Genomic DNA, 144,179 nt, shown 5'->3' on the forward strand with positions numbered 1-144,179 from the left:
CATAGAACATGACTTTTATAGAGGTGGAATTACGGCCACAACAAGACCATATATACCATTACCAACCCCTATAACTTACTCCTATCCAAATCAGAGCAGAACCTTGAGAAGATATGACATTGAGAGTGACACATCTTCTCAGAGGAGTCATTCACCAAGAAACCAACCCACAATAAAGCCAGAGGTATCTAGTGAGCAAATGAAGCTTATAGAAGGATTAGCTCAAAGAGTTGCTCCTCTAGTTAAATCTGACCTCCAAGAATCTCTATGGTGCAAAATTGAGAGAAAATGGACAAACCATAGGAGAGAAGAGTCTTACTATGGCATGGAAAATGCTAGGGAGAGGTATGTACAACCTATTCCAGTAGCACCTCCTCCACATAGATACGCTATGGGAAATGCGCCAGGTCTAGTAGGAGTTTCAAGGCCACCGCCTGTCTTCAGACAACAACCTCCACTGCCAGGTGCTAGATTGCCTATAGACATAAGATACACGCCGATGATGTAAGCATCTAACAAACAAGTCCTAGTACCAAATACAATGTATTATAACAACCAAAGTGGGTACTACCCTTCAAAGCGACAGAAAGGTGAGAGAAACGCATGGAATGGTGAGGCTGGCACAACCTCCACTTCTGGCATTTCAACCTAAAGAAAGAAGATATGAGATCGACAAAAGGACATTGCGGTTCATTGCTAATAGAGGCTTAGCAAGGTCAAAGCCTATGTACAACCAAAAGGAATTGCAAGAAGAAGCTCCTCAACCGAAGTTAGAGTGTCACAAAAGCTGTGACAACCACTCTGTCAAACAATGTCATCAAACAGAGATCACTCAAGTGAATGCCTATTGTCTTGATTGTGGTGTCATTCACTTGATCCCCGATTGTCTCAAAAACCCAAACCGAGTCAGAAAGATCACAACAAATGTCTCAGGAATTCCTCAACTCAGGAAATCAAAACGTTGTACCAGTTCAAGTAGTTACGAGAGCGCAAGCTCAAAAGGAAGCTGCTGAGAACCTAGAGACAGAGAAAACAAAAATTGACGTGAGACGAGAGACGGGTGAACCAAAGATCGATGCACCTAGTCAGAAAACCAAGAGCAAACAGAATAGCTAGAAAGCTAGAAAGGCTAGGATGAAAGCACGTAGGGAACGAGAGCAAAAATCCCTAGCTAAGAAGCTTACCCATGTTGAAGAGAGGATAAGGCAACATGAGGAAAGGGTTGCATTTTCTCTTGCGGAGGCATCACAACCTCCAAAGAACCATCAACGGAAAGTGAGCCAAGAAGTGCTAGTTTCGAAGGATCAGTGTTGGTCCAAAAGGTTAATGACTATTTAGATGACCTCCTAAAATTGTATGAAACACAGCTCAGAAACAACCAAACCCAAGAACAGAGATGGATGACACATCCATACACGGAACTAGAAAAGGAGAGGCTTGAAATGTGCAAGAAAATGATTAAAAAAGCCCAAGCTTTACTAGAACCACAAGTTGGAAAACCTCAGGGTGTGATCCATGTCCCACCTACACCAATAATCCAAACAAACCAAGAACTAAAAGAGCTAGATTCTAGTCATGAGCACATACAAAAGCTCAAGGACCCCGCATTAGAGCCAAGGATAGTGTTGAATACCACAAATAACTATTTCGAGGGATTTCACATAACTATACCTGACAGCTGTAAAGAAATAGATGGTCTTGACGAATTGTGGAAACAAGTCAGAGAGACCAATGAAGTGAGTGATCTAAGCAGACGAGTAAACCAATCGGGTGATGGAAGAGGAGTGTCTCTTCCACCAATAGAGGAATTTGAGGTTGGATCTCAATTGAATCTAGACGTGAAATCGTATTAGGGAGACAAAGGATCTATACAGTCTATGGACAGTCAACCCCATTCATAAAAACACTACCATCCTATACGGGAGAGTACGAGGCCAAGTCAAAGGTTGTTGTTGTCCCATCACAGAGGCTGTCTCCCAACAAGGTCATTGATTCGAAAGGGCTGATAGATATTTTGTCAACACCTGTCACCTCTACGATAACATTAGCCGAGTTACTAAGAATACGACCAAACATGTGGGCTACTGTGGGAAAATGCCTAGAGAAATTTGGTGTTAAAAAACCAATGACTCAAATCAAGGAAGGAATCAGAGAGCTTGAAATGCCTCAGCTAAACACCGGGCCAGTGCCATTAAACAAGGTAGGCAAGTATTATGAGGGAGAAAATGGGAACACCACTCTTCCCATGGAATTCCAAGGTGTAAAAACCATGGCAATCCTTGGCAGTGGAGCCGGCGTTTCCATCGCATTAAAAAGTTCTGAAAAAAATGGGGAAGACCAACAGTACGAAACTGCAGCTTGCAGACAAACACATGGAAAGACCCATAGGACTGTTAGAAAAACTAGTTGTTTCTTGTGGAATTGAATATGAGCAAACCTTTGCTATTATTGACTTTGGTAAGAAGAACAACTATGATATCATTCTAGGAAGATCATTCATGCAACAATTGAAAATGGTCCAAGATTGGGGTTATGACCATATCTACCTGAGACATATGGAAACCACAACAAGAATAAACTTGAAGGACCATAGTTACAAGGATGTGACAAGAACACCTATGGAGGAGTTTGATTCCGCTATTGTAGCAGGATCAGAACTTCCAGCATGGTTGGGTAAGCCTAAAGAACTATGGATGTGTGGAGCTTCGCAATGCGGAAGCTTAAAGCAAGAGGAAGGAATCTTAGAAAGGGTAATTGAAGATACAGATACATGCAGAACCCTTTCCTGAGGAAGAATTAGAGCCACTTGAATGGGAACACATCTTGGCTACTCTGGATGTGTGCGCTATTCAAGAAATTCCAACAAAAAAGTTTTGTGATGAAGATGGCTATGATGTTGTTCCTTACTTTGCAGTGAGTGTAATCCAGGTAAATGAAGACAGATAAGAAGACAAGTTCTACAACTCTGTAGAACACTTGGAGCTTCAAGAAGATGCAAGCAATGGAAACCCGGACGAGATAGCAGGTGACATAAACAAAACTTTAACAAATGCATGGTTTTATGATTGTCCACATCAAAAACCTAGGAACCAATGTCACCGTTACAAGAATAAAGTGGATTACAAAATCCACGGTGGAAACGCACCTGCAACAAGCATCCTCATATGTGGCTCCTATACATGAAGAAAAGACTCAACCAAAAAGAGCACAACCATGTCAACGAGCTACCAACACTCAAATCAAGTGGATACCAAAGTCATCTCAAAAACAAAAATCCAAGAGCAAACAGATAGTAACTTTCCATAACCAGCCAAACCACAAAGGAAAAATGCTAGAATGTAACCTTGCTGAGGATAGTAGCGACAGTGATGATTCTTATGACATTCCCTACCAACATTCAGATCATCACAATAACTAGCAACTTCAGTAACAACCAAGAAAGGCCAAAAGCGAAGAACAAAGAGTCAGAACCAAAAAAATCGACAAATCTGGATACCAAAGATCCAGATTGGCCAAAAGCAGGTATGGATCAAGAAGACAAAGATCTTTGATGAAAAATCACAAGATCCAATGCCCAAAAGAAAGCAATCGAAGCATGCTAGAACGGCAAAGATAGTCACAAAGTTTCAAGCTTTCGTAGATCAGATTTGGATTCCAAAGAAATTGACTCAAGCACAAAGAAGTCAAGAGTTCATTCGGATTCCAAAATGGTTAAATTGTCAACTCTCAAAGTATCAACTTCCAAAGTATCAGCTCCCAAAGTCTGAATCTTGTCCTCGACCAAGAGTACAAGGGTTGAAGCAAAGACCACTGACAACTCACACAAAGACAAGGTGGATCCCAAAGAAGTCTCTTCAAACACAAACAAAGCAGGGACAAGTATGGGTTCCCAAACGAGCAGTATCAACAAAACAGCCGGTAATCATGAAGAAGTGGGTCCCAAAGGAAACCAACAACACTATTGTTACTGCACCACCGGTTGAATTCTTTCAATTCCTCCTATGCTTACAGTACAGTTAGAAAGAACCCACTTTTGAGGAACAATGAAAACACGACAACCAACCACAATGCTAAACTGGATTCCAAAGACACATTGAACACATAAGTAAGCCTTCAAAAAAGCTATACAACCTTCCATCAAGCAAACGACACAGGAGCTTAGAATAGGAAGCCTCGCCAGCAAATGCCAATAAGCAAATTGCTTATACCCACATCTTGCACAGCATAAATCTTTTCCATAAATCTTTTCCATGCATTGACTGTGTATGCATAATAGGGCTACATTACAAGGCCTGCATAGGCACAATTTTTTATTTCCCAAGCACAACACGTACCCTTGGTGATACCTTGTCGTCAAGGAGGACTCCAAATAGGAGAGGGGGACACATTCTAAATGTGGACCTGGTATATGAATATTAGAGGGCAATGTTTTGTGAGTTCTATTGAATTTTTGCGTTTGATTGTGACATTTTTTGACAAAATCTAGAGTATATGCCCTCATAGTAGAGTTACAAGAGGAGTAAGGGGGGAATAGCCATATATGAGCCCCTAGGGACATGTGTACAGTGTACATAGCGTTTAGGATTCTATTATAATGATTTTCATTTTTAGTTGACTTGGTTTTTGCTTTTATTTCTTATTTTTGAGATTTTAAAAAAAAAAGGAGACAGGAAAAATCCATAATCCATATGAAGAAAAGACTAAAGAGATGTCGAGCAGTACAAAGAGAATGAGGTACAGTAAAATGAGGCAAAAATGAATGAGAGTGGTCATAAAAATCCGAGATGGACTACAAGGACAAAGAGAGTTGGTGATGCGACTAAACGAAAGCACCCATCAATTGTAAAGTTGCCATCAGACATTTCATGTGACTACAAGGCCGTATACAAGAAGTAGATCTTTATACTGTAATCTTCTATTTTGTATGTGACTTAATGAAGCCTAACAAACAAAAGGGACAAACAGTACTGACAAGAACAAAAGGGGAAGAAACGACAGTTCACTCATCTATCATAATAGATGTCTACAAAAGCAACCAGGGATCAAACCAAATTCTGGTCTTTATCATTGGTTCTTTGTAGCTTGAAAGTGCACGAGATGAAAAAAGTTAGCTTGTACACCAAATACAAGTTCAAATCAAGGCAAACTTTGTCAGGAGGCTATGCATAGAGAACACAAGCTAAGGATTAAATAAATTTTATTTTATTTTTAAACCCCTAGCTGGCCATAGATGCACTTTTTTCAAAGCTGAAGCCATGATAGCCATCTACATACCTTGTACATCATGTATATGAGTTTTGGGGATAAATGGAAAATGATAGCTCAAAGATGGTCATCTATCACGAATAATGTCAGACAAAGCCCTTTTAAAGCAAGTTACTAACGTGGGAAATTAAATGGGGTTTTTCGGGCTTTAATTAAGTCATGTATCAAGTAGAAGCAGTATAATGATTTCCACATCACACAAAAGCTAACAATGGAAAATGCAGCTTTGATCACCTTGATGCAGGAACAATGAAGTCACCACAACTAAGAAGAGCAAACATAAATGGTAGACAAAATCGACCTTCATAGGGTTACATATCTTGTCCTTGATGAGGCGAATCGAATGTTGAACATGGGTCTTGAACGTCAAATGAGAAAAATTATCTCCCAGATTCGGCTTAACAGACAGACTTTGTGTTGAAGTGCAACTTGGCCTAAAGAAGTTGAAGGTTTAGCCAGACAATTTCTACAGAATCCTCACAATGTTGTCATTGGCTCACAAGATCTGAAAGCCAATCACTCAATTCTAAAGATTGTAGAAGTTGTTCCTGAGAATCATAAATACTCAAAATTGACAGATTTTCTAGAGCAAGTGATGGATGGATCTTTCTCTATCCATGATGATAAGAGTCAAGCTGAATGAGAATGAATTCTTTCTAAATTTAGATCTGGCAATAGACCTATGATGGAAGAAACAGACGCTGCAACTCGAAGCATGAATGTGAAAGACATAAAGTTCGTCATCAATTATGTTTTCCTGAATCATGTGAAGACTATGTACATCGGATTGGACAAACAAGACAAGCTCGTGCAAAGGCTACAACCTATACTTTCTTTACATCATCAAAACAATAACAAAGACCGCACCGACATTGACAACCAAGTCATGTCAAGGACGACATGATTGCGGAGGGAGAGAGTGTTGACGGCTGGGTCAACAATACGACATAACTCAATTTTTATACCAAAGCCTTATTTTATGAGAGTTATGAAATGCTACGGATTATGGTTACATATGTAATAAGTAGGTAGTTTAGTTATAGAAGCCAGGGTGCAATGGCACTTCCACATTGCACAAAGCCATTTGACCCCTCAAACTCTATTTTAGGTTTAACCTAAGGTGACCTTAGTATATAAGGTACCAATGTCACTTTTGTAAAGAACTTTTATCATAATCATAAGTTTTAAGTTGTCGTCTACTGTGTGTGAGAGAGGAAGAGAGAAAGCGTGAGCTTCATCCTAGTGCTACTCCCCGCTCGCTCATCACATTGTAGATCCGACTGCACCATCACACTAGCCTCGGCAAGAGCTACGGGACAACGCCAAGCATTCCTCACGGAATGGAGCATACGCACTCGCGTATCTACGGGCTACTCATGGCCGTAAGTATATCAAACAATGTCTGTTTTTTGCCTGCAAGTAGTCGTTAGAATGTAGCAACATAAGCTACGCATAGGTACTAATAGATTTCAGTTTTGGGCACTTTTACAATTCGGCTCTGTCTTTGGGTTCAGAGCTAGGGTTTTGAGTGTAGAGGCTTAGGGACAGGTGTATCCTAGTGAGGGGATGGTGTTCCTTGAGTTTCATACGAATCTGGTATGATTTGATGGGTTTCCTTCCGTTGTGTGTATGTGGCTAGGTGGTGTAGTTGAGAGCATTGAGACTCTAGATTGTGGTTTAGTTGGTTTTCCAGAGGGTTGTATGTGTAGGATGGTCTCATCCTGACAAGCTAAAGAGATTTCCTCCGTGTGCCTATCGTGTCATCTGTGTCCTTGATTGACATTATGTTGATCTAGGTTGTGCTGCATGCACTTTATGCGTGGTGTGATTCGCTCCCGTAACAATGGGCAATCCCTTCTAGCACTTCTTGGCATAGAATTTCTTTTAATCCTTATCAGGTGCTACAAACCATATTATAAAAAAGGGAAAGTAAGACTATGGCTCATAGAAGCAAAGAATGGTCGAAAGAAAGACATCATTATCTACACACCTTTTCATCTATCTCAAAAGAAAAGCTAGAGAAAACTTTGTATGTGCATTGTGTAGATCTTCCCTCATTTGGTGCAATGTGCACATGGATCTTATCTTCAAGGTGGCCATGTGTTCACTTTTCATCCACATATCAATGTCTTAGAACATAGAAGAATACCCCCTTCTCTACAGGAGACCCATGAGTTCTCCCTTTGTAAAGCTCCTTCCCAATGGATCCATGCTAGAAATCCAAAATGTCCATGGCACACTCCACCAATTGCCATTCCTCTATGCTTTAGGGATAAAGATGTGTAAGAATCATAGTAGCACAAAACAAGAAAAAAATATAAGAATCTTAATAGCAAAGTACCACAAATAACCCATCAAACAAAGTGGATATATTAGTCCCTATATGAATCACTTACAATTACCTCTGTGCAGAGGAAGACTGGAGCTCCTGGGATGGAGATGAATCTCCTTGTGTGTGTAAACATGCTGCACTAAAATGTCCTTTAGTGTCTTCTTGGCTCCAGAAAGCCCAAAATTTTCACTCTTTCTTTCCAACATGAGAAGAATTGGTTTTTTAAGGAGTCTTTTCTTCTCTCACTCTTCCATATTATAATCTAGCTACCCTTGGCTATGGATATTAGGATCCCCTATTTGTGCTCTTTTAATGTGGAATAGGTGATAATGGTTTCCATGGATGTGCTAGGGTGTTTGGACCAGGTGGACTCCATTGCTTGAGAAACACAGAAGATGAAGGTGAAGAGAGGATAGTAGGAAGAGGAGGGAGGAGAAGGTGGTGGAATGAGGAGAGAGGTGGGAATAGGAGGGAAAAGAAGGCCATGAAAAAAATCAAAAGAGAGGTGTGAATAGGAGGGAAAAGAAGGCCATGAGAAGATTCAAAAGAGAGGTGGGAATATGAGGGAAAAGAAGGCCATGAGAAGATTCAAAAACATTTTTGGTCAATGAAAGGTATCTTTTTGAGGTAAAAGGACCACATAATGGAAAGTTACCCTAGATTTTTTTTACAAAGAAAAATCATTTTAAAAATTCAAAAGCAATTTTTAAAATCAAGGTTCTATAAACAAAATCCATCCTCTCATGGGCCTAGAGCTCTCTCTCTCTCTCTCTCTCTCTCTCTCTCTCCAAACAATAAAAGGCAAAAAAGAGACCTCAAACCTCCCCTAATGTCCTCCTCTTTCTAGCATGCCCTTGCGGTGTAATAATTAGAGTGTTATTAGTCTTGCAAAGGCCTACGTGCAACATAACAATTCAAAGCATATTGTTGTGCACTATCATTATGTCCAATATGAAGTACACAAATTCACTGTCATGGGCCTTAGTTCTGAGTCTTATGATATAGTATAGACACTACTATATATATATATATATATGGACTACCCTTTCAAGGTGAAGGGAGGGCATGTGGGACAAGTCCTTCTGGGGGTTTCTATATATGCAATGGATCGACCTATTTTTGATGCAGATGTACATGATGTACTTGATGTGGAAAGGACTGAGAATGAGCAGGCTATAGGTATGCCAAAATGGTTGGTGCATGCATGACAGTAAATTGGATGCACCTCGCCATGCATCTTCTACGCCAGATTGTTATGCTTTGGCTATTTCGAGTTTAAGTGATGTGGAGGAACCTCTATCTTTTGATGAAGCACATAATTTTGAAGATTAGATGGCGGCCGTGCAATCAGAATATCACACACTTATAGAAAATGACACGTGGAATTTATGTGATTTGCCTCCTTGCAAAAAGGCCATTGGTACAAAGTGGGCTTACAAGGTTAAATGTAAGCTGGATGGTGGAATTGATCGCTATAAGACTTGATTTTTTGCAAAATACTATGCACATCAGAAAGGCATAGATTATGAAGAGACCTTTTGTTCCCAGTCGTCATATGACTACTGTGCGTTTTCTATGTACATTGGCAGATCACTCTGGATGGGATGTACTTCAATTAGACATTGTTATTGTTTTCTTGAATGGTGATATATTTGAGGAAGTTCATGTAATGCAGCCTCGCGGTTTTGTCATAAAACAACAAGAAGATAAAGTGTGCAAATGTAAGAATGCTTTGTATGGGTTAAAGCAATCTCCTCGTGCTTGGTATGAGAAAGCTAGCACTCATTTGGTTAAACAAGGCTTTCATAATAGTCCAACAGAAAGCACTTTGTATGTAAAACGTAAGGGTGATATACTTCTCATTATCGTTCTTTATGTTGATGGTTTTCTTATTAGTGGACCGAATGGTGACACATATTGTTGAATTTAAGGCTGATATGAATGCTACTTTGAGATGAAAGATTGGGGTTGTTGCATCATTACTTGGGCATACAGTTTAAGCAGTGTGATGGTCGTATTGCCTTGTGCCAAACAAGCTACATAGAGACATTGTTATGTAAGTTTGGACTCGAGGACTACAAACCTTTTCTACTCCCATGGAAACAAGTTTGAAATTGAGTCTTCATGATGCTGGTGATCTTGGCAATGTCACTCTTTATCAAATTGTTGTTGGATGCCTTATTTATGTATGCAATACGAGTCCATATATTCAATTTGCAGTCTCACACGTTATAAATTTTATGCATAGCCCAAGGTCTAAGCATTGGTAGATTGTCAAGCAGATTTTTCGCTACTTAAGTGGCACTTTACATCTAGGTTTGTTTTATCCCAAGGGGGGATCATTGCCGCCAGATTTACATGCTTTTTCGGACTGAATTTTGGCTGGTTGTTATGACACGCGAATGTCCACAAGTGGTTTTTTTTTCATGCTCGACAGTTCAGCATATCATGGTTGAGCAAGAAGCAACCTATCGTGGCCACTTCTAGTTGTGAAGCTGAGTACAGGGTAGTCTTCACAACTACTATCGATAGCACATTCTCTCCCTTCTTCAATGTTGCGCAAGAAAACAAAAATTGGCCCTGTGTTGCGGCTTTTGAGTTGAAAAACTCCCTTTTGTTAATTTTCCTTGTGTTGCCTACAAATTACGCAATTCTACGCTATTGCAAAGCCATGCTTTGCTTGTGTTAAATTTCTTGTTGCCTTTGCTTTTCCAACAATGCTCCCATATTCAAAGCTTTGTGCAAATGCAAAGGTTCTCAAGAGCTCACTGCAATTGAATCGACCGCTACTGCAAGTTTTGATTTAAAGCTTGATCCAAGGTTGTCCAAGCGACCTTAGGCTTGTCACGAAGACCTCGTGCACACGGAACTGTGAACCCCCCCCCCCCCCCCTTGCTGATGATGGAAGCGTGCATGTACGAGTGCGTATGTCATGACGATGTGTGCAGAGAAGGAAAATTGTGGGTGCAGTCCTCACAGTATGGGAGTGAGGTTCCTTATTCTTTTATCTATAAAAAATTAGGGTCAATGAGTGATTAGTCATTAGTGAACAGTGAGCGCTCGATGTTTGTCCCCGAGGTGAGATACATCCCGCCTTACCTCAATAGTTTATTTATGGCTTGCATGCCATTCATGACACTCGAAGGAAACTCTAGAAAGTCGAGCACTATTAAGTTGTCTAGGTGGCACTCCTCGGGACCAGGTATGGTGATGGGGAGTTTGGGCCCCGACCCTTTCGGCTCTACTGCTACCACGTTTTGGTTGGTGATGTCTCTTCATGTGTCCGGGTTTGTTTTCCTTGTGAGGGTGGCTCCTTAACAGCGGATGTATGATGAAGGTGCTCTTTGCCTGGTAGTTGGTGTTCGGTCTTGCTGAGATGGGTGGCTCCCTTGTGTAGCCGATGTATCTCTAGTTGTTTCGTTTGTTGGCCTAGTTCATGTTGAGCAGGTCCGGTGTAATTTTTTGTCGATTGGGAAATATATCCACCCACTTTTTGTGGGTTTTGAAAATAAAAAATTGTCTAGCTTAGGCATGAATGCCACATAGCTACGATTTGTTTCGGTGATGGTCCGCAACATTCGTCCTTTTTACCATGCTCTTTAATGTACTACTAGCATGCTAATTAAAATTCATGATTGACCGTGCTCTTTTTGAGCTTCTATGCAAGGGAATTGTTCTACTAAAGTGAATGATTTGAAGATTTGGTTCCACTAATGTGTGAGGTAGTGAGATGGGTTTCAAAAAGTGAAAGCCACTTTTCAAATATGCGTTATGGTCCATGGAGCTTGAATTGCATGTTGTTCTTACAATATGTCAACCCTTCATGTTCTTTATCTACTTCTCCATATACGACTAGCCTCCTCACTATCTCACACGGGCATGGTCTCGATGGGATCAATGGCTCACACGTATTTCGGGGATCGGGTGCGATATGAGCCGTTCGATGAGATTTATGTAAATTCGGGAAAACATTCGGGCGCTCCCGCCTCTCATCCCCTGGACTTGAACCCCAGATGCCACCTTTGCAAGCCTATCACCTCAACCACCTCACTTGTGTGTGCTTGTTGAAAGCACTGGAAGAAGGGGGAGTTTTATGATAAACCCGTCGCAACGTAAATTCAGGGCGGCTTTAGTAAATTCGGGGCGCGTCGCGAGATCAACGGTCCATGATGTATGCGCTCCCCAAAAAAGGCATGGGCCATTGATCGCGTCCAGCCCATGCAAGTGTGAGATAGTGATGAGGAGGATACACTAGGCCTAGAGATGCAACAAAAGTCTTTTGCATGAATGAGATACCTTTTGGATAGAAAGAGGCTTCAAAGAGGTGTTAATTGAAGGGGATAAATGTATTGGCTCTTAGAGCACACTCTCACGGTGAGTGCAACAGCATTTTGCCATCGTCAACATGTATTTGTCGTTTGTTGAGAACGTTGCCCTTGTGCCTTGATCTTCATAGAGTTGGGAAAACTCTGCCCATCTCTCTCATGCAAAATCCAAATAAGACAATGGTAACATCATGGAGTTATGCACTCCAGCCAAGATTGTTGAGCTCAATCAAAACGCTGCTTTTGCGGCATGCGAACGTGCCCTTAACCTCGGTTCAGCAAAACGTGACCTTTTGTGTATTTTTGTCCTGCGCTAAAATTGAAAAGGACTCAAGCTACATCAACAAAAATCTACTGAACGTTTTACATCAAGAATAGTCAAATTACTTGTAAATGCCAAGAGTTTTTCAGCTTTAATTTTTGGTTTGATAGCAAGGTCTTTGGTGAGAATTGCGTTTCCTCGTATTTGGTTTGATAGCAATGTCTTTGGTAGCAAATGCGTATTCACAAGCATCTTTTTTTTGCCATGCTCACAATTAGCAAATGTGTTTTAGAGCACCTGTGCCTTAGTTAGGGAATGACTAAGGATGTGGTCATGCGTTCACCACTTATCAATATTATGTTTCTGATACAACTATGCCAAAATAGGCATAGTTAGAAAAATACCTATGTAGTTGCATATAAGACAAAGAACAAGTGCACGTGTGACCATGCATGAGGCATAGTTAAGCTGGTTACACATCATCCACCCAAGGTTGGCGTGTAGACTTGGAGGCCGGCGGGCAAAAGAACATTGGTCATTTGTAGCTTGGGATTTGCACTGGTGCACAAAGTTGGGTGAGAGGCATTTTGCACAGGGCTAGGGTTTATCTCGCCTCTCACCTCACCTTTAGCCTTCTATCCTTGCCCTATTGACTATGCTAAATAGGGCAGAGTTAAAATGAGAGGCCGGGGTAGAATGCTTGGAATCGTCTTTATACGTCAAAATGGGAAGGGTTGCTCACCCTAGTATGAACCCTTACTCTGCTGCGTGTGAAAAGGTCCTAACTTGGGTTGCTGCTCGTATTATTCTGAGGGCTAGGAGGGGCCCTTAAAAATCAAGATTCGGACCTTACATAAGCGGTGAAGTGGGGCGCCCCTTTTATTAGAGGCTTTTTATGACACAAGCTATGGGATCAGCCTTTGAAAAAGGCCAGTACAGAACATCGATGCAATGAGAAACGCGGGAAGGAAGGCTAGCTACACGCTCGCGTGTCTTTTGCAACGCCCCGAATGAAGAATGGGGGCAGAAGTGTACACGTGGTCAGGCTATATCGCCACGTGAGCAAAGAATGGACTGCACAAAGAGGCCACGACGTGGCAGAAGATGGCCTGGTCAGTTGAAAAATGAGCAGCGAGAAGATAACGCCATCAATGCTGACGTGGGACACGATCATGTGGGAGCGCTGAGTCAGGAAGAGTGACGTGGTGGGAGTTTGACCTGGGCCCACCCCTGGTTGCGTGGCGCCGCCGGCAGCATAGGAGGGCTATTAGTCAAAAAAGGGGTGGTTCCCACGAGACCACCCGCCTCCTCCTCTTTTTAGCAATCGGATTGCATGCGGAGGCTGACGTGTGTAGGGAAGAATTTGAAAGCAAGTGAAAGACTGCCGCTTCCAATCAGCTGCCACCACACTCTTGCCCCCCTCACAAGTTCACAACTTCAAAGGTCACAAGTCCACAACCTCTCTCTCTCTCTCTCTCTCTCTCTCTCAAACAGAATTTTAACAATCCTATCCTATAGATTAATAAAGTGAAGATAATGAAAGTGAGTACCACCCAACACACTCGTTAGGGCCAAAAACGGAGTTTAATGTTCCCTCAGCTCACCACCCATTGGCAGGCCAAGCAAGGGTAAGTGTCGAAAAGGGTTGGAACTTGGCATGCAAATGAAATTTCTTAGATGAAGGTTTTTTTTTTTTGGGGGGGGGGGGGGGGGGGGGGGGGGGGGGTGTTGAAGTACCAAATCTGACAAAATTGATGCAGCGCAAGTGAAGCTGCAAATATAAGATGACGGTGGGTTTGCAAACTTCATTGTGCAAATCCCCTTAATGCCATCTACTTCTTTTTATGGTAAACTCTGCCACCTTCTAAGGTCCATGCAAATAATATGGTCAAAAGATCTCTTCAAATTTTTGTTGAAGGAATTGTGTATGCACCAATGGTTCTGCGGTCCAGTGATGAACCTACAGCCTATTACAACTAGAGCCTATGGGAATAGGGTCTAGACACTCCATATTCTTCAAGATACACATATGGAAAGAGGTCTTATATATGGTGGCACTCTTTGTGTATATAAGGAGTTAGTTGGGTGGAATTTTAGTCCACCAGTCTAAAACGTGTGCAGAGGTTGCGCATGGGGATAAAGGAAAGTGCCTCCTTCCTAATATGAGAGCATCTTTACTCCCTTACTTCACCTTGTCCTACATGAAAGAGCCCCCCTGGAGCTAATTTCAAGCACTAGCGCAATCCTCGTCCCCAACTGCTGCGAGTGATCAGCTTCTTGTGAGAGGAGCAAGCCACATGCAAGCCGCTCTACACTGGCCAAGATTAACTTCAAAGTTGATCGCCCGAGCATCATTTTTCTCTACTACGTCAAAGGGCCGGTCGATCATCTCAACCTGTACGTGCTCATCTCTCCCTTATGATTGGTCGGTTGACTGCAATCATAAGGTTTTAAGCTGATAAGATATCTATGAGTATGTGCCCATCCTTTAGTCAAAGTGGAAGGATAGATTTGAGAAAGGATTCCACTCAGGTAAACAAAAGCACTCTTAGGAAGAGATTTTCCACTTGTTTTTGAGGGCGAAAACTCTTCTTCAAGGGGTGAATAATGTTGGGACACGGAGGGATAATACAATAGTGAAATGTCTACCTTTAGCTTTCCTTGAACCAAGCATGAATTGTAGTAAATTGTTCATGTGGGTGCCTATCAAACTCAGCTTGGTTCAGGAATGGGGCTTAAGGTATTTCAAACGAAAAAAATTTACACTGCTAAGAGTTGGAGCCCATCGAGGATCAATGGAGGGAATGGGGGAGATACAAGAAGCCTACTTTTGGAAAAGTGTAATGTCTTTCCTTGGAAGGCCTCATGCATGGCTCACCATGGCGAGTAGAAGTCACCATGGTCACTCTTTGTCGCTCATGGGAAACTCTAGAAGTGAAAATCAAAGCCCTTCTTTGATATGCAACATCATAGGAAGGGTGTGACCTAGCTTGGAAGACGGCTATAGTATGTGGTAGAACTAAAAACACTCCTCTTACCCAGTAAATGTGCCCACGATTCTAGGGATGTCAAGCAAACTCGGGTTTGAAAGTGTTTGTGAACATGCAAACTAATGCTTCGCAAAGAAAATTTAATTGGTTGGAATGTCAAGAATATGAGATTTGGAGCATGGAAGGGAAGAAAAAGGGCAGAGAGTAGGACACGTGTCCCAATGCATGAGATGCTATCTGGTAAATGGAAAGGCAAACACAAATGGCTCTATGGAGCACGATATCTTTGGGTGATGTTGGAGGAACTATTTATTTACATGGGCAATGTTTGTCCAAGGGTGATGTGGTGACACAAGTCTTGGCGATTGGAAGGCGAGTACACAGGTGAGTGGGCATCCCTTTTTTGCTATTTTGCAGAAAGTGGGAAGAGGGAGTGGGAGAGCGAGAGCATGTAGTGTAGGCACTATACATGGTCAGGTTAGGGCTTCACTTTTTTGCTCTCTTGCAGAGAGTGAGAAGAGGGATTCAACAAGCATTGTGTGCATGGGGTTTTTTGTTGGTTTGATAGCCTTAGTTTTAAGGGAATGCAGTATGAGCATTCGAGTTGGCTGCAATTTTTTGTTGTATTGCAGAGAGTGAGAAGAGGGAGGCAATGTGCATTATGTGCATGTGGTTTTTTGTAGATTTAAAGGACTATACTAAGGTGGATCAAGTGCATGAAGTGGCAAGATGAGGCCCCTCAAGAGCCTAAATCTCAATGGATGTGAACATTTTGTGCAGCTTCCACAACAGATAGGAGGGTTAAATTCCTTAATAGAAGGTGATAGGATAGTGTTGCAAAAAGCAACACATTTTCGAGAATCATTGCAAGTAAGCCATGTTTTTTTCTAGTTGATTGCAGCAAGTATTTCTTGCAAGCCACCAAGTGTGCTTACGTTCACATGCCAATAAACTGCATAGGATGCTGATATCCATTGGTAGAGACCATTGCTATTGGGGATGTCATTTGTTGGCAGACTTGTAAAGCGGGTAAGAAGCTTCGTTCAATGAGCTTTACTGGATCAAATTCGCATCGAGCCCAAGGAAGGAAAGTTTAGCTCCTCAAAATGTGGGATTGAAAGAAGAGTTTGGTAATGTGAGAGACCTTTTGCTATGAGAATTCAGGATGTTTGCTAGAGTATGTTTTAATGTGTAGTCGATGCTTGCATTTCTTTGTCGGGTGAAGTTCAAGAAGGGAGTCTCTTATAATAGTCGTTGATGCATGTTGTGTAGTTTGCTTGTATATCCCAAGGTCTGGTCTCTAGAGGTGAGTGTATTACGATACGTATTTTTGTGAGACCTACACTTCTCGTTTTGGGCTTTGGGGTGAGCGGACTACTCATTTGACATGACAATAGTCCAAACGGTGGTAAGGAAGTCCTGTTGTGGCATGGTCAGCATGCTGAGTGAATGCAAATGAGAGGAGAATACTTCAAAATATGTCCTTGTTAGTGCATTTTCATGATGTGGGGAAGTGTTGTGGGGATGTAGAGAACAAATGGTTGAATCAATGTAGCATCGTTGAATGTCCAAGCGTGAAAGAGATGGAAGTTGAAAGCAAAAGCTTTAATCGGAGGCAGCTGCAAAGCAAAACAGGTGTTTTGAGAGAGGAGGAAGTGAGCAAAACAAAGGCTATTTATAAATGGAGTATGTAAATCAGAACCCTCAGAAGCAAAAAAGGAGAGGAAGGTTAGCATCACTATCTCAATGGGAGGTTGATATATTGAAGTGATGATTCTGCCACGAATGCATGCATTCATAGGAGGAGGAAACATTTGCAAGGATCTTCTCAGTGGATAGGAGCATGAGTGTCTTTGTTGCAAGCGGAAGCACAGAGGGCCTGCGAAATGCATAAAAACAGCCTACTACAAGTGACATAACAATAGATCCGCATACCTGGAAAGTTGCAAAAGCACATAATCAAAGCTATACATGAACAGAGAGACAAAGAGCAAGAGTGAGAGAAAGCGCATGCAAATGCACGTCCTAAAGCAGAGTGCTACACCTGTACGACGAGAGAAGAGAGGAGTAATACAGGCACTGGGTGCAATCTCCCTTTGTGCAAGAGTGATCATTTTTTTGTGCGCATATTTATTTATAGATTTCTTGAATGCTCCAAATAATTATAGACTTCCCACCCGGACGAAAAGTGACCATAGCTCATAAAGAGCACATTAATAATAAAATATTCATGAATGTGCTATCCTTTCGCATAGACCATTGACCGCTTATGCTTTTGCCACTTGTCAGATGTATTAAAAAGATAATTATCAAGTTCCATTACATACCTCTCCGTTAGAATGCAACTGCCCTCATCAATTGCTAAGTTAAGAATCTGCAAACCATGCTTCCAATACAGTTTGATTAAAATTAAGTGTCAGAAATATCATGAAATAGAATAAAAGGTCATAAACTTAAACAACATTTGCTTATGCATATCGTCATCTACATAGTACATAATCTAGTGTCCCATACCATGAGAATAAGCAGCATATGTCATATCCTAATGGATCAAAATATCATTGGTTACAATCATCGCAATAGTCAATTCCAAGAATTTCAAGTTTAATATCATAAACACTGTCGACCGCAATTTGTCATAAAGCAAATCCGAATCCAGGTCCAAATCCAATTTTAAATCCCAATGTAAGTTCAAATCCATGTCACTTTCATTATATATCCACGTTAACAAAATCATACTATGGACAGTGATGGCTAGCCACTGCAGTATGATTTGTGATTGGTGTTGCCCAAATCGGTAAATCAACACCAATGAGACGTGCTACCTAAATCAGTGAATCGGCACTTGTGTTGCCTAAACCAGGGAATCTGCACTTAATATTGTTTAAATTTGTGAATCTGTTCGTTGTTGGTGTGCTACCTAAATCAACGAATCTACACTCGTGCTACCTGAATCAACGAGTCTGCATGTATACTAGTGTTGCCTAAATCAGCGTATCTACACCAAGATATTGAGCATTTACACATTGCCTAAATCGATAAATCTGTGTGCACATGACTAATGGACTAGACAAGGCAGAAAAGATAATTTAACATTTACTACCTATTTGATACCAAATTGGAGTAGGTTGGAGTTCTGAAGTATGTAAAAATATTGACGATCATCCCAAATCATCTGAGCTCATGTGAGTGGTTGTATAGTTTCATGACAAATACAAGCCATGACGTTAGAGATATTTATTTTACAGCTTATAACACAATGTAGACAGGTAAAAGAGCCTTGTCTTTTAAAAGTGTCCAGCAATATTCTCACTATGTAATGAAAATTAATGATTATCACAGCTGACAAGTGGCAAAAGCATAAGCGGTCAATAGTTTAAGCGAAAGGATACCACATTTATGAATATTTTATTATTAAATTGCTCTTTATGAGCTATGGTCACTATACGTCTAGGCGGACAATTTGTAATCATTTTGAGCATTCAAGAAATCTATAAATAAATACGTGCACGAGAAAATGTTCACCCTTGCACGGAGGGAGATTGCACCCAGTGCCTGCGTCACTCCGCTCTTGTCGCATGTCTCCTCTCTCGCTGTGCCGATGTAGCACTCCGCTTTAGGAAGTGCATCTCCACGCACTTTCTCTCACTCTCACTCTCTGTCTCTCTCTGTTCGTGTATAGCTTCGATTATGTGTTTGTGCAACTTGCCATGTATACGGATCTACTATTTTGTCGCTTGTGGCAGGTCGTTTTTATGTATTTCACAGGCCCTCTACTCTCGCATGTATGTATGTGTATGTATATATATATATGTGTGTGTGTGTGTGTGTGTGTATACATGCATACTGTACACACACTCACACTCACACACACACACACACACACAAGTGACATGGCAGCGAGTCGAGGGATTGCCGGATAGGGGCACTTGTGAAGCTGGGGGAGGATCTTCGGCGTTGAATCGCCGCACCAGGGGAGGGAAGGCTTTTCACCTCCTGAACACACAACACTTTCAAGTTGTCACGATAAGGGAGTTGGATAGTGTGGCTACCTAGAAGGGGGAGGGCCGAGGGTCGCCCCCATTACCACATAGCTGGAGGGCTATCTTTCGTCTCTCCGTCGATCCTTCAATTTGTGAGTGTCACCAAAACACTAATCACCTCCAAATACCTATCGTAGCCAATTCTCCATGCTTATGTTAGCCTATGTGATCTCCTCTCTCTCTCTCTCTCTCTCTCTCTCTCTCTCTCTCGCTCTCGTCACAAACACCACTGTTTTCAAAGCACACATCACAATTCACAACCCAATTCTCTCTCTTCTCTCTCTCACACACACACACAGCAGATTGCCAATGAGAGACGCCCACCTGGGGGGGTGCTCACACGCGAGGGGGGGAATGGGAGGGAACCTTCATAGGTAGCCGCCTTGTCTTTTTGGCGCCATGGGGAGGGCGGTGTAAAGCCCAATGAAGAGAGAGAGAGAGAGAGAGAGAGAGTGCCGTCTAATTTGCAACAGCGTTTTCCATCCTCGCTCACCTTCCCCCTCCACCCCACTCACGAGCTCCCTTTCTCTTCCCCTTCCTCACGCCCTCGTACCAGTCAAAGCTTTCCATCAAAGCCAGGATTCCTGCAGCACAGCAGTCCATCATGGTAATGCGGCTCCTTCCCTGCTTCCCCCTTCCCCCCGAACCATCACCCTCTCTGCTCGCCATTGCGCTCTGCTTGCCTTCCTTACTTTACTCTATTGTGCATTCCTTCTTTGCTGCTCTTCTCTCAATGGCATTCTCTCAGCTGCTTCCTCCTCCATTACGCATTTTTCTTTCTCTGCACATTCGCTTTCTTGAAACCCTAAAGATTGAAGCTCAGTGCATTGCACATTTGCTTTCATGAAACCCTAAAAATTGAAGCTAATTGCATTGCCATTGATAGCTGAATTTTGTGCTTGCAATCGATAACTGAAATTTGTGCGTTTTCTGCATTGCAGGTTGGCCCTATCTCCAGTGCGCCGGTAGTGGAAGAGCAACTCAAAAGAAGGGAAACAGGGCCTCCATGGCTTGAACCTCTTTTACACACCAATTTCTTCACGGCCTGCGACAAGCATGGCGACATCAACAAAAATGAGTGCAATCAGTATTGCTTAGATTGCATGGGCGAAGCTTTGTGTCTAGCTTGCCTCAGCACCCACAAAGATCATCACATTGTGCAGGTAATTGTTCGCCTAATTATTAAGCTCTTCACTATGTGTTTTGTTCATGGCCCTGTTCAATCGCATTATGGCTGCTGTGTTCGGGTTTTTGCCTGCATTTCTGTACAAGTGTGGCCCATTGATCAGCTTGCATTGAATGCTGCAATGTATTGAATTGTTCTTGTGCCAATGCATACACACGCATGTCAGTCATGTTGGCTTTGGGGCAATTATTGTTACTGGGTTCTAATGTGTGTGTATGCATGCCAGATAAGGAGGTCGTCTTACCACGATGTAATAAGGGTTTCTGAGATACAGAAGGCAATAGACTTGAGTGGCATACAGAGCTACATCATTAACAGTGCGCGTGTCGTGTTCTTAAATGGGCGACCTCAATTACGGCAGGGCAAGGGAGTGACAAACAACTGTGAGATATGCGACCGGAGTTTGATGGACGGCTTCTTGTTCTGCTCCTTGGGGTGCAAGGTAAGAGTTTTTGCTTTCTCCTGTCATGGATTGTTGTGAATGCTTTTTACACCTTATTGCAATGTCGATTCTCCAGCCTCTAATCAAGTAGTTCAGAATGGAGGTTTTGAAATGAGTGACAAAGTCTTGTAGACAGAATGTCGCATTGCTGTTAATGCATCAATCACAATTTCTTGTGCAATTACCACAAGGCATTTGTCCTGCCTGTGGATTTTCAATGCAATGGCTATGCACATTGTGGCATTTTCTGTCAGGTATGGTGCCGATTATTTTGAGAAAGAAAAAATTTGACCGGCAGGGATAGGATATTTTGCATGGGTTAATTTTCCATATAGCGGAAACATTGTGCAATGAAGTGATTGTTTTCCCTCACCACTGCTACCATTTTGTGGCGCTTGTTCTGTGATATGAGCATAGGACTCCTGGGGGAGTAGCATTGCATTGTTTGCTTTATTGCACTCATGGGAACGGGTGCTTATGGGTCTCAGGAACTAGTAAAATGTATTTTAGAATATAGATTGTTTGCAGGAATGCTCGCATATCCCGGAAACCGCGAAATTTGAAAAATCCTGGTTGTAAGCTAACTGGACCTTTTTTTCAAGGTTAAAAATCTGACATTTTAGTTATAAATAATGCTAAAGACCGCAGATTTTGGGAATAAATCTCGGCTGTCTCATTGGTTTGACCTTAAAAATCAAGGCCAAGGAAACAGGTTTTTTCTCTTCGTTCAATGGTTGGATTGTCTATTAATAAGCTGGTTTTGGGACATGCAGATGGCGGGGATACGACGACACCACCCCGAATTGACCTTTCTGATGCCACCCAAATTGAATGGAGGTTGTGACACTATGCTGGGAGAGTGCAACTATTTAGACAACATGATAAAGAGACCAAGATCCAGGAAACCCACATTTACAAATTTGCACGCAGACGATGATTCACAAGATTACAGCAACGATAATGACAAGGCCTCATCTCCCTTGGCAAGGATGAAAGGCGAGCTAGACTTTTCAGACCAGGAAGACGGCAATTATTCGGAGGACATCTCGCCTTCCACGCCGCCACCGACAAGCCAGAGGAGAAGCCCCAAGAGAAGAAAGGGTGTTCCCCATAGAGCTCCATTGGGGTGGTAAAGATGGATATGCGTGTATGGGAGCTGATGGTGGAGGGCATTTACTTGTTAGGAGTATATGTGTAAATATACACTACAGATGCTAGAGAAAGAGGAGAGAGACAGAGGTAAAGGCAAGCACTCCCTTATATACTAAGCACAAGGAGAAGTGGAGCATCTTTAGGCTAATACCACTACTACTACTACTACTATGCTAGTATACTATAGACAGTATATTGCTCACCTAATAGCAAGTCTCCTTTTGTAACATATATATATACACATACATACATATATTTACAGCTTAACCTTGCTGTTGTAAATGCCAATGTGTGCTTTTTTGGCAAAGTTGGGGCTATGAAGGGCTACATTGTATAGTACCATATCCACCTTGTATATTGTATAGTCATATATATATCTTTGTATTAGCCTTCTTTTAAGGTTTTGTTAGCTCTTAGGTTTAGGTTTAGCCCAAGAGGTCTTCTTATATACATGCATACATACATATATCTATAGAGAGACAGAGAGGTAAAAGATATAGAGATGAGATGCCCCAATTTGGAGCCCTGTCCCACAGTTGTACATGTTACTTGTGAGAAAGCAAGGTTTATTGTACCTCATTAGTTGAAGTATCGTAGTAAGGTTGTGGGTGTGTTGGGGTTTGGCAATCAATCTCTCTCTCTCTCTCTCTCTCTCACTCATTCTCATGTATGTGTATTGGAAAGGAACACCTCTCTCTCTCTCTCTCTCTCTCTCTCTCTCTCTCTCTCATGTATGTGTGGTAGTGTTAACCCTTTTCCATAGATCCCTACAAGAAGATTTGAAAATTTTCTGATGTAAGAAAACGGAGCCCTTTTCAGTGTTTTTCATACAATGCATAACATCATGAGCTTTTGCTCGAGAGGCACCCCATACCTAGCTGGGTACGATTGGGGGCAAGGGGGCCGGTGGTCCCTTGCCCCCAATCGTACCTAGCTAGGTATGTGGTGCCTCCCTCACAGAAGCTCATGATGTTGAGGTAAGTAGGAATGTGGGAATTATTGTGAATTTTTGTCCAATACTTCTTGTGAGCTAGTCGCATCTCATGAGAGGGGCATTGCTTCTTGTCTTTGAAGTGGGTCGAGGCGGTCTCTTGGACCATCTCCCTCTCTCTCTCTCTCTCTCTCTCTCTGGCCGCTTAAGCGTTTTTGTACACGTAATGGCCTACCCTTATGAGTCACGAAACACATATACGACATGGCATTTCTCCCACGGCTTGCACCTTTCTACGTCCCAACCATTTTTCTTGTCCTCGCTTGAGACACCAAATCTCTCCTATTTTGTTTGGAAGTATCGGTACAAATTGGTTTCTCGGTCAGCCTCTCGTACTTACACATGTGACATGTCAATGGTCTTTATGTTATTTGCCTTCTAACACCCATCAATATAACATGATCACATTGTAGGTAGTTGCCTTTACAAGAAGCAACTCTTATCTTTTAACATTGGCATCCGCTCGAGAAGTTAATCTACACAAACTGCTAGAGTAAACAATGGTATTGTTTATTAGTCAAAGCGTTTCCTACTTTATCCTACACAAGCGGTGAGCCATCATTTTTTGGGTGAGGGCTAGCGTGCGCGCGCACACACACACATAGAGAGAGAGAGAGAGAGAGAGAGAGAGAGAGAGAGAGATATTTTCAAACTTTTCTTATAGTTCACATGATTATTAGTAAAAGATGCCCAAGACTAATTTATTTAGTTGAGTAATAGAGTTATATATATATATATATATATATATATATATATATAGAGAGAGAGAGAGAGAGAGAGAGAGAGAGAGAGAGAGAGAGAGAGTAGACGAAGAGAATTTAACATTTTTTTTACTAATAATCATGTTACCAAACAACACCGCTAGAATCAAAGTGTGAAGCTTTCAAGCAAGTTATCTACTCTTGTGTGAGGAATGCTTTGTTGTACAACACATGTTTTCCAAAGCCATCAACAAAGGTAGGTCAAAGAAGAAAGGCTTTAATAGGAATGTAAAACATCTACATCAACACAAGCTTATAATAGAAAAAGAAAAGGTGGAAAGCCCACCAAGAAGTTTTTCAAGTTCAAAAGAAGGCGCGCGCATGTGAAAATTTTACTAATTAAAAAGGGTAAGCGTGTTGAGAGTTTCACCTAGTTGACTCTTCTGGAAATGTATATGCATTGCAAAAATCTATTAAGCAACCAACGTGAAAAAGATGTAGCCTCATGGCTCTCTTTCATGTATGCCATCTTTCTTTACCATTAGAGATATATGTGGAAGGCTCAAGAAATTAGCCACTAGCAAGTCTAAAGGTATTCAATGTATCAAGCCCACAAGGACAAGTGGGAAAACACATTGTTGGATACGTCTTATGTTTAACATTGCACTTCACCATGGCATGCCTTATGATTGGAGTACACATTGAGTCAAAACCTTTACATAAAGAGAGATGTGATCCGTGGTATCAACTACTGGATGTTAATGCTTGGTTCTCTTATGGCAAAGTTTTTTGGAGGTGTCATAAAAAAATAAAGATATGCAAATGAGCTGAAAACAATGAAAACATGCATATGAACAAGCGGTTTTTCTGAGAACATCGTAGCACTATTTATCACCAAGTTCTCATAGAGGAAAGTTGGTTGAAAGGTAATGATTATATTGTTGCTTTGAGGACTTCAAGATAGCTTTTGGCAAGGTTCTGAGAGAATCTTTGGAAACTTACGTAGGAAGTCCAAGTGCCAAGCGAATCTATGCACGCGATTTCTTATATGATAAGTTGATATGGCGAGTCTAGGAATTTCATATTGTTTCACAGGCACTAGTGTCAAGCAAGGACGCCCACTTTTACCGCCTCTCTTGAGGTTACTCATCAACGAATTGGAACACATAATACTTGAGTTTATGGAACAAGAAAGTATTGAAGAGGTTATTTTTTCACTAGTGTAAAGCAAGGACACCCACTTTTACCGACTCTCTTCAGGCTACTCATCAATGAATTGGAACACATAATACTTGAGTTTATGGAACAAGAAAGTATTGAAGAGGTTATGATTTGCAATGTGGTGATCATGCTTTTGTTGTATGTAGATGGTTTAGTGCTTTTGACCCATATTTGGGAAGATGCAAAAAAGCGTATGATTATCGAATGGTTCGATACTTTGGCTGCATATTGAACTACTAATGAATAGCTCCAAAAATAATGTTATGCTTGTGAAAGTAAGGTGAAGCGATAGAGAGTTTCAAGAACCCTGGCCTTGATGTTTGGGCCAATCATAAATGGAATGATTGTGCTACGTGATGCTTGTAAGCCGGGAAGAGAGCCTACTACTCATTCAAGAACTTGTGAAGTGTGGGAGAGATTAAATATATATTCGGCTATTAAGAAAGACACTTGTGCCTCTTGAAGTGTGGGGTGGTAACATTTCCAAGTCTACTACTTGGAAAGAGTTTGAGAATGTCCAGAAGCATTTTCTTATGAACTTTTTCCAAGTTAAGACACAAAAAATATACATGCCCTTACTTCTTGCGCTGATCATTGTCCATTAAGGTATGGGCATGGAGATGGAGCAGCGACTAGTAGTACTCTAGGGTTATTGTATTTTTAACTAGCTAAAATTTGCAAAATCTTGGCTAGATTATGAGCTTGCATTGAAGAAACCTGGCAAAAATTCACAAGTTTTACTACCAAATGCTTCAAATTTTGGCGTAAAAACTAGAAGAGCTCAAGTGTGCCCTTATGTTTTTCTAGTAAGAAAAATGTTTTTGGCAAGCCCTCCTTATCAATTCCTAAAGAGTCACTTGTCCATTTGTTTTACTTGTCAACAAAGATCGATGAAGTTTAGAGAAAATAGCTGCAATTCTCAAATTTTCCTCTTGAGATATTGTGTATGGTTGACATTATGATTTTTGTCGGTAAGTGCTCGAAAAAAACGTAGGCTTAGCGTAATCTCACCTTCAAAAGTTAAAATTTAATCTCACCTTCAAACGTAGGCTTAGTGTAATCTCACCTTCAAAATTTAGAACTTAGGGAAAATTACCAAAATACCCCTCTAATTTGTGGAAATTCCCAATATACCCCTCAAATTTCAAAAATTCCGGATCTTCAAGATTTTCTAATCTTTATTCTTGTTTGACAATTGAGATCGGTTTTAAAGTGCTTAGCATGTAATTTTTTGCAAATTACCTCCCTAAAAATAATGAAGGAATTCATCTCCAAAGCCTACATAACCAACTCAAATTTTAGTTTTAGTATCCTGTATGGTAGACCATCACTCTTGTTATGAAAAGCTACAAATTTTTTTTGTTTTTGGAGAAATTTACTCTCACAACCAGGGGTATTTTGGGAATTTTGAAAAATTTGAAGGGCATTTTGGGAATTTATGACAAATTATACTTTGGAAATTTTTGAAATTTGAGGGGTATTTTGGTAATTTTAAGCTACAATCTTGGGGGGGAATTTTGGTGTATAGAAACCTCTAAATTTTGGCCAAAAATAGTGTTTTTTGTTTCCAAATAAAGGGTTTCGGAAAAAGATATATTTCAAGGCCAGCAATATGGTTGTACGTGACACTTCTGTTGGAAGGACAGGACTTGAACTTGGCTGCGACACTGCCGTTTGGGGCTGCATCATCTTATCGTTGTTGACTCGGCCTCGTCCTATTGACTTGACATTTGCTCTTTTCACTACCTCGACTCTCTTTCTTTTACTCATAAATGATAGGACCAATCTCAATGCTGAAAAGAACCAACCTTTTTTTCAAAACCATGAAACACCCACATGTGAGAAAACCTATCTCAAATTTTGTACGTTCTCTCACCTTCAAAATTACATTTTAGAGGTCGGTTTCAAAATCTGTCGTGGGAGTCAAGTGTTCGGGAAAAATGTGTCTTAGCTTAATATCGTGGCGTTTTTTTATTTCAAAAATGCCGGGTGATGGCAAGCGCACAAGGAGTAATTCCGCCTCAAAATAGAGAAAAAGTGTTGAAAATAAAAAAATAAGCCTAATTTTTAAAACAATTTGGGAAAATGGTTTTTCCCCCAACAATCAGTGGGACTACACTAAAGTTTTTTTTGTTTGATCTACATAAGTAGTTCTTAGTAAAGGGTTGGATTTCTGGTGCATCTTTGGACCATTGGATAAAGCTTGCGGATTAGGGCCACATGGCTGAACTTTTTTTTAAAAGTTGTTTGCTTTAGGACCCTGTGAGAGATTGTTGCCATTTTGTGTTACTCTCTCTTTAAAGACGGGTATTGAGTATTGTGTCAAACACACAATCTTTCTCATCCTCTTTCACTATGTTTGTTTTTTCAAATTTTTACAATGCTTCCACGTGTTTATGCTTTTGGAATATATTGTATTCTAAAACAAAATATTATATTGTGATACCACATGTTTTAAAATACTAATGTCACTTTCTATTTTTCTCTCTCACAAAGGTCTTATTATTAGATTCTTCTCCATAGCCTTATGTAGGTTATAGTGAATTTTCACCTTGTTTTTTTTTTTTCTAAGAGCACTACATGTACTAAATTTCCCATTTGAAAATGAAGACTCCCGCTGTAATTTCATAGGACCTTAATTTCCAAGCTCGAACGTTCAAGAAAATCACATATTCTAAGCACTCCTCGAGAAAAAAAAATGGAAACCCTTCTTTTGGGAGAAATTAAGGGGTAAATTTATTATATCTCTATCCTTAAAAAATCTCTCTTAATTTTGTAGGTTCTCACCTTCAAATGTAATATTTAGAAGTAAATTGAAAAATCTATAGATGGGATTATAATAAACCTAGGCCATTTTTTAGCACTGGTTGGAACATAAATTTTGCCCCATTTTTACATTTAAAAAAATGGGCTGCCTCTCAAGAAGATAAACTAATTTATCGAAACATAATGTTAGATTGTCCCCAAAGAGTTGGCATAACGGTAAGGCTTTGGCCTCTCAACCTATGGGTTGTGGGTTAAATCCCCTGTTGTGTCGCCTCTAGAGAGACACCTTGTGCTCACCTGGTGTTCACGTCGATAGGGCTCTTGTCCTTTGACACTCGAGTGCATCCTCTTGGAGTGGGTCACTCGAGGAGGAGGTTCCTAGCTGGTTGTTATGAGTTCTTTCTGTCGTTCCCAACACGTGGTGCATCAATTAGGTGACCATGGTGATGCCTACGCATGGCTCTTGCCTGATGGTACACGACCCTTGCCCGACCATGTTTTATGTCTACTATTTGGAAGGGATAAGCACCTTCCCTGTGGGCCCTCTGGCGGGAGACCAAAAATAAAATAAAAAAATTTTGAAGCGATGGTAAGATCTCAAGCTATTGCTCGTTCTAATTTTTCTCTTATTAGCCGGGAAATGTCTGTCTTGAAGTTTGTATCTGGTAAGCGCTCCCTATAAAGCCCAGATTGAATTAAAGGTTTTTTGTTGATTGGGGCTGACCTCCCTTGTTTGGGCCGGAGTTGCATTTTGGGTTTGAGTATGTTCTCTTGTTTCCCTGGATCTAGATTGTGGAGTAGGATGTCATGTGGAAGTAATCCTGGAGAGTACTGCTAAAATACATTAAAATCAAAACTACTAGTTGAGATCAAGGAGATAAAAGTGAAAATATAGTAAATACTAGATCAAATTTTCAAAATCTCCCATTATTCTGTACAATCAGATTATCGACCAAGACGATAAAACTTGAGCAAAGGACGGTGACAATAAATCCTTGTATATTTTCAAAATGCCTACAGTTCTTTAAATTAAGGTTTATTCTGTAGCACAATTATGGAGCTGTTTATTGTTAGCTACTGATCTCTTCCACCAATGCTCCGTGCAAATTTGTTGTCATTTGACCTTTTGCTCATTATGCATCCAAACCATAAAGATAATTTACAAGATCCATCTGAAGTTTATCACAAGTTAGGAGCCAGATTTTATCAAAACAAAAGAAAATTGCCATTTTGGACCAAGACATTCATAGTTGAATTGTGACTTGCAAATGGTTCGCTTTCATAAAGTCACAAGGGCAAGGGGCATATGTACTAGCTTAGGAAGCTCAGTCCCCAACAGAGGCACCCAAAAGCTGTAGCCATAGCGGCTACAAATTCCTAGCCACAACAGAAGATGAATACTACACAGCTCTGCTCCCCTTTGTGCGCAAGAGTATGGCCTGAAGACATGAGCTTGCAAAAACCCAGATCAACACCATGGCATAACAATTTCCTTTAGCAAAAAAATCAGAAAGGAGACCTTCCTTGTTTCAATGGCAGCTTCCTTAAGCTAAGGAATCATAATGAGCTTACTAAGAATAAAACAGACTAGTCGAATAGCATATCGGTGCTCTCCATTCGGTCAACACCAACAAGAGATATGTGATGGTCATAGACATCAATGTGACCGAAAGCATCACTGCCTGGGGGACATTCCAAGATCGCCTCAAGACTTCGATGATGCACCCCATGCGCGTCCTTAGTATAGCCTCCAGTGTGGGCATGTCCGGTCAAACACAACTTGACACATGGGAACTTATGTATAGCATCTAGAACGTCGGCGTAGTTCCATAGCAGAGCACAAGGCAAGGTGACCTCTGGATGAAGAGGTATATGGCAACATATAATTGCCTTCTCCTTCCGTATAGTTGCTTCTTCTAGTGTTTGATGCAGCCAAGATAGCTGCTCTTTCCCTACGCCCCCATTAAACATCACAAACCTCCCCTCCACATCTAATAATCCCTCTGGACTATTCTTATCTTCATTTGGGTTCTTTTCTTCAAGCAGGCGAATTGCCTCGTCACGGTGCGGATGCCCCTCGGGCCAACCCATCACGCTTATATCAAATCCATCCAGCACTATGATTTGAAAGCCTGGCGCAGGGCTGAAGGCGTAATATGAAGTCCCGTTTTCTGAGGGAATTTGCAGCATGTTATTGAGCTCATTCCGAGGCAAATTGTAGAAGCAGTGATTCCCAAGTACATGATGAACAGTCAAGCCTTGCAGCTCTTTGAACACGTCAAGAACCTTTGTTACCACCTCATAAGACTCTTCTTTAGGGCAATACCCATCAACAATGTCACCAAGGTGTATGATAAAGGAAAGGTCCCGCCTTTCATTCCAACATCGTACGGCTCTTTGTAGGGCTTCCAGACTATGCCGATAAAACCGGGGAACACCGTGAAATGAACATCTGTCTTCGATATTTGCATACTGAACATCTGTAATTACACCAAAAGAAAATATTGGCTTCTCATCAGCTTCCTCATTGCAGGAGACCTTTGCAGAGACCATATGCTTCCTTCTCAAAGACTCTGAGCTCAACCGAAATCCCTGCACCTGGGAATGGAGTTGCCCTGCATGCACATAGATGGGCAGTTCATGTCAATGCTAAAAGAATTATTAACATTAAGTAGTGTTTAGCACTGCAATGGTGAAAAGCGGCAGTTCATATCAAATGCTAACAGATTAAAATCTCTGGGCCTTGAGACTAAATATTGTTTGACAAGGAGGTCCGGTTCCGACAGCCAGACAAATAAGAGTCTAAAATGCGATCCTAAAAGTTGAAGGCACACATGCTGTAACAAGATCACTGAAACTTATATTTTTAAAGCATAAAAACCCTTCAAAACCGAAAGATAGAATGAAAAAAACAAACTTTCACAAAGAATATTCTGCATCTGAATCTAGAATCAAGCTCTCCATACACAACCTTCAGAAAAAGGGCTTTAAGCATATGAAAAGAAACAGCCAGTTCAGGCCCTAATTAACTTTGGAAGGAACCATTGCTTGTGACTTACAGTTCATGGTATTTCTTAGTATCAAAACCATACCCACATGTTTGGACACAAAAGGGGTTTCCATTCCCGGGCAGGCCATCCTGGCCATCCATCCCGCCGCCATTACTGGACAGAATCAGAGTGGAGGACTGTTGGATGCTCAACATCTCAGGGCTCAGAATCTCAGAGGCACAGTTGACCAATATTAGGTATCCACCTCAGCATGCAGAATCATCACCTGCTTCCTCCAATCATTGCCAATGATTGATGGCAACTCAGCGCTCGGAATAATCAATCGCTGTGTGCTCCAATGACTGCACACCAAGTCAGTGCAAGTAATAAACTAGCAGTGGATGTGATTTAACCCACCACCATCCTCCACCTCAGCATTGGATATGACTTAATCTCTGCAGCTAAACCGTATTCGGGCATCTGTACCTGCTGACTGCACAATCTCTGCAACTAAACCACTGACGAAGACCTGCTGCTGACTCTGCAATCTCTGCAACTAAACCACTGTATCCGAGCATCTGTACCTGGCTCCCCTTCCAGCAACCTTGACGGCCTCCCACCATGGCTCCCGGCCTCCGCCGGTCCCCTGTGGTCGTCAATATTATGGAGAATGGTCATTAAATGACCATTCCCTACCCCATCTCCCCATTTCTGGACACCATAGGTTCCAGTTTCGTTTTCCATGTCTCTCAAGAAGTACACACTATTATACAAACTAAGAGTATCTTCTGCGCATTCTACCTTCTAATCCTGTACCGACTAATTGAGTTTTATGAAAAGAGTACAATGGCAAAGAAATTGGACACAAAACCCCAATGAGCGTTAAGTTAGAATCAGAATGGAACCCCTTGATAAAGATTGTACCCTTCCATCAATTAAATCTTTTTTTCTCATCAGCAGGCATAACCTTTTCACAAAATGTATCCACTCAAACCGCAACCTCTTGAAAAGATACGAGGTTTCACAAGTCATGAAAATTTTAAAAATGGTTTCCTCCCATCCGAGGTTGGTTTGGGCTGTTTTGAAGTCTGTTGCCGCAGATGTATTCCCCACTTTCTTCTTGCAAAGAAGGGAAAGCCATTTGTTTTGCCTTCCCTCCTCTGTTGAAGACTTACGGTTTGGAAGCTCAATGCAGCCAGCCCATCCAAATTGAGGAGCGACTTGTGCAGCTCCACCCCTTGGCAATTTGCAGAGCAGCCCTTTTGCAGCCTAAATTACCCTAAATTCAGAAGCTGTTCTTGTGTTTCTACGTCAAGCAGAAGACATGCACATCAGCCCTCATATCAGCCCAGAGAGTCCTGAAAGCCTAGGGGAAACCTTATGAGCCTGTTCGCATCACCTGAATGTGTCCAGAAAAGTCTTTATGTAGCCCACTTTGCATAAATGATCGTACAAGCAGCGGTCACAATTTGTGGGCGTCAACACTCTTCGAAGGACTCGTGCCTCCAATCTCACGTGATTAGCATGGCATGAGCGGTATATATTACGTCCAGCCTAAAACTAGGCATTTGCAGGAACTTTCGATGATGGCTTAAAATTGAAGGGTCAATTGGAATACAAGGCTCTAGTGAGGGCAGCCCATGGTATGGGAAGTTCGAAGTTATGCAAAATCATCCTGTGCAATAAGTGCAAAGGACACAAACACACACCCAGCACATATACACGGATAGTGTATTCATTCTTGGGTAGTCTAAGAAATAAAACCGGGAAGCTCACAATTGGAGCTCCGGCTACACAATGTCCCTCTCTTCTCTCTCTCTCTCTCTCTCTCTCTCTCTCTCTCTCTCTCTCTCTCACACACACACACACACACACACACACACACACACACACACACACCACACACACACAAGCTTCCGCTCCTATCAAGTGGTATCAGAGCCGACAGCTTACCGTCCGAGACCCCATCTTTTGAGACTGTGCCCATAGAATGTTGCGCTTGGAGTACTCAAAGTACAGATCTGAGCTTGAGGATGCAAGTTAAGCTTGTGTAGCCATCGATAATGTCCAACAAGCCTTTGCATAGGAACCACAAACACATGATCGTTTTTTTATGAGCATAATTTTTTCCAGTTCCCTTATCGCTCGCTTGCAAGGAGTGGCTGCATGGAAACTGCACACACCCACTCTCTTCTAGGTTCCATGCATGCCTCGATTGTCAGGTGCAACGGAAGAGTTTAAGGATTAAGCTCGGATCCAGTACTCTGCACAAAGAACACTTTACTTCACTTGAAAGAACTGAACTGAACGGAATGAAAGAGAGAGACACAAGAAAGAGAGAAAAGAGACGACACTGAATGTCGGGTCCCAAACCCTCAAGGGCCCCCTTGCTCTATTGCCAGAGAAAGTTCTTTCTTTATTCTTGCACAAATGCTCATACAATGACTGGATGCTGTGCTAATGGGTATTGATGCTACTGATGCTGGGTGCTGGCTACTGGCTACTGATGGGTCTATATCGACGACGAGCTACTGTTGGGATCTATGTTGACGACGACAATGATGTCAAGGCTGAAATTGAAAACACTAGGTACTTCTGCTGTGGATCTACTACTGTGACAGTTCTACGGCGAGGATCTGCAACCACCGATGCAAGCAAAGCTACAGTGCAAAAACGCTAGCTGATCTGCGCTGAATCTGCAAGCGTTGGCTGCTTTGGGCTGAAACACAAAAACGCTAGCTGATCCGGGTGCTGATGGTCGATGCAGCGAGAATCTGCAACCGAGAAGGGTGCGGTACGGCGAGGTTCAGGGCTAATCTGAAAACGCATGTTTTATGGGCTGAGAACACTGGTCTTCTGCTGCTGAAAACGATGGGCTGATCCTGAGAAAACGCTAGAGCTCCTGAGGTGCTGCCAATCATGTGTCTGCTCCTTGTGTCTCTGCATTCTCTGCTCTCTAATGGCGCCCCATTCTTTCTTTTATAGTTCCTTTAGCCATTTGCCCTACCTATATTCCAACAAGGGTAAATGAAAAGTCAATTATTAATAAATGACCGATAAAGAGGTGGTTCACGCGATAAAATGCATGTATGATGAAATGACTATTCTTGTGCAAGAGAGGGTATGCAAGTGTGGCCGGCCTGGACATGCATGTCTTGCTAGAGGCTCACAAAGGTGTCAAGCTCGGTCCTAAGCTATTGGTTCATGCTAGACTGTGGTAGAACATGTCCACCTAGCGCAAGTGATGTGCGCACGTGCATCCCCCCTGTTAAAGGTGAGGCACAACTGCCGAACTTCTATCTGTACTTCTCATGTTGACTGCTTCTGATGCATGTGGATGCATAACCAATGAAGACTCCTCCAAACGGGTGGATACTACGGAAGTAGATCTGTTGCGATGTAAACACCTACCATACGAGTTATCAGGTAGCCTTACTATTGTCGCAAAATACCAGCCTTCCTGTTGACTCTGTCTTGCAAGCAAGTATGGCCACTTAAATAGTCTTGTCGTGAAATCATTGCGGGTGAAGCTGAAAGGTAGGGTGCTCGGAGGTAAATCCAATGATTTCCTGTCGACGGAAGTAAATGCACACTATGTGCGAATGTGAATGCAGAAGAGGTTAGCGATCCTGTCTCCAACTCCTTCAATATCCGAATAAGAGGCAAGTGATCTTGGTACTCAAGATCTAGGTTCTCGTGTATCCGATGTCGATCTTCCTTCAAAGACATGGCGATGAAGATGGGACCTATTAATTCCATGGTTGGGACTCCTAAAGATTCTTTCGGGAAAAAAAACTAGGAGAGGTTCTTTGGGTTCTTGGTTCTTCTTGGGTTCGGGAAGCCGAAGCACGCACCGAGCTCTGATACCAATGTCAGGTGCAGCAAAAGAGTTTAAGGATTAGCTTGAATCTAGTACTCCGCACAAACACAAGGGACACTTTACTTCACTTGAAAGAACTGAACTGAACTAAATGAAAGAGGGGGACACAAGAAAGAGAGAAAAGAGACGACATCAAATGTCGGGTCCCTAACCCTCGAGGGCCCCCCTGCTCTATTTCCAAGGCAAGTACTTTCTTTATTCTTGCTACTGATGGGTCTATGTCGACGACAATGATGTCGACGACGAGGTACTGCTGGGGACTATGTCGACGACGACGACGATGTCAAGGCTGAAATATGAAAAAGCTAGGTACTTTTGTTGTGGATTTGCTATTGTGACGGTTCTACGGCGAGGATCTACAACCGCCGATGCAAGCAACGCTAGAATGCAAAAATGCTAGCTGATCTAGGCTGAATCCGCAAAGTAGTGGCTGCTTTGGGCTGAAACAAAAAAACGCTAGGTGGATCTGGGTGCTGATCTACAACCGAGAAGGGTGCGGTATAGCGAGGTTCACAGCTAATCTGAAAACGCAGGTTTAATGGGCTGAAAACGCTGGTATTAGTTGCTGAATACGCTGGGCTGATTCTGAGAAAACGCTAGAGCTCTTGAGATGCTGCCGATAGAGTGTTAGCCTCCTTGTGTCTCTGCATTCATCTACTCTCTACTGGCGCCCCATGCTTCCTTTTATATTTCCTTTAGCCATTTTCCTACCTACATTCCAACAAGGGTAAATGAAAAGTCACTTATAATTAAATGACCTATAAGAGGTCGTTCACGCGGTAAAATGTCTGTATGATGAAATGATTTTCTCGTGCAAGAGAGGGTATGTAAGTGTGACCGGCCTGGACATGCACATCTTGCTAGAGGCTCACAAAGGTGCCAAGCTCAATCCTAAGCTACTAGATCATGCTAGACTGTGGCAGAACATGTCCACGTAGCGCAAGCGAAGTGCCCATGTGACATCAACGTAGAAGTCCTCTAAGCAAACACCTTGGACAAACACTTGAGCATTTTGAAAACACTACAAGCTTTCCTTCCGCTTTTTTAATACAAGCTTAGCGTTTGAAAAAATCGTTGTCCCTTTTTTTTAGACTATTAAAAACGTGTCACGTGTGTTTCTAACCCTCTGTGCACGTGGACAAGCTGTATTCCTACTTCTAGGGTTTAGAACAACCTAGGAAGTGTTCTGGCACCTTTGTGGACATGCATGTCCTTTGATTGCACAAGAGCATCTCCCAGTGTCCGCTAGGTGTAGGCACTAGGGAGTGTTTGCATATAGGACATCAGTTATAGAACTGGTCTAGGTAGTTTATAGCATGTGAAGCAACCCTTATTAATAAGTGGTCGAGCCAGCTTTGCAAAGCAATTCCTTGGTTTTTATTTGTCATCCCAATGCTATCTGGGCACATGAATTACCTCATGAGTATTGGTTGCCTTGTAGTATCAACCTTTATCACTTCGATATTTGGTGCATGGGCAGCCAATGCTCTGCACACCTAGCATCCTCAACGTTTCTAGTACCTCCACCATCACCAACGTTTTCCATCTCCAATAGCACCCTTGCGTTTTTAAACCCTCTAGCGTTTTTTAACATTATCGCCCACTAGTAGCATATCAGCCTTGCAGCCATTTTCAGATTTCAGGCCCATAGCCTCGTCGCAGTTCTAGAGCCAAGCTAGCCTCAATGGCGTTTTCAAGTTTCAGCCCTTAGCCTCTCCGTACCATCGAGTCCAAGCATTCACTACAAGATTGCATCAGCATCTCAACATCTAATCTCTCTCTCTGGGTTGAAGGCCCTAAATGACCTATATTGTATATTTTTATACTTTGTCCATGTTCAACGTGTTCACATTGAACTTGGACACATTTTTTAATGTCGCTTATAATAAAAGTGGGAAAGCCCAAAAACTCACTCTATTGAGTTTTCCCCAAATCGTACGAGCTATCTCTCTCTCTCTCTCTCTCTTTGCTTTTGGTTGCTAGCGCTTCTTCTCTGTTGCACTGTGCCTCCTGCTTCTTGTCCCAATCCTGCACTACATCGCGACGCGCACCTACCTGTACCCTTTGCTTCGCGCTTTCAATCGGTATCACAGTCCTAGGGTTTCAAAACAGCCTTGCGCAATCTGCTGGACAACAAGTTAAATTTGCTCTCCCGCGACAATTTTTGCTTCCATCGCGAAGCCCCTTGCTTCCAGGGTCGAAAAGGTCACCAAAACAACCCAAAATATGCTGTCAAAACAATTATAGGTCAAAACAGTAATACGCAAGTGTATCAAAGTTATGGGATCACATGTATTGATGTCTGTCGCAACAAATTGAGTGAAAAGCTGAGTACAGGTGCTTGAAATTGCACATTTCAACTGAAATTTCAGATTTGGACTGTTTCATGTAAAGAAACTGTGGCTCTTTGTATGCAAAGTCTTGCGGTTGCTGAAATTTTCAGCCTATTGCATCTCTCTTGTATACACACTTGTGGTTAAACTAAGATGGCTTCTTCCTCTTCCGCATCTGATACTAAAAGTTTGATGGAAATCAAACAGTTCGATGGTCAAGGCTTCGATCTTTGGCAAGAACGCATGCAAGGTATCCTTTTCTTAAAGGATTGTGAAGATGCATTGGAGCAGAATAAGCCACCAGGTTTGTCTGGCGAAGAGTGGGCCAGGTTAAATAAGAAGGCTATGGCCTACATCAAAATGGTAATCAATGATGACATTTTGACGGACATCAAGCATTTGGACTTTGCTTATGCAATATGGAAAAAGCTAAAGTCCAATTATGAAAACACCACGCCTGTGAACCGGGAGCATTTGATGCGAAAGTTGGTGAATATGCAGCTTGATGACTCGAAGTCAGCTTTTGAGCATTTGAGTCCTTTTACAGGTGTGTTGAGTCAGTTGCAGAACAGTGGGCTTCAGCAATTCGATGATAAGCTGAAAGCTATTTTCTTGCTTATGACATTGTCAGATAGTTGGGAAACCTTGGTTGTCTCCTTGAGCAACAGTCCCACCCTCACGTATGACGGTGTGAGAGGGTCTATTCTCAATGAAGAGATTAGACGCAAGTCTAGTGGGGAAGGCGACAGCTCTGCCTACACTGCAAGAGATAGAAATCAAAAGCGTGATGCGGACAACAGGACTCAAAATAGAAGTAAGAGCAAGGCAAAGGATAAGGATGTCACATGTTATCAATGTGGCAGAAAGGGTCACAAGAAACCCAATTTTAGGTATTTCAAGAAAGAGCAGGACAATGATGGACATGATGCGTTGCGCCACCTTGGATCACAAGCGTGAGCAAGCGCGCTTGGCGGCTAAAGAAAGACGGTTAGCCTTGGAGCGTGAGCGTGAGCGCGAGCAAGAGCGCTTGGCGGCCGAAGAAAGAAGGGTAGCCTTGGAGCGTGAGCGTGACCAAGCGCGCTTGGCGGCCAAAGAAAAACGAGCGGCCTTGGAGTCAGAGCATGAAGCGCAGAGAGACCGACGCATGTAAGAGTTGGTCCTACAGGTACTCACCTCGAAGCCCGAGCCGGTCAAAGATGTTGGCAGTTCATCAGGTAGCATAAGCAGAGATTCGGACTCCAACAACCCCGTTACTAAGAAGTTGACGTTCGGTAAATGTTATTCGTTCTTGGTTGCATCAATTTAATGCTTATTTTGCGACAACTAAGAAAACAGGAAATAGCAAAGTTTTGACGGCAGCCATGTATCTTACTGATGATGCCATTAATTAGTATCAAGCATGGCAAGAGGCACAATTGGCCGCGCAACTAGAGGAAGCCGAAGGTGTGCCCCTTTTTTTTGAATTGGGCCGACTTCCAAGACAAGCTCAAGGCACGGTTTATGCCACCTCAGTACTTAGCGCAGTTGAAAGAAGATTGGCACAATCTCAAGCAAAATGGTATACCATTCATGTCTTTCTCTAACTGTGTTTTGTAGCTCGGCACCCAATTACGCAAATCGGATGATGAGCGCAAAGAGGCATTCCTTTTTGGGTTGGACGAGTATATCAAGTTTGACGTTGAAGTACTGTAACAGGCTTGGACACCCCAAGTCAAGAATCTACCACGACACGACAGGAATTCACTTCAAAACCGTTCACAGTTCACAATTGATTCGACACGGCCAGACAGAGTTCCGTGCCTAGAGATATTGGCCCCATAGACTGTGTTGGGTTAAAGGCCCAAATGGCCCCCTTTGTGTATAGTTATAAAGGTTATTAACCTTTGGCCAACTTAAATTGGTCCTATACTTTTAATAAAGGGAACAAGTGAGCCAATTTTACTCACTTCATTATTCCCCTCAACTAACGAGTAGCGTGCCCTCTCTCTCCCTCTTCGTTCTGCTAGCGCCCTGCTTTCTGCTTGCACTCGCCCCTCTCAAAGGTGCACACCCCGCACTTCTTCCCGTGCTCTTTCACTTGCACACACCGCTCCGCGCTCATCAACTTGTATCAGAGCTAAATTAGAATTTGCTCCCAAACCTGCAAACGCTGATTTTCAGCCAAGGAGGTCAACTTTCACGCGAGATTTTGCAATTTCATCGCCAAAGGACTCGTCCCCGGACACCAGAGAGCTCCCGGCAAGTCAAATTGACCTAAAACAGGCTGAAATTAGGTCAAAATAAGCAAAATACAGGTTTTGCAAATGATGTATTAAGGTGTGGGAACATCTTTGCTAAGTCCCAAAACACGTGTTTTCAGCAAATTTCAGATTTATGCAGGTTTTTGCAAGTGTTTTTATGATGCGACTACATTGAAGAAAGTGCAAATTGATGCAATCTATGTACGTTTGACAATTTTTGGCTATGTATGACCATTTGTAGCTCAATTTCGTGCAATTTGATGCTACAAATTGGGGCTTTTGCTCTTACATGCTTCTAAAGGCTGTGCATTAGCCTTATGTATGTTCTGTGAGGCTAAAAACAACTAAATTTATTTTTTTTGAGCACAAATTTACTCGCTGAAATTTCCTGCGCATAAATTTCAGAAATTGTTTTTTGTGCCTAAATCGACCTATTTTGTCCCAAATTGCTCCTGTGACCATTTGGAGTTGTAGTGCACACCTTTGTGAGGCTATACTCCGGTTTTTGTGCATTTTGCCCAAAAATTCAGCGTATTAGCCCTCTTATTCGTGCAACTATGGCCTCATCTTCTTCGGATGTAAAGAATCTCTTCGAGATTAGGAGGTTCGATGGAACATGCTTCGACCTTTGGAAAGACCAGATCCAGGGAATCCTATTTCTTAAGGATTGTGAAGGGACACTTGAACAGGTAAAGCCACAGAATATGGCAGATGAAGCATGGGTTAGCCTAAAGAGGAAGGCTGTTACATACATTAAAATGGCCATGACCGATGAGACAGTCATTGATGTGAAAGGTCTCACAACTGCTTTTGATGTGTGGGAGAAGTTAAAGGGAATGTATGAGAATACAACGCCTGTCAACCAAGTGCATTTGATGCGAAAACTTGTTGACATGCAACTAGATGAGTCCAAAAGCGCTGCAGAGTACTTGTCGTTGTTCGCGGGTACTTTGTCGCAGTTACAAGATTCAGGCTTGCCCCCTTTTGATGATAAGCTAAAAGCTATCTTCTTGCATATGACCTTACCTGAGTCATGGGAAACATTGGTGGTTTCATTTTCCAATAACCCCAATTTGACCTTTGATGGTGTTAGGGGTTCTATCTTGAATGAGGAAATCAGGAGGAAAGCAAGTGGAGAGGGAGGCAGCTCTGCCAACATGGTTAGAGGCAGGACAGAAAAGAAGAATGCCTATGCACAAAGGAGTAAGAGTAAGAGTAAGGAAAGGGGAAATGCCAGCAAAGGCAAGGGTGACGTGACTTGCTATCAGTGTGGCAGAAAAGGTCACAAGAAACCCGATTGCAGGTACTACAAAGCTGAGTTAGAACGAAAAAAGAATGGCGGAGACAAAAAGAAAGAGAAGAAGGAAGTCAAGACAGATGCACAAGATAACTCAAAGGAGAAAGAGAAGGCCAATGTGGCTTCTAGTGTTGTGATTGAGGAGCTGTCAGATGTAGAGGACATCTTGTGTGCCACTTTTTCAGATGATGATGCTTACGACTTTGATGCCTCTCTTAATGTTCATTCACAGGACATGCAGATCACCAAGAGTGATCTTATCGATGCTTTGTTGACTGTCAATGATGCATTATCCCAGACTTGAATTGTTGATTCCGGTGCTTCATTTCATGTGACTCCTATCAAGGAGTGTTTCTCTACTTTTGATGCAGGCAAGCGTGGCCATGTATACCTTGGAAACAATCATGCATATTCCATTGAGGGTATTGGCACTGTGCATCTCTCCATAGATGGCACAAATGAGCTTGTCTTGCATGATGTTAGATATGTGCCGGGAATCAAGAAGAGTCTGCTTTCTATTGGTCAAATGGATATGCATGGTTACAGCATCTTGTTTGAGAGAGGATCATGGAAAATGACTAAAGGCTCAAGGCTGATTGTAAAGGGCACAAAGAAAGGGACACTTTACTGCATGCATGGAAAGGCCGTGTTGGGCAAGTTTATTGCATTGGCTGAAATTAACTCTCACATGGAGTTGTGGCACAAGAGGCTTGGCCATATGAGCCAAAAGAGCCTTTCTAAACTTTGTACTTTGAACAAGCTTGATGCTGAAGGCACAAAGCTTGACTTTTGTAATGAATGTCAATATGGCAAGCAAGTACAGCGTTCTTATTACTCTGGCGTCTCTCGTAAATCTTGTGTGCTTGATCTTGTACATTCTGATGTATGTAGCATGCCTACTAAGTCTATGGGAGGTGCGTGCTATTTTGTCTCCTTTCTTGATGATCATTCTAGGAAAATTTGGGTTTATTTGCTTAAATCTAAGGATGAATCCTTTGCCGCGTTTAAGAAATTTCATGCATTTGTGACCACCCAAACAGGTAGAAAGCTAAAATGCTTGCGTACGGACAATGGAGGGGAGTTCACAAGTCCTGAATTTAACAAATTTTGTGAAAATTTGGGCATTAAGAGGGAGCTTACTGTGCCATACAACCCCTCTTCTAATGGTGTGGCTGAAAGATTCAATAGGACACTTTGTGAGAGGGTGAGATGCATGTTGTCCACAACTAATCTCTCTCATGGATTTGGGGAGAAGCTTTGAAAACTGCAATGCATATATGCAATCTATCCCCACATGTCTTTGAAAGGTGACATCCCTGAAGAGGTTTGGTCTGGCAAGCCTGCTTCATATGATCACTTACGCATTTTTGGTTGCGAGGCTTTTGTGCATGTTAGACCTGAGTTGAGGAGTAAACTAGATGCCAAGTCCATTAAAGGTCTCTTCATGGGATATGGTGAAGAAGGCGAAATGGTTACAGGATTTGGTTACCTCAACTCAAAAGGGTTGTACGCAGCCGGGATGTTGTTTTTAATGAGGCAAGGCTGCTTCAAAACAATTGTGCCTCAAAGCGTGACCATAAAAGGGTCAAATTTCAACATGACCAGCCACCTGTTAGGCCTATTTTTGACCCTCAGGATGCACCACATATGGCTGAAAATGTAGATGATCCAGTGGTGTTTGAGCCAGATGATGTTGGGCAGCAAATTGAGGCTCCTGAAGGGCATATGCAACCAAGAAACAATGCTGAAAATGATGTACAGCAGCCCATTGTTGATGATTTTATCATGCCACCTGATGTAAACCCATTGCCGGATAATGTGGATCATTGGGTGAGGCGGTCTACTCATCAAAGACGGCCTATGAGCAGATATGCATTACATTATGTTAACATATGAGGGAGAGCCTCTTATGTATAAAGAGGCAAAGACATGTGAGCACAACGACAAGTGGGAGCTTGCTATGCAGGAAGAGATTAAAGCTTTGCATGCTAATCATACTTGGGATTTGGTGGAATTGCCCAAAGGAAGGAAAGCTATTCCTAACAAATGGGTATATAAAATCAAGACAGTTGATGCAAAAACCAAGTATAAGGCAAGGCTAGTTGCAAAGGGATATGTTCAAACCAAGGGCATATACTTTCAGGAAGTATTCTCTCCCGTTGTGAAGATGACCACTTTGCGTGTATTGTTTGCCATAGTGGCTGCTCTTGATTTGGAAATGGACCAAATGGATGTACATACCGCTTTCTTGCATGGTGATGTGGAAGAAGAGCTTTACATGAAGCAACCCGAGGGTTTTGTTATTCCTGGCAAGGAACATATGGTATGTATGCTCAATAGAAGCTTGTATGGGCTCAAACAATCATGTAGACAATGGTACAAGAAGTTTGATCGCTTCATGCTTAAACATGGTTACAAAAGAAGCCATGCAGACCATTTTTTGTATACCAAACGTGATGAGGATGACAGCCCTATCATTCTTGTGCTCTATGTTGATGATATGTTGATAGTTGCAAAGAAAAGAAGCACTGTTGATGCTCTTAAAGGGCAGCTGAAATCTGCATTTTCAATGAAAGACCTTGGGGCAGCTGAACATATACTTGGAGTGCGTGTTACAAGGCAAAGAGACAAGCGCCTATTATATTTGTCGCAAGAAAAGTACATTAAAAAGGTGCTGGACAGATTTAACATGGCTGAAGCAAAGCCTCTTGGTGTGCCATTACAGCCATATGTCAAAATCCCCTAGGATGATTGTCCTAAGTCAAAGGAAGAAGCCAATGACATGCAAAGTGTGCCTTACGCTTCAGCTTGTGGTTCACTTATGTATGCTATGGTTTCTACTAGGCCTGACATACATAGTTACAGGGGACGGGGGGGACGGGCCCTAGGGCCGGGGGACGGCCGTAACCGGGCCGGGAACGGAAGGGAACGCTGAGGGACGGACGGAAATCGGGCTGGACGGGCGGGTCGCAGGGGGGACAGACCGGGGACAGCTGGAACGGCAGGGGTCGCACGGGGTCGGCCGGGAACGGCTGCAATCCATTCAAAAATTTGACCGTTTATGACCGTTTTTAACGGATATGTACAGCCCCAACTGCCACATTTTGGGAGCCTTGGCCCTTGGGAGGCTATAAAAGGCTCCCTTGGGCCTCTTAATACTCATAGTCTCATCGATCCAGTGGATCTCAACAAGGCGGTAGCGATTGCTCTCGCACAGGAGATGAAGCATGTGAGGTGCAGCGGAATGAATGTTGAACTTTGCTCAAGATGAGTGCTCCGAACTGTGCTCAAGGGTTCCTTTACTTACGGAAGGGAGAGCCTTCCGTTCCTTTAGTGAGAGAGTGCAATGGACACAAACAAAGTGGATAAACACTATGAATGAAGGTGCTGAGACTGAGAGATAGAGAGAGAAGAGAATACGACACCAGAGACGTTGTAAAACCCTCCTCCAAGGGCCCCACTCTCGATGGCGAGAGTGGTCTACTATTGATTGCACAATCTGGTACAATGGCTGATACAAAACTAAATGCTTGCTATGTCGATGTCGATGGTGCACGATTAGAAATCGACACGCCCAAAATTCTTGTGGTTCTTTCCTTGAGTGATACAGAACATTGCCAAAGCTCTGATACCAATGTAAGGTGCAGGGGAAGTGAATGTTGAACTTTGCTCAAGATAAGCGCTCCGAACTGTGTTCAAGGGTTCCTTTTACTTACGAAAGGGAGAGCCATTCCTTTAGTGAGAGAGTGCAATGAACATAAACAAAGTGGTGAACACTGTGAATGAAGGTGCTGAGACTGAGAGATAGAGAGAGAAGAATACGACACCAGAATGTTGTCAAACCCTCCTCTGAAGGCCCCACTCTCTATGGCGAGAGCGGTCTACTATTGATTGCACAAATCTCTACAATGCAATGGACTTGCCGACGATGTCGACGACGATGAGGACGACGACAAATCTGAAAACGCTAATGACTGAAATCTGCAAATCTTGTTTCTGCTGAATTTTGACTCTATGTCGATGACGACGATGCGACGACGACGCGCTGAAAATGCAGACGCTGAAGTCTACGTTTTCCGGGCTGAATCTGCAAACTTCGGTGGATCTGACCGTGCAACGAGGCTCTGTTGCAGGAAGGTGAGATCTGCGACGTTCGGGACTTCTACTGCGGTGTCTGACTGCTGAAAACTGAAAATGCTGGTGCTAATCTAGGTTCTATCGCCGAGGAACTGCAAAACGCTGGGCTGTTGTGCTGCTCCAAAAACGCTAGGGCTGAATTAGGGTCCTGTTGCAAAAATGCTAATGATCTGCTGTGTCCTGCTGTCGCCTTTTGGTCTGCAAATTGCAAAACGCTGGATGATCTGCAATGCTGAAAAATGTTGGTTTCTTGTGGCTGAAAATGCAATGTCTCCTGCCGGGGGTCTTGCTTGAGAAGGTGCACTGATGGATGTGAGGTCCCTGCTGCCTCTTCTGCCAGAAAGTGCTAGCGCTAGGGTTTCTTATATACTGGCTTGCTAAATTGCCCTACGCAGTTTCCCAACAAAAGTTACTTAAAAATAATAAGTGAAAAATGGCTAAAATAGGGAAAATAGGTCTATGCACAGTAAAATGCTCCTGATGGGTTCTGATTGAAATCTGTGGTCATGCTGTGTGCAACCAGAGGATATGCATCTACTCTAAGTGTTTAGACATGCACGATCTGCGAACAGACTCACAAAAGTGCCAGAACACTTCCTAATCTAGGCTAACTGAACTGGATTGAACCCATGTCATGAAGTAGCTTGTCCACGCACACATATGGTTAGATGTGCACGTGACAAGAAATACAGTCAGAAGACTTTGCACAACAAAATATGATGACGTGGCACCCGTCCTAACCTTTCGCAATTCGCGGTGGATTTTTAGGGGAATCCTAAAATTTTAGGAAAGTGTTTATTTGGGGTCAGTTGTTCATATTTGATGCTTTTAGGCTTTGGGTCTATAAATATGAGCCTTGGGGGCCCTCTCTAGCACTCTTCAGCGCGTAGATTGCAGAGGAGGTCCTCCCCGGCTGTTGTACTTTGCCAATCAACAATAATACCGAAGGGGGCGCCAACGTTTGAGGCCAGTGCTCTCTTGGGGTGGAACTTCGCCACTCCCCATTTCGTGTCGTGCAATTAGTTGTTATTTGAAGTGCTTAAAGTTGTTCAATCTGTTATTTTCCGTTGGCACGTGGTGCCCGTTTTATGACACAAGATGTGATGTGATTGCCGGCATTAAATGGTTTGGAGAGCATGTTGATTGGAAGGCAAGCATGCTCACTCTCTCACCGGACGGTTCCTTTCCCGTGGTCATCCGCGGTGAGCAGGGCCTCCATTCTTTACCTCTCATTTCTCATATGCACGCTAAGCGAGCTCAAGCGGCATTCATTTATGCCACTCAAGTGACGCAGGACCTCAAGACCCCATAACGATACTCAAGTTTGTTTCAGAAGTATGAGCATCTTTTTTTGCAGGATGATCTTCCACCCCGTCTCCCTCCCGAGGAGGATCATCGCATTGAACTCATGGAGGGGGCACAGCCCGTCAGCAAGGCTCCCTACCATTTGAACAAGTCTCAAGAAGAGAGTTAGAGCGGCAACTCACTGAGTTAGTGGCCAGAGTTTCATACGCCCTAGTGTAAGTCCTTTTGCTGGTCCTATTTTGTTAGTTCACAAGCAAGATGGGTCATCTCATTTGTGTGTAGATTACAAGGCACTCAGCAAGAAGAATAAGTTTTCGATGCCTCGCATTGAGTATATCCTTGATAGGCTCGATGGGGCGAAGGTGTTCAGCACAGTCGATCTCAAAAGTGGGCACCATCAGATAAGGGTATTCAAAAGCGACATCCGCAAGACGGCTTTTCGAACAGAACGGGGATAATGGGAGTATGTTGTTATGCCCTTTGGATTGACAGGCGTCGTGTAAGATGCAGCGGATGTGAATGTTGGGCTTTGCTCAAGATGAGTGCTCCGAATTGTGCTCAAGGGTTCCTTTTAATTACAGAGGGAGAGCCTTCCGTTCCTTTAGTGAGAGAGTGCAAATGGTCCCAACAAAGTGGTAAACACTGTGAATGAAGGTGCTGAGACTGAGAGATAGAGAGAGAAGAATACAACACCAGAAAGTTGTCAAACCCTCCTCCGAAGGTCCCACTCTCTATGGCGAGAGCGGTCTACTACTGATTGCACAAATCTCTACAATGCGATGGACTTGCCGACGATGTTGACGATGATGAGGACGGCGATGAGACAGGCTGAAATTTGAAAACGTTAAGGGCTAAAATCTGCACATCTTGTATCTACAGAATTCTGACTCTATGTCGCTGACGACGACGATGCGCTGAAAAACGTAGATGCTGAAATCTACGAATAGAGGGTGTCACAAGGCAGGCCCGACCTGCCAATAGAAAAGACCAGACTAAACAAACTTTTAGCACTTCAATAACAACTGTTCAATAACAACTGAACTGAGAGAAAGAGAGACGACACGCGACACGGAGTGGCGGAATTCCACCCCAGAGAGTATTGGCCCCAAACCTTGCGCCCCTTTCGGTATTTCTTTATATTACTACTGATTCGCAAAGTACAACAGCCGGGGAGCACCTCCTCTGCAATCTGCGCGCTGAAGAGTGCCAGAGAGGGCCCCCAAGGCTTATATTTAAAGGCCCAAAGCCTAAAAGCATCAAATATGAAAAGCTAACCCCAAAAAATCACTTTCCTAAAATTTTGGGATTTTTCTAAAAGTCCGCCGCGAATTCTGAAACGTCCGTACAGGTGCCACATCATGATATTTTGATGTGCAAAGTCTTTTGAGCGTGTTCTGCTTTATTTTTAATGCCTTTATGTCACTTGGGGCCCCATCGGACGGGGTCCCCATAAGTTGGTAGGACTTCTTCTGTTACTTGTTCTTCTTAGGGTTTCTAGAATTAGGGTTTGCAGGTTTTAGGATTAGGATTTTCAGAATTAGGGTTTGTAGGTTTTAGGGTTAGGGTTTTCAGAATTAGGGTTTCAGCAGTTAGGGTTTCTGGCAGAAATTAGGATTAGGGTTTCTGCTCTCGGGCAGCCACGTCATCTGTAAGTTGGCTCCATTCTTTAGGCTTTGACACGCAGCAGTTTGTTACATCTCCCCTTCTTGAAAGAGAGTAATCGTCCACGATTACAGCATATCTGCAAAACAACTCAAGTTAGCTCAAAAATTTCCGAGGGACATTTCGAGTGACAATCAGTTTGCTCTTTTTATTAAGGAGTTAGCTTCTCCTTTCTGCTCTTTTGATCAAGGAGTTAGCTTCTCCTTTTGGCTGTTTTGATCAAGGAGTTAGCTTCTCCTTTCTGCTCTTTTGATCAAGGAGTTAGCTTCTCCTTTCGTCCAGATCGGAACTCTTGATATTCCGGCGTAGTAAAATTAGCCATCACACCTAGACCGTACTCATCTTCCACGAGTGTCTTGATGCACTAAAAAATTACATACCCAGGGAATCTCATCCAATTAGGAATATTCAGTAATTGGCACATCACAATGCAACACAAATGCTCACATATGCATGTTACAAGACATAGAAACATAAAGCCGCCGATGAACACTCCCCCCACAAATAACCATCCAGGTCCGGGCCATGAGCTGTTCAACGACTCCCTCATCACTCCTCCCGCAAATAACCTAAAAAGGTCCGGGCCATGAGATATAGAGGCCTTTTACAACCAAACGCCCCACAGACCGCAGCCTGCGTCGTTTGGAGGTGCTGAGAGTAACCACTGCTTAGACTTCTTAATACTCTCCTCGCAAATAACCATGCAAGTCCGGGCCATGAGTAACAACAACAATACTCCCCCCGTAAATAACCACAAGGGTCCGAGCCATGACTAAAAACAACACTTTTCAATCATTCAATACTCCCCCCGCAAATAACCACAAGGGTCTGAGCCATGAGTATGAACAAGCATTCTCAAACATCTTTTCTCACTTCTCCGCCCGAGAGTAAAATCATCAACCATTGAAACCACTATCAAACCAGAGTAAAACAATTCAAATCGGTACTAAAACAGGTTCAAAACAGATACCATCCATTTCAAACAAATTCCAAAGAGAATCACCAAACAAGATCAAACAGAACTCAAACTTAAAAAGCAATCTCAATATCAGTCGAGCTCGAAAAGTCGATTGACTTTCCATCTTGAAACCTGCACCAAAAATTAGGATTAGGTTCCTTCCATGAGGTTGTAGCCGAGCACAGCATGGTCCATCAGCTCTTGGACAGACAGTGTTTCTTTGGCGACGATGGTAGTCCCAAGAGAGAGCAATCACACCGAACCTCCAAGGTCATCTGCTCGTGAAGAGGCATCTACTGAGAGATGTCCATAAATTTCAAGTTATAATCTGCTAGAGTTTCCATGGCAGGCATTTCAGGATACCCCACTCTGCCACAAGTTGCACTCGAAGGAAGATGTCAGAAACCGTATAACTTTGTGCAAATTTTTTTTCTTGAAAGCTTGCCAAGTACTTGGAGTATGTTGCTTGGTGGCACTACTTCTGAGAAAAACAGTGACTTAAAACAAATCTGGATCCTTGTCTTGCAAGTGATCTTAATTGGCTTATGCCCTGTAAGACATGAGCGGTGAAGACGGAAGCGTGCCCGATGCACGATGAAGTAAGGGTGGGAGTCGCTAATAGGTCCGGGTTGGAGGGCGAAGATCTCTCAAATAAAATTCCATCAATAGCTCTGTGTGCTCTTTTGTAGGACCGGTATGCTTTAAGAAAAGCACACGCCTAATGCTCTGATACCACTGTCACAAGGTGGGCACCACGTGCCAATAGAAAAGAACAGACTAAACAGACTTTTAGCACTTTAATAACAAATGTTCAATAATAACTGAACTGAGAGAAAGAGAGACGACACGCGACACGGAGTGGCGGAATTCCACCCCAGAGAGTATTGGCCCCAAACCTTGGCGTCCCTTTCGGTATTTCTTTATATTATAGCTGATTCGCAAAGTACAACAACCGGGGAGCACCTCCTCTGCAATTTGCGCGCTGAAGGGTGCCAGAGAGGGCCCCCAAGGCTTATATTTAAAGGCCCAAAGCCTAAAAGCATCAAATATGAAAAGCTGACCCCAAAAAAATCACTTTCCTAAAATTTCGGGATTTCCCTAAAAATCCGCCGCGAATTTCGGAACCTACGTACATGTGCCACATCATCATATTTTGATGTGCAAAGTCTTTTGAGCATGTTCTGCTTTATTTTTAATGTCTTTATGTCACTTGGGGCCCCATCGGACGGGGTCCCCATAAGTTGGTAGGACTTCTTCTTCTGTTACTTGTTCTTCTTAGGGTTTCTAGAATTAGGGTTTGCAGGTTTTAGGGTTAGGGTTTCCAAAATTAGGATTTGCAGGTTTTAGGGTTAGGGTTTCCAAAATTAGGATTTCAGTAGTTAGGGTTTTTGGCAAAAATTAGGGTTAGGGTCTCTGCTCTCGGGCAACCACGTCATCTGTAAGTTGGCTCCATTCTTTAGGCTTTGACACGTCATAAGTTTGTTACAGAGGGCTGAATCTGCAAACTTTGGCTGATCTAACCGTGCGACGAGGATCTGTTGCGGGAAGGTGAGATCTGTGAGGTTTGGGGGTTGTTTTGCGGTGTCTATATGCTGAAAACTAAAAACGTTGAAGCTAGGGCTGAATCTGTCGCGGGGAATCTGCAAAACGCTAGGTTGGCTTGTTGGTCCAAAAACGCTAAGACTGAAATTGTGTCTGCTGCAAAAAACGCTAGGAAATCTGCAAACGCCAAGCTGATCTGCTAGTGGCAAAACGCTGGGATTGATCTGCACTTGGTGAAAACGCTAGGCTGATTCTGATGGTTGAAAACGCTAGGTCTTCTTGCCGGTCTTGTTGAGAAGGTGAACTTTAGAGGCTATCTGCTGCTTCTTCTGCTAGAAAGTGCTAGCGCTAGGTTTCCTCATATATTAGCTTGGTCAAATTGCCCTACCCAGTTTCCCAACAAAGTCACTTATCAATAATAAGTGAAAAATGGCTAAAATAAGGAAAATAGGTCTATGCACTGTAAACATGCTCCTGATGGGTTCTGATGGTAATCTAATGATCATGTTGTGTGCAACCAGAGGATATGTATCTACTCTGAGTGCCTGGACATGCAAGGTCTGCAAACAGACTCACAAAAGTGTCAGAACACTTCCTAAGCTAGGCTAATTGAACCCTTGTCATGAAGTATCTTGTCCACATGCACATAGGGTTAGATGTGCACGTGACATCCTCCCCTTTTTAAAGTGAGCTACTGGTACCGATCTGCATGGCTTCCTTGTAGGCTGCCAACAATTCGGGATATTCTTTGAAAAACTCTTCATCAACCCACACTGCTTCGTGGGTGCCTTGATCCTTGAACTTCAAAAAAGTACTGTCTCACTTGCTTCTATGAAGCAAGGCGAAACCGATGCAACAACACTTGCTCCGGCTCCATGACTTCAGCTTCATTGATGATCTCCGGTTCTTCTTCTTTTGAAATGTTCTTTGGAAGTGTTCCCTGAAACAGTTTCAACCAAGAAACATGGAAAACGTTGTGCATTGACTACGAGTTAGGCAATTGCAATTTCATTCATAGAAACAGGGGACCCGTGGACGTGGCCCTTTTCGGTAGGGACGCAATGGGGGACGCGGGACGAGACGGGGACGGGTCCCTCACATGGGACGCAGAGGGGACGCATCCCGGGACACGGGTCCCCGGTGACACTTGCAAGCGGGACGCGGACAGGGGACCCCACACCCTTTTTTTAGGCTTTTCAAAGTCTTGAGCTATATGCCAATGTCTCCCACCAGACTCTTCTAACCCACTCTTCACTTGTACATCATTACTTTTTTCCCTTATGATGATTGATCATCACGTCAACATGTGCTGCACGTGTTGACCGCGTTCTTACAGCATGTTATATTTTGGTATTTATGAGTGCAAACCCCACTTTTTCTTTGCAACCTTGTGCTCCTAGTGTTGTCTAGTATAGAACAAGTGTTTTTTAACACACGTCTCCTGACCCATCCCCCGTCCCTTGTTTTGCCACGTCCCCGTCCCCGAGACCTATCACGTCCCCGAGAACCGTCCCCGTCCCCATGTGACTATGATTTCATTGAAACCTCATTTATCTTTTTAATGACAGGAAATGGACCATACATTCGAGAAAAGACAACTTTGGACACTTCTTTCCAACTTGGTTAAGATGTTGCTTCATGATTCTTAAATACACCCAATCCTCTTCCTTGATCGAAACATCCTGACGATGCTTATTAGCCTGCCGTTAGTAAAACTCATGAGCCTTGCTTGGCCGAAGCTTCATACTCTTAGAAATCTCATCCAATGACTTACTTTCAGCATTGGCATCAGGTATTTAACTAACCGAGCGAGTCAAAAGTGAGTGGAATGGGCGAACGGCCAAAAGCTGCCTCATATGGAGTTCGATCAATAGAAGAGGAAAAAGAGTCGTTCAAAATAGCATAAACGAATGGGAGATTGAGACCCAATGAGACTATTGATCATACACATATGACTTTAAAACATCAAAAGCCAACTGATTGTAAATCTCTGTCTGACCATCTGACTATGGATGAAAAGCCGATGAAAATTCAACTCAGTGCCAAAATTTTCAGAGTGCGCGCGCCAAAAATTGGACGTGAACTTGACATCCCTATCTGAAACAATCGATTTAAGCAAACCACAGAAGGAGTACTAATGCTTGATGAACAACCGTGCTATATCTTGTGTGGTGACTGTGGCCTTACAAGGAATCAAGATGCAAAACTTGCTGAAACGATCAACAATTGTTAAACATTGAGTGTTCCTTGAATGCAAACTAGGTGAAAGGTTAGTCACAAAATCCATGGAAATATCTTGACAACGCTGTGAGCGGGATGAAAACACACACAGCGCCTCTATAACGACCCGACACACACTCTTGGGAAGATACACACACACACTATGGGGCACCACTCGGCTTACACAACACACCTGGCCAAGACAGGAAACACACCTATGGAGTGAGAGGAGAGAGATTATCCATTTGCCCACTCCACACAAACACACACACACACACACCCCCAAAAAACTCAGCTCAAAAGAGAAGAATTTCTGATGTTTAGATACAAATGAGCTCGGGCCAACACCAATGGGGCAAACAGCTCACACAATATGGATAAAAGATGCCAGATACAATCACAAACTGGAGCAGAAACTTCGCTCATAGGAGAAACTTACACAGAAAAACAGCAGGAAAAGAGTGAGGAATTTGGCAAAATGGACAGCGCCATCGCGTCCGGAACGGCCCAAAACCCCAGTCTACAATGTCAAAGTGCTCAAATCCGGCCTCGGATGAGCAGTTTACGGCCAAAACAGGCTCCAAAAACACCAAAAACACACCTGCGGCTGTTCCTCCTCTCTCCTCCACGTTTTTTCTGGTCTTCTCTCAGTTTTTTCAGTTCCCACACTTAGCTATATTACTTGGGCACCCTTGGCCTTTTAGATGACCTCAAACGGACCCCGAACAGGCCAAAAACTGACCTCGCAGTGCATAGTTGTCACCTTTTTGCATCATTCGTACAACTGACACTCAGCTTTTTTCCAATAATGCATCTCGCCACCACGTGAAGTGGTCCCAAAAAGTGGTCCTAATGATGACCTTTCTGCATAACTCTCACCAGAAAACACCCACGTTGTGTCCGTCCTCATCCGCGTGCAAATATTGACCTCGTTCGCCCTCCTGACGCCACTAGATGCCATCTGACGCACCTGCTTACCTCATGCCGCTGGCCCGTGGATAGCTTCCTCGAGAAGTTTTACGCGCCAACAACTCCTCTTTATTATAGAAAAAACACAGTGGTACTGGTAATAGTGAAAATCGATGCACTATGTACACCCTGTCCTACCTGTACACATGTGGGCCCCACATAACCACCTGGCTAAAGAAAATGGGCAATCCTTTATTTGATGCACCATGCATGTATATGTACATATGCGCAATCCCTTGCTCCAAAAAACTCCTGACATAATTTGCCCATCCCCTAGCCTGCTAGATCATTCATGATCAGCAGCAGCAAAGAGAGATATGAGACTCGCCGCATCACAGGTCTCCTCATCCCTCACCAACACTGCTTGATCCACAGACAGCTCATCTTGCTTCACCATCATCAATCTAGCATGATACAATTTAAGACGCAACCCATTTATCCTTGACTTATGTAGAACACCATCCAGGTTAGCCAGCTGATATGTGCCATTTGGAAAACACTCTACTACCTTGAAAGGGCCTTCCCACTTAATTTGAAACTTCTTTTGGAAGGTGTTGTTCAGCTTACTGTTGTAGCGCAAAACCAAGTCATGTTTCTTGATACCCTTACTTTTGACCTTTTCATTTATCTTTGTCAAAGCCTTATCCTGCATCTGCCCATAATGCTCCAATGCGCTCATCCTATCCAACTGGACCTCTTGTAACTGCAAGAGCCTCTCTTTGAATGCATCACTAGGCGGCCCAAGCAACTTCTCTAACATCTTGACCGCAGGCAACTCTACCTCCACAGGCAATAGTGCTTCCTTTCCATACACCAAATGAAATGGAGTAAACCCAGTACCTGTCTTCACCGAAGTACGGTAAGCCCATAATGCACTAGGCAATTCCAAATCCCAATTCTTTCCTTGGTGCTCTGTCACTTTAGAAAGAATTTGTACCAACTCACCATTGAATCTTTCATTTAAGCCATTACACTGCGGGTAATAAGGAGTGGTATGCTGGTGCCTAATCTTCATCTTTGTGCATAAGAAGTCTAGCAGTTTAGCTCTAAATCCTGGCCCCTTATCTGAAAGTATCTCTAATGGCACCCCAAACTTGCAACATATTTCATCATACACAAATTTTGCCACATCCTTTGCAGTGATCTGTTTTACTGCTATAGCCTCTGCCCATCTAGAGAGATAGTCCACTGCCGTCAAGATATAGCTTTTGCCCCTGCTTGTGATAGGTAACGGGCCTATTGCATCAATCCCCCACTTTTCAAACACATCAAACGCCATAATGGTTTTTCGTAGCTTTGGCTTCAACACTCTCTTCCCAAATGCTTGACACCTATTGCAAGACCTACACCAATGGTGAACATCCTTGTGCAAACTAGGCCATACATACCCCTCTTGCAAAATCTTATGCAAGGTGATCTTTAGAGCAAAATGGCTACCACATGCGCCTTCATGATTCTCTTCCAACACTCTGTAAAGCTCCTCCCGCCAAGGTACACGTCTCAACACGAGATCAGCCCCTTTCATGTATAAGACATCACCAATCAATTTGTACCTGTATGCTCTACGCACAAAGCCATGCTTCTTAGACTTCTGAATCTCCTTTGGAATGATTCCTGTTAGCAAAAACTCCTCTTCTTGAGCCAAACTTTCCCGGCCATGATAAAGAGGTAAATTGGTCCTCAATACGAATAGCTCCCCAATCATGCCTTGAGCTGCTTCATGTGCCTCTCCATTTAGAGCACGTTCAATGTGTCTGATGCTCCATGCTTCAAACTTTTTTAACAGGCCTTTAATTCTAAAGCACATTTCCTTCAATGAGGTGTTCTTGCTCTTCCACACACCCAGCACTTGCTTCACCACTAACAAGGCATCACCTTTAATGCTTAACCTTCGAATCCCATGCTTCAAACAAATGTGTAATCCAGCTTCCAAAGTAGCATATTCAGCCTCATTGTTGCTATCAGCATCCAATTTGAACCCTCTCTTGCATACTAGCTTCCCCTCTGGATCATAAAGTGCTATACCCCCTGAAGCTGCATCATGGCTCTTTCTGTATGAACCATCAAAGAACAACATATGTGCATTGCTGATCTGTGGCACTTCTTCAACTACCTTTCTCACCACCTCTTCCTTAACAATAAGGGGATTCTCCTTGTAGGTCAACAAATCAGCTAGGGTAGCCCTTGTACTATCTTCCACTAGAAAAGAGAACTCAAACTCTTGCAGCTCAATTACCCATTTCTTCACCACATTTGACATGTTAGTACCATTAAATAACTGTGGCAAAAAGGCATAACTCGTCAAGAAAACAAAAGGCCGTGGTAGCAAGTAATGACGAAATCGTCGACAAGCAAATATTACACTGGCCATCACTAGCTCTACTTCCGATAACTTTCTCTCCGCTACCAACTTCACTCGGCTTGCACAATACACTGGCCTCATATAATGGCTGCCCTTCCCCTTTTGCAATAGCATGGCTCCAATGGCATCATCCCCTACTGATGGATTTACATAAAAAACTTTCTCCCAATCAGGAGCCTGCATGGCTGACAACCCCCCTAACACCTCTTTCACCTCTTGAAACACATCTTCACACTTGTCATCCCATTGCAATGGATCATGCTTTGCCACTTGTTGTAATGGATAAAGAAGCTGCGAAGACAATGGAATAAACCGTGCCATGTACTTCACTTTGTGTATAAAGGTTGCCAATTGCTTTGTACTCATAGGTGATGGAAGAAGAATAATAGACTTCACCTTATCTGGATCAGCCTCAATGCCATTTTCTGACACCATATGGCCCAATAACTTCACCCTTGGCTGTGCTAGATGACATTTCTTTGGATTTAGTTGTCCTCCACATTCATCATATCGAGCCAATACCATCTGCAGCTTCTCATGGTGATCAGCCCTACTGCTATAGACACAGAAGTCATCCATAAAAGCTTTAACACAACTACCAATGAATGGTTCCAACACCCAATTTGCTCTCTCTTGATAGAAGGAAGGTCCATTTGACAACCCAAATGGCAATACTGTGTAGCAATAGTAGCCCCATGGAGTAATAAAAGTTGTCTTTGTGCGGTCTTTAAGAGCAATCTTCAATTGAAAATAGCCTGAAAAACCATCACACACACTGTACCTCTCATAACCTGCCACTGAATCCAAGATCTGATCAATGAATGGAAGAGGATATGGGTTCTTCTTAGTGGCTGCATTTAAGGGTTTAAAATCTACACAAATCCTCCACTTCCCATCCTTCTTTGGACTGACTACTACTGGACTCACCCATTCTGTGGTCTCCACAGGGACTATGAACCCTGCCTTCAATAACTTGTCCACCTCTACCCGCAAGGCTTCCATTTGCTCTTGACCCATCCTTCTTAGCCTTTGCCGCACTGGCTTAGCACCTTCTTTCAGCTCTATATGCATCTCTTCACCCTTGAACCCTCTGATCTCTTCATATGAAGTAATGAACAAATCAGGAAAACTAGCCAGCATATGCAAATATATATCCTTCTCCATAGCTAAGAGGTCTCCACTAATCATTTGCGTCATTAATTCCTGCTTCTTTGACAACTCAAACTTGGTTTGCATCAGCCCTTCAATCACTTCATAAGGCCCTTCACTTTCATCTTCAACCTCATTCGCAAGTGCAACTAAACCAATCTCCTGGATTTCTTTGTCCATCAAAAGAAATGCAACATCAGCATCCTCATCACTGCTGGTAGTGCTATTACTGTCCTCATCTGTCACCGTGGAAGAGTCTTCATCACTAGACTCATCCTCATCTTCATAAAGCTCCTCTAATCGTTTCCTTGTGTCCATATTATAAAGCTTCTTGGTACCTGTCTTTCCATAGAGGCTAATCGTACCATGTCGCCAATCTTGAACGGCACCCACTGCACGTAACCATGGTCTACCCAGGATAATAGGATATGCTCCCAACCCTGCTGGCATCACATGAAAATCAACCATTGCCTTTGCATCATATGCCTCCACTTCTAAGCTCTTTACAACACCTAAGCATTTTACTTTTTGATGGTTTGCCAATCTGATCCGAAAACCTGACACCCCAACCACTGTGAGACCCATCTTCTCAACGCATGAGTGTGTTATGACGCATATTTGGGCTCCGCCATCCACATAACCTTGTCCTAAATTTTTCCTTTTATGCCACACATCTACTATTGGACAAATGTCTGGTAGCTCGTCCATTGCCAACACCTTCACTGAACCTCTCTCTGGCTCTTTCTCCATTGGGTTAACCATCCTCTTCCACTGTCGCTTTAGCTTAGGCACCATCTCTATAAGCTGCCCAAAAGTAACATCTGCCTTCCTGCTCATCAGATCCTCCTTCAAGTCATAGCTTAATTGCCCATCCCCTAGTGGAAAATCTGAAACATGAAACTTTCGACGAGCTCTCCTTTTCCTCTTGGCCTTGACATCCTCGCCTTCATGGCTCTTTCCTTTCTTCTTACTAGGACCTGGGGCACTTCTTCCTTCCTTATCCTCTGTGGTCCTCTTCCCAATAGGCATCACTAATGTATCCTCTAGCTTTGATGCCTTCTCCAAGGTGACTACACTTAGCACTTTTGTCTTTCCCTTTTCCTCCTGGGTCAGTCCACTGGTTCCTTCGTCTCCCTTAATTTCTATGCCATAATCATTTGACCTAGTTAGCACCTGTCTTGGCAATGGATACATGTCTCCCCCCATCCTTGGTGGCTTATCACATTGCGGACTGATGTGACCCAACTCTCCACAATTATAACATGTGGGCGTCTGCCTCCAAAACCTACCATTGCTTTGTCCAACACCATTCCTAGGCCTTTCTTCACCTCCTGGCTGATTTGCAAACCTCCCTCGACCTCGATTATTTCCCACTTGACCTAGCATGTTTAGGCTGAGATTCTTCATCAAATCTACCATTTGCCTCATGTCTTGCCTTAGCCCATCATCTTACACTGCTGTAGTGACCACTGTTGCCATAACCTGAGTAGTAACAGGAACCACTGGTTCGTGATGAAACCCTGACATACGCCCTTGTAAAGACTCTATAGGCTGAAATTCAGACCTCATTGGCAAAGACTCCACCCCTAACTGGCTCATTTTCCTCAGCTTCCACTCTTTGTTCCTTGCTACCTCTAGTGCATCCTCATATGTCCTAGGCTTCTTTAGCTCCACTCTCCAACGTATATTCTCCCAAAGACCAGCTAAGAACCTGTCCTTCATCATGTCAGGCGAGGGTACCTGTGGTGCTAAGGCCTTGCACATTCGCTCCCATGCCAATGAAAACTTACGTATGTACGCATCTACTGGCTCACCTTCCTTTTGCACCAAAGCCTGTACTTCTTGCCACACTTTGTCAGGATTTTCTATCTTCACAAACTCCACTTCCAACCCATGTCATAGATTGTCCCAACTCAACCTTACAGGTGGATCATCCATACGCAACTCCTCTTCAAATGCTTTGGACCAAGCTCGTGCATCACTCTTCAAACAAATTTGGAGAAGACGTAACATTTGCGTAGGGTCATGAATCTGGTTGCTAATGCACGCAACCTCCATCTTTTCCAAAAATTCTTCCACATCTTCATCACTTCTTCCATGAAACTCCGGATAAGAGAAAGCCATGGCTACCCAAATTATGATGCTTTGAGAACCCCTTCGAACACACGTGCAAGAACCCAAAACTTTTCACTACCCAATCCCCAGAAACTTCAATGGAGCTCAGCTTTAGATAAAGACAAACACATGCACATCAAATGTGTTTTCATAGTTAATCATCGGAATGACAACAGGCAAAGGACATTCCAGGATCTCTCTCAATCTTCTTGGCCCAAACATAAAGACTATGCGCTGCTGGAAAAATATCTTCCTGGACACATGAACATTAATCTGAATTCTTTGAGTTAAATGAAAAGGAGTGAACTGAGGGCCATTTTGATCATCCATCAAAGCCAACCATGAAGCTCCCAAGAAGGCACACCTGACTCAACTTCTTATTTTGCCAAAATTTCAGCAGCATAATAGCATAAATGGCTCAAAATACCAAAAAACCAACCATCATAACTTGGGAAAATTTCGACAGAGTTTCCCCAGAAGTAGAGCAGTAGGAACCCAAAATATAGACTGTCTATGTATGCATAAACTGTCAACAAAAGAACCCGAGCATCACGTAGGACTCACTAGAACATAGCCTATGGCGAGGTCACAAAAAGGGTGCTCCAGCTACCTGTATCACCGAAAGGATCTCCACATTTGAGAATCCCCCAGCTCAATAAAAACCTCACGCTATCGACCCTCACACGAAGGCTCGCATATAGTCAAGTCTCTGAAATGACTATCTTCCAGACCAAGTCTCAGAAATGGCTGGGACTGCCAAATACAACCAAGTATGGCTCCACAAATGCGTACAATGGCAGTTTCCACAAGTAACGTACAATCCAGCAGACAATGCGCTCAAATAGGCGCCAAGTGATACATTCCCACAACAACTGCAAGTGACATCACTGCTAGTATATCACTGTACTCCAGCTACCTGTACCTATGTGAATCACCTGTACCTGTACCTGTCCTTGTAACCTGTAATCTGCAACCTGCAACCTGTAATCCCGAAGCTAGAAGCTTGAAGCTCGAAGCAGAAGGTACTCGAAGAAGATCCTCCGTGGGGGCGCCAAAAGAATGGTGAGCGGGATGAAAACACACACAGCGCCTCTATAACGACCCGACACACACTCTTGGGAAGATACAACACACCTATGGAGTGAGAGGAGAGAGATTATCCATTTGCCCACTCAACACACACACACACACCCCCAAAAAAATCAGCTCAAAAGAGAAGAATTTCTGATGTTTAGATACAAATGAGCTCGGGCCAACACCAATGGGGCAAACAGCTCACACAATATGGATAAAAGATACCAGATACAATCACAAACTGGAGCAGAAACTTCGCTCATAGGAGAAACTTACACAGAAAAACAGCAGGAAAAGAGTGAGGAATTTGGCAAAATGGACAGCGCCATTGCGTCCGGAACGGCCCAAAACCCCAGTCTACAATGTCAAAGTGCTCAAATCCGGCCTCGGATGAGCAGTTTACGGCCAAAACAGGCTCCAAAAACACCAAAAACACACCTGCGGCTGTTCCTCCTCTCTCCTCCACGTTTTTTCTGGTCTTCTCTTAGTTTTTTCAGTTCCCACACTTAGCTATATTACTTGGGCACCCTTGGCCTTTTAGATGACCTCAAACGGACCCCGAACAGGCCAAAAACTGACCTCGCAGTGCATAGTTGTCACCTTTTTGCATCATTCGTACAACTGACACTCAGCTTTTTTCCAATAATGCATCTCGCCACCACGTGAAGTGGTCCCAAAAAGTGGTCCTAATGATGACCTTTCTGCATAACTCTCACCAGAAAACACCCACGTTGTGTCCGTCCTCATCCGCGTGCAAATATTGACCTCGTTCGCCCTCCTGACGCCACTAGATGCCATCTGACGCACCTGCTTACCTCATGCCGCTGGCCCGTGGATAGCTTCCTCGAGAAGTTTTACGCGCCAACAACTCCTCTTTATTATAGAAAAAACACAGTGGTACTGGTAATAGTGAAAATCGATGCACTATGTACACCCTGTCCTACCTGTACACATGTGGGCCCCACATAACCACCTGGCTAAAGAAAATGGGCAATCCTTTATTTGATGCACCATGCATGTATATGTACATATGCGCAATCCCTTGCTCCAAAAAACTCCTGACAACGCAAGCAAGAGGCCTTGCTGCTTACCCCAAGGAGCTTTTACCTTTTGATAAATAGTACAATGTGTGACATAACGAAACACACCTTTTCGCATTTTAAGCCAATAAAAGAATCTTTCTATTTTTTCCAGAGTGGTATTCATTCCCCTGTGCCCACCCGTGAGAGAGTCATGTGCATCATGTAATATGGTTGTCCTAAGAGAGGACAACACACATAGACGTTGATGAAAATACAACAAACCATCACGAATGAGATAGTTGCTTGGTGTAAGGTGGAGCGGAAGTGAATGTTGAACTTTGCTCAAGATGAGTGCTCCGAGTTGTGCTCAAGGGTTCCTTTTACTTACGGAAGGGAGAGCCTTCTGTTCCTTTAGTGAGAGAGTGCAAATGATCACAAACAAAGTGGATAAACATTGTGAATGAAGGTGCTGAGACTGAGAGAGAGAGAGAAGAGTACGACACCAAAATGTTATCAAACCCTCCTCCGAAGGCCCCACTCTCTGGCAGGAGTGGTCTACTATTAATTGCAAAAATCACTACAATGCAATGGACTTGCCGACGATGTCGACAATGATGAGGACGACGACGAGACGAGCTGAAATCTGAAAATGCTAATGGCTGAAATCTGCAAATCTTTATCTGTTGAATTCTGACTCTATGTCGATGGCGACGATGCGACGACGACGCGCTAAAACGCAGTTGCTGCTGAAATCTGCAAATAGCAGGCTGAATCTGCAAACACTTGTTGATCTGACCATGCGACGAGGATCTGCTGTAGGAAGGTGAGATCTGCAAGGTTCAGGACTTGTTTTGCGGCGTCTATATGCTGAAAACTGAAAACGTTGATGCAGAGAAGGGGCTTGTCTCTGGGAATCTGCAAAACGCTAGGTTGTCCTGTTGATCCAAAACGCTAGGCTGAATGTTGTCCTGCTGCAAAAACTCTAGGGAATCTACAATGTTCTATTGTCGCCAGGCTGATCTGCAACTACAAACGCTAGGGCTGATCTACAATGCTGAAAAACGATGGTCCTTGGTGGCTGAAAACGCTAGGTTGCCGGTTGCCTGCCGAGGGGTCTTGCTGAGAAGATGCTATGTTGGACACTTGGTCCCTGCTGCCTCTTGTACCCGAAATCACGAGCGCTAGGTTTTCTATATACTTGTCAAAATTGCCCTACCCAGTTTCCCAACAAAGTCACTTAATAGTAATAAGTGAAAAATGGCTAAAATAGGGAAATTAGGTATGTACACTGTAAAAATGCTCCTGATGGGTTCTGACCGAAATCTGATGATCATGCTGTGTGCAACCAGAGGATATGCATCTACTCTAAGTGTCTGGACATGCAAGGTCTGCAAATAGACTCACAAAAGTGCCAGAACATTTTCTAAGCTAGGCTAACTGAACCGAACTGAACCCTAGTCATAAAGTAGCTTGTCCACGTACACATAGGGTTAGATGTGTACATGACATCCCCTCCTTTTCAAAGTGAGGTACTGGTACCAAACTGTATGGCGTCGAGGGAGATCGCCAACAGCGTCTGGACTCCTCGAAAGGACTCTTCGTCGGCCCACTCTGATGCGTGGGTCATGCGATACTTTAACTTCATAAAGGTCTGCAACGCTTGCTTCTTTGGGCCGCGCCGAAAGCGACAAAAAGTCAACTGTGGCTCCTTTAATGCTTCAACTTTGCCTATGGTCATGCGTCTACCTTCTTCAAGAATCTCCGAGGATGAAATTTCCTGAAACCACTTTCAACACAAAAACATGAGCATACCAATTCCATGTAAAGTGACTGGAAAAATTCTAGTCTTCTTAAAGACTGTGCATGCAATGTAGATGAACATATAGACGGAGTGCCAAACCGTTCATCAAACACGCGCAAACAATGGGATCGAATCTTGACTTTTTTATCTAAATCAATCAACTGTGGCAAATCACAATGGAAATGCCGATGCTTAATGCTCAATCCTTCTTGTGCTCTTTCGGATATTGTGTCATGCCAAGAAAGAGACATGGAATGTGAATTCCTTGGGTGCAAACATTTCTTCTTTTCATGAGTAATCCGCATTCATCCGTGCTCATTCATGAGTGAATCGTGCTCATCGTACCATATGGCATGCCTGTGAAAAGGGATCACATAAGGACGGTGACTAAAATACAAGAAACCATCACGAATGAAACACTCGAACAATGCGTGTTGATTAATCATACGCACACATAATACTTCCTGAGGGGGTTCTTTGGACCTCGACTCGAGAGCCAAGATCGGTTCCTCGTGATTGATCGAATATGCAATGAGGTATTAGAAAAGCATCAACTAAACCATCATCCTCGTGAACAATCACATCTTTATTATGCAAATCATCATGCTCGCGAATAATCACATCGTAATCATGCAAATCATCATGCTCGTAAATAATCACATCTTGATCATGCAAATCATCATACTTATCATTAGCAAGCAATTCATGTGTGTCATGCTTTAGAGAAGACAAGACTGAGAGAGAGTCTCCTTCTGCACATTAGAAAATAGTAGGACCAACTGTTGCATGTGTTGGGCGCTCTGCGCTTCACGCTCTTCACGCTCGCGATCCAACTTGGCTTTTCTTTCTTTGTGCTCGCGACCCATTTCTGCTCATCTTTCTTCGGCCGCCAAGCATGCTTGCTCGCGCGCACGGTTTATGGCTGCCATTCTTTCTTTGTGTTCACGATTAAATGCTGCCTTTCTTTCTTTGCGCCACGCTTCTTGTTGTAACTTCATATCCATCATCGCCTTGACCAAATCCTCCATAGGATTTGGCGCAATCCTTGGCGTAGATGGGGAAGGGGGAGGGTCACAAAAACCTCGTGGTGGGGAAAATTCTTCTTCGCCACCCTCATGCTCATTACCTCCATGTGAAATACCCATTCCCCTTCGGGTGATGACCATACACTGAAATCGGGAGTTCTTAAATTCACGAGGAACTTGGATTCTTGTGGTTCTTGGTTCCTGAGGTTCTTGAGGATCTTGAGTCTTAAGGTTCTTGAGGTTCTTCTTTCGCTTGCAATCTGTGTTAGAGAAGGATCTTCTCTTACCCAAGCTCTTCTCTTTCTTGCAGGCGCACTCCTTGGCAGCCTTGCGCTCACACCAAGGTTGCTTTTTCCCACCTCACGTCGATCGTCCGGCCGCTAAGTGCACGGTCCGCTCTCAATGAGTGAAAAGAGAAACAAGGGGAGGCTGGACAAGCCCTTCTTTCTTGGGTTTCCTGTCACTCTTCAAAAACACGATTAGGAATCGACAAGCCCAAGTGGACTTGGGTTACGTGCGACCGCAACAAGCCAGAAAAAGCAACCGTGTGCTCCAATCTGTTCTCAAGGTTCCTTTTGTTCCCATGGAAGGGAGAGAATTCCGTTGTTAATGAGAGAGTGCAATGAACACAAACAAAGTGAATGGACACTTGTGCGTGAAAGTGTATGAGACTAAGAGATAGAGAGAGAAGGGAATACGACACCAGAGACATTGTAAAACCCTCCTCCGAAGGCCCCACTCTCTATGGCGAGAGCGGTCTACTTATGATTGCACAAACCTCTACAATGCTTGGACTTGCCGACGATGTCGACGGCGATGAGGACGAGGACGAGACGAGCTGAAATCTGAAAACGCTAAGGGCTGAAATCTGCAAATCTTGTATCTGCTGAATTATGACTCTATGTCAATGTCGATAACGATGTCGATGGCGACGATGCGACGACGAGGGGCTGAAACGCAGATGCTGAAATCTGCGTTTTCCGGGCTGAAACTGCAAACTTCGATGGATCCCACCGTGCGACGAGGAACTACTGCGGGAAGGTGAGATCTGCGAGGTTTGGGACTCGTTCTGCTGTGTCTAAAGGTTGAAAACTGAAAACGCTGGCCCTATGGCTGATTTTGTCGCGATGATCTGCAAAAACGCTAGGGTTGTTCTGCAAACCAAAAACGCTAGGGCTGAAAAAGGTCCTGCTGCTGGTTGCTCTACAAATGCAAAACGCTAGGCTGATCTGCTGTGTCGTGATGATGCCGGGCTGATCTGCTATGCAACAATCGCCAGGGCTGATCTACTGATGCAAAAACGGTAGGGTAGCTGCTGTGAGGCAAAAACGCTAGGGATCTTGTAGGTTCTGCTGAGAAGTTGCCTATTGAGCGAGTGCTTCTGCTGCCTCTTCTGCCAAAAAGTGCTAACTCTGGTTTGCTTATATATTAATTAACTTAGCAAAATTGCCCTGCCTACTTTCCAACAAAAGTAAGTGAAAAATATCAAAAATAGGAAAAATAGGCCTATGCACTATAAAAATGCTACTGATGGGATCTGATGGAAATCTGATGGTCATGCTGTGTGCAACCAGAGGATATGCATCTATTAAAGTGTCTGGACATGCACGGTTTGTGAACACACTCACAAAAGAGCCAAATCACTTTCTATTCTAGACTGACTTGACGGAACTGAACCCTGGTCATGCTGTAGCTTGTCCACGGACACATAGGGTTGGATGTGTCACGTGACATCCCCTCCTTTTCAAAGTGAGGTACTGATACCGAACTATATGGCATCGAGGGAGATCGCAGATAGCATCCGGAATCCTGGAAGGGACTCTTCGCCGACCCCACTCTGATGTGTGGGTCGTGCGGTACTTAAACTTCATAAAGGTCTGCAAAGCTTGCTTCTTTGGGCCGTGCCGAAAGCGACACAAAGTTTTCTATGGCTCCTTCAATGCTTCAACTTTGTCTAGAGCATGCGTCTTCCGTCTTCAAGAATCTCCACGGCTGAAAATTCCTAAAACCACTTCCAACACAAAAACATGAACATACCCATTCCATGTAAATTGAGTGGAAAAAATTTTATCTTCCTCAAAGACAGTGCATGCAATGTAGATGAACAAAGAGACGGAGTGCTAATCCGTTCACCACACACACACAAACAATGAGATCAAATCTTGTAGTGCTGATCTAAATCAATCGACTATGGCAAAACACAATGGAAATGCCCACGCTTGGTGCTCATACTTTTATGTGCTCTTTCTACAACTGTGTCGTGCCAAGGAAGAGACATGGAATGTGACTTCCTTGAATGCATATTTTTCAACTTTTCATAAACAATCCGCATTCATTCGTGCTCATTCATGAGTGAAACGTGCTCAACATACAATATGTCATGCCTAGGAAAAGGGATCACATAAAGACGCTGACTACAATACAAGAAATGATCACGAATGAAACACTCGAACAATGCGTGTTGACTAATCATGCGAATACATAGTACTTCTTGTGTGGGTTCTTTGGACCTAGGCTCGAGAGCCAAAATCGGTTCTTCGGGATCTATCGAATCTTCTTGTGGGGGATCTATGGACCTCGACACAAAAGCCAAGATCGATTCTTCGTGATTGATCGAATTTGCAATGAGGTTAGCTTCACTAGAGAAAGTATCAACTAACAAATCATCCTTGTGAACAATCACATCATCTTCATGCAAATCATCATGCTCGTGAGAAATCGCATCTTGATCATCATGCAAATCATCATGCTTGTGAGAAATCACATCTTGATCAGCATACAAATCATCATGCTTGTCATTCAAATCATCATGCAAATCTTGTGTATCATGCTTCGAAGAAGAAGAGACTGAGAGAGTCTCCTTTTCCCGAATCTCATGCATTTGTGCCTGCACTTGAGAAAAGAGTCGCAACAACTCTTGCATGTGTAGCGCTTGCTCATGCTCACGCTCTATGGTTGCATTTCTTTCTGCTTCTCTTTCTAATTTTCTTTCTGCGTGTCTACGATCCAGTTCTGCCATTCTTTCTACTCTTGCTTCGCGTTCTAACTTCCTGTCCATAAACATCTGCTCCAACTCCTTCATAGGAGTTAGTGCAATCCTTGGCGTAGATGGGGAAGGGGCAGGGTCGGAAAAACCTCCTCGTGAGGAAAATTCTTCTTTGCCTCTCTCATGCTCATCACTTCCACGCGAAGTATCCATTCCGCTTCGAGTGATGACCATCCACTGAAGTCTTGGGTTCTTGTGGTCTTGGGTTCTTAAGTTCACGAGGAACTTGGGTTCTTGGGGGTCTTGGTTCTTGGGGTCCTTAAGTTCTTGAGGTTCTTGCGGGTCTTGAGGTTCTTGAGGTTCTTCTTTAGCTTGCAATCTGTGTTCGAGAAGGATCTTCTCTTCACCCGAGTTCTGCTCTTTTTTGCGGGCACACCCCTTGACCGCCTTGCGCTCACACCAAGGTTGCTTTTTCCCACCTCACGTCGATTGGCCGGCCGCTAAGTGCACGGTCCGCTCTCAATGAGTGAAAAAAGGCACAAGGGGAGGCTGGACAAGTCCTTCTTTCTTGGGTTTCCTGTCACTCTTCAAAAACACGATTAAGAATCGACACGCCCAAGAAATCTTGGGTTAGTGCGACCTCAACAAGCAAAAAAAAAATATGTGGTTCTTTCCTTGAGTGATACAGAACACTGCCAAAGCTCTGATACCAATGTTAGGTGCAGCGGAATGAATGTTTGAACTTTGCTCCAGATGAGTGCTCCGAACTGTGCTCAAGGTTCCTTTTGTTCTTATGGAAGGGAAAGCTTTCCGTTGTTAATGAGAGAGTGCAATGAACACAAACAAAGTGAATGGACACTGTACGTGAAAGTGTATGAGACTGAGAGATAGAGAGAGAAGGGAATACGACACCAGAGACGTAAAATCCTCCTCCGAGGGCCCCACTCTCTATGGCAAGAGCGGTCTACTTATGATTGCACAAATCTCTACGATGCTTGGACTTGCCGACGATGTCGACGGCGATGAGGATGACGACGAGACGGGCTGAAATCTGAAAATGCTAAGGGCTGAAATCTGCAAATCTTGTATCTGCTGAATTGTGACTCTATGTCAATGACGATGTCGATGGCGACGATGCGACGACGGGGGGCAAAAATGCAGATGCTGAAATCTGCATTTTCCGGGCTGAAACTGCAAACTTCGATGGATCCCACTGTGCGGCGAGGAACTGCTGCGGGAAGGTGAGATCTACGAGGTTTGGGACTCGTTCTGCTGTGTCTAAAGGCTGAAAACTGGAAACGCTGGTCCTATGGCTGATTCTGTTGCGATGATCTGCAAAAACGCTAGGGTTGTTCTGCAAACCAAAAACGCTAGGGCTGAAAAAGGTCCTATTGCTGCCGGTTGCTCTGCAAATGCAGAACGCTAGGCTGATCTGCTGTGTCATGATGACGCCGGGCTGATCTGCTGTGCAACAATCGCCAGGGCTGATCTACTGATGCAAAAACGCTAGGGTAGCTGCTGTGAGGCAAAAACACTAGGGATCTTGCGGGTTCTGCTGAGAAGTTGCCTGTTGAGCGAGTGCTCCTGCTTCCTCTTCTGCCAGAAAGTGCTAACTCTGGTTTGCTTATATATTAACTTAGCAAAATTGCCCTACCTACTTTCCAACAAAAGTCACTTAAAAATAATAAGTGAAAATGTCAAAAATAGGGAAAATAGGCCTATGCACTGTAAAAATGCTATTGATGGGATCTGATGGGAATCTGATGGTCATGTTGTGTGCAACCAGAGGATATGCATCTAATCTAAGTGTCTGGACATGCACGGTCTGCGAACAGACTCACAAAAGTGCCAGATCACTTCCTCTTCTAGACTGACTTGCAGGAACTGAACCCTGGTCATGTTGTAGCTTGTCCACGGACACATAGGGTTGGATGTGTCACATGACACTAACTGAACCCTTGTCATGAAGTGTCTTGTTCACATGCACATAGGGTTAGATGTGCACGTGACATGTCGTGTCACGTGACACATCCAACCCTATGTGTCCGTGGACAAGCTACAACATAACAGGGTTCAGTCAGTTCAGTCAGGGTTCTGTCAGTTCTGTCAGTTCAGTCAGTTTAGATTAGAAGTGATTTGGCACTTTTGTGAGTCTATTCGTAGACCGTGCATGCCGAGTCACTTAGTGTAGATGTATATCCTATTTTACCTATTTTTGACATTTTTCACTTATTAATTTAAGTGACTTTTGTTGGAAAGTAGGTAGGGCAAATTGGGTAAGAAAATATATAAGCAAACCAAGGTTAGCCCTAAACAGCAGATGAGCAAGGAGAACAGCAGGCCATTGGCGACAGGTTCCCCCCTCTCTCAGCAAGACTCTCCAAGATCCCTTGGCGTTTTCCATCACCCATTTGCCTTGGCGTTTTCCTTCCCTCAGCCCTAGCGTTTTGCATCATCGCTAGCCACCCCTTTGCCTTGGCGTTTTCAACAGATACCGCACATGTAAGGTGCAGCGGAATGAATGTTGTATTTTCTCAAGATTAGTGATCCTTATTGCTCAAGGTTCATTTTAGTTCTTAGAATAAGAGAGAGCTTTCCGTCTTATGGAGAGTGCTATGATCACGAACAAAGTGAGTGGATTGTGTGTGCAAGTGAATGAGACTGAGAGAAGGAGACCTCGATAGGAGATCTCGGACTAACTTCAAGGCGGGCTCTCTCAACAAGAGGGGCTGATCACATCATGCATACTACCTGGGTCAAACAATATGACAAAAAGGTGCCCCGACGTACGACCATAACATTTAATGAGAGAATCATCAATGGGAGGGTCCTGAGAAACTTTGGGCAAAATCGTGTTATCATTCATTGCATTGACTGATGTAGTGGGTGCTGTGGGTTCTTTAGATTCATTCGATTCAAGCTTAGGACGTGTTCTTTTTATGTGACCCTTAATGTGACAATGAAAACAGCGTCCTTCTTTAGAATACGTGCTTTGTTCTTCCGACGTGATGTATCCTCCTACAATTCCTTGTGCTACCTTTTCATCTTGAGTAAGCTTAGGTTTAGCAATTGTGTTAGCCTTACCCTTAATTTCATTGGAAGAATTCTTTGATGAGATATTGTTGGCAGATTGGTTAGAAGAGTTATCATTCTTACCATTCTAAGGAGTCTGCGAGGTACTTGTGGAAGTCTTGTTCTCCTTAGGCTGCTTCATCTCCTGTGCGAGAGCAATCGCTACCGCCTTATTGAGATCGATTGGATCAAGTACCTCGACATCGTACTTGATATACTCGTCCAATCCAAAGAGAAAAGCCTCTTTGCGCTCTTCATCCGACATGCGTAGTTGGGTACCTAGCTGCAAAACACGATTAGAAAAAGACATAACCGGCATATCGTTTTGCTTAAGAGCTCGCCAATCGTCCTTCAGTCGTGCAAGGTACTGAGGTGCCATAAACCGTGCCTTGAGCTTGTCTTGGAAATCAACCCAACTAAAAGAGAGGGGCGTGAGATCGTTGGCTGCCTCTAGGTGCGCGGCTAGCTGTGCCTCTTGCCATGCCTGGTACCAATTTACGGCATCACCGGCAAGGTACATAGCTGCCGTCAAAACTTTGCTATTGCTTGTTTTCTTAGTTGTCACAAAATAAGTATTAAATTGATGCAACCAAGAATGAATAACAGTAGCATCCATCTTACCGTCATACTTCATGAAAGTCAACTTCTCTGTGACTGGATTGTGCGAATCTGCATCGGGGCTTGCGCCACTTGACGAACTCCCACGATCTTTGGGTGGTTCGGTCTTCGAGGCTAGGACTTGGGAAATAAATTCTTGATTACGAATCTCCCTTTGAGCTTCTCGCTCGGCGTTCCTTTCTACTCTGCGTTCTTTTCGTTCAATGCGCTCACGTTCGAGAGCAAGTCGATGTTCTTCTTGTTTTGCGACAAGAGCCATGCACTCACGTTCCTGAGCAAGGCGATTTTCTTCTTGTTTTGCAGCAAGTGTGGTGTTTCTTTCATCGCGCTCGCGTTCCTTGGCTTCTTGTGCACGGTCCTTTGCTGCTTGTTCTTCGGCTTTGCTTGCGAGTTGTGCCGATGCAACTCGATTCGTTTCTTGTTGTTGTGCCATCATGTCCAACATCAACTTGACCATCATCTCCATAGGAGTGAGGACAGCTCGTGACGTAGATGGCGAAGGGGGAGGGTTGGAAAAATCTTCTGGTGGGGAGAATCCTTTGTCTCCTCTCTCATGCTCATTACCTGAATGCGAAGTATCCATGCCGCTTCGGGTGACGACCATGCACTAGGATCTTTTGGGTTCTTAAGTTCTCGAGGAACTTGGTTCTTGAGGGTCTTGAGGTTCTTGAGGTTCTTGAGTTTCTTGAGTTCTTGGTTCTTGAAGGTCTTGAGGTTCTTGAGGGTTTCTTTCGCTTGCAAATCGCGTTGGAGAAGAATCTTCTCTTCACCCGAGTTCTACCCTTTTCTCCGAGCACACCCCTTGGCGGCCTTGCGCTCACACCAAGGTTGCTTTTTCCCACCTCACGTCGATTGGCCGGCCGCTAAGTGCACGGTCCGCTCTCAATGAGTGAAAAGAGACGCAAGGGGAGGCTGGACAAGCCCTTCTTTCTTGTGATTCCTGTCACTCTTCAACAAAACACGATTAGGAATCGCCACGCCCAAGTAAACTTGGGTTCGTGCGATCGCAACAAGCAAAAAAATTCTTGTGGTTCTTGTGGTTCTTTCCTTGAGTAATGCAGAACACTTCCAAAGCTCTGATACCAATGTAAGGTGCAGCGAAATGAATGTCATATTTTCTCAAGATTAGTGATCCTTATTGCTCAAGGTTCTCACGAACAAAGTGAGTGGATTGTGCGTGCAAGTGAATGAGACTGAGAGAAGGAGAGAGAAGAGATACAACACCGAGAGGTTGTAAAACTGTAAAACCCTCCTCTGAAGGCCCCACTCTCGTCGGCGAGAGTGGTCTATTCTTTGATTGCACAAAGGTGTACAATGTGTATGCAATGGACAGATGCAAGTTGGACTATGCCGATGACGACAACGGTAATGACGACGACGACTCCATGGCTGAAATCTGTAGGCTTCTAATCGCTGAATTCGGGGACTGTTTCGGTGGCTGAAAATGACTGGTTTGGCTGCGTTTTTATGGCTGAAAATGGGGAACATCTGCAACCAACTTGGGATGGTTCTGCTACTGAGTCATAGGCTGAAAACTGCGAGGATCTGCTGCTGTTTTGGGCTGAGAATTAAAAACGCTGATGCTGTCCTGTTCTTGCCAAAAACGCCAGGCAGTTTGGGGGTCAGAAAACCAAAAACGCTGGGCTTTGTGGCTGAGATCCTGGCATTAGTAATTGGCTGCAAAAACGCTAAGGGCTGAAGTGATTCTGTCGCGGGAAACACAGAGGATGGGACTAATCTGCAAGCATCTGCTAACGCTAGGGCACTGTGGTTGATGGCGATGACTGCAAGAGAGGAAAACGCCAGGACTGTTGAGTTGATGCAAAAACGCCAAGGGGAGAAGATGCAAAAACGCCAAGGATGGTCTGAGGGGGTACTGCTGAGAAGTTGCCTGTTGAGCGGGAAGCTCCTGCTGCCTCTTCTGCCAGAAAGTGCTAACTTGGGTTTGCTTATATATTAATTGCCCTACCTACTTTTGTTGGAAAGTCACTTAAAAATAATAAGTGAAAATAACCAATAAATAGGAAAATAGGCTAAATGCATTGGAAAATTCCCCTAACTGATGCTAATGGATTCTGATGGGAATTCCGATGATCATGCTGTGTGCAACCGGAGGATATGGATCTATGCTAAGTGATTGGGCATGTACGATCTACGAATAGACTCACAAAAGTACCAGATCACTGATAATCTAAACTTGACTTGATTGACGGGAACCCTGCTATGGTGTAGCTTGTCCACGGACACATAGGGTTGGGATGTGTCACGTGACAGCACAGCACTTCCCCTTGCATCTAGCGTTTCCACCATCGCCTGCAGGGCTGTCTTATCAGTGTTTTTCAGCCTTGACCAGCAGCACATAAACCTACGTTTTCAGCATTGAACCGCAGGAGGACAGCAGCATTTTCAGCCCTAAAACACAGCAGTTCATCAGCATTTTTATCAAGAAAATTCAGCGTTTTTTTAGCAGCATAAAGTCAGAACGAATTTATTTTTTTTCCGAGAAAAAGATCCTTCTATTAGTTAATGAAAACTGCCCATAGGGCTACATCCACCTCTGCAAGAGAGGGCTACAACAAGCATGATGGGGAGACTCTCCCAATGAAAAAAATCAGCATATATACAATGAGGCTAAATCAAGAGATGGGAGGAGGGAAGAGCCACACAGGTGAACAGTAGTGCCATCTGAGCACCCCCTGGACTATGGTGTAGAAAGGCCCACGGGCCACGGCGCCAGAGTCGAAGGAAAGCCTCGCGGCGCTCCCGCATGCGGTCGGAGCTACCCTGTAGTCCCTCAAGCTGTCCTCTGAGAGTATGGATCAGCTCTAGCCAAAAGTCACGAACAGTCTCTGCTGGTGGCACAGGTCGAGCCTCAAAGATGCGGAAACAGCGGGCCCGCCAGATGAACCAAAGTGTTAGGCCACTGATTAGCTCCCAACACTCCTCTCTCTCACTGCACCACTCCTGTGGAGTAAGCTCTGTAGCAGGCTGGAGTGTAGGTCGCCCCCCCTGCATCACTATCATCCTGTTGGTGGAAGATAGCTCAAACTGAAGTGTCGGGCCCGTGAGTGTGGACCAGACCGCTGCCCCCCAAGTGTACTGTCGAGCCGTGGAGAGAGCAGGAATCAGCCGAAGAACTCGTAGCCACACCTGCTGGGCCGAGGGACAGACCCAAAGACAATGACGTTGACTCTCCACCAATTGGTCACAGGCTGCACATGCGGCCAAGAGACCACTATGCACAAGCCAACTCCCTATTGCTGTGGCTCTGTGTGCAACCAGCCACTGAAACAAAGTGACGCGCCTCGGTTGTCTGGAGTCCCACAGCCTCTGCCAAAAGGTTGCCAAGAACTCGATTGTGAGGCCCTCCTCCTGCCAATGACGTGCTGTAGCGGGGCGGGCCTCTCTCTATGCTGCAAGTATATGACGTCCAAGCCGAACAGTGTACTGAAAGAAGGGGACTCCTGGGCGGTCTGCAGAAGAGAAGGGGTCCCTCCATAGCCACTCACCAGGATCCCACTGTACTTGTGCCAGTGACAACACTCCCAAGCCCATAGCCTCCAGTGTCCACTCTCAAGAGCTACTGGGTCAGGGTCTATGACGCAAGTCCTCCCATAGATGCCCACAACTCGGATCCTCTGGAAACAGCACTCTTCTACCTGCGAGGCCTCTATTGTAACTCGCTGTAATGGTCCCCCACCCTGAAGCTCGAAGAACAAGGCTGGGACAGTCTCTGAGCAGGCCCTGACTGAAATGAGAACCTCCAGTCGTGTGAAGGCTCCCATCCACCGGGGTGCTACTGGCTCGAGAGGCGTGAGCCACTCAGCTGGAACTAACTCTGAGATGTCCTGACACATGCTCTGCACCCCTCTCATGCCCTGTAGCTGGAAACCCTGCACCTCCTCTGACAAACCTGTGAACTCTAGCCAGTCACCTAGAGAGAGCGCTGGACCTGCTACCATGGGAACCCAAGAAACATGAGGCCGACTCCCAACCAAGTGGCCTCTCTGAGTGCTAACCATGGGGTTCCAGACAAGGGGCTGCCATAGGCGCTCCTCCATGCACGTCGGCTGTCTCTGCTCTAGGCCACGTCGTAAGAGCTCCCAAGATCGAAGCAAACTCACAGCGAAGCGGTCCTCCAGTCTCCTACTCAAACCAACTCGGCGCAACTCTGTAAAGATCCATCTGGTCGAAGGTTACCAAGGGCCTCCTGACTAAGGCACCCTGGCACGAAGCCTCTGCAGCAAGAACTCCTTCTAGGGCTCCTCGCCTGGAAGAAGTCCTCTGACGACGAACTTCCCAAGAAGGGCTCTGCTCTGCTGTGCTGGATCAATGATCCCAAGCCCTCCCTAAGAACAAGGAAGTGTGATGACCGACCAAGCCACCTTGGCTCGAGCAATCTGAGTGTCACAACCTGACCAAAGGAAGTTCCTGATCAGCCTCTCTACCTGGCTGATACAGATTGCCCGAGCCACCTTGGCTCGAGCAATCTGAGTGTCACGACCTGACCAAAGGAAGTTCCTGATCAGCCTCTTTACCTGGCTGATACAAGAACTCGAGAAGATCCAGCAAGAAGTGATGTACCACATAGTCGCTAACAACACCTGGTTGGCAACTACTACTCTACCAGCCAGTGAAAGTCGTGCTGAGCTCCAATGTAACAGCCATCTCCTGATGGACAGGAGAAGAGGAGCAATCTGCTGCTTGGGGGGCAAGTCCAAACCAACCTGACAACCCAATTACAGAACTGCAGTCCCTGGGGGAATCCACCTGAAACCCTCTCCTGGCATCCAATCTAGCATAGGAGCACTGCCAACCGAGAAAGCCACTGTCTTTCTCCAGCTGATCAGTGCGCCCGATGCACAACAGAAGGTCACCAAAGCCTGCTCACATCTGTGTAGATTGGCCTCCTGGCCCTCTAAATACAAGGCTGAGTCGTCGGCAAACTCAGCGTTCAGAAGCTCGTCTCCCTAAATAGGGAGTGCTAAGCCCCTCATACCAACTTGCTGTGACACCAAAAATCTGCTCATCGCCTCCGCATAGAACAAAAAGAGAAAGGGGACAAGAGGACAACCCTGTCTGACCGATCGTGTGAGCATGAAGCGCTCACCTCTACCTCCTGCCAAAAGCACCTGGCTGTGAGCCTGTCTGTACAAAGCTGACACCTCTCTGATCCAAGCATCTGAGAAGCCCATCCTCCGTAGAGTGCCCTCTAGAAAGTCCCAGTCAACTCTGTCGTATGCCTTCTCAAAATCGAGAAGAAGAATCACAAGGTCCTCCCCACGGAGCCGTGCCAGGGCAGAAGCCTCCCAAAAAGTGAAGATGTTGTCAAGGATACTGCGTTCCTTGACAAAACCTGTCTGAGTCCCATGTATAAGGCTCTCCAAAAGTGGTTGAATCCTCAAACTCAAAGCCTTGGCAAGAATTTTGTAGGTTGAGTTGAGGATGTTGATGGGGCGCCACTGTCGAATCTCATCCAAGGAGCCACCCTCCTTTGGAATGAGGTAAATCAGGCCCTCACTCATGCTATCCGGCATCACTCTTGTGTGCAGAATGTACTGAAAGGCACTACAAAGATCTGGGCCAAGAAGGTCCCAGTACTCCAAGAAGAAGCTGGGAGTCAGCCCATCCTCACCTGGACAGCTACCACGAGGGAGGGCCCTAAGAGCCATATGCAGCTCCTCAAGCTGAAGAGGCATCTCTAGCCTCTGGCGCATCTCCTCAGTCACAAGACAAGGCATCTGTGCCCAAACCTGCTCCCTGCATGCATCCTGCCGCTCTGACTGGGGCTCAGCCGACAGTAACTCACGGTAAAAGTCAGTAGCAACTGCACGCATATCCTCGGGCTCACAAACATCTGACCCATTGGGTCTCCTCAACTGATTGACCTTGGCATGCGAGTGCCAAGGTCCCACTTTCTCAATAAAAGCACCTGTCACTCTCTCACCCACCTGAGTCCACTGAGATGCCTGTCGGTGAAAGGCAAACTCATGACGCCTCTCCTCTGTGCAAGCAAGCTCCTGTCGAGCCTACTGTAACTGCTCCTCCAACCATGGACTGTTTGGATGCTGCTCCTGCATCCTCTGTAGTGAAGCAATGCCTCGTCTGAGACGCTGCTCCTCCTCTCTCGTTGCAACCCGTCGAGCCAGAGACTCCTGGAGAAAAAAGTGGCTAAGCTGAGCTAGGCCTAAGGCCACTCTATCTGCAGGTAGAGCCTGGCTGTCCATGCCCTCTGTCCAGAGAGCCTCTACCCTCTCTCTAAGTGCTGAGTCCAACAAGACCCGCTCTGGGATGCGAAGCATCGTGCTCCCACTCCTCTGCCTATCTGCCACTGTGAGGATCACTGGTGCATGGTCCGAGAAGGATGTCCCTGCCAGGATGCCCACTGATCCCCCCAAGTCACTGAAGTGGTCACTAGTGTAGAAGCGATCTATCCGCGATAGATTCACTCCTCCCACTCTGCGGTCCGATCTAGAGAAGGCAAGACTCGCTGGAGGCCTCACAAAGCCAGAGTGCTGCCATGTATCCGAGACCCTCAAAGTCATACACAACCTCTCCCAAGCTGCTAACTCGACTCCATGCACAGTAGCATGGCTGCCTCCAATCCTGTCAGAAGGGTCCTCCAACATGTTGAAGTCCCCTCCCATACACCAATGGTCAGCCTGTGGCAAAGACTCAACAATCTGTGACCAAAACTCTGCACGAGCACTCGCCACATTGGGCGCATAGATGTTCAGGAAGCCCACAAGGCCACCCTGAACCTGCATAGTAATCCACTGAGCCCTGCCTGGCACAATAATCCCTCTGTCCACAATGGCCTGCTGCAATGAGTCCGCAATAGTCATACATACCCCACCCTGGATGCCTCCAGGTCCAAAAGCAGCTGACCAAAAGGTATCATATCGTCCACGCAAAATCTGACCACATCGCCGAATGCGGCTCTCAGACAGATGGTGCTCCTGATGCATAAGGAGATCAATCTCTCCTCCCACAAGGCAACGCTGAAGCTCCTGAGGCAATCGGCCCCGCTGTCGTTGAAACTGGGGCCCACATAGTCCCTACACGTTCCACGAGACGATCCTCATGGGGAGCGAGAGAGAACAGATGCTGCCGTAGCAGCAAGACGGGCTATCTTCGAGGCTGGCTTGGATGGGGAATAATCCGCATCCGAGCGTCCTCTAGATAGGCGAGACTATAGTGTGTGCCTAGCCCAAGCCCAAGCAGAGCGAGCCGTGCGTAAAGCAACCTCCTTTGTCCAAGAGTCCTCATGAATGTATACATAGCAAGGCAAACACAGCGTATCAGCAAAAAAGTACACCACAATGTGCCTACATCCTGCTGAGTCTGGGGGTGTCACCGCAAACTTGGCCAGTGGCCACAAAGTCTGCAGCAAATCTGTAACTCCAAGTTCTCCCATGTGGTGAGAGAACTCGAGAACCTGTGTATGCAACCATCCCACCACTGAGTCGAGGGACCACTCTGTCTCGGCCCTACCATAGAGGGGGAAGGAGAAACCAACTGCTGAGTCCAAGGCCTCTGTCCCCCTAGCGGCGAGGAACAAAGCGTGGACCCTGAAGCAGGCTGCCTCGTGGTCTTCTGCGGAATCGCCGAGAAAGCGAGTGAACCCGTAGTCGAAGAAATCCCAGCGGTGTCGGAGGTCAATGCTCGTCATACCACGAGGGATAGCTGCAAGGGAAGATGTCTGAATCTGCAAAGGGGGTCGCAAGAAGGGTTGACCCTCTCTCGCTAGGCGACTCGTGGCAAAAGCGCTGCCAAGAGATCTCCTAGGTGCCGGCGAGGGACCAGTCTCCTGAGTCTACTGTGAAATTGGAGCAGGAGGGGGGGGAGAAGGAGCTGGGGGGGGGGAGCGGGGGGAAGAGGAGCGGGGTGGGGCGACAGAGGTAGAGGGGCGAGGTGGGGAGTGGACGAGAGCAGAGGGCGGGGGGGAGGATGAGGAGGAGGAGGGGAACTCTGAAGGGGGGGCTGGCGAGGGTGAAGCAGAGGTGGAGGCTAGCGTAGGGGGCTCCTCCTGCTCAAGAGGACCAAAGCGATTCCCCGTGGGAACCCACTGCTGCTGAGTAGGCACCTGAGGGCCACTCTGAGTACCAGGCTGTCACGTCGCTGTGGCCCCTGGCGTCGAAGGCCATGGGCCTACTGCCACCCCTCCTCCGCTGGAGCCCCAGGCTCGGAGGGTAGCTCTGAATCTATGCGCTGTGCCGCTGGCTGTGGCTGCGGCCCAGCCTTGGCAAGCTGGGGCTGAGGCTGAGGTGCAGGTCGTGGCCTCCTCCGTGGACAGGCCTTTGCTAGGTGGCCCATCTGTCTGCAGATGAAGCACTGGTTCGGGAGGCCCGAGTACTCCACACTCTGTCTAAACCAACCCCCACTCACCCGAGGCAGAAGGATGACCTTCAGGAGCGTGTGGGTATCTCTAACCAAAACTCGAACTGAGGGGATGCCAGCCGCCTTGGCAGCTACTGATGCTGCCGTACGAGGTGTCTCCAGGACAGTCCCGATGGCAAAGCCAATCCTGGAAAGAAGTGGTAGGTACTCCCTCCGTAAACCCGGAAAGCAGACTGAGATGGGGATGTCTGCCTCCTCTACTAGAAGAGAGTATGGTAATATGGACATATATGTAGAGAGAGAGGGGGACACATAGGGTGTAGAAATGGAGGATGAAGGCTATGGAGGTGTGAGAGATGTGGAAATGGTGAAGAGGGTGAAGTAGGACATGGCAGTTGCAGGTTTGGGAGTGGGAAGGAGAGGGAGGAGTGTGTGTGAAAGAGGAAAATGATAAAGTGGAAGAGGGAGTGTGGCTGCATAGCATGGGCAAACTGGGGTCCACCAATAAAATCATAGTTCACAGCTCGTAGCTCAAAAAAATATGGAAAAAAACCGAAGTCGGGTCAAAACCATGTCGCCACTGTCGAAAGTGGGCGCGTGATGCTCGGATGGCCAGTGGACTCATAGCTATGACCTTGGAAGCCATCTCGGAGGTCTCGTTTCTGGCTTCGCTCCTGGGATGGACTCTCTCATCACGAAGGAGTGCCTTGATGTGATGTTTACCGTTCAACAAGCTTCTTTCAATAGGAAATTTCTTGTGTCTCCTCTCTCACGATGTGATATGATTTTGGGCATAAGATGGTTTCGTGAACTCAACCCTCTCATTGATTGGGAGGCTAACACTCTCACTTTACATGCCAAAACTGATTCCCCCCTCGTCATTCGTGCCGAGGAGGGCTTGCATTCTTTGCCTCTCATCTCTCATGTATAGGTAAAGCGTGAATTATGACGAGGAGCACAAGCGGCATTCATCTATGCTGCTCCAGTTTCCCAGAGCATTCAGGCTCCAGCTAAGTATTCAGAGTTGTTTACGAAGTTTAAACATCTCTTTTTGCAGGATGATCTTCCACCTAGTCTCCCACCCGAGCGGCCGGAGGACCATCGCATCGAGCTTATGGAGGGGCCACACCCTGTCAACAAGGCTCCCTATCGTTTGAACAAGACAGAGGAGGAAGAGTTAGAGCGACAACTCACGGAGTTGGTGGCGAGAGAATTCATATGCCCTAGTGTAAGTCCTTTTGCTGCTCCTATTTTGTTTGTTCGCAAGAAGGATGGTTCGTCTCGTTGTACGTTGATTACAGGGCACTAAACAAGATGACCGTGAAGAACAAGTTTCCAATGCCTCGCATTGAGTATATCCTGGATAGGCTCAATGGGGCAAAGGTTTTCAGCGAGGTCGATCTCAAAAGTGGATACCATCAGATACGGGTATTCAAAGGCGACATTTTCAAGACCGCTTTTCACACCGAGCGAGGGCAATGGGAGTATATTGTTATGCCTTTTGAATTGACAGGTGCCGTGGGTACATTTAATCGTCTCATGGTAGGTCGTTTCGGCAATATGGTCGGTGTATGTGTGTTCATCTTTTTGGATGATATTCTCATTTTTTCTGCATCATGGGAACAACATAAAAGAGATGTCGAAAGGGTACTAACTCGTTTGGATGAGTGTCAGTTGTACATTGCACCTAAGAAGTCCGAATTTTTTCTTATTGAAGTCACTTATCTGGGTTATATCATTTCTGCAGAAGGCGTCAAGTTAGATCCCGCGAAGGTGGAACAGGTTTGTAATTGGGATTTGCCCAAAACTGCATATGATGTGCGTTCTTTTCTTGGTTTATGTCAAGCATATAGTTCGCACATAGAGAATTTTGCACGCATTGCTGCACCTATGACTGATGTTTTGAAAGGGGTAAAGACTCGCCGTCAGTGCGTAGACTTATTGAGGCAGCCATTGAGGCTTTCGCAGCTCTCAAGGTTGCGGTGACAGAAGCACCGTGTCTTATCCTTGCCTTTTGGGATGATCCCTTTGAGGTATGGACGGATGCGAGCAATGTCGCCATAGGCACTATGCTTCAACAGCATGGTTGTCCTGTAGCTTTCCTTAGTCGAAAGCTCAATAGTGCGGAAAAGCATTATTCAGTTTATGATAAAGAACTTTTGTCTGTCATTCACTCTCTTAAGCATTGGAAGCATTTTCTTTATGGTAGAAAGTTTACAGTTCGCACAGATCATCAAGCCCTCAAGTGGCTACAGTCTATGCCTAGTGCACATTGGAGTGATCGCCAAGCACAGTGGTCATGAAAAGCTAACCCTGTTTGCAGATGCGTTGAGTCACATTGGACAGATTTTGGCTCTTGAGTCAAGAACCACATTTTCTATTCAGGGTGAGTCCTTTGACAGCATGAAGAATCAGTATGCGGATTCCGAGTTTGGTAAGCATTGGTTGCAGGCTCTTGCTTCCCAAGGGCCAACCAACTATCTCATTCGTGATGGATTGTTGTTTTTTCGTCAACGTTTATGTGTGTTGCCCTCTCTCAGGCCAACCATATTGCATGATGTACATGATTCTCTCACGGGTGGGCACAGGAGAATAAACACCACTTTGGAAAAAATTGAAAGATTCTTTTATTGGCCTAAGATGCGAAAAGATGTGTTTCGTTATGTCACATAATGCACTATATGTCAAAAAGTAAAAGCTCCTCGAGGTAAGCAACAAGGCCTCTTGCTTCCGCTGCCTATTCTCGATGGACCTTTTTAGGATATTTCCATGGATTTTGTGACTAACCTACCACCAAGTTTGCATTCAAGGAACACTCAATGTTTGACAATTGTTGATCGTTTCAGCAAGTTTTGCATGTTGATTCCTTGTAAAGTCACAGTTACTGCACAAGATGTGGCACGGTTGTTCATTAAGCATTGGTACCTCCTCTGTGGTTTGCCAAAATCAATTGTTTCAGATAGGGATGTTAAGTTCACGTCCAATTTTTGGCACGCACTCTTTGAAAATTTTGGCACTAAGTTTAATTTTTCATCGGCTTTTCATTCACAGTCAAATGCTCAAACATAAATTTACAATCAATTGGCTTTTCATGTTTTAAAGTCATATGTGCATGATCAGCAGTCTCAGTGGGAGTTCTATCTCCCATTGGTTCAGCCTATTTTGAATGACTCTTTTTCTTCTGCTATTGGTCAAACTCCGTATGAGGCAGCTTTTGGCCGTCCGTTCCAATCACTTTTGACTCGCTCGGTCAGTCAAATGCATGATGCCAATATTGAAAGTCAATCATTGGATGAGATTTCTGAGAGTATGAAGCTTCGGCTCAACAAGGCTCAGGAATCTTATTCACGACGGGCTAATAAGCATCGTCAGGATGTTTCGATCAAGGAAGGAGATTGGGTGTATTTAAGAATCATGAAGCAACGTCTTAAGCAAGTCGGAAAGAAGTGTCCCAAGTTGTCTTTCGTATGTATGGTCCATTTCCAATCATTAAAAAGATAAATGAGGTTTCAATGAAATTGCAATTGCCTAACTCATGGTCAATGCACAACGTTTTCCATGTTTCTTGGTTGAAAATGTTTCAGAGAACACCTCCAAAGGACATTTCGGAAGAAGAAGAACCGGAGATCATCGATGAAGCTCAAGTCATGGAGCCGGAGCAATTGTTGTTGCATCGGTTTCGACATGGTTCGAAGAAGCAAGTGAGACAATACTTTTTGAAGTTCAAGGCTCGAGGAACCCACGAAGCCGTGTGGGTAGACGAAGAGTTTTTCAAGGATTATCCAGAGTTGTTGGCAGACTACAAGGAAGCCATGCAGCTCGATATCAGTACCTCACTTTAAAAAGGAGGGGATGTCACGTGACACATCCAACCCTATGTGTCGGTGGACAAGCTACAGCATAACAGGGTTCCGTCAGTCCAGTCAGTCTAGATTAGAAGTGATCTGGCACTTTTGTGAGTCTATTCGTAGACCGTGCATGCCCAATCACTTAGTGTAGATGCATATCCTGTGGTTGCACACAACATGATCATAAGCATTTCCATCAGAATCCATTAGAATCAATTAGGGGAATTTTCCAGTGCATTTAGCCTATTTTACCTATTTTTGACATTTTTCACTTAATAATTTAAGTGACTTTTGTTGGAAAGTGGGTAGGGCAAATTGGGTAAGAAAATATATAAGCAAACCAAGGTTAGCCCTAAACAGCAGATGAGCAAGGAGAACAGCAAGCCATTGGCGACAGGTTCCCCCCTCTCTCAGCAAGACTCTCCAAGATCCCTAGGCGTTTTCCTTCCCTCAGCCCTAGCGTTTTGCATCATCGCTAGCCACCCCCTTGCCTCGGCGTTTTCAGCACATACCGCACAGCACTTCCCCCTTGCATCTAGCGTTTCCACCATCGCCTGCAGGGCTGTCTTATTAGCGTTTTTCAGCCTTGACCAGCAGCACATAAACCTGCGTTTTCAACATTGAACCGCAGCAGGACAGCAGCGTTTTCAGCCCTAAAACACAGCAGTTCATCAGTGTTTTTATCAGGCAAATTCAGTGTTTTTTTAGCAGCATAAAGTCGGCCTGAATTTCAGTGTTTTACTTGCAGTAGATTTCAGCAGTGAGCATTTTTGGACAGCAGTTAGAACCATACAGTTTTCAGCCCTATTGTCGGCCTCGCCATCCCGGTTGTCATCGTCGACATAGCCTAGACCTGCATCGATTTCATGCATCATCATTGTACCTGTTTGTGCAATCAATCGTAGACCACTCTCGCCAACGAGAGTGGGGCCTTCGGAGGAGGGTTTTACAACGTCTCTGGTGTCGTATCTCTCTTCTCTCTATCTCTCAGTCTCATACACTTGCACGCACAGTGTCCACTCACTTTGTTTGTGATCATAGCACTCTCCATTAAGAACGGAAGGATCTCCCTTCCATAAGAACTAAAAGGAACCTTGAGCAAAATATGGAACACTCATCTTGAGAAAGAACAACATTCATTCCGCTGCACCTTACATGTCGTGGGTACATTCAACCGTAAGGATCACCTCTCTCCTATGCTTGGGAAAAGGTAAGGAGCATGATGCCCTCATCTTGTTTGACCCTGGCTCTTCTCTCAACTTCATATCAACCGAGTTGGCCACCAAGTTGGGCATTCAATGTCACGATTGTGACTATGTTAACAGTATTACATCTACTCCTAGTTGCAGATACGCGAAGTGCCATACCAAGGAGAATCCCTACGCTTGGATGGTCACGACCCTTCGCTCAAGAGACGTGCCTCTTCGACAAAAGCCACACTCCTTTGACGACTAGTCACACCCCTTCGCTCTACGATTGCGACTCTTCGTCCAATGGTTGCAGCTCTTCGCCGAAAGGATGTGTCTTTACCTCTAAAGTCGCATCTCTTCACCATGAGACGTGTCTTTTCATTTGTGTCTCTTTGTCTTCTATATAGGGAGCCTATTGCACTCAGTTTCAAGCACGCATTCAATCCATCAACACAGAGTCTTCCGAGTCTTGTTTCTGAGTACACTTCAAGTTTCTTAAGTCTTAATCATGAGTTTAAGTAATTAATAAAGGATTAGCAACCACAATCCTTACATTCAAGCTTTCAAGATGGGAGATATTGTAATGGCCGACACCAATTTCAAGGGACAACAAGCCTCCGGTACTCCCTTGATTGGGAAGTTGAGGCTTCATGTCCAAAGCTATGTCGACAAAGAAGACTTTTTCATCTCTCCTCTCCAACATGAGGATGCTATCCTAGGGGCACCATGGTTCAACCGCATGGCTGCCAACATAAAGTTCCCTGAAAGGAGAATCTACTTCACCTACAGGGGAAAGAGCATGTATATAAAGGGTTTTAGCCCGTTTAGCTGAGTGTCAGCTATACATTGCAGCTAAGAAGTCAAAAAAAAATTCTCATTGAAGTTACTTACTTGGGCTATATCATTTCTGCAAACAGTGTCAGGTTGGACACCGCAAAGGTGGAACAGTTTCGTAATTGGGATTTGCCCAAAACTGCATATGATGTGCGTTCTTTTTTAGGTCTATGTCAGGCATATAGTTTTGTATATCAAGGATTTTGCACACGTTGCTGCACCCATCACTGATGTTTTGAAAGGGGTGAAAACTCGCCAACAGCGTGTTGTTTTGCCCGATGCGGCCATTGAGCCTTTTGAAGCTCTCAAGGATTGAGGCTCCGTGTCTCACCTTGCCTCTTGGGATGACCCCTTTGAGGTACGGACGGATGCGAGCAACGTCGCCATAGGAGCTATGCTACAACAGCATGGCCGTCCAGTTGCATTTCTCAGTAGGAAGTTGAATAGTGCTGAAAAGAATTATTATGTGTATCATAAGGAACTTCTATCACGTGAAGCATCCAACCCTATGTGTCCGTGGACAAGCTACAGCATGATCAAGGTTCAATCAGTCCAGTTAGTCTAGATTTAGAAGTGATCTGGCACTTTTGTGAGTCTATTTGTAGACCGTGCATGCCCAGTCACTTAGTGTAGATGCATATCCTTTGGTTGCACACAGCATGATCATCAGTATTCCCTTCAAAACCCATCAGAATTCCATTAGGGAAATTTTCCAGTGCATTTATCCTATTTTCCCTATTTTTGACATTTTTCACTTATTATTTTTAAGTGACTTCCCAACAAAAGTAGGTAGGGCAATTTTGCTAAGTTTGTATATAAGCAAACCCAAGTTAGCACTAAATGGCAGAAGAGGCAGCAGGAGCTCCACGCTCAACAGGCAACTTCTCAGCAGAACCCCCCAGGAGACCTAGCGTTTTTGGAGCAGAAGCCTAAAGCTAGCGTTTTGGGATCAGATCAGCCCTGGCGTGTTGGTGCACAGCAGATCAGCCCCGGCGCCATCGCTACACAGCAGATCAGCCTAGCGTTTTTGCATTTGCAGAACCACGGCAACAAAAAGACCAATTTCAGTCCCTAGCGTTTTTTATTTGCAGCACAACCTCAGTGTTTTTGCAGATCATCACGACGGAAAGTCAAGTACCATCAGCGTTTTCAGTTTTCAACAGTTAGACATCGCAGATCAAGTCCCGAACCTCGCAGATCTCACCTTCCCGCAGCAGTTCCTCGCCGCACGGTCAGTTACCGCAAGGTTTACAGTTTCAGCCCGGAAAACGCAGATATCAGCATCTGCGTTTTCAGCGCATCCACGTCGCATCGTCTCCGACATAGAGTCAGAATTCAGCAAATAGAAGATTAACAGATTTCAGCCCATAGAGTTTATAGAAAGCAGATAGAAGACCGCAAATTTCAGCCCTTAAGTCGTCGTCGTCATCGACATAGTCCCAAGTTGCATCAGTTTCCATGCATCATCATTGTACCACTTTGTGCAATCAATAGTAGACCACTCTCGCCGACAAGAGTGGGGCCTTCGGAGGAGGGTTTTACAATGTCTCTGGTGTCGTATCTCTCTTCTCTCTCTATCTCTAAGTCTCATACACTTGCACACACAGTGTCCACTCACTTCGTTTGTGATCATAGCATTCTCTCACTAAGAACGGAAGGCTCTACCTTCCATAAGAACAAAAGAAACCCTGAGCACAGTTCGGAGCACTCATCTTGAGCAAAGCGCAAACATTCATTCCGCTGCACCTAACATTGGTATCAGAGCTTTGGCAGGTTCTATATCACTCAAGGAAAGAACCACAAGAATCACAAGAACTTTTTTTTTCTTGTAGCGGTTGCACGTAACCCAAGTCCTCTTGGGAAGTCGATTCCTAATCGTGTTTTTGAAGAGTGACAGGAATCCCAAGAAAGAAGGGCTTGTTCAGCCTCCCCTTGTGTCTCTTTTCACTCATTGAGAGCGGACCGTGCACTTAGCGGCCGGCCAATCGACGTGAGGTGGGAAAAAGCAACCTTGGTGTGAGCGCAAGGCCGCCAAGGGGTGCGCCGGCGGAAAGGAGTAGAACTCGGGTGAAGAGAAGATCCTTCTCAAACGCGGTTTGCAAGCGAAAGAAAACCTCAAGAACCAAGACCCCCAAGAACCCAAGTTCCTTGTGAACTTAAGAACCCAAGACCACAAGAACCCACGACTTCAGAATGGTCATCACTTGAAGCGAATTGATACTTCGCTTGGAAGTGATGAGCATGAGAGAGGCGACGAAGAATTTTCCCCACCAGGAGGTTTTTCCGACCCACCCCCTTTCCCATCTACGACAAAGATTACACTAACTCCTAAGGAGGAGTTGAAGCAATTGTTTAAGGAAAGACACTTAGAACGCGAAGAAAGAAAAGCAGAAAGAGAAGCAGAAAGAAAGGCCTACAAAGAACGAAGGACAGCCATAGATCGTGAATACAAAGAAGAAATGGCAGCCATAGAGTGTCAGTACGACTTGGAAGAAAAAGAAAGTCAAGCCAAATTTGATCGCGAGAACAAAGCAAGACAAGCAAAATTCGATCGCGAGAACAAAGCCATGAAAGAAAAGAGCGACCAACACATGAAAGAATTCTTGCGACTCTTTTCTCAAGTTCAGGCACACATGCAAGAGATTCGGGAAAAGAAGACTGTCTCAGTCTCTTCTTCTCCAAAGCAAGACACACATGATTTGCATGATGATCTGAATGACAATGATTTGCATGATGATTTGAATGATATTGATAAGCATGATGATTTGGATGACAATGATAAGCATGATGATTTACATGATCAAGATGTGATTTCTCACAAGCGTGATAAGTTGCATGAAAATGATGTGATTGTTCACAAGGATGATGTGTTAGTGGATGCTTTTTCTAGAAAACCTAACCTCGTTGTAGATTTGATCAATCAGGAAGAAGCGATCTTGGCTCTCGAGCCTCGGTGCAAAGAACCCTCACAGGAAGTATTATGTGTTCGCATGATTGATACGCACGCATTGTTCGAATGTTTCATTCGTGATCGTTTCCTGTATTTTAGTCAGCATCTTTATGTGATCCCTTTTCCTAGGCATGACATATTGTACGTTGAGCATGTTTCACTCATGGATGAGTACGAATGTATGCGGATTTTTCATGAAAAGCTGAAAAGTATGTATGTAAGGAAATCACATTCCATGTCTCTTCCTTAGCATGACACGGTACCTGAAAGAGCACATAAAAGTATGAGTACCAAGCATGGGCATTTCCGTTGTGAATTGCCATAGTTGATTGCTCTAGATCATAAGAGAAAGATTCGATCTCATTGTTTGCGTGGGTGTGGTAAACGGTTTGACACTCCGTCTCTTTGTTCATCTACATTGCATGCACAGTCTTTGAGGAAGACAAGATTTTTTCCACTCACTTTACATGGAATGGGTATGTTCATGGTTTTGTGTTGGAAATGGTTTCGGGAATTTTTAGCCATGGAGATTCTTGAAGAAGAAAGAATCATGACACTCGACGAAGTTGAAGCATCGAAGGAGCCACAGAAGACTTTGTGTCGCTTTCGGCGTGGCCCAAAGAAGCAAGCATTGCAGACCTTTATGAAGTTCAAGTACCGCACGACCCACACTTCAGAGTGGGCCGACGAAGAGTCCATTCCAGGATTCTGGATGCTATTGGCGATCTCCCTCGACGCCATACAGTTCAGTACCAGTACCTCACTTTGAAAAGGAGGGGATGTCACGTGACACATCCAACCCTATGTGTCCGTGGACAAGCTACAGCATCATCAAGGTTCAGTCAGTCTAGATTTAGAAGTGAACTGGCACTTTTGTGAGTCTATTCGTAGACCGTGCATGCCTAGTCACTTAGTGTAGATGCATATCCTCTGGTTGCACACAGCATGATCATCAATATTCCCTTCAGAACCCATTAGATTCCATCAAGGGAATTATCCAGTGCATTTAGCCTATTTTCCCTATTTTTGACATTTTTCACTTATTATTTTTAAGTGACTTCCCAACAAAAGTAGGTAGGGCAATTTTGCTAAGTTTGTATATAAGCAAACCCAAGTTAGCACTAAATGGCAGAAGAGGCAGCAGGAGCTCCACGCTCAACAGGCATCTTCTCAGCAGAACCCCAAGGAGACCCAGCGTTTGAGCAAAAGCCTAGAGCTAGCGTTTTGGGATCAGATCAGCCCTGGCGTGTTGGTGCACAGCAGATCAGCCCAGGCGCCATCGCTACACAGCAGATCAGCCTAGCGTTTTTGCATTTGCAGAACCACGGCGACAGAAAGACCAATTTCAGTCCCTAGCGTTTTTTATTTGCAGCACAACCTCAGCGTTTTTGCAGATCATAACGACGGAAAGTCAAGTACCATCAGCGTTTTCAGTTTTCAGCAGTTAGACATCGGAGATCAAGTCCCGAACCTCGCAGATCTCACCTTCCCACAGCAGTTCCTCGCCGCACGGTCAATTTCCACAAGGTTTACAGTTTCAGCCCGGAAAACGCAGATATCAGCATCTGCGTTCTCAGCGCGTCGACGTCGCATCGTCTCAGACATAGAGTCAGAATTCAGCAGATAGAAGATTAATAGATTTCAACCCATAGCGTTTTATGGAAAGCAGATAGAAGACCGCAGATTTCAGCCCTTAAGTCATCGTCGTCACCGACATAGTCCCAAGTTGCATCAGTTTCCATGCATCATCATTGTACCACTTTGTGCAATCAATAGTAGACCACTCTCGCCGATGAGAGTGGGGCCTTCAGAGGAGAGTTTTACGTCTCTGGTGTCGTATCTCTCTTCTCTCTCTATCTCTCAGTCTCATACACTTGCACGCACAGTATCCACTCACTTCGTTCGTAATCATAGCATTCTCTCACTAAGAACGGAAGGCTTTACCTTCCATAAGAACAAAAGGAACCTTGAGCACAGTTCAAAGCACTCATCTTGAGCAAAGCGCAAACATTCATTCTGCTGCACCTAACAACTTCTCTCTGTCATTCATTCTCTCAAGCATTGGAAGCATTTTTTGTATGGTAGAGTGTTTATTGTGCTACTCATCATCAAGCCCTCAAATGGCTTCAGTCCATGCCTAATGCACATTGGAGTGACCGCCAAGCACGGTGGTCAAAGTTTTTTGAGCAATTTGGAGCTTTGATTGAGTATGTTCTAGGCAAAGCTAACCCTATTGCAGATGCGTTAAGTCGCAAAGGACAGATTTTGGCTCTAGAGACAAGTTCAGCCGTCTCTATTCAATGAGTATCTTTCGACAGCATGAAGAACAAGTATGCAAATTCCGAGTTTGGTAAGCAATGGTTGCAGGCTATTGCTTCCCAAGGGCCTACCAACTATCTCATTCGTGAGGGTCTCTTGTATTTTCGCCACCGTCTGTGTGTGTTGCCTCCTCTTAGGCAAGCCATATTGCACGATTCACATGATGCACTCACGGGTGGGCACAGAGGCATAAATATCACTGTAGAAAAGGTAAAAAGTTTTTTTTTCTGGACTAAAATGCGAAAAGATCTGTTTAAGTATGTCACACAGCGTTCCATTTGTCAAAAAGTCAAAGCTCCTCGCGGAAAGCAGCAAGGCCTCTTACTACCGCTGCCTATTCCTGAAGGGCCATTTCAAGACATGTCCATGGATTTTGTGACTAATCTTCCACCTAGTTTGTATTCAAGGAACACTCAATGTCTAACCATCGTTGATCATTTCAGCAAGTTTTGCATGTTGATTCCTTGTAAGACCACAGTGACAGCACAAGATGTAGCACGTTTGCATCTGTATCCCCTTTGTGGTTTGCCAAAGTCGATTGTGTCAGATAGGGATGTCAAGTGCACGTCGAATTTTTGGAAAGCACTTTTTAAAATTTTTGGCAGAAGTTGAATTTCTCATCGCATTTCACCCACAGTCCAATGGTCAAACTAAGATCTACAATCAGTTTGCTTTCAATGTTTTGAAGTCTTATATGCATGATCAACAGTCTCATTGAAAGCACTATCTCCCTTTAGTGTAAGCAATTTTGAATGACTCATATTCCAGTGCCATTCGTAGGACTCTGTATGAGAGAGCATTTGGTCGTCCGTTTTGGTCTTTGTTGACTCAATCTGTCAATCAATTGCCTGATGCCAATGCTAAGAGTCAGTCTTTCGACGAGATTACTAAGAGTGTAAAGCTTCGGCTAAGCAAGGCTCAGGAGTCTTATTCTCGTTAGCTAACAAGCATCGTCAAGATGTTACTATCAACAAAGGGGATTGGGTCTATCTTAGGATCATGAAGCAACATCTCAAGCAAGTAGGAAAGAAGTGTCCAAAGTTGTCTTTTCGTATGTATGGGTCCTTTTCCAGTCATTTAAAAGATAATTGAGGTTTCTATGAAATTGTAGTTGCCTAACTCATGGTCAATGCACGAAGTATTCCATGTTTCTTGGTTGAACTTGTTTCAGGGAGACCCATCAAAGAACATTTTGGAAGAAGAAGAACCCGAGATCATTGATGAAGCAGATGTCATGGAACCGGAGTAAATTTTGTTGCATCGGTTTCTCCATGGATCCAAGAAGCAAGCATGATAATACCTTTTGAAGTCCAAAGATCGAGGAACCCACGAGGTAGTGTGGGTTGATGAAGTAGTGTGGGTTGATGAAGCATTTTCCATAGATTTTCCGGAGTTGTTGGCAGACTATAAAGAAGCCATGCAGCACGGTATCAGTACCTCACCTTGAAAAGGGGGGAATGTCACGTGCACATCTAACCCTATGTGCATGTGGACAAGCTGTTCCTACTTCTAGGGTTTAGGAAGCCTAGGAAGTGTTCTGGCAACCTTGTGAGCCTGTATACAGGCCGTGCATGTCCAGGCACTTAGCGTAGTTGCCTACCCTCTGATTGCACACCTAGCATGAGCATGATTTACCACCCTATGAATCCAAAGTTGCAAGGCATGTGAACCACCTCTTAAATGAATTCAATGTAGTAAGTGACTTTTACGATTTAAATGGAATCGTGGGGGGCTGGTTGGAGGCTGCTCGACCCAGTTTGTGGCAAGTACAAAGGAAGGCCCTGGGCGCATGAGGAAGTCAAAAGATAGAAGAGAGTACATGCACCAGGTGCACATTGCTCTCTAGCGTTTTCTAAATAGCAACCATCAGCATTTTAAGCAAGGACAACGTTTTGAAGACCTTGGCCCAGCGTTTTCAGCTTTGACCGACCCACCAGCAATTCAGCCCTTCCGCAAGGTTAAGCCCATCCCTTGCGGTACCACATCATCCGAGGTAGTTTTTCTCCGCCGGATTCTGCAAGCGCCACCAGTTCAACCAGCATTTTCATAATTCAGCCTTGATTCCAGATTTCAGCCCATCAATTTTCAGCATAGCCTCGCCGTCACCGTCGTCTCGTCAACAATTGCAGATTTTAGCCCTAGGACAGCACTCAGATTTCAGCCAACATCAACCTAGCGTTTTTCCATTTTCAGCCTCAACCTTCGCCCTCGTCGTCGCCGACATCATCGTCGTCAAGTTCCACAGCATCTAGAAGCATTGTACCAAAACTTTGTGCAATCTAAAGCAAATACCTCTAGCAATAGAGGGAGGGGGGGGGGGGGGGGGGGGGGGGGGGGGCCTTGGAGGGGGGTTTGAGACCCCATTTGGTGTCGTCTCTTGTCACCAGGAGGTGTATTTTTCCTGTTGCCTTCCGTAAATAAGTACTAGATATTTTTATTTATTTTTATTTTTACTTGTTTTCCCCGGAACCCTTGAAAAGGTGCAAGTGGACATTGCATGGCCAGTGTGAAACGGCTGCGGCCGAATAGGTTTCTCACAACGGGAGTCTTGGTCGGTCAGTCTGGGACTGGTCGGGCCAGTTAGCACTGAATTCTGATGAGTATGGAAGCCTGTGTGCGCCAAATGAAGTCTGGGCCACTCGGAAAGTCACTTATAACTTTATAAGTCAGTGGGAACTAGAGAATTAACTCAAAAGGGGCAAACTAGACACATGGCGGCTCCTGGTGCAGTTTTCCACTTCCATCAGCAAGAGGGGGCACCCAATTTGAGAGAGGAGGCTGATTTGACTCATAAGGAGCTACAGTGTGTGTGAGTAGTGGGTGCAGGTCTACAGCTTGAATGGAAAGCTTGCCTCCTCCTCTGTCTTATGTAGCGCGATGATTTGTTCTCGTGCATCTCTCTCCCTTTTGGCACATATGGTAATGCCCCACTAGTTGGGCTACTCAGATGAACATGTACAGTTCTCGGGGTTTATGCGCGTTTGCCAAGGCAAGAGCCTTCTAAACAGGAACCGGATTAGCTAATTGCTAATCCCCCGCAGGTACGCACAGTTCCATCACGAGAAATTGCGAGTTCGGAGAGTTTTCTCGCGTGAAAACTCGTCCAATTCACAGGGGAATTGTCCCATTGCGTGCAGGAGCCCTTGGAACACGCGTAGGCGTGTTCGCTCCGCTAAAAACGATCCGAAACAACGAATTACAGCTTGCTGTGTTTTTCTGCAGGTTTAGGGTTTCGCACCTAACCTGCAAGGGAACCCCGGGGGAGCCTCGTGAGAGCCTTGGGATGCGTGTACAGGCTTCTGGGCACCCGGCAGTGAAAAACAGGGAATTACAGCCAGCTGAATTTCTATGACAGCTCACCAGAAAGCTTCCAGATAGCGAGGGAATCCGTCCTAGACAGGTGCTTTTGACCTACAGGGGTTTTTGTGCCGTTATGCTGCTAAAATCAGGTCGAAAACCTGCGTTTTCAGCCCTCACCAGGTTTGGACAGCTTTGTGAAAGCTTGTGCGAAGTGGTCGGATCGTCTACCTTAATTTGAATAAAGAAATACCGAAAGGGGCGCCAGTCTTTGGGGCATTACCATATGTGCCAAAAGGGACATTCTAGTCGCTGGACGCAACTGTGTTCTCTTCCCTTCTCAGTGCTCTGTGTAAAGTTAACAGGTAATTGAAATAGTACCGCCCTCTACGTTGTACAAGCCGGTTATATGGTTCCATCGACAGGATAGTCACTTTTTCTTCAAAAAGTGCAGCGTGGATTGTTGTGGGTGAAAGCAACACAGAGCTTGTCGATATGGCAAAGAAGAGAGACCAAGTACCTGAAGAGGGATCTTCCTCACATGGCACAGAGAAAATTCCTTCAACTCTTCAAGAAGAGGACAGGTTGTTTAGAACTCAACTGCGTTGTTGCATGGACATGTTTCAGCAGTTGGCTAACAACCCAAGGATGTAGGAGTTCTTACAGGCTCCGACACAAGGTTTTCAGCCTCCTACACAGGGCATGACTGAGCCGTTGCAGGAAAAGGAGATTTCCAATGCGCAGAGGACTCATGATGCTCGAGGGAAAGCCCATGTGGTTGAGCAACTAGCGGTGTCCAATGATCCAAAGCAGCTTGCTTTAGCTGGACAGGAACCGTTTGTGAATGGTCAAGGGAGTAATGAACACGCTATGCGTCAAACCCTTCCATTACCTAATACTTATCCTAGTTATTTTGGAGGTGGTTCAGTGTTTCAAGCTATGGCTGGACCTTCCACAGGTTATATGCCAGGGAATGTGTTCGGAACAATGCAAACAAGCATGGGTAACCCTATGTACGCGAACATGGGTGTCCAACCAGGTTTTCAGGGTGCCTACGGCCAGTTTCGAGTGCCTGGAACACAATTTGGTATGGCTGGTTTTTCGCAGCCATACGTACAAAATGCAGATATGACAGGTAAAACAATTGATGCGAGTGTTGGAATGAACAATCATGGAGCACCACTATTACAGGCACCTGTTTATGATAATGTGGCTCCTTTGAGTCAGCTTAAGGATTACAAGGAAGGTGGGTAGGGAGTGAAGTTTGAAACTTTTAGCGGAACTGAGGACCAATTGAAGGCTTTGACCTTCATACAGCAGTTCAATGCAGCTTATGCTGGAGGAAACTTCACGGAATCTTCAAAGATACGCAAGGCTGCCACTTTCTTGAAAGCGAATGCGCTTCAATGGTGGACCGCATTGTTGAACTAGGGTCAAGCCCCAACAACGTGGGTCCAATTCAAACAACTTTTTGCGCCTACATGGTTGACAAACACTTTTGAAGTGGATGTGATGACAAAATGGCACGAGTTGAATGCTAAACAGTATGCTAAATAGAGTACAATAAACAATTTTGGGCCGCATTGTTTCCAGTCACCTCTTACAGGTTTGTGCCATTGTCAGAACAAATTGAGAAGTACTGTTGCGGATTGCCCAAGAAAATCAGGGACTACTGCACGAAGACTACTGTCATGAATATGTTTCAGTTGATAGAGAATGCAAGAGTGGCCAGCAATCTGTCGAAGGGAGATTCCGATGGATTTAATAGCCACAAGAAAGGGTCCCAGGGCAAACAGTTTCAGCCAAGGGCAATGTTGGAGCAAAGTCTTCTGAGCCTTCCACAAAGAAGCCCTCCACTGAAGAAGGTGATACGTCCAAGAAGCGGTCTAAGTCTTCTTCGGGACGAGGACAAGGACAAAAAAGACATTTTTCTAGCAAAACTTTTGAAGAAAGGAAAGCTCTTAGGGAGGCCAAGAAATGCTACATTTGTGAACAGGAAGGACATTTTGCAAATGAATGCCCACAGAAGAAGTCACAGAATAAGGATGACAAGTCAGACCATAAAGGGAAGAAGCCAAAGCCAAGTGCAGGACTTGTTCCAGATTTGGTTGGAGACCAACCAAACACAGATGCCATGGAGCTGTGCAGAGCTTGGGGCAAAGTTAGAGACCAGACAGTGCTGGTTTTCTTTGATCCAGGAGCCCGTGCAAATTTCCTATCACCAGAATTGGCATCAAAGTTGGACATTCGTGCAGAGGAGATGGGTATGACAGGGGAAGCAGGTCTGGCATGCCCAGGTCATTCAGAGCCCGTTACTCCCATTTTGGGGAAGCTTCGTTTGCACATTCAGAGCTATGTGGATGCGGAAGAATTTCATATTATGCCACTTGAGGGCTGTGATGTGTTACTGGGTATCCCATGGTGTTACAGGTTGCATGCTACGGTGGATACTTACAACAAAAAGATTACCCTTGTACATAGAGGAAAGACTCATGTCCTTGATGTAAAGCTTAAAGGTGAGTCTGTTCCAATTGTTTCTGCTTCTGCTATTTCATCCGTAATAAAGAATCATCTTTCTGTGTACTTGATCTTTGCAAAAGAAGTACCTCAAGTTGTATCTAATTTGTCTACCTTAGATAAAGACAGGTCAACTTTTTTGAGTGGTTTCAGTGATTGTTTTTCGGACTCTTTGCCAGGGGAGTTACCTCCTGAGAGACCTGAGGAGCATACCATAGATCTTGTGCCAGGTTCTAGTCCACCGAATAGACCACCATACAGGGTTAGTGCAGCCCAGCAGAAAGAGATTATGAGTCAGGTCAACAAGCTTTTAGAGAAGGGGCTGATTCAGCCCAGTTCATCCCCTTTTTGTTCGCCTGTACTCTTAGTGCAGAAGAAGGATGGTTCATGGCATATGTGCATTGACTATCGCGCCTTGAATAAGAATACCATCAAGAACAGATTCCCCATACCAAGGATCGATGACATTCTTGATCGGCTTGAGGGAGCGTCATTGTTTACAATGAATAGACCTAAAGAGTGGGTATCATCAGATACGCATTAGGCCGAAGATGTCCATAAGACTGCGTTCAGGACAACATTTGGTCTCTATGAGTTTCTTGTCATGCCATTTGGTCTCACAAATGATCCTGCCACGTTTAATAGAATGATGGACAGAATTTTTAGACCACATAGAAACTTCGTGGGTACCTTCTTTGATGACATGATTGTCTATTCGAAGTCTGAAGAGGAGCATAGGGATCACTTGACTGCAGTTTTCAATGAGTTACGTAAGAACAGGCTACTCATTAATGCGAAGAAGAGTGAATTCTTTTTGCAAGAAATTCACTTCCTTGGGCACATTGTTTTGAAGGATGGGGTACGCATGGATCCCGCTAAAGTGGAAGCAATTAGGTCATGGCCAGACTTGAAGTCCGTACATGACATTCGAAGCTTTCTAGGCTTATGTTCCTTCTCAGGAGGTTCATCCGAAATTTTGCTAAGATTGCTTCTCCACTCCATGCACTGCAAGGAAAAGGAATTACTTTCAAGTGGACAGCCAAGGGAATTTTAGCGTTCAAACACTTGAAAGAGAAGCTGACTTCAGATCCAGTAATCATTTTGCCAGATCTTTCCAAACCTTTTGTGGTTCAATGTGATGCGTGTGGCCATAGTCTTGGTGCAGTTCTAATGCAGAATGGTCGAGTAGTCGCATATGAGAGCAGAATTCTTTTGAAGACTGAAAGAAACTTGCAAGTCTATGAGAAAGAATTGCTGGCAGTAATTCATGCTCTCACTAGTTGGAAACACTATCTGCTAGGGGCTGATTTTGTTGTCCAAACGGATCATCAAACCTTGCGATATTTTCTCACACAGACGAAGTTGTCTGAGAAGCACATGCGATGGGCAAACATCTTGTCAATGTTCCATTTTCCGATTGTGCATGTGCAAGGGAAAAAGAACGTGGTGGCTGATGCGTTGTCACGAAAGCTCCAAATTTCAACAGTGTCAATTCCGTACCATTGTGAACTAGACGAAATGAAGACACGATATGCTGAAGATTCAGATTTTGCAAGGATCTATGACCAGCTTGTTGATGGGCAACATCATGAGCACTATATGCTTAAGAATGACTTTCTTATGATGCATGGAAAGTTATGCGTTACTAAACAGTTACGGCCAAAGATTTTGATGGAAAGTCATGCTCCACCTTATGCTGGGCATCGTGGAATTGATGCGACAATGAAAGGGGTTGAGGCATTCTCCAACTTTGCGTCAAGATGTTGACACATTTGTAAGATCATGCTTAGTATGCCAAAAAGTCAAATTTGACAAACAAAAGCAACCGGGATTGTTGCAGCCATTGCCGATCCCAGATAGGCTATGGGAAAGCATAGCAATGGACTTTATCTTTGATCTTCCAAGAACGCAAACAGGCAATGATGGGATTTGTACTATCATTTGTAGGTTCAGTAAGCAGGCCCATTTCATTCCTGTGAGGAAGAAAATAAAGCCAGAACACATGGTCAAGATATTTATGAGCAATATCTTTAAATATCACGGGATGCCTCAGTCAATTGTCAGTGACAGGGATCCACGTATGACAAGTCTTTTTTGGAAGGCATTGTTTGAGAACATGGGCACTACGCTAAAGTTCTCTTCTTCGTTTCATCCGCAAACTGATGGACAGTTAGAAGAGGCAAATTCTACTGTTCTGGACTTGCTCAAATGTTATGTGTCAGAGCACAAGGCAACTTGGGAACACCATCTTCCATTGGTTGAATATGCTTACAATAACACTGTGCATACGTCAACAGGTAAGGCACCATTTGAGATAGTGGAAGGAGGGAAGAAAGTCCCGCCCATTTTGCAGACTAAGGACAAGATTTTTGAGGCAAACAAGTATGTGCAAGATATGGATGAAACATACAGGAAGATAAACATTGCTCTTGAGAAGACTCAAGCTAAGCAAAAGAAAGCTGCTGATCGTCACCGTCGTGAACTTGTATTTTCACTTGGTGATTGGGTGCTTTTGCGCTTTGAAAAGGCCAGGTTAAGGAAAAGGAAAGGCAAGGAACGCTTGTTTCCTAAGCTCAGTATGCAATATTATGGTCCTTTTCAGATTTCAGAAAAGATCAGCGATGTAGCTTACAGGTTAAAGCTACCAGAAGGCTGGAAAATACATAATGCTTTTCATGTCAACCTTCTAAGACCCTTTGTTGGTAATGTGCCAGAGAATATGCTTGATGAGGAACAACCCGAAGTGGAAGAATTGGATGAGATCCTTGTTCCTGAACAGATATTGGCACATAAGGAAAGAAAGGTTAGAGGAAAGGTTGCAAGACGCTATTTGGTGAAGTTCAAGAACTATCCATCATTGGATGCCAAATGGATGGAAGAGTTTGAATTGGTTGATTCACCTCAGCTATTGCAATTGTATCTTGAAGCCTTTCAGATGGAACCCACAGTGACTTGATGTACTCTTCTCCGGAGCAAGGCAAGAGCATGGTTCATGATGCTCAAGAGAGTAGTTCCGCAATTGTATCTACTCTTTCCATACAGAATTTAGCTAGAGAAGCTTGTGCTTGAGAGTAATCTAGAAGACTTCTATGCTTGATATATGTGTCGTAGCCAGGTTGGTGAGATTGTTTAATCGTCCAACGCTACATTTCCGGAAGCATGTATATCTTGGATTCCCATTATAGAATATATGTGATATTAGGATACCGCATGTATTATTTGGCATGCAAGCGAGGTCGCTTGCAGTATTTCAAGAGTGGGGTGTGTCACCAGGAGGTGTATTTTTCCTGTTACCTTCCGTAAATAAGTACTAGATATTTTTATTTATTTTTATTTTTACTTGTTTTCCCCGGAACCCTTGAAAAGGTGCAAGTAGACATTGCATGGCCAGTGTGAAACGGCTACGGCCGAATAGGTTTCTCACAACGAGAGTATAGGTCGGTCAGTCTGGGACTGGTCAGGCCAGTTAGCACTGAATTCTGATGAGTATGGAAGCCAGTGTGCGCCAAATGAAGTCTAGGCCACTCGGAAAGTCACTTATAACTTATAAGTCAGTGGGAACTAGAGAATTAACTCAAAAGGGGCAAACTAGATACATGGCGGCTCCTGGTGCAGTTTTCCACTTCCATCAGCAAGAGGGGACGCCCAATTTGAGAGAGGAGGCTGATTTGACTCATAAGGAGCTACAGTGTGTGTGTGAGTAGTGGGTGCAGGTCTACAGCTTTAATGGAAAGCTTGCCTTCTCCTCTGTCTTATGTAGCGCGATGATTTGCTCTCGTGCATCTCTCCCTTTTGGCACATATGGTAATGCCCCACTAGTTGGGCTACTCAGATGAACATGTACAGTTCTGGGGGTTTATGCGCGTTTGCCAAGGCAAGAGCCTTCTGAACAGGAACCGGATTAGCTAATTGCTAATCCCCCGCAGGTACGCACAGTTTCATCGCGAGAAATTGCGAGTTCGGAGAGTTTTCTCGCGTGAAAACTCGTCTAATTCACAGGGGAACTGTCCCATTGCGTGCGAGAGCCCTTGGGACACGCGTAAGCGTGTTCGCTCCGCTAAAAACGATCCGAAACAACGAATTACAAGCTACTGTGTTTTTCTACAGGTTTAGGGTTTCGCACCTAACCTGCAAGGGAACCCCGGGGGAGCCTCGTGAGAGCCTTGAGATGCGTGTACAGGCTTCTGGGCACCCGACAGCGAAAAACAGGGAATTACAGCTCGCTGAATTTCTATGACAGCTCACCAGAAAGCTTCCATATAGCAAGGGAATCCGTCCTAGACAGGTGCTTTTGACCTACAGGGGCTTTTGCGCCATTATGCTGTCAAAATCAGGTCGAGAACCTGCGTTTTCAGCCATCGCCAGGTTTGGACAGCTTTGTGAAAGCTTGTGCGAAGTGGTCGGATCGTCTACCTTAATTTGAATAAAGAAATGCCGAAAGGGGCGCCAGTCTTTGGGGCCTACAGGGTGTTGGTCTCGTGTGCGCAGTGACATTCTAGTCGCTGGACGCAACTGTGTTCTCTTCCCTTCTCAATGCTCTGTGTAAAGTTAGCAGGTAATTGAAATAGTATCGCCCTCTAAGTTGTACAGGCCGGTTATATCTCTTCTCTCTCTCTAGCACTCTCACTCACACTTTGCATTCCACTCTTGTTTTGGTCATGCACATTCTCCACTAACACACAGAAGGCTCTCCCTTCCGCTAATAAAAATGAACCTTGAGTACCACTGAGCACTCATCTTGAGCCATACACCATCATTCACTTCCGCTGCACGTTACACTCTGATATCAATGTTGGTCCCTGGCCAAATCCATCCTGCACACATGAAATGACAAACGCCTCCAATTTCCAAGAGAGAGCCTCCCCTATAGAGAGATGTCATAGGACCTACATCAGCTTCCAAGCAAGGCTAGAAAGAACAGACCCTTCTCATCAAAGTAAAAATGGATCTGTATGTGTGCAAAGGAGTCTTGATCTCTAGCAATAACGAACAATAAGATTTGATACTTGGCAAGCAGGGTTGTATCAAACATATCAAAGTAAGGCCACGAGCCCTGATGTTGTGGATGCGTAGTATCACCTCTCTCTCTCTCTCTCTCTCTCTCTCTCTCTCAAAAGTTGTCACAAGAATGGCCAACCCTACAAAAGAGCACAAAGTTACGCTGAGAAAACTAAATCAACAAGAAAAATCAACAGTGCATCCCGCTCCCGTTTCTGTAATTATTCTAATAAGAAGGATACATAAGGAACCACTTTAAAGGAGACTAATGCCAATGCAAGTGTTGCGAAAAAAACAAGAATCTGTCTCCAAAACCAGAGGGAGTGGGACTCAAGTAAAGCCAGCCACTGCATTTCAAACACGGTGTGGTACAGTGCGGGGAGGGTGGCAAGCAGTTGAAGAAGCCTTCTGCCCAGGATATGTGAGCAACGAGGCTTTCAGATACCCAAGCAGAAATGCTGGAAATTCCAGAAAATGTAATGTCAGTGCTCTCCACCTCTCTCTCTCTCTCTCTCTCTCCCCTTAATCGCGTAACAAATTGTGCGCGTGCCTGTGTTTCTGGCGCACACGCATACCTGGTAGAAGGACGTCTGCAGGCAACGTAGAACTAGCAAGTGTCTGCAGACACTGCTGTCCGTTCATACACATCTTGGCACGATGTCCGGCGTCATGTTAAGACTTGGACCTTAACAAGTGAGGACTCACGATGGCCTCTTGAAGGCAAGGGGCGAGGAAAGATTTATCGAAAGTAGGTCTTAATCAATGTTGCAGTTGTATTGTTTTAATATAAAATTGTATTGTCCATATACAAGTTAAATAAAACGATCCATTTAATATTATAAAATTTCAATAACATTTAAAGTAAGTCTCAATCATGCCATTTTTTTATTTTCGTCTAGTCGATACCCGCTACTCGCAAATGGCTTATGTATTATGAAGGGCCCCCAATAATAAGGTAAATGGTGCACATTGCCCATCAATATTTTGAAACAAAATAAAACAAAAAGGAAGTAAGATAAAAAGACACATTAAAAATCAAAACAAAAGAATATTTTAATGCTTTCAAATAAGCATAGAAAATAATTAAACAATTTAGTGAATTGTTTTTCTTTTTAAATCCTCAAATGAGAGAACCGTTTATCAATACCTCAGTGTTTGAGAAAGGTGTGTCTGAGCTTAGGCTTAAGCCGATTGAAAATCGAGATTAGCCGCTTGCAAAGGATGGCAAAGGAGAAAAAAATCGATAAAATATACTAGAAAATAGTTCGAATATTCTGCAAATTTGAAAATTTCTACTAGTATTTCCATTTTGAGGAGGAAACTTGCCGCTTATACAAAAAGACTTTCTCGAAGACTGCATCATATGATCAAACTCCTATAAATATTTTGTTTAATGTTTTGATCTCTGAAGTCATCTTCAAACATATAGACAAAGTAAATGCTGCCTTGGAGAATAGCTTTATATTCCAAAGTTTTAGCTTTCTATTCACAAGAATTTTGAATTACTTAGGGACACTTGTCTCTCAAAGAAGGTGATGTAAGGAAACAAAAGGGACAACAAAGTTAGTTTACAAAGACCCTTGCCATGCGGTGCTCATCCAACCAAAGAATCCAACGACCTCAGTGTTGCAACAACCTTGCACAATGAACCCTATGGCCTTCCACAGGCCAATAAAAGTGGAGAATTTGAAAAGCTCTAGCTCTCAATAGTTGGCTATGGTACGGCAGCCTAGGGCATCATGACAGTGCATCTTGTCGCCTCGATACTACCCCGCCTTAACCCCCCATTGTCGCCCATACTGACCCTCTTCTCTACCCTCTCCCCTTTGGGAAAAGGATGTCTTTGCATGACGCTATATGAAATACCCACCATTAGAGACTCTTTTGGTAGATGGCTTCACACTTAGAGAGTTTTATATAGAAATATGCATGATGCTTGCTTCCATTGTATGAAGCAAGGGCACTTAGTTAAAAACTTCCTTGATCTTGCTCCCAAGGCCCCCCCAAAAGAGAACTAGGCTGACAATAATCCCCCATTTTAGTAATAAGTAAATGAAAAAACATTGTGAAGAATCTCAGGCAGGGTAAAACCTTTGCTTCGAAGGGTAACTCATGCCAGGCTCTGTTAGAGGATGTATTTGACCCTTTCAATTATGACATCATCTTGGAAGATTCATACCAAAAGCAAGTACCTAATATACCTACCCAACCCACTCACGGATCTGACAAAGGTGAAGAAAAGATGGAAGACACCCAACCTCAAAACCCAATTCTCAAAGAGGTTCTTGTGCCATCTCCTCCAAACAATCTAATTGACAAGGCAAGAGGCCTCTCTTCATATTCAGAACACACTGATGTTGAAGAAGAGATTATTAGAAGCACTCAACAAAGTGCCAACCCTCGGAGCCAAGGAGATAAAGCCATTGAGGAAGAACTTGTTGGGATAAAGAGCCATGTGCCCGTTCGCACCCTTATTGGGCAGTTGTATATTCGCACCCTTATCGGCTGGTTGCATAATCCTACATAATATCTATTAAAAAAAACTAAAGAGGTACAACTATTTTGTACCCACAAACACAGTGTCAAAGCTATCCTTTCCATCTCTAACTTTTGTGCGTGCATCTCCATCGCTTTATTGTTGCATTTGATTCTGCAATACAGTCAGTGTGTTGAGTTTAAATTTGACAGATTGTTGTGTTTGAATTTTGCAGAGTGTTGAGTCTAAATCTGCAGATTGAACAGACTGCTAAGTCTAAATCTGCAGTTTGAGCTTCACTTGATCCTTACAAACTGGCGTCAGAGTTGTGGTTTCACAAGCTGGTGCAGTGAGCATGGATCAGCATTAGGGCTGTGTTTTTGCAATAGAGTTATGGTTCAGCATCAAAACTCTAGTTCAACATAAGAGTGTGCAGATAGTCTTTGTCATTGCAGTAGTGTGCGAGATTCAGAGCAAGGTCATCTTGGTCTTGCAGGTGGAGCAGCAAACCTGCAAAGAGAGAGAGTGTGCTTATGAGCTTCAAGCTCTAAGATCTGTAAGCTTGGTAACTATCATGGATGCTTGAGAGTCGTTGCCTGCATCATCGCCTGTGTCATCGCCTACATCATCACTAGAAGGCTCTAGAAGAATCTAGAAGGATCTAGAAGATTCTAGAAGGTTCTAAAAGTATCAAGGAGATTCTAGAAGTTCTAGAAGCTTGGAGAAGATTCCGAAAGAATCTAGAAGTTTCTAGAAATCTCTAGAAAGTTGAAGAAGGATCTAGAAGGTTCTAGAAGAACTAGAAGGATCAAGAAGTTTCTACGAGCTTGGAGAAGTTTCTGGAAAGCTCTAGAAAGTTCAAAAAGGATCCAAAAGGTTCTAGAAGGATCAAGAAGGTTCTAGAAGATTCTAACCTCCTCAAGAAGAACCTAGAAAGTTCTAACCTCCTCAAGCACTAGTATAAATAGGGGTCTTGGGCCACAAGCCCCCTAGTCTTGCCAGCACCAGTTGTGAGCCCCCTATGAGGAAATCCCTCTTCTAGTTCTTATGTTCAAGTCTTGTCCTTGCAATCAAGCCTTGTCTGTACTCAAGTCATGTAATCCAAGTCTTGTATCTAGCTCTCTTAATAAAGTATTAAGTTTTGTAATCAATATTAAGCTTATCATCAAGTCCAAGTTCTTGGACACTAAGAGCGCTTCCTCTTGCTCTCTTCTAGCTCTATCACGCTCATAACAGTTTGGCAAGACTACCATCTCTTAATCTTCTCAAGCCATCATGGAGCCGACGATGGAAGGTGTCATCAACGCATTGCAAAGCATCCAAGCTCAATTACAAGAACTTCGCAAGAGTAACACTCAACTTGAAGCAGGGCAACCCCTAATCTTAGGACCGGCGTTGCAAGATCTTCAACGTCAAATTCAAGAGATTCAAGAGACAAACACACATCAAGCACAAGCTGCAAGATCCAGCTATTCTCAACAACATAAGAAGGAGCCGAAGGTCAGCATGCCTGAAAAATTTGATGGGACTAGATCAAAGTTTAGAGGTTTTCTCCAACAAGTGCGTCTCTTCATTCGAATGCAATGAGAGCGTTATCCAGACGATGCCTCTCAAGTAGGCCTTATTGGGACCCTCCTCTCAGGTACAGCTCTCTTGGTTTGCTCCCTTACTTGAAAAAGAATCTCCTCTCCTTCATGACTTTGAAGCTTTTGTGCGAGAATTCTCCGCAAACTTTGGGGATACTGATAGAGCAAGGGTTGCTGAAACCAAACTTAGAAATCTCCGTCAAGGATCAAGACCTGCATCCATCTATGCATCTGAATAGCTCACTTGTGATTTGACTTGGCATGAGGAATATTTCATTAGCCAATTTCGATGGGGATTAAAGGATGACGTAAAAGATCTTTTAATAACTATGCTAAAGGTTCACACACTAAGCGAGTTCATCTCTCAAGCAATAGAATGTGATAATCAACTATTTGAGAGGAGACAAGAGAGGCATCTTGGGGCACCACTGCGATCCCAAACAGAAGTGACACATAATGGATACACACCTCAACAGGGCCATGAATCAAGCATTAAGCCCATGCAAATTGATTCAGCACGGTTTCAACCTCTCTCAGCCCAGGAGAAGCAAAGGTGATGCATTAATGGCTTATGTATGTATTGCGGAGAGCAGGGGCACATTGTTCAACAGTGTCCAAGGAAGAGAAGGATTAAGGTTCATGGTGCAATGGCCTCAACGTGTTTGGAAAACATGGACGTCCAACCCCAATAGAGACCAACTGGTTGGACAAAAGACAAGCAAAAGAAGGTCTCTTTCTTCCTGCTGATTCCACTTTAAGTTTTATGCTACCAATCAAGATCCATATCCCGGGTAGGCACATGGATTGTGAAGCATTACTAGATTCAGGCGCAACGGCGTGCTTCATGGACAAAGAATTTGCAAAAGAACAAGGCATACCACTTGTGGATAAGTCTAATTTAGCAACTGTAGAAGTCATTGATGGTGGTCCCCTCACTTCAGGGGATGTCAGGTATGAAACTCGCCCCATAAAAGTAACATTGAAGGAGCATGTTTCAAGAATAGCGTTCAATATTATACAAAGCCCAAGCAGTCCAATTGTTATTGGGCTACTGTGGCTTGAATCACATAATCCTGACATCGATTGGAGGGCTCGAAGAATTGAACCACGAAAAGTCCAAAAGAAGAAGGGAAGGCATAATAGGCCTATATATCTTGGAGCCAAGGTCTTCATGCGTGCAACCAAAAAGTATCCAATTTTTATGATATTTGCAACACCAATCGACACGTCGAGAACAAAAATCATGGAGGCATTGCCACATCAATATCAATATTACAATGATGTATTTGAAAAGAAGAATGCAGACCTCTTACCGGAGCATCGACCCTATGATTGTGCTATAGAGCTTCAGGAGGGAACCTAACCCCCTTTTGGCCCAATATACAAGCTATCTCAAGATGAATTGGTAGAATTATGAAAAAATATTGATGAGAATCTTGCTAAAGGGGTTCATACGGCATTCAAAGTCCCCAACACGAGCTCCAATACTCTTTGTAAAAAAGAAGGATGGAACTCTCTGGATGTGCGTGGATTATAGGGGCCTGAACAAGATCACTGTCAAGATACGCTATCCCCTTCCCTTGATCCCAGAGCTTCTTGAGCGCCTTGGTAAGGCAAGAATATTTACAAAAATAGACCTTCGTGGTGTTTACAACCTAGTTAGAATCAAACAAGGTGATGAATGGAAGAAAGCCTTTCGGACAAGGCATGGCCACTTTGAATATACCGTCATGCCATTTGGTCTCACAAATGCCCCAGCAATTTTTCAACATTTAATGAACGATATCTTTTGGGAGTATTTGGATTATTTTGTGGTAATATACTTGGATGATATCTTGATATTTTTTAAGGATCAAGAAGAGCATGAGCACCATGTACGATTAGTGCTTGAAAAGCTTCGTGCATCAGGGCTATATGCAAAGTTGGAGAAGTGCTCTTTCCATCAATCTAAGGTGGAATTTCTTGCTTATGTTATCTCTGAAAAGGGAATCTCCATGGATCCAAAGAAGGTTCAAACCATCCTTGATTGGGAGACACCCACCTCGGTAAGAGATGTTCAATGTTTCCTCGGATTTGCAAATTTCTATTGTATCTTTATACAGGGATATTCCAAGGTGGTTACAGCACTCACAAGGTTGACAGGCCATAATAAGTTTGTATGGGACTCAGAGGCCGCGAAAGCTTTTCAGACTCTCAAGCAAGCTTCCACGACCGCACCCATTCTAATTCACGTAGATCTTACAAAGCCTTTCATCCTAGAAACAGACGCTTCGGATTTTGCCCTTGGTGCTATTCTATCCCAAGTAGGAGAGGATGGTCGAGTACATCCAGTGGCTTTTCATTCCCGTAAGTTCTCAGTTGCAGAAATCAATTATGAAATCCATGACAAAGAGCTCTTAGCAATCATCGACTCCTTCGACGCTTGGCGTCACCTACTTGAAGGGGCTCCTCATAAGATCATTTTCTATACCGATCACAAGAATTTGGAATACTTCATGGCATCCCGCGTCGTCTTGAATCGTCGCCAAGCCAGGTGGAGTGGTATCCTATCAAGGTTTGATTTTCTTATCTCTTATAAACCTAGCCGTCAACAAGGTAAGCCAGATGCCTTATCAAGAAGATCCTACCTTGCACCTAGAAAAGGCGACGCAACATTTGATCAACAAGAGTCAATGATTTTGAAACCTGAGCAGCTTAAGCTAAACGCCACCATGAGCCAAGCTCCTGAAGATTCTACTTTTCTGTATAAGGTAAAGATGCAAATTGCCAAAGACCCACTTGCTTAGAATATTAGACAACAACTACAAGGACAAGAGGTTAATGAGGACTTTCAAGAAATGGATGGACTAATTTATTATAAGGGTCTTCTCTATATTCTGCCAGGACCAACACACTTGGAGGTACTTCAGCAACGGGATGATCTTCCATCGCAGGGCATTTTGGGGTTGATAAGACAATTGAGCTTCTCTCCCGTGACTTTTGGTGGCCTCAAATGTGGAAACTTGTCAAGGAGTATGTAAGCGCTTGTGACACTTGAAATAGATCAAAGGCCCCTCGTCATCATCCTTATGGGTTACTCCATCCCTTGCCCATTCCAAGAAAACCATGGTCATCCATCTCCATGGATTTCATTGTAGAGCTACCCTTGTCACAAGGATTTGACTCCATTTTAGTAGTCGTGGATCGGTTTACAAAAATGGCACACTTCATTCCAACCACTAAAACCATCACCGATGAAGGTACGGCCAAAATCTTTCTACAACATATCTATCGTTATCACGGATTACCGGATGACATAGTTTTTGATCGAGGCCCACAATTCATCTCTGGCTTTTGGAAAAGCTTATTTAAGCTACTCGGAGTACAAATCAACCTCTCCTCAGCCAATCACCCACAAAGTGATGGACAAACAGAGAGAGTAAATCAAGTTTTGGAACAGTATCTACGTTGTACTATCAATTATCACTAGGATAATTGGGTTAAGCTCCTACCACTCGCAAAATTCTCCTATAATAACAGTTTTCATGCCTCTACCTGTCACACTCCATTCTTTGCTAATTATGGTCAACATCCCAAACAGGATATCCACAGACACCATCAAGTCAAGAATTGAGTTGCTATTCATCTTATGCAACAATTATCTGCAATTCACAAATAACTTACAATTCATATCAAAGAAGCTCAATCCAAGTATAAGGACAGTGCAAATCTCCATCGCATGCAGCATATAAAATACAAAAAAGGGAATAAAGTGTGGCTCCTCCGACGTGATTTACGTTCATCTCGTTCCTGTCAAAATCTTGATTATCAAAGGCTTGGCCCGTTTAAAATTATTTGTCAAGTCAATCCAGTCACCTACCAACTCTAGTTGCCCTCATCCATGAAAATCCATCCGGTCTATCATGTCTCAGTCCTAGAACCTTGTCACACATCTAAGATCCCAGGAAGAGTTTTACAACCACCTCCTCCGGTTGAGATTCAAGGACATGATGAATATGAGATCGAGAAAGTCCTAGATTCTCGAGTTTCGCATGGCAGGTTATAGTACTTGGTGCATTGGAAAGGCTATGATGTCAATGAACGAACCTGGGAACCAGCACACAATCTTCAACATGCATCTCTCAAAGTCCAAGAGTTCCATCAACAACATCCATGGAAGACCGAGTCAAGGAACACCACTGCTCCTCATGGAGCTCGTCGCTAGAGGAGGGGGTAATGTCATGGATGCTTGAGAGTCAGTCGTCCGCCTGCCTGCATCATCGCTTGTGTCATCACCTACATCATCACTAGAAGGCTCTAGAAGAATCTAGAAGGTTCTAAAAGTATCAAGGAGATTCTAGAAGTTTTTAGAAGCTTGGAAAAGATTCTGAAAGAATCTAGAAGTTTTTGGAAAGCTCTAAAAAGTTGAAGAAGGATCTAGAAGGTTCTAGAAGAACTAGAAGGATCAAGAAGTTTCTAGAAGCTTGGAGAAGATTTCGAAAGAATCTAAAAGTTTCTGGAAGAATCTAGAAGTTTCTAGAAAGCTCTAGAAAGTTGAATAAGGATCCAAAAGGTTCTAGAAGAACTAGAAGGATCAAGAAGGTTCTAGAAGATTCTAACCTCCTCAAGCACTAGTATAAATAGGGGTATTGGGCCACAAGCCCCTCAGTCTTGCCAACACCATTTGTGAGCCTCCTATGAGGAAATCCCTCTTCTAGTTCTTATGTTCAAGTCTTGTCCTTGTAATCAAGGCTTGTCTTGTACTCAAGTCATGTAATCCAAGTCTTGTATCTAGCTCTCTTAATAAAGTATTAAGTCTTGTAATCAAAATATTAAGCTTATCATCAAGTCCAAGTTCTTGTACACTGTGAGCGCCTCTTCTTGCTCTCTTCTAGCTCTATACGCGCTCATAACAATAACTTAGTTTCGAGTTAGGCAACAAGTGAGGGTTTCTAGCAAGGGTTTCCCAGAGTGTACCAAAAATGCAGTAGATATAAATCCGAATCGTTGAAGCTGAACCGGATTACTGCAGTTGAATCAAATTGCTGGATAGTCTGAATTTTGCAAACTACTGAGTTTTAATCTACGAAGTGGATAGATTGCTCTGTTTGAATCTACAGTTTGAGTTTTTGAGACTGGCTCAGGACAGTTTGTGTTGTTGATCTTGTGCTTCTTTGTCAGCGGCTTTTAGTGTTGCAGACCGAGTTTGAGATTCCGATGAATAGAGGCTTCAATTTCCTATTCTTGACTGAGATAGAGAAAATCGATGTAGTCAGTCATGTGGACAATGGCAATGATATTCTCTTTGCTTCTTCTTTTAGTGCACAATCTTTGGTTGTTGATTCTGATGATGACATGCACACCTGGATTTTGGATTCAGGTGCTTCAGTCCATGTGACACCACATTGGGAATGGTTCTCTAGCTACAATGCCAGCAGACAGGGTGTTGTTTATTTGGGGGACAACCATGCGTGTGATATTGAGGGAATCAACAGTGTGCGACTGAAATTTCAGTATGGATCATATTTTATATTGCATCATGTGAGGCATGTGCCCGAGCTCAAGAAGATACTGATAAGCATAGGACAGCTAGATGCTGATGGCTATCATACTACCTTTGGGGATAGCAAGTGGAAAATCAGCATTGCTAGAGGTCCTAAAAGTGACACTCTATATCCATTTCATGTATCTAGTGTGTGAAACCATGTCGTCGTTATAACTGAGCAGCCAAGCGTTTCCTTGTGGCATGGTAGGTTGGGACACATGAGTCAAACAAGAATGAAGGTGCTTTCTCGTTTGGGGTATTTACCATGTTTGACCATTGTGATCATTGTATATATGGCAAGCATGCTCAAACTCCTCACAAGAAATCTCTTTCATTGAAAGCTTCTCCCGTGGAACTGATACACTGTATGCTGATTTTGACCATTGTGATCATTGTATCTATGGCAAGCATGCTCAAACTCCTCACAAGAAATCTCTTTCATTGATAGATTCTCCCTTGGAACTGGTACATTGTATGTTGATTTTGACCATTGTGATCATTGTATCTATGGCAAGCATGCTCAAACTCCTCACAAGAAATCTCTTTCATTGAAGCTTCTCCCTTGGAAATGGTACATTCCCATATGCTAGGTATCTCTAGGGAGAAAGCAATATTTTGTTACCTTTGTGGATGATGCTACCCGCAAGGTGTGGGTATATTCGATCCATCAAAAGGATGAGGCCTTGGATAAGTTCAAACAATTTGTTGCACTTGCTAAAAATCATGTCAGCAGTAAGGTAAAGTGTTTGCACTCTGATAATGGGGGTGAGTATGTGTCAAAGTCTTTCTAGGACTTATGTGACACTAAAGGAATAAAGAGGGAGTTGATTGCACCTCATAATCCACCCCAGAATGGTGTTGCAGAGCGGGTGAATCAGACATTCAAGAAAAAGTCCGATGTATGCTGTCTCATGCTGAGTTACCCCATGGTTTTTGGGCATGTGCTGTTATGACAGCCGTACATTTGATTAACCGATCCTCACCACATAGGTCTTTGGGTGAGGGAGTTCCCCAAGAAGTGTGGTCGGGCAAGCCACCTTTGTACGCTCATTTGAGAGTGTTTGGTTGTGAATCTTTTGTGCACATCCGAAAGGAAGACCGCAACAACAAGTTGGAGCCAAAGTCCTGTAAGTGTGTATTCCTAAGATATGGTGGAATGGGGTATAGATTATGGGATCCTAAAAAGAGGAGAATTGTCCACATCCATGATGTAATTTTTCGGGAGGATTGCATGCACAAACAACATCAAAGGACTGAAGAAGTCATAAGGGTTGTTTTTTGAGAAGATGTAACTTTTGGATAATAGCGTATGCCCAATGGTCAGTAGCAAATTGTTGATGATGTTCCCAAAGGTGCAGGGAATGGTGCTAAAAATGCTCAGGCAAAATTTGCCCATTGTAGTCCACAGTCTGTAATAGAATTGATATTTTGATGATTTATTTGTGAAATATTTGATATTTTGATGAAGCATTGCAATGTTGATTTGAACGGTGGAATATGATCACTTCTCGGGTGTTGTGTGAGCAGACCACATGTTGGACAATAAGGCGATAGCATTTATTCAAAATAAAACTACCACCATTGATTTCGTGGCAATCCTTAGTATTTTATGGTTCAGTTATAAGTTGAGATGTAGACAACTATTAATAGAGCCATGACTATTTTATGCCCAAGTGTGACCTGATGTAACTCATTTTTGAGCATGAACTTTTCTATAAATCAAATACGTGCAAAAGGGACATGCTCACTCTTGCACGGGGGGAGATTGCACCCAACACTTGTGTCATTCTTCTCCTTCGTGCCAGCGTAGCACTCCACTTTAGGATTTAGAAGGTGCGCCTACACGCACTCACAAGTTCTCTCGTTTATCTATCTCCCTCTATGTCTATCTCATGCCAGATTGGCTATGGATTCTCTGCGTACACGATTGTGCAGGTATGTGGATTTGCTAGATTTATCGTCGATTATGTGCTAGTTGTATGTTTTGCAAGGCCACTATGCTCCCGTTTGTAGCAGTGGTATCAAAGCAAAGGTTACGTTCCCCATATTGCAACAATCATGGCCATGATGATTTTTCTTACAATAATCAAAGCTAAGTGTATTTTTATTTTATTTTATCTATTTAATTTTTTCTTCTATGCATTTAGTCATGGCTCTTTGTATGAGAAGAAGAGAACATTTCATTTTGCCTGTACTTGGGGTAAGATAAATTGGCTTGATAGGGAGAAGTTAAGTAAAATAGATTTATTTCTTTTGTGGCTCAAGAGAAGAAGGAGCATAAGAAAACCATTTCCAACAGGGTAAGCTACGAGTCTGTGTGTTCAATTTCTCACCTTCTAAAAAATAAAAAGACACCTTAGCATTTGGTTTCGATATGTCTGCACGTTTATGAACAACCACAACAATTTTACATAGATAGATGAGCGAGAAAGTAGCATGGGCTTTACCAAACAAAACAAAAAAAGAATGTAGAAATTGTAATGCACGGAGCTTTTGACCTAGTTGTCGTGCCGCATCTCTCTCTCTCTCTCTCTCTCTCTCTCTCTCTCTCTCTCTCTCTCCCCCACCCGTCCAACAACTCCCTCTCTCTCTAATCGACTGCCGACACCTAGCCTTTTGCAAGCTCGCCAACACTTGGTGTGCCTATTGCCAACCACCCCAAGAGCGGCACGAAGAAGCTCAAAAGTAGGCCGCATGCTACATGAGTCACTAGGACTTCGTCAACCACTCTTGCACAAGCGAGCTTTTGCCCACCCTTTCTCTGGACCACATACCACATGCATGGTCGTGCAGTTTACTCCAAGTTCAAACGATCGTCGTTATTTTTATCTTTTTTATTTTTGCTTCTTCTTTCTTTTCCACTAGCAGCAGCTCTGCTCGTTTTTTCTCCAACCATACAACCTCCTTTTTTTTTCTATTTTTTATAACCACTATTTGCTTACCTTTCTATTTTAGTGCTTACATTCTTAACCTGTGTTTTTTCCTTGCTTTGAGGGGGAAAAAACCGTCACTACCTTCCTTCACTATACTATGGCTAAGATGAACTAACAAAAGAAAACAAGAGAAAAAAAAGTGATAAATCACGTGGCTTGCTACCAAGAAGACGAGACTATAGTAAAATTTAGGAAAAATTATCAAAATATCCTTCTAATTTGTGGAAATTCCCAAAATACCCTTCAAATTTCAAACATTCTTAAAATATCCTTGTATCTATTTTGGTTGGATTGTTCAAGATTTTGAATCTTTGTTCCTTTTTGACAACTGAGATCTGTTTATGAGTGTTTCCAGTGCAATGTAAGTTGTCACGAACTACCTCACAAAAAAGGCGATTGTTTGAAAATAATAAAGCAGTTCATCTCCAAAAGCTACATTACCAACCAAAATTCTAGTTTTTGAAAACTTGCAAAAAATTTATTTTTTGGAGAAACTCACAACCATGGGCGTGTGAAAAAATTTGCGAAATTTGAAGGGCATTTCAAGAATTTATGACAAAATACATACCGGGAGTAGTTTGGGAATTTTAGAAATTTGAGGAGTATTTTGGGAATTTCCACAAATTAGAGGGGTATTTTGGTTATTTTCCCTAAAATTTAAGTTTGAAACTCTCTCTCTCTCTCTCTCTCTCTCTCTCTGCTAGCATGCACACAAACACACATATTGCTCATTCTCTCATACATAACGATGCCACTACAAAACATTATTAAGCCCATTAAAAACCCATTGAAACTAGGCAATTTATTCATTCGTGATTAGATGCACATGACACCCAATGTTGGGATAGATATTAAACTTGAGATCATTCTACAAAGACACCCAATGGGAAAAGTGATAAAACTGGTAGTTATACTCATCGATGCTTTCTATACTTCATCTGTTTATGACCCACGATCCAATCTTCAAGCATTATAAGCCCTTTGTTTTGAATACTTTTTTATCCACCACTAAAAAGTTGACAAAAAGATTGGGCTTGATAGTGCCTACGGCATTAGAGCGTTGGCTTAGCTGGGTGTGATGTGTCCTAGGTTCAGTGTCTCTTTGAGTGTGGTCTTATCAATGCGATGGGATATTTAATCAAATCATGGAACAATTCCTGCGCAGATTCTAGGCTAGGTAGATTAACATTGAAACCAAAATAGAATTTCCGGCAAGTGGGCGCGCATAGGTGTTGGAATTGTTGAAGACTCGTGTTTCACAGGGTGAGGATCGATATTGATCCTGAGTGTTTGCGGGTCGCCGTGATGGACGTCCATAACATAGCCTTCAGACATCAACATAAATATCAATACAAGGGAAACGACTCGGATGAGGCATGGAAACTCACTAGGGTGTCAATCCTAATGAAGTGAACTCGAAGAGATGCAACTACTAGCTCTACAAGCAAATCAAACGCACTAAAGCTAAGTAATCTGCCTATGTCCTTCTACACAGCTCTACAGTCATCACACCTGTTTACCATGCAAATCATATCGGATTTGCACGAAACTTGAAGGGAAGCTACAGGGGACTATCAGGAGCATATCCTATCACTGTCTCACAGCATTCTGGATGGGTACACGAATCGCAATCGTTCATCGCAAAGTACGCAAAAACAGTAAACAGATGATCCTAAAGGGTCGTATTTCGGTCCCTAAAGCCTCTCCTAGGGTCAAAACAACATAAAATACGCATATAAACACTCAAAACAACGATTTAAGGCCACAACGGTTGCGTTTGATACCTACACCGAATCTTGAATGCTTACACTTGAATGAAAGAGCACCGAATGCTTACACTTGAATGAAAGACCAGAGTAAGAAGAACACAATGCAATAAACAAAACTGAATTTGGATTACCGTAGCCACAATAGCGATGATTACAAGTTGGAGCCAAGAGGTCGCTCCTTGTGCGTACAGCAATAGTCACTTATCTTCAAAAATAATCCCCCTTTCCCACTAACCTTAGTGTATTATATACTTAGGGCTTTCTAAAGTGGCCGGCGGCCAACTTCTCATGGACCTTTACATACATCATTGGAAAAATTACATCTTTGACTTAAACTTGACATAGACGATTATCATTAGGCTTTTACAGGGTTTGATGTATTAAACATCGGAAAAATAATGTGACCACATCAAAACTTTGGCCGGCTGACCCAACGGGTGCCTTGGCTAGGTGGGCACTTGTATGTTGTTATCACCCCCAAACACTCCCCCCTTCCTAGCTCGTGTCGTCCCTTGACACAACCATTTGTAGTCTGGTCTTCTTGTTGATGAGACTCCCCCCTTCCTTGATTGAGTTATATTTGGCATGTTTTGCTTGTTCAAATGGGGTGCCCATTTGCCTTTGATTGATGAACATGTGTTCTTTGTGATTTGCATGTTGTGGACGATGCATTTGTGCATGTTGTTGCAAATCCTGCTTTACCTTTCCATTTGTGCAGTTGGCCGATGATACCTGCTTCTTTGGATACTTTGCCTCCTGGTGCAGTTGACTTTTTATTGGAGCTCATATCTCAAAATGTTTGAGACTTTGTCATGTGTGCATTGGCATTTCCAATTTGATTTTCTTTGCCACTTTGTCAATAGAGCTTTGTTGATATCTTTGAAGATAAGAGCTGCTCTTGTCGAAGTGTAGTTGAGAACAATGTGGCCCCACTTTATCTCTTTGAAGATCGTGTAACAAATTCTTTATTGGTTTCATGTGATGGAAGGAATATATACAATAGAATAGTGATGGGTGTTTCTAAATTAGGGTCTAGAACTTGAATGACCAAAGGGAAAAACCCAGTGGGAAAAAATGCCTTTGGTATACGCTCTTATTGGGGTTGAACACTTGGAAGTTGAGTACCTGTTCATGCAAGGTGAGTGCTTGGGAGAAATAAAGTAAGAGTGCGTAATGCAAGTGCCAATTATGGGACACTCTATATGCACACAAGAGTTCTTTCAAGAAAATCATGCGGTGTGAAAAATGAGTTGTTGGGTGCTTCAAGGAACAAATGTAGTACATGTGATATCCAAGGACATCTCAATAGCTTCCACATTTCAAAGAAGGGTTTTTGATGTTGAAGCTTCTCCACTCATTACTCACTATGCATAGTGCGTGAGTGTCTTTTGGACTCTCTTCTTCACTTTACCAAACTTAAAATACATAGACTTGGACTCTTATGCTCACCTATACCAGCATGAGCGACACAACATAAATATGCTCAACTCCTCCACCTTGAGCAGTACCTAGAATAGCTAAGACTCTTAAACCACAGAGAATATTACTTGAAGCTTTGGGAATAATGCCTTGCTCATTTAGTGGCTCAGCTGCTCGACTCTTGACTTTTATGCCATGTATTTTTAATGGCGACGTGGACTTACCTATTCATGGCTTGAAACCCAATGCCATAAGTTCTTGAGATTAAGGCCTCTATCATTGCTTTGGTCTTTGGATGCCACCATCTTTTCAAGTAAGTTAGCATACTTTGACTCCTCTAGCTTCTTTTGTTGCATGGGATGTTACGTAAGGAGGCAGCATTGTTGTACCTTTACTTTTTCTTCTTTGTGAGGAGCTTGAGTTTTCAATAGTGGTTTTGGGAGTTGCTCCCTTGACTTGATGGACACTAGGCTTTTGTATCCATACTTGGCTATTACCATTGTAAAATAGTCTCCATTGGCTCTTTGTTGTTGTTGATTGTCTTTGTGTGGGGTCCTTTGCTACTTGGTTGGTCTTAGTGGTTCTAGGTTGAGCAACTACTTTGGGTAACCATATTTGGGTGTTACCTTCATAGAATCCTTGTGCTTCAAGTAGCTTGACGGGAACCATTCTATTCTTTGTCTTCATTTGGCCTTGTTGGGTAGCTTGATAAATCTCTGACTTTGGTACCCATATTTGTTGTATTGTTTGCTTCTTTGAAGCTATTTTCTCTTGCTTCTTCTGGAGACTTTGCTGCGATGGAGATTTAGGTTGCAAAACCTTTTGTTTAGGGATCCATTGCATTGTTGAAGCTTTGGTTCTTGACGTAGAGGCTTTGCTTGAGCTTTGATGTGGGCTTGTCGAAGGTAAAACTGACTTGCGAGGATGATCTTCTTCAATGTTTAGTTTGGCCTTAGCTTTTTCTACTGCAGATGGTTGTGTCTTTTTTGTTGATGTCTCTTGGACCGTCTTTGTTGTTGTTGTTGATGATTTTTGTTGTTGCCCAAAGAAGATATTCTTCCAACTCTTTGTTAGGACTAGACTTTCTTTGATGTGATGTGAGTCAACTATGTTGAAGTTGTCTTTGAACTCCCCATGACTCAACTTGAGTATTGCCTCCGCTATGCCAAAACTTGGGATTGGTGTTTTGGCACTGATGTATACTCTTCCTCCACTTCTTTAATTGTTGGCTTTCCCATCATTATCCAACTACCATATGACATTATATTCTTAGTAGCATAAGGATAAATTGCGGCCGAACATGTAACCTTGAGCCCTGTTTGTCCGCATAAATTGAATTTGATCAATGTGGGATATTTTTCATCTTTGGCTTCTTCCTCATTCTTCCTTTGATCTTGAGTTTGTAGAACATCTGTTGATGTGGAGCTTTGAACATTTGATTCTTCCTGTACTTTCAACTCTGCATCATTTGAAGTTAGTTTCTTTGGAGTAGATGTTGTTGACTCTTCAAGTATGTCAGTGATGATATCTCCATATGGTTGTATTGCTCTCCTAGTTTGTGTTTGTGTAGCATCCTCCATGACATAGCTATTTGTCCCTCTATTTTCATTCTCACAAATCTCATTAGAATTTCTCAGCACTTCCAACATAAAACATGAAACTAGGTCGTAGTCTTCTTCATCACAAAACTTGGTTGGAGTTAGCTCATTTACACACACATCCAAGGTTGCCAATATTTGAGTCCATCCAAATGGCTCAAATAATTGCTCTGGAAAGGGTTCCGGTATGTAAGCTTCATCGTCCATTGATCTTTCTAGGATGCAATCCTCCTTCACTGAGCTTCCACACTTCGAAGAACCACACATCCAAAGTTCTTGTTTGGTTTGTAGCCACGCAGGTATCTCTTTCCCATTGACTATAGTAGAGTCAATTTCTTCTAAAGGAGTTATATTCACATCTCTATAGCTATGGTCTTTTATGCTTATTTTTGTGGTGATCTTTTTATGTCTCAAGTAGATATAGTCATAGCCCCAATCTTGAACCATCTAAAGTTGACGCATGAAAGGTCTTCCTAAAATGATATCAAATTTGTTCCCTTTTCCAAAATCTACTATTGCAAATGTATGTTCATATTCAATTCCACAAGAAGTCACAATAATTTGCTCTAGGATACCCAGAAGTTTTTTCGTGTATCCATCTGCAAGTTGCAGCTTCATTCTAGTTTTCCTAAGTGCTGGTCTACCCCATTTTTCCCAAATTTCTTTTGTGGCTATGGCTAATCCAACCCCACTATCAAGTATAGCCAATGTTTTAACTCCTTTGTATTCCACAGGTAAGGTGGTGTTTCCTTCTTCTCCTTCGCAATATTCCCCCACCTTGTTTATTAGCACATGTTTAGCGTTTGCACTTTCTTGTTGAGTTTTGTTTGATTATTCATTTGAGGGTAGATCTTGAAGAGGTATCTTTAATCCCATCTTCCCCAAATTGTTGCCTACTTCATCCCATACATGTGGTCTAATATTAAGCAGTTCAGATAGGGTAATGGTGCACTGTATTGGAGCTGACATCAACTCTTGCATACTCTTTGTATCCATCATCTTGGATATGGCTTTCCTCTGAGATGGCACCACTCTAGTCTCAAGGTCTTCAAGGACTCTGGTTTGCTTTCAATTGAAACTTTTGTCCCTGCATCTCCATTTAGAGATTGAGTGTCTCCCTGATAGACTTCATGCCCTGTATTGACCTCAGTTATGGGTGTAGATTGGAAAGTCGCACTTCCATCTTTTGCACTTCTAATTGCTTCCCACAATTCATTTGTCCATGGCTCATCTATCTCTGGGATAGGTGCCATTGAGTGGCATAAAATGGTAACCATCTTTTTGCAACATTTCTCAGCCTACTCAACGTCCTCTTCCTCATATGTGTATATATTTTTCTACGCTACTAAGTTATCTAGAGTAAATTCCCCCGCTTCGTTTAACCTTTGCGACGACACATACATTGTACTCTTCCCAAAAATGTCACCTTAGTCATATATTTATATTACCACCCTTTTCTTTTTGCTTTGTAAATAAAAGTAAGCATACAATAACCAACTATCTACCCCCAAACTTTCTTACCTCTTATGAATTAGTAGTAGAAAAATAATATATCCATCTTCCACCCCTTATAGATAAATTCCCATGGAAATCAACTCTCCACTTGTCTTTACCAAAGATTATGGTCCCTCTCTACAAGTCTTCTATGCCCCCTACATAGGTGGCCCAATATCTCTTAAGAATATACATATAGTTTCTCTCCTTTCAAAAAAGACTCCAATTGTATATTCTTTTCACAAGAAAATAATATTGGGACCTCCTCTATTTGTTTAAGCATCATAGCCTTTTGAAAAAGCATGATTCCCCTTGGATGCATACAAGCAAAGGGCCCATACAAGAAGACTTGGAAGCAAAAGGTTCCCTAGCCTTGTGGACCTTCCAAACCGAATTCCTTGGTGCATGGGCGTGAAGAATAGTCCAAATTCATATCAAACATGTTGAGAAGGTCAAATTTGCCTTTTGAAGCATGTCATTCCGAGCTACAGGTAAAAAGTTATGGTCAAAATAGTGTAAATCTGTCAGATTCGCAGCAAAAGGGAACTGTAAATCAAGTAAATCAAGAGAGTGAGATCTTATTTTTCCCCTACTCATCTTCTAGAAGAGCAATGAGTGTTCAAGGTCACTTGCATGTGATGGGACCAACCTAAAGATGCTTTCTAAATGCCAAGACAGACAAGTTGAGATACCCCGCAGGAGCCACCCGTAGAGCCTCATGGTGGGGCCCACCTACATTATGCACCCCTATGGAGCCTTCACGGTCTAAAATGATATTTTTGGTGAAAAAATAGTCCCTTTTATGTCCAATATTCAATGAGTGGTCAAAGGACACTTAATTAGGGCTAATCACTTACTCTAATTAAGTGTAGCATAATCCCACTCCTACACAACTATAAATAGCCCCCCTTGGAGAGACTCAAGGACACACACCTATATTTTCAACTTCATGTTGTTTCTTGATCAATAGTAGAGAAAACCCCAACTCTCCCTCTTTCACATCCTCCCTCCTAACCCTCCTCTTTTGGAGGAAGTGCAACTCTATTCTCCACTCTTTCCATTCTACAATCTTTTACTCCATCAACCCAATAAATCATTTGTAGCACCTCAATAACTTGTAAATACATCATGATCTCTCTCATGGTTATGTTAATGATCATGAAATCATCTTCAAAAATTTCAAGTGTCGCAATTCGTGATGCTTAGCCAGCGTGTGTCCTCCCCTTAAAAGGTGTGCGAGAAATCAAGTAAGTGTTCTATTCTCAATTTACCATTGGTTTGTTTCTCCACACTTATTCAATTGGTCTAAAGAAATTTCTCTCTCCAAATCTCTTTTGCTTCATTACATATGCATGTGGCTACCTCTCATGGTGATTTTTATTTGTGTCACGGCATTGCATAGATGGAGATGAGCTCTCTATGCAAAGTGTGTTAGTTTCATGTAAGTGATTCTCTTGTGTGTTTGAGAGGCAAGTCTTGTGCGCATGATTTTTTGATGAGTGCTTGAGAGAGGAAGAGTTTGGATGTATTATGGGTATTCTTATGGGGAGAAGGTGAATGCTATTCCATAAATTGCATATTTCATTTTGATGCACGGCATTGGGTTGCATAATCGTTGATGGTGTTCAAGTGTCCAAAGTGTATATAGAGTAAGGGGGTTTTCAAAGTGTGTTGCTTGAGTGGCTGAGTGCAAGTGTTATTTTGATTGGTTTCCTTCTCCACTCCCAAGAGAAGGTGGTGCCCCAAGTAGTGTGCGTACCTCTTTATGAACATTTTGTGAGGGTAGGCCCATTGGTTTGGGTTTAGAGGCCCCATTTCAAAAAGCTCGCCCTCATAAAGTGGTGCCCCCACTGAGGAACATATTTCCAAGTTACCTTCAAATTCTTTAGTGATGAACAATGGAGTTCCCATCTATCCATTTCATTTTGCACAACACATTAGAGTAAATGTTCACATAGATAGAAAAGTCTTTTTCCAGCAACGCATTGTTTTTATGTTTGGTGCAGAAAGACTTAGAGAAATACTGGCATCACCCAATCCAATTATACTTCCAATCATCAATTATGAAACTTCTTTTGATGTTCACGTTTTCATTTTGTTTTAAAGGCAGGAACAAGGAGTGGTGAAGGGGTGCTCAAGGGCCATATGAAGGAACGAGGTCTTCAAACCAACAACGAGGAGTAGCACATGAATCACGATCAAAATAATGAACCTTTTAGGTCTATTGCTCGGCAATCCATTCATATAATCATTGCAACTAAGTTTAGGTTTCAGTCTATCATAAGGAGGATATTTGGATCCACTCGCCTCAATGAAATCAATGCTTCAATTAATCCATTTATTCTACCTATGATAAAGTACGAATTAACAATGGATGTGTACATCTTCATTTTAATGTAATCAGATATATAGTGTCAATAATATTGTGCGGCCTGTAAGAGAAAAGTTTCTTTAAAAAAAGAGATTTAAAAAATTCTAAACAAAATGTCAAGTTCTTTTCCCACGTTCTATGCAAGAAGTGGGGAAGATGCGCAAGAGTTTCTTGACAACTTGGAGATGGCACATCTCATATCCGGGACAGATGAAGAGGAAGTAAAGCTACGAGCCTTCCCATTGGTTCTAAAAGCAGAAGCTAAAGAATGGTATGAGACTTTGCAACCCCAAATCAAATCCAATGGGGAGAGACTGCGAGCAAGCTTCCTCTCCAAGTTCGGGCAAGGTGATACTTCTGAAGGACTATGGAAATGTCTTATTGGACATAAGCAGGTATCACTTGAAGAATATCCCTCTTATGAAGCAACCTTTGTCAATCTATGGGGTAGGTGGGAGGCTACATTAGAAAATCATGGTGGTGCACCTAACTTTCTAAAAAAAGAGAGATTCATGGTTGGCTTGTATCCACTTTTAAAGGCTAAGGTAGAGCTAAAATTCCCATCCACCTTGGAAGAAGCACGTGAGGTAGCCATCATCAAGTTTAGAAAACTGCACTTCCAAGCACATAGAGCAAGGGGTTTGAATGAAGTGAGTGAGAGGGAGTCTTCACAAACCATGGAAGCACCAATTAGGGCCCCTCTTGCACAATCTTCACAAATAGGAGATAACTCTCAACAAGAGGTTTTACAAAGGCTAACTCAACAGCTTGAGAACCTCACTCTGAATCTAGTACAGGGCCTACCTCAACAACGACAACCAAGAGAAGGGAATCGCAATCAACGAAGACAAGCTCAAGAGTTGCGATGTTGGAATTGCAATGAAATGGGCCATGGCATGTACAATTGTCCACATCCAAGGCGACTTCCGAGAGACATATATCCCCCTAGACCGCCTCCTCTCACTGTGCAGCAAGAACAAGCTCAAGGCCCAGAAATCCTTCGTCGACCACCACCACCAGCAAATATACCTCCCGTCCCACATGAGGAGGAAGAAAGAGGAGTCAACATCATCAAGCTAGAAGAGGTAATAGATGAGCATACTCTAAACTTTGATGTTATGCCGGCAGAAAAACGCACAAGAGCACAGGATAAGGATGAAGACATGAGAAGTGAAGGAACAAATTCAGCCAGAAGGGACAAGAAGAAGAAGTCAAAGATGGAAGAAGCTGAAAGTAGCAGGAAGAAAAGATCAAGGCGAAGGGAAATTGGTATCAACGACTTCCCATTGGGAAAGGAGCTAGAGCCCTACAACATCCTGGAGGATTTACAAACCCAAAAGCCAAACATTTCATGGCCTCAACTTCTACACCTATCAGCCAAAGTAAGAAGGCAATGGCCAAAGTTGGTAAGTACAAGAATTCCAAAAAAGAAAGCAAATCTTTCCATTAAGGTTGTGGCCTCAAAGCTACAAAAAGATGTGGAACCCATTGTGGATGCTTACATAAGGGGTAAAAAGGTGTCTAATGTATATGTTGATGGTGGAGCTCAAATGTGTGTGATCACGGAAAAATCAATGAACAGGTTAGGGCTTGAAATTACAAAGTCCTCTAATTGTCAAGCTAGGCTAGCCAACAACTCAAGTGTGAAGTGTTTGGGGATCATTGAAAATGTAAAAGTCTCGGTATGTAACATAGATGCACGAGTGGATATGTATGTCATGCCAGCTAAGGGGAAGGGCTATCCCATCATCCTAGGGAGACCTTGGCTCATTGCTGTGAATGCAGATCAAAAATGGGGAAGTGGTTGTTTGAATCTTAAGAAGGGTCAACCGGTGGTGTATGATTGGCGAGAAGGAAATCAACTAGATATCAACTATGAAACCACGGCAGATGAAGAGAGCGAGGAGGAGAGTCCTTACTCAAGTGATGAGGAAGCATCAACCAGTGCATCAACCAGTGAAGAGGAGTCTTCTTTGGAGGTAATGGGAATTGTACTCAACGCCAACACCCAAGATGTTTCTGTAGAAGAAAAGCCAACAGACAATCACACATGAGGGGATGAAAGATGCCACCACCTTGAAGAAGGATTTGAGAAGATGCTTGCAAAAGATCTTACTTGTGAGGAGAAGAGGTCCTACATCAATATGTTAAGGAGGTATCCCAATTTGTTTATCACTGACTACTCACAAACAAGAGGTGTAGATGTAATAGAGCATCGAATTGAATTGAAACCAGGGACCAAACCTGTGGCTCAAAAGTTAAGGCGACTAGGATCTGTGCAACAAAAGGCTCTCCTACAAGAAGTGAATCGACTCTTGAAGGCTGGCTTCATCTATCCAGTATCCAACTCCGAATGGGTATCACCTATTGTAGTCACTCCCAAGAAGAATGGTAAGTGGAGGGTCTGCGTGGATTACAAACCCCTCAACGCTGCGACAAAGAGGGACCACTTCCCTCTCCCTTTCCAAGATGAAATTTTGAATGAAGTAGCAGGTCACGAATGCTACACTGTGTGTGATGGGTATTCAGGATATTTTCAAATTAGAATAGCAGAAGAGGACCAACCAAAAACCACCTTCATCACACCTTGGGGATGTTTTGCATTCAGAGTAATGCCTTTTGGGCTCACCAATGCTCCTAGCACCTTCATGAGATTCACAATATTTGTATTTCAGCCATTCTTTGGAAAATCCATAAGAGTCTTTATGGATGATTTCTGTATTTATAGTTGTAGATCACTTCATTGCCAAAAGGTTGAAGAGGGGCTTAAGAGGCTCCATCAATTTGGGGGACAACTCAACCCAGAGAAGTGTCATATCGGTGAATCTCAGGTGGTTTTGCTAGGCCATGTGGTTTCTTCACAAGGAATTCAAGTGGATCCCTCTAAAGTAGAGGCCCTTTTGTCATTATCTCCACCAACAACAACTAAGGAGCTAATGACCTTCAACCACAAAGTGAGGTACATGTCTCGCTTCATCCATCTCCTAGCAGAAGCCATCGCCCCTTTGCATAGGTTGGCAAGCCAATCTACATTTGAATGGGGGAGGGAACATGAAAAATGTTTTGAGGAAGTGAAGGGCATTCTTAGCTCTCTCCCAATCCTAATGCCACCAGATCCAAAGGAGACCTACTATGTCACTCCAAGTGTAGGTTTCGAAGCAATTGGTGTTGTTTTGATGCAAAAAGATCCTAAAACATCATACATGAGGCCGATCTATTTTGCAAGCAAGGTGATGACTCCAGCCGAGAAGGGATACACTGAAATGGAGAAAGTGGTCTTTGCAATCTTGTTTGCGGTAAGGAAGTTTCGATCGTATCTTCTCCCTGTGCCATTTGGTTTTCTCACCTTAGAGCACAATCTACCATATGTAGTACAACACATGAGCCTCTCATCTAGAATAGCAAAGTGGGTGCTTGAACTCCAAGAATTTGAATACACTTTCCTTGTAGAAGATAGCACAAGAGCAGGACTTGCAGACATTCTCATCTACAAAGTGAGAGAAAGGGAAGGATCGCGACTACAAAGAGATGAAGGCTCAAAACAGTTCAAAGTAAAGGAGATTGATAATGCCCATACTTTATGCTTTGACGGAGCTTATCGACGCCAACAAGACAAAGCAGCAGGGGGAATCATCATTTTGAACCCACAAAAGGAGGTAATGGTTAGAAAAGGTATCACTCTACCCAGTGTTCACTCTAACAATGAGGCTGAGTATGCTGCTCTAACCCTTGGGTTAGAAGAATGCAAAGAATTAGGCATACAAAGACTTATTATAAAAGGTGATTCTTTGCTAGTGGTCAGGCAAATCCAAGGGACTTGGAGGTGCAAGAATCGTACATTGTTTGAATGGCTTAGTAGTGTAAGAGCTTTGATGAAGGGTTTTAAAGCAACACATGTACAACACATTGTGAGAACTCATAACAAGGAAGCAGACTTACTCGCAAATGAAAAGCTTCAATAGGCGGTAGGAGGTGTGAAACTATATGAACCCAAATATCAAGGTCAAGAGGAGCTAAAAGACATTATCTTCTTTCTACAAGCAGGTGAGTGTCCCAAACACTTAGACAAGGTGCAAAGACATAGACTAGTTAAGAAGGCTACACCTTACCAGTTGATCGGGGATGATTTATATCACAAAGGGAAAGATTTGGTCTTGAGGAGAGTACCAGGTGTGCAAGAGATAGAGAAAATTCTTCTTTCATGTCATGATGATGTCTGTGGTGGTCACTTTTCTCAAGATATTACAAGTAGGAAGATTTTACAAGCAGGGTTTATTTGGCCGAGCTTACATCGTGATGTCCAATATTGGTGTAAGGCATGTAAGCCATGCCAAATTGCTGGGGATAGACGACTAACATATGAGCCTCAAGTTCCAATAATATCTTATGGCCCTTTTGAAAAATGGGGTGTGGATGCAATAGGTCCCCTACCTCGTACTTCTACAGGGAAGGTTTTCATCATCATGGGTGTTGACTACATGACACGATGGGCGGAAGCAACAAGCACAACCCGAATCACAGCTGAAGAGGTATCAAAGTTTATTTTTGATCATATTTGTAGTAGGTTTGGAACACCCCTAGAAATCTTATCAGATCGAGGCCCAGGTTTTAGGGCTGACCTTCTGAATGATCTCTTGAGGAGGTTAAAAGTGAAACACCCACATTCCACACCCTACTATCCTCAATGCAATGGATTGGTGGAAAAAGTGAATGGAATGATATGTAAGATCATTTCTAAGCAGGTTGTGGACCGGCCTAATGATTGGGATCGCCATTTGACGGCTGCTCTTTGGGCGTATAGGACATCTTTCAAGGTATCTACCCAATCCACCCCTTTTCATCTAGTTTATGGACAGGAGGCACTTCTCCCCATTGAGGTAGAGCTCTCAAGCTTGCGCGTTCTTGCAAGAGTGGCAAAAAAACCAAAAGAGGTTCTACATGAAAGGATCTTAGATCTCCAACGACTTGAGCTAGATAGAGAAGAGTCCATTGATCACTACATCACCAAAGCGACAAGCCAAAGGGATAAAATCAACAAGAAGCTCAAGGGGAAAGGATTGAAGGAAGGTATGTTGGTTCTTCGCTATGATAACCGACTTGATACTCGACTTGAGAAAAAGTTTTTGCAAAGATGGGAGGGACCTTTCATGATAAAAACAAAGTTTGGGAATGGTAGTTATAGATTAGCAGATTTATCAGGAAAACTCCACAAGACCAGAGTCAATGGATGGAGATTAAAGCCCTACTTTCAACGTATCAATCCGTTGATAGATAGTCATCTGCCTACATCGTCTAAGCTCCAAATTGGCATGGCTCCCTTTGGCTTGGCAAATGCTCCACCTATTTTTAAAGCTTTGATGTGCAAAGAAGAACCAGCCTTGGAATCTGAACATACCCAAGGCAACCCTCCCATCTCCGATTTATGGGATTGAGGTAATGAAAAGCAGGTCTAATGGAGTAAAAGAGTGCATGACACTCCTCCTATTGAAAAAAAAAAAAGAAAAGGAAAAAATGACCAAAAAAAAGAGAAAAAAAAAAGAAGAAAAAAAAGCAACACCGTCCTCCTAAAGATATGAATATCTTTAGGCTTGGGGGAGGGCTAATATGAGTGGCATAAAATGGTAACCATCTTTTTGCAACATTTCTCAGCCTACTCAACGTCCTCTTCCTCATATGTGTATATATTTTTCTACGCTACTAAGTTATCTAGAGTAAATTCCCCCCGCTTCGTTTAACCTTTGCGACGACACATACATTGTACTCTTCCCAAAAAATGTCACCTTAGTCATATATTTATATTACCACCCTTTTCTTTTTGCTTTGTAAATAAAAGTAAGCATACAATAACAAACTATCTACCCCCAAACTTTCTTACCTCTTGTGAATTAGTAGTAGAAAAATAATATATCCATCTTCCACCCCTTATAGATAAATTCCCATGGAAATCAACTCTCCACTTGTCTTTACCAAAGATTATGGTCCCTCTCTACAAGTCTTCTATGCCCCCTACATAGGTGGCCCAATATCTCTTAAGAATATACATATAGTTTCTCTCCTTTCAAAAAAGACTCCAATTGTATATTCTTTTCACAAGCAAATAATATTGGGCCCTCCTCTATTTGTTTAAGCATCATAGCCTTTTGAAAAAGCATGATTCCCCTTGGATGCATACAAGCAAAGGGCCCATACAAGAAGACTTGGAAGCAAAAGGTTCCCTAGCCTAGTGTGGACCTTCCAAACCGAATTCCTTGGTGCATGGGCGTGAACAATAGTCCAAATTCATATCAAACATGTTGAGAAGGTCAAATTTGCCTTTTGAAGCATGTCATTCCGAGCTACAGGTAAAAAGTTATGGTCAAAATAGTGTAAATCTGTCAGATTCGCAGCAAAAGGGAACTGTAAATCAAGTAAATCAAGAGAGTGAGATCTTATTTTTCCCCTACTCATCTTCTAGAAGAGCAATGAGTGTTCAAGGTCACTTGCATGTGATGGGACCAACCTGAAGATGCTTTCTAAATGCCAAGACAGACAAGTTGAGATACCCCGCAGGAGCCACCCGTAGGGCCTCATGGTGGGGCCCACCTACATTATGCACCCCTATGGAGCCTTCACGGTCTAAAATGATATTTTTGGTAAAAAAATAGTCCCTTTTAATGCCAATATTCAATGAGTGGTCAAAGGACACTTAATTAGGGCTAATCACTTACTCTAATTAAGTGTAGCATAATCCCACTCCGACACAACTATAAATAGCCCCCCTTGGAGAGACTCAAGGACACACACCTATATTTTTAATTTCATGTTGTTTCTTGATCAATAGTAGAGAAAACCCCAACTCTCCCTCTTTCACATCCTCCCTCCTAACCCTCCTCTTTTGGAGGAAGTGCAACTCTATTCTCCACTCTTTCCATTCTACAATCTCTTACTCCATCAACCCAATAAATCATTTGTAGCACCTCAATAACTTGTAAATACATCATGATCTCTCTCATGGTTATGTTAATGATCATGAAATCATCTTCAAAACTTTCAAGTGTCGCAATTCGTGATGGTTAGCCAACGTCTGTCCTCCCCTTAAAAGGTGTGCGAGAAATCAAGTAAGTGTTCTATTCTCAATTTACCATTGGTTTGTTTCTCCACACTTATTCAATTGGTCTAAAGAAATTTCTCACTCCAAATCTCTTTTGCTTCATTACATATGCATGTGGCTACCTCTCATGGTGATTTTTATTTGTGTCACGGCATTGCATAGATGGAGATGAGCTCTCTATGCAAAGTGTGTTAGTTTCATGTAAGTGATTCTCTTGTGTGTTTGAGAGGCAAGTCTTGTGCGCATGATTTTTTGATGAGTGCTTGAGAGAGGAAGAGTTTGGATGTATTATGGGTATTCTTATGGGGAGAAGGTGAATGCTATTCCACAAATTGCATATTTCATTTTGATGCACGGCATTGGGTTGCATAATCGTTGATGGTGTTCAAGTGTCCAAAGTGTATATAGAGTAAGGGGGTTTTCAAAGTGTGTTGCTTGAGTGGATGAGTGCAAGTGTTATTTTGATTGGTTTCCTTCTCCACTCCCAAGAGAAGGTGGTGCCCCAAGTAGTGTGCGTACCTCTTTATGAACATTTTGTGAGGGTAGGCCCATTGGTTTGGGTTTAGAGGCCCCATTTCAAAAAGCTCGCCCTCACCATAAATTGTGATCTTGACCTTGCATCATTAGTGGTGTTGGCCACTACTTGATCATCTAGTTGAATTTCTAGGTTGTTGGTTTCTTGTGTTGCAGTTTTTGCTTGCACATCCTTTTGTGATTCTAGCTCAATGTTTCTTTGAGTTAATGTTTCAACAACCTTTGCCTTACGCATTTCAAATCCAACACTTTTTGGTTTTGTTTCTAGAGGTGGAAGTGGTGCTTCAGGCTCCATCATTGCCTATGTAGTTTTTACCAATTCCTTACACATTTTCAAGCTCTCAGTCTCTACCTCAGCATGAGGATATTTCATCCCTCGTTGCTCTAGGGTTTGGTTGGGTTTCAATCTAGCCTCATATGCTTCGAGTGCAACATCTAATGGCTCTAGGACTTTGTCTACCAACACAGATCCTCCGGAAGACGCCTTCCTTGGTTTCTTATCGCTCACCACCGTTTTGTTTTTCCGTTCTTGTTTTAACTTGTCTTTTGTCTCTTGTAATTCTGTTTGTAGTGCAGTTTGATTTGTAATTGTTTTTGCTTTAATTCTATCTCTTTTGGCTTTCCAGGATTTTCTCCCAGTCCTCACTGACACACTAGTTGTTTCCCCTTGTTTGGGTTGTTGATCTTTCTTCTCATTAGCTTGGACGTGAGCATTTTCTTTTGCTTGGGCTCTAGTTACTACCTTCACAGGAATTTTGGGTTTTGCCTCTGATCCACTTGGAGAAGGTAACACTCCCACAACATTCACAGTTGTTTTCCCCTGTTTGTTTGGGTGTTTTGGACAATTAGGAACAACGTGTGTAATGGCACACTCCAAACAATATCCGATTATCTCTACACGAGAACAATTCTTGGCCCAATGATTACCTCCACACTTGTAGCATGATCCATCTTGTTGAGTCACTGGTGGCACAATTGATGGTTGTTCTTGCTTAGCTAGAATGGTCTTTCGTCTAGGCTCTTGATTGGCTATGAACATCAGAGTGTCCTCATTCAATGAATAGAGTTTTCTCATAGGTTCTTGCCCTAGCCTAGGTTGTGATACCTCAGCTCTTTGTAAAGCCCTTGATACAACCCTATTTTGAAATAATGGATGATTTGGTAATGGAATTTGTTTTTCTATTTGATGTCCAAATAGTATCCCCCTCGTGTAGGTTTGATTATAGTAGCACTCACTCATCTCATGATTGGTCCATTTTTGCTTAATGGCACACCATTTTTATTCGTTGTGCTACTTGCGCTGCTAGCTCATTTAGATTGGTCATTAATTGAGACATAACCACTTGCCTTGTGTTGGTTTCACTAGATGCTAAAGGAGCATTATCCAGAGTGATCTTTGTATCACCAATTTCCTTGCCATAGGCTTTACAATTGTCAACTAGGTATAACGCTTCTCTCGTGACTTGTTCAAAGGAAGTACATCCTTTTAAGTGCAAATCTTTCTTGAGAGTTTCATTTTTCAAACCCTCTATGAAGAGAATTGATAATCTTTCATCCTATGGTAACTCACGTTCCGGACATCTCTCTATATATTGTTTGAAGCGTAGCGATGCTTCCTTCACTCTCTCATCTTCTTTTTGCTTAAATGCACAGATTTGGGACACTGTGTTATGCTTGATTCCCCTTTTAGAGAACTCCACAAAAAATTCTTGCAACAGTTGTTCAACATTTGAGAAGGCATTTTCGTCCAACGGTTGGAACCAATTCAATGCTATCCCTTCCAAGGTTAAGCCAAATCCCTCATACTGTGTATGAAAATAAAATACTTGTTCGGCTCTTAACACTTGTTTGAACAAGGATGCATGTGCATATGGATCCCTTAATCAATCATACTTCTTCTTGACGCATTTGGCCAATTGATATGGTCTCATTGGTTCTGGTTCAACCATGTATCTTAGCGTGTTGGGGTCTCTCACAAAGACATCCCTCGTTCCTTCTTCTCGTCTTGGAGCAAATCCTGGTGGAATCCCCTTTGAGACATGTTTTGGAAATGTTGATGGATTTGTAAGTCTAATTGGTGGTCTCTTGGTTCCACTCAATGAGGTAGGAGCTACACTCCCGTGAATAGCTATTTTGGATGTTTGAGGTCCATTTGATTCCATAGTTTCAATGTTAGCTTCTTGCAAATCAGTCTCAAAAAGCCCTTGTACGCTTACACTCGGTTGAAAGTAGTAAGTAGAGATTGGAGTACCCATGTATGTATATCTTTCTAGGCTCAATTGGGCTGATAAGTTTGTACTCTCGTCCATACTTATCTACCATTAGAACTTGCACTCCTTGGTCATCTGTGTATGTGAAGGCATAGAGGTTCTTGTAGTCTGTCAACTCTTCAATGATGGAATTTAAACATCTATAGAAGTTGTTTTGATCCCTAATAGGTAACCTATAAAGGCCATCATAAGTGCAATCCATTAGAACTCTCATGGCTTCATTGGTTTTGATGAACCTCACGTTGGGTTTGTTGATTAGAGGATGCTTCTCCTCTAAGTCTCCCGCAATTTCCACTTTTGCTCTTCCAAACTCCCGCATTTTAGTTGATTGGTTTGGCTTCCAGTGAGCTACATGATCACTTGACAAATATCCATGAGCCATGCCTTGAGGTTTGGCTTGATGATTGATAAGCCTCATGGTCTTGTCTCAACCCTCATAGGTGTTGCAGTATTTCTGGCTGTTTGTGTAGGTGGCATAGCTCTGAGTTGAGTGGAAAACCCTAATGATGGATGATTTGTCATGTTTAAGCCTCACTTAATACTCTCAAGATGGTCCTTGATAAGAACACCTTGGCTTAGTGCACACAATCCCTTTTTGCTCCTGGTCAAGTTTCTAAAAAGTCAGGCTTTGGTGCCCCACTGACCTTTGGATACTGGTTTTGGGTACCCTAAAAGTTTGTAAATGGGAATCCTAGCAAATTTCACTCTAAAATAAAAACCAGTCAAGGGTAGCTTCCTTATCTCACAAGCTTTCTTCCTAGCTATAGGAGAACAGTTTGGAGTTGTGTGTCAAAAGTTAGAGCAGTTTTGGTAAACTGCACTTGAAACAACACTCAAAACAGTTTCAGGATCAGGACACAAAGAGATTTCGTGCTTGTATCTTGGCTTCCAGAGGGTATTTTTCACTCAAACTTGAGATTTGGGATGTACTCAAGTAGATCTACAAACTTATGAAGTCAATTACCCTCACTATGTAGAGGTACACCGATCGCGATCGTTGACCCCATGTCACAGATTTGGAAGATTTTTGCACAGTAGCTAGTCCTTGATGTCTTGATACCAAGTGTCTTTGTATTTTTGAATTTAGAGATGTTTTGACCAATGAAAACCCAAATCCCAGGCGGTTTTTTGGTTATTGGTCTGATTGTGTAACTGGGACTTTTGACCACTTTCTTTTGCTTTTTTGACCTTGCTCCTTTTGGAAAATATGTTGCACTAGATGTCAGCTACCTACTCACCAAGTCTCAACTCAAAATGTCACTGGGGTACACTGATCGCGATCGTAGTTCTAGCTCCTTTTCAAGTGAAACTTGTGGATATGGTAGACAATGATGTGTACAGTCTACTCCTCAAATATTTTTGAATTTGGACAAGAAAAAGTCAAGTTTTTACCAGATCTGGCTCTACTACAGTGGTTTTCTGACTGTCTGCTGTTTTTGGCTATTTTGGTGACTTTTTTTGAATTTTGACATCTCCTGGTATCTTATATAACCTAGGTGTATGTGTGGGTCAAATCTGGATCAGATCTAGGACTGAGGTACACCGATCGCGATCGTAGTTTGGAGCCCAAATTGGATGAAACTTCACCAGCTTGTTCACTAGGCTATTTTAAGACTACCTGCCAGACACTTTTGTATTTGAACTCAAAAAAGTCAAGAATTTACAGTTTCTTAGTCTGAAGTGCCTGATTTTCCAATTTTATCAGGTTTGATTGATTTTGATGTTTGATTTGGGATTTGAGAGATACCTAGGCTTGTCCTATGCACAGACTATCCCTCTGCATGGTTTCTTCCCAGTTTTGATGTGTTTTGGTCTACTGAAAGTCAATTTCTATGCCAGTTTAGCAGTTTTTGACTTGGATCTGTATTCCGTGGTTTTGACCAATTTTTTGTGGTTTTTGACCCTAGGTCCTTTAGACTTTTATGTTTGTATATCCTTGAAGAGTCTACTCATCAAATCTGGTACAAATATGAGGTCAACCAAATTTGGCATGCTTGTAGACACTGATGTTTTAAGGCTATCCCCCAAGTCTTTTTGCATTTGGATCACCAAAAGTCAAGATTTTATAGTTTTTGGGTCTGTCAGGCTAGTTTTACCCAAGTGGATTGATTTCCTTGATTTTTGACGTTTTTGGGTGTGGTTGCTTTAGACAAACTTGTTTAGAATCTTATCAGGAAGGCACATGTCAAATCTTGTACAATTCTGACACTGAGGTACACCGATCGCGATCGTAGTACCAGAGCCAAATCTGATGAAATTTTACAGGCTCTCTCTGACAAGTATTTCCCAGTGTTTGGTGCTACCACTTTGTGATTTGAATCAATTTTAGCTCTGTTTGGTTAGATTTTCTAATTCCAGAGTCTTATGGCCCTTTTGCCAAAGTTATGGTTTTCTGGTGTTTTTGACTCTATCTTTTGCCCCAAATCTAACTGGAATGTGATTTACTTATCCTACTCCTAAGTACAGAAATGAAAGAACATGAGACAATGAATGAAACAAAACAAACAGGATAAAAAATGGATGATGGATCAGTACTCAATCAATACAAAGGAATTTGAAGAGAAAAAATGCTTAAAGCAACCTCAATCACAACTCCCTATATCTCTCAAGAGTAGATCTAGCCAGTCCACCGAGACCCTAGACTCCACTAAGCACTAAACCCCTGTCTAGATGCTTCACTCAAATGTAAATGGAATGGAAATTATATTTTGGAACAATAAGAAAACTCTGAATACGCACTCGGTCACTCATCACCTAAGATTCATTCCCCAACAACGACGCCAATGTTTGCGGGTCACCACGGCGGACGTCCATAGCATAGCCTTCAGGCATCAACATAAATATCAATACTAGGGAAGCGACTCGGATGAGGCATGGAAACTCACTAGGGTGTCAATCCTAATGAAGTGAACTCGAAGAGATGCAACTACTAACTCTACAAGCAAACCAAACGCACTAAAGCCAAGTAACTGCCTATGTCCTTCTACACAGCTCTACAGTCATCACGCCTGTTTACCATGCAAATCATATCGGATTCGCACGAAACTTGAAGGGAAGCTACATGGGACTATCAGGAGCATATCGTATAATTGTCACAGCATTCTGGATGGGTACACGGATCGCGATCGTTCGTCCCAAAGTATGCAAAAACAGTAAACGGATGATCCTAAAGGGTCGTTTTTGGGTCCCTAAAGCCTCTCCTAGGGTCAAAACAACATAAAATACGCACATAAACACTCAAAACAGCGATCAAGGCCACAATGGTTGCGTTTGATACCTACACCGAATCTTGAATGCTTACACTTGAATGAAAGAGCAGAGTAAGAAGAACACAATGCAATAAACAAAACTGAATTTGGATTACCGTAGCCACAATAGCGATGATTACAAGTTGGAGCCAAGAGGTCGCTCCTTGTGCGTACAGCAATAGTCACTTATCTTCAAAAATAATCCCCCTTTCCCACTAACCTTAGTGTATTATATACCTAGGGCTTTCTAAAGTGGCCGGCGTCAACTTCTCATAGACCTTTACATACATCATTGGAAAAATTACATCTTTGACTTAGACTTGACATAGACGATTGTCATTAGGCTTTTACAGGGTTTGATGTATTAAACATCGGAAAAATAATGTGACCACATCAAAACTTTGGCCAGCTGACCCAACGGGCGCTTTGGCTAGGTGGGCACTTGTATGTTGTTATCACCTCCAAACACTGAGGGAGAGAGTGAACAACGTAGCAGTGTTCCATTACAGACGTCCATAGCATTCTGTTTAGCTTTGAGGGGAGGGAGATGCCTGGGCAAAGAGTGCATGAGAATGCGAAAATTTTGGGGTGTCTTCTATAAATTGACACATGTTCTTGTGAGAGAGACAGAAAGCATGGCTACGCGCACGCGAGAGAGAGAGAGAGAGAGAGAGAGAGAGAGAGAGAGAGAGAGAGAGAGAGAGAGAGAGAGAGAGAGAGAGAGAGAGAGAGAGAGAGAGAGAGAGAGAGATAATTGCCTCGGCCCCTTGGAAGAACTAATCGCAAAAGAGAGATTAAGGGGGAGAGGGACTTTTAAGCAAGGAAAAGAATGGAAACCATCACCCGGGTGTAGCAGGTCTCCGCCTGTCGATTCTTGTCCCTCTCCTCCACTGTAAGCACGTCCATTGTAGATTTTGCATCCCTATCAAGTTTGTTGAGGTCCTACAGCAAGCGCATATGCACGTCCATCACCTTGGTGGCATGATCAGCGTAGCGTTTCACCTCTCAAGCCACCACTACAATTATGCAAAACACAAAATTAAGATGCTCATGGTCATCACGATTTACACCACAACTAATGAGATTACTAGCGATATGGTCCCAGAAGATGACGGCAGAGCTTGTGAGGCGGTCACGGACTCACGGAGCTGGCAGAACTTCGCATTGGAGGAGGCTACAGAGGAGTAACAGCCTACAGGTGACGAGGCCCTGCACGGTGTCTTACTGGAGGCAGCAGATCGAGTACGACGTATGACAGTACTGGCCTTCGAGCCCCTTTGAGACTGATTGCATTGCGACACACCCCTAGATTGAGTGGTAGACATGGGAACAACAGAACATGCACCTCAAACACGCGAGAGAATCTCTCCAAAATGGCGCACTCGTATTATAAAGATTTTCCTCTCGCTAACCTTTTACAAAGATTAGCGAGATAAAGACAAACCGGACACCCTGGTCATGGAGGTTGCACGAGAAAAGAGGAGCCAGACTCTAATTTCGAGCACATTCAATAATATAATCTTGGAAAAAATCTTATCTCAATATCTTTTGAGAGAAAACATGACATTGTCATCCACTCACTGTCACTCCTAACTTTCTAATGAGTGCTCACTACAGCACTCACCAATCAAAAAAATTCGTTCTTTATTTTATTTTTTAAAATACATATGAGATTTTTCACTAAGAAAAGGGAACACATCACTATGGCCTTAGCCCTTTGGGCATGCCAAAAAGCAAACAAAGATTCATCTCACCCTTCTTTTTCTCGGCTGAGTGCAAGAAGGGATTATACATACACATTCACTTTTTTTTTGGGAAACAATTGGCAAACCATCACACACGGATATTTTTTTTTTCTCTTCACCATCTCTAAGCAAGAGCGCGCGTGCACACACACACACACACACACACACACTCCATGAAGACGACATTAATCTCGTGCATGCAACCCTCAACTCCGAATCACAATTTTCAGCTGATCAATCTAAGTATTAATTCCCTCCCTCATGATGGAGACGAACGGTGCAAGTAACCCTTCCGATTGGACCACTAATTCACCTCTCCTGGCATTGACCTTGGAGCAACAAGTCTTCTTGCTGCAACAAGAATTAGATGTTGCGAATCAACACCTTGCGATAAATGATCAGAAACGAGCACGTGAAGACAACACAACAAAGATGAACGTATGATCAAAATTTTGAAGGCCGCTTTCGAAGCTCAACAATCTAGCAAAGAGACAAAGATAAGTAAAAAATCTTTCACGTTTTTTAAGTTCGATGGTCGCAAAATTGGTAAAACAGTGCTTACTTGGTTAACGCAATTCAACGATTATTTTGCTGGCAAATATTTCACTGAAAAAGATAAAATTAAATGTGCTACTAATCACCTTTCTGGTCAAGCTTCACTCTGGTGGAGCATGCTTCGGAAAACGACAGAACGACCATAAACTTGGGACAATTTTCAAAAAAACGGGTCAAAGATTCCTTCCTATGCTCGTCATTCTTGGGCCAAATTCTCTTGGATGCAAGAAGACACCATCTCCCGTTACACCAACCGCTTCTGGGAATGTCTTCTACTTCTCCGTATGGTAGAAGAAGTGCCTGTAGACTCTCTCCAATGCAAATATGAATATGGCCTTCCCAATGGTATACAACCAAAACTCAATGCTCTCAAACCGGCGTCTCTTTATGTAGCTATATCCTTGGCCTACGATGCGGAGAAAGAAATCAACTCTATCGTCCATGAAGTGCGCAACATGCGCAACCCCAACCATCCCAATTTTCAACCTCGCAATCAGTGGGGTAACAACAACCGAAACCAAAATTGCAATGGTAATAATTTCAACAGGTATACTTCAAACCCTTGCACAAATAATTACACACAAAACCTTCCACTTCGTGTTCCTAGGCCTTTGCAGACGGGAGAATTGGGCAGGTGCTCTTCACTTCGGATAAGTGAACACTATGTTTAACCTACATGTACGCATCTACTTTGGTTTTGTTTCTTTTGGTTTGGTTTTCTACGTAGGATGCATACACTATGTTTGCTCTTCCGAGAAATGAGAAGGTCATGTAAGAGCCAAGAATTTTGGGTCGTTGTGTCCAAAATACCTTTTTTGCATTATGCAATTATTGTAGGGTTTATTTGACACATGTTGTCACATGGGATACAACATGGTCTAGGGACTCAAGGAGTTTGGTTTAGCCAGTGTGGAGCAAGGCTAATGAGGTTCCCTCTCACTCTCGTCATATAGTGCTTGTAGTTATCCACACACAAGTATATCTTGTCTTCAAGGATGTTTTTTTAGACATCCTTACATGAGATATATTCCACATGTGGAGAATATGAGTCTCTGGGACTGACATTGGCGCCCACTATTTCAAGTATGTGTCACGACAAAGTCTCTAGGTGCTGGTCAAATCTGTTTTCTAAACCATTTTCAACACGACGTATCGGGAGCAATTTTGGTGGCCAAAAATTGTCGAATACTTAGAATGATTTGTTAAGGTACAAGTGCAGCTAAACAACATTCCAAATGGTTTTTTATGCATACAGCAAGTCTATGAGTTGTTAATGAACATGTTTCATTGTTTGTACCTAGAAGTGATTATTGTTTCACCTTCTATTATAGTTCAAACGTTTCAGCAAGGTTTGCAAATGATTGCAGCTGAAAGTATTTAGTTTCTTTTTAGAACTATTTAAATTCCTCTTTAATGTGTGCTAGGAGCATCACATTCGCCATAAGTATTGGCAAGAATGATCATGGATATACAGGTTTGGATCTGTTTTTTGCTAAATGCATGCACACTAGGTGTTATGGGTCCTAGTGTTTAGCAAAGACTAATTTGGAGTGGCATGCATATTCATCACATTAGTTTCTTATGAAGCATTTTGCACTCTATGTGCAGTATCTCTATGCGCTTACTTTTGGGGTTTACCAATCACCAATAGAGGTCATGGCTCGGTTTGGGTGCTTGCAGATTTTTCACGTTAACCAAGATGGTTATTCAGGACATTGTTGTTTGCTTAACAATGCTGTATGATATGTGATCACCATTTACCAGTCATCTGGGACGACTGTCTGTAAACCGTGGGGGAAAACACCTTAGTACTGTCCATTATCCAAGGAGGATAGGTAGATTACATATCCATGGAGGATAGGCAGATTACAAAGTGTAATTTGCTACTAAAAGATACGCACTATGCGTACGTTAGCACTAGAAAATCCAATTAGTAAGCATTTATGGCTCTATTTGGAGTTTGCTAATCATAAGTTAAAGCATGTTTGCAACTAAGTTTAGTCCCTTCATGTATAATTCAAGTTCTCAACCTTGAACACTAGCTACGGTGTGGTTGTTTACTGATACGAGAAGATAACACGTCACGGACTTAAAATGGTCGATGAGTTACGTCAACAAGTTACTTTCAAGGAAAGTGAAAAAGGTCCTCTTTCGGGTACATCTTAGTTGTGATAACTCATTTATCATACTCAAGTGAGTTCTAAATGGACTTTACACGCTATATTATCTATGCGACGGTTACACCAAGACGGTTGCAACAGGACAACAATATGGAAAATCGAGATGTTACTCTTGGTTTCATGGAACCTCCTATTGAATCGTGTTCCGATCAGGTAAGCAGTTGAATCCTTGTAGGAGGCCACTGTGGAAAACATTAGTGTATCATCACTTTTGTTTTCGAGGATGAAAACGCTTCTCCAAGGGGAGTAATGTCATGCCAAGGGCAATGCCCGATGGTCAAGTACTAGGCCCCAAAGGGCCGGTTGCAAGTGTGGATAGGGAATGAGGCCCAAGGGGCTACTTAATGGGAGGTTGGGAGGTTCATTCCAGGCAGTCCCACCAGGGCATTTTAAGCTCTACAATGGATTCACATCTACATTTCACCCTAAAAGTAATGGGCAAACAAAATCCACGAACAACACTATTATGGACCCTCTTAGATCTTATACCACTGAAAATACTGCGAACTGGGACCAACACCTCCCTATGCTTCAATTTTCTTACAATAACGCCCCTCACTCCTCCACAAACCGGGCACCCTTTGAAATTGTTTATGGGAAGAAACTCCCTGTCCCTTTCTCCACTATTAGCACTGATGTCCTTGCGGCGGCCGACACTTTAGCAAGAGACCACACCTTTAAAAGAAAATGACCTTGTTTGGCTTAGAATTGAAAAAAGACACTTAAAAAGCGTAGAAAAACATCCCAAAGTAAAATTGGCCCCTAGATTATATGGCCCATTCAAAATCCTTCAAAAGAAATATGGCAATGCATTCCGCTTGGGCATTCCCTCACATTGGAAACTACACAACTCCTTCCATGTTAGTTTGTTGAGACCACATAAGGGACCTATTCCCGATACTCCTTTCGCAGCTGACCCCCCCTTAATTGAGGACGATGAAGAAATTTTGACTCCCTAAATAAGTTTATATCATGACATGACCACTACTCGCACAGGAAACCGGTAAAGAAGATATTTGGTAGAATACAAAAACCATTCTTTAGAAGAGTGTCAATGGATTTCTGAACAATTGCTACGTCCGCACTACCATCACTTGATACTTGCATACCACACACCTAGAGACACAGATTCTCCGATTTAGGTAGTGCCTCCCTTCTAGTGTAGCTTTGTCGATTTAGGCAACACGACCTTAAAAGTGCAGATCTGTCGGTTTAGGCAGCACTAGTGTAGATTCACCGATTTAGGCAACACGAATTCAAAATGCAGATTTTTCGGTTTAGGCAACATTAGTGCAGACCTGCCGATTTAGGCAGCATGCCCACTGGTGTAGATCCGTCCATTTAGGCAACACCAATTACTAGACCACTCTACCAGTGGCTGGCCACCACTGTCACTAGTTTGGTTTTGGTAACAATTGAGGACAATTGTCTTTCAACCGCGAGGTATGTAATATAATTGATATTTTGATAATTTGTTTGTGAAATATTTGATATTTTGATGAAGCATTGCAAAGTTGATTTGAACTGTGGAATATGATCACTTATCGGCTGTTGTGTGAGCAGATTAGTGACTGGCACGTGCTGGACAATAAGGCGATAGCAGTTATTCAGAATAAAACTGCCACCATTGGATTTCGTGGCAATCCTTAGTATTTTATGGTTCAGTTATAAGTTGAGATGTAGATAGCTATTAATTGTTATATTAAGCTCTTGACGAGCCATGACTATTTTATGCCCAAGTGTGAACTGATGTAACTCATTTTTGAGCATGAACTTTTCTATAACATGCAAGAGGGACATGCTCACTCTTGCACGGGGGGAGATTGCACCTAGCGCCTGTGTCATTCTTCTCCTTCCTCTCTTCTCTCTTGCTGTGCCAGCATAACACTCCACTTTAAGAGGTGGGCCTGCATGCACTCACAAGCTCTCTCATTTATCTATCTCCCTCTATGTCTATCCCATGCTAGATTGGCAATGGATTCTTTGCGTACACGATTGTGCAGGTAATAGGATTTGCTAGATTTATATTATCGTTGATTATGAGCTAGCTATATGTTTTACAGGGCCGCTATGCTCTCGTTTGTAGCACAATCGAAACAACACAAATAAGGATAATCAAAACTAAGACAACATGCAGGACAATCAGAGTTTGGAGAGTCTAAATGAGCTGGTCAGTTTGACTTTGGTCAGTCTGAAATGACAGGACAACGAGCTGCAGATTTGCAGGTTGGACAACAAGCTCAAAATATGGAGCCTTTGGTTTGGAGGTCAACTCGACCATCAAGGCAGTCGTATAGGCTTGTTCATGGTGTTGATGATATCATGTTGACAGATTGTGGTGAGCCATCTTTCTTTAAGGAAGCATCGGCTAGTCCGAACAATGAGAAATGGTATAGGGCCATGCTGTCATAATTAAATGGAATCTATGGAGAAGAATGATACTTGGGATTTGGTGCATTTGCCAAAAGCGCAGAAAGTTTTGCCATGCAAATGGTTTTAGGAAAAGAAAGTCACTTCTAGTTCCTCGATAAAGTACAAGGTATGGTTGGTTTTCAAAGGGTACAAGCAGGAACACGGAATTGACCTTGATGAGATCTTTTCTCCCGTAGCCAAGATGACTACTTTGTGGATCATTTTGGGCTTGGTTGCATCAGGGGATTGGGAACTCATACAGATGGATGTAAAAACCACATTTTTACATTGTGGTTTACATGAGAAAATTTATATGCAACAGCTTGAAGGTTTTGTCGCAAAAGGGAAGGAAAAGATGGTATGTAAACTCAAAAGGAGTTTGTATGGCCTGAAACAGGCACCTCAAGAATGGTGTCAGAAATTTGATACATTCATGCAATCTCAAGCGTTCAGTCGGATTTAGATTGATCACTATTTGTACACCAATAGGGCAGCAAACAACAATGTGATTATCTTGGTTTTGTATGTGGATGATATGTTGATTTAAGGCCTGAATGTTCATGCATTGGACGCATTGAGGCAAAGCCTACACAAAAGCTATGATGTGAAGGGTCTCGATGAACCAATCATATTCTTGGAACGTATATATTTAAGGACAGGTCAAAAGGCCTCCTTTATCTATCGCAGCAGGAATATGTATCCTAGATTTTGGAGCACATGGAGGGGGGAAAGCAATTGGTGTACCATTGTCTCCATATGTGAAACTTAGTGCAGTAGACAACCCTACAGCTGATGATGAACAGGCTGAAATGGCCAAGATTCTGTATGCTTCAGCTGTTGGTAGTTTGATGATGCTATGGTGGCTACACGTCCCGATATTGCATTTGCGATGGGAATGGCTAGCAGGTACATGGAAAATCCTGACGAAAAGCATTGGGAAGCAATGAAGAGTATTATAAGGTACCTCAAGGGCACAAAGGATTTGTGCATCTACTTTGATAAGCAGAAGGCATCTGTGGCGGGCTTTACGGATGCAGAGTATGCTGGTCAGCAGACTGCAGAAGTCTACTTCAAGGTATGTTTTCACGTTCATAGGGGGAGGTCTCTTGGATATCCAAGCTACAAAAGTGTGTTGCATTGTCTACATTAGAGACAACGTATGTTGTTGTTACAGAGGCATACAAGGAGGCTTTATGGCTTTCATGCTTGGTGGGAGAGCTTGGCATTTCAGAGAGTCTGATTCTCCATTGTGACAGTCAGAGTGCTATCATGCTAGCTCAAAATCTTGTCTTTTATGCAAAGAAGGAGCACATACATGTAAAGTATCACTTTATCCGGGAAGTACTTGACAACAAGAGCTTGATCTCATCAATGCACATACAAATGGTAATCCTACAGACCTTCTCATGAAGGGTCTTCCAGTTGAGAAGTTTGCTCATTGCCAAGGATAGATGATGGGGCTTAGATAGATATAGGTGTTTTCAGCTTTGTACATAACTAATTCTTTTCTCCACTTTAGGCATGCTGCCTTTAGATGGGAGGTTGTTGGGATAAAGGGCCACGTGCCTATACGCACCTTTATTGGGTGGTTGTATATTTGCACCCTTATCGGGTGGTTGTATAAACCTACACTATATCTATCAGAAAAACCTAAAGAGGTACAACTCTTTTGTACCCACAAACATTGTGTCAAAGCTATCCTCTCCATCTCTAACCTCTATGCGTGCATCTCCCATCGCTTTACTACTGGCGTATAATTCTACAGTATAATTAGTCTACTAAGTCTAAATTTGATGGACTGATGTGTCTGAATTTTGCAACTGCTGAGTCTGAATCTGTAGATTGAATAGACTTCTGACTCTGAATGTGAGGTTTGAGCTTCACTCGATCCTTACCAAACTAGAAGAACAAGATAAGATACACAAGAAACAATTGGCAACCTCTCTTGAAGATTTTTGTGGATATAATAATGACCCAAGTTGAGGAGGAGTCCCTCCCTAAGCACGGAACCTCAAAGACTAAAAGGAAAAGGAAAAGATCCTAATAGTGTGTCCCTTACAAAACCCTACAAAGCTAGTAAAAATTGAATTTTCCCAATCTCCAAGGGTGCTCACTTTCTTGTAAGGGATTAACTGATCCCTCCAGGGCCCTCTGCATCAAAAAATTGGCTCAATGATCAAAGCCTTCAATGTGACTACATTTTCTTGTAGGAATTGAAAGCTATTGGTGACTCTATTAACCTCAATCTT

At 43.3% G+C, this 144,179-nt stretch overlaps 2 protein-coding genes across 6 annotated transcripts; one reads left to right on the forward strand and one right to left on the reverse strand.

Annotated features, from left to right (window-relative positions):
- The first annotated feature begins 19,633 nt into the window (after positions 1–19,633).
- LOC147422445 (protein RGF1 INDUCIBLE TRANSCRIPTION FACTOR 1-like) lies at positions 19,634–22,608 on the forward strand. The gene is made up of 4 exons (XM_086503245.1): positions 19,634–19,824; positions 20,159–20,380; positions 20,630–20,845; positions 21,619–22,608. Exons 1-4 carry the CDS (start codon positions 19,822–19,824, stop codon positions 21,976–21,978), a joined length of 801 nt encoding a protein of 266 aa, XP_086359371.1. The 5' UTR covers positions 19,634–19,821; the 3' UTR covers positions 21,979–22,608.
- A 6,296-nt stretch (positions 22,609–28,904) lies between these two features.
- LOC147422446 (manganese-dependent ADP-ribose/CDP-alcohol diphosphatase-like protein) lies at positions 28,905–101,434 on the reverse strand. 5 transcript variants are annotated; one of them, XM_086502411.1, is made up of 4 exons: positions 101,302–101,372; positions 101,042–101,184; positions 32,620–32,930; positions 28,905–30,291 (listed from the first exon to the last, which is right to left on the reverse strand). In XM_086502411.1, exons 3-4 carry the CDS (start codon positions 32,651–32,653, stop codon positions 29,264–29,266), a joined length of 1,062 nt encoding a protein of 353 aa, XP_086358537.1. In that variant the 5' UTR covers positions 32,654–32,930; positions 101,042–101,184; positions 101,302–101,372; the 3' UTR covers positions 28,905–29,263. The 5 variants fall into 5 exon arrangements, with proteins under 5 accessions (XP_086358537.1, XP_086358540.1, XP_086358541.1 ...); XM_086502414.1 differs by lacking the exon at positions 101,042–101,184 and having other exon boundaries at positions 101,302–101,409; XM_086502415.1 differs by lacking the exon at positions 32,620–32,930.
- Positions 101,435–144,179: the final 42,745 nt, after the last annotated feature.

Source organism: Adiantum capillus-veneris, chromosome 27, assembly GCF_014529385.1.
Source record: "Adiantum capillus-veneris isolate H3 chromosome 27, ASM1452938v2, whole genome shotgun sequence".
NCBI lineage: Eukaryota > Viridiplantae > Streptophyta > Polypodiopsida > Polypodiales > Pteridaceae > Adiantum > Adiantum capillus-veneris.

What these genes read in the sequence shown, in the direction of transcription:
- LOC147422446 (XM_086502410.1), bottom strand. Translation starts at nt 101,374, where the DNA reads ATGTGTATGAACGGACAGCAGTGTCTGCAGACACTTGCTAGTTCTACG. An exon ending in TGCAGACGTCCTTCTACCAG is followed by an intron (nt 30,292 to 101,301) that starts GTATGCGTGTGC and finishes ATGTGCATGCAG; the next exon opens with GGCAACTCCATTCCCAGGTG.
- LOC147422445 (XM_086503245.1), top strand. An exon ending in AAGATCATCACATTGTGCAG is followed by an intron (nt 20,381 to 20,629) that starts GTAATTGTTCGC and finishes TATGCATGCCAG; the next exon opens with ATAAGGAGGTCGTCTTACCA. An exon ending in TCTGCTCCTTGGGGTGCAAG is followed by an intron (nt 20,846 to 21,618) that starts GTAAGAGTTTTT and finishes TGGGACATGCAG; the next exon opens with ATGGCGGGGATACGACGACA.